Genomic DNA, 110008 nt, shown 5'->3' on the forward strand with positions numbered 1-110008 from the left:
TTTCTAAACTATTTTTTTTTTCAATATTTTTTAAATCCAGTTTCTTACTCTATATCGAAAACATCGAACACTACAAAAACAAAAAAAATATTATCTACCGCAACACATAACTTCTACTGAGCGCAGTTAGTTTTTTTCGTGATCACACAAATCCACCGCTTCTTGGCACTCAGGCACTCAGTAGCCAGATTGTAGCAGATTTTATTTGTTGTTTGTCAATGCAACAACAGCTGTCAGCATTAGCGGTAGCGGCAACAGCAGTTAATCTTAGGCTTTTATCGCCAGAATCACAAACATACAATACATAGATGAGCCCCACCAATGGGTTAAGCCCTTCTAGTTACAGTACAAGACAGCCGCCTAGAGCTGCGGCACGTTTGAGACCAGCGAGCAGTGGCAAAGTCGGCACTTCACACTCGAAATAAAAGAACATTAATCCTACTAACTGAGTGACTGAAGCACAATGAGATTGCTTGTGATAGCTGCACACATACATATATACTTTTATATATATTTAGATGTGAGTAGTATAATACTAGCAACAACAATGAGCTTTGTTGTTATAACTTGCCTCGGATATACTTACATATATATATATTTAAATGTATGTAATATTGTATATAAGCTCAATAGACTCATTTATAAGTACGTCAATGGCTTTATAAGCCATCAGCTTTGTATCGTATGTATGTGCCCCGCTCATTCTTGCCGCATTTGTAGGGTGCGCATGCAGGGAATTTTAATTAATTTTCAGCACAAACCCTGATTTGGAAAAACGCTACGAATGGAATTTATAAACTATATGTAGTCTCAGATGTCAGATACATATATATATGCCATACAAAAAAGGATCTACACACGCTTCCATTTCATTTCTTCTACTTCTTCATCAATTTCAACCACTCTCTCTCTACCGCCTTTCTTCGCACCTCTCACCTTTGTCATTCAAATTATTTGCCTTTACCAATGAGAACAAATAGTGGATAATTAAAATTAATTATCAATAAAGTGATCGAGTTGCAAGTCCAAAGCCCTACTAGTCGCTGACAGTCTATTGAGTGTGGCATAATGGAGTAAGGTAGTGCATTAAAATGCAATAATTTACATAACGGCATATATAGATGTCTGTATGTATTCCTTAGTAAGCGAAGGGCATAGTGCGGCATGTAACTTGAGAGGGTCGAATGGTATGTTAATGAGATTTTACGCTGACAACTATTTTTCCAATTCTGAAATTTATGTAAATTCAGCTTATCAGTGTTAAAGCTAAGGATTAATTTACTTCAATATATTATTTATAGAAAATAATGTTGATGAAACATGATATTGACTTTTTTTCGGAATAAATAAGCGAATGTGAGTGTTGATTAAATTCATAGATATATAGGAGATTTTTACTTAAAAGAAAGAGCATTGAAGTTTCCATAAATCAGATCCTCAATTTTCTGTTGATTCTGAAGCCATTAGAACATTTAAATTCTACGAAAAACTTCTACTACTTTCCTTCAATGAGCAAGGGAACTAGGAAATCTCTGCAATTAATAATGTTGAGTGTTATTTCAACTTTAGTACTTAATTGCATCAAAAATATAAATTTGGCAAATTTTATTGCCAATAACTGCCTTTAAAGACCTTATATATCAAAAAATATAAAATACATTTGCGCCTAATGGTAGGCAACTCTTTTGTAATATTATATTATTCTAGTGCAAGGGAAGCTTTAGCCTGGCGAAAGGGTTTATTATTGCCAGTTAAACTACAATCTACAGTACACAGTCGACAAACGCATACGACATTCCTCCTAAGTACCTTTGTATACCTCTTTCTCGGCACTCTTCTGGAACCAAGATCAATAAGGAAATATATTTTAGTGATAGAGATTAGCGAAGTTCTCTTTATTATAAAAATAAAATTTTTCAAACAAATATGTGTAACATATGTAAATATGTAAATGCCCTCCAAACAGACAATTTACACTATAAAATGGGTTTTAGTGTAAAACTGAAATATCAAAACTCAAACTGGCACTTATTGAATATCAATAAAAGCTTACTGAGTAATAAATTTCCTTTTGCAAAATATGTTGCCACCATCCTTAATGCCTCCTGTGAGGATTGAACTCACGACCCCTGGTTTACAAGACCAGTGCTCTGCCACTGAGCTAAAGAGGCAACTGAAGAAAGGGTTGTGTCTTCGATATGGCTGCCAAAAGAACACCCAATCAAAAAGAAGCTGCGGTAATTAAAGAAGAACATGAAGACTCAAAGATAAATAATTGTTTAACAAACCAATGATAAGAAACAGCGACAAGATGCCAAATTTAAGATGAGAGTATATGTTTCAAACAGCTATATTTTTAGAGAACTAAAGTTAAAAGTAAACAAAAAATTTAAAAATAAGTGTTGAGTAACAGATACAGGCTTAGGCAATCAATTAAAGTTAGGAAATCACAACAAAAAATTAATTACAACCCAGTTAATCAAAAACCACAAACAGTAAACGCAGCAAAAAGAAAGAAATAAATAAAAAACAAAAATAAATAATAATAACAATAACAATAAAATAACTAATAAAAATAAAAATAAATAATTACATTGCATGTCACCAACTATTTACAACAAAAGCAACATTTTATTAAAAAAAAAAAAAAAAAAAAAATTAAAACTCCACCAAACCACAACAATGCACAGAAACCAACAACAAAGCAACTCTTATATAAACAATCAAAATGCATTTGCATTCCAACAAAATTTTGTCGATGCACTCAAATGAATTCACCGGAATCGGACGACAAGCGCGTGGGATGTTCTCAGCGCTGTCATTTTCGTGCTTTTGTACTTTTACTATTGTGTAAATGTCATTGCCAGCTGACCAACACCTGTTATAACGTTATAACCCGTGTTGTTGCTGTTGTTGTTGTGTTTTGAAAAATTACGTAGACCATTTCAAATGCATTTGTCTCAAGCGTTCAGTGACGTTTCCAAGTGTTTACCAAAGCGAAATCGGTTGGAAAATCATTGTATGACGTTGGCGTTGGAAGAGGCGTTTTTTTGGTATGAAAACAAGAGGAAAATACAACAAACATAAAGCATTCACTAATAACTGTGCATTTGTAACTTGTTGTTATGTCGCTTATTTGCTTATATTTTATGCGTTATTATCACTATGCCATGCTTTGGTTTTCTTCCATTTCTTGCTTTCAGCCCCCACACGCTTTTTCTACCAAAGTCTATGCAAGTCTTTCAAGCTGCGCTTGAGTGAAGATTTTCTTTTACTGTCTACTGTCTAGCTAGCAGGCAATTGGAGCAGAAAATGTTTGTCGTTGTTTGGAATTCCATTGAATTTCTATTTCAATTTGAATTATTCGTTTGGACTTCAAATTATTTATATTTTACCGAAACCTTTGTCTATCTGTATACAAATTATGTGAATTATTAAAACTATTTTTTTCGAAATCAGTCAGAAGATTAATACTAAGAATAGTACATTCACTTGTGACAAAGGAGTACATGCTTCTTCTTCTTTCATGCAAAAGAACTACAGTAGAACTTCTATAACGCGACGTTCTTCATTACTTGAACTCTTGAATTGACAAAAGAAGTCAAATATCATACAAATTACTTTCCTTAACTTGGAAGTCTCTCTAACTCGAATTTTTTTGGTGTCTTATGGTGATTTGAGTTAGGAAAGTTCAACTGTATTATGTTGACTATTTCGCCGAGTTTATCAAGTTCGGTTAAAAAAGAAAATAAGCGACTTTAAATGAAAGAAAAAATAAACACCAGAGCACCAAAGACTAAAAATTAAGAATTTCTTGAGAGAAGATTATTTTCAGAAAAATACTACTTGAGTCGAGTGTTCTTTTGCAACTTACTTGCAATTAAACTGCTATAAACTGGCATAATCAGTGGTTATTAACCTTATTTTAGAGATTCACTTCTCATTTGGGGCTGTAATTTTCGATGCTTTACAGAAAACCTTGATTTCCAAGGTTTATAGTGTCTCTGTGTAGTGTTGACAGAATCTCAGATCAAAACTTTTTCCACTAGAAATACAGAAAACTTTTCGGTTGCAGCATTACGATAAATCAAATCTATATATAAAATATATATATTTACATACCTATATATATATATTCAGAATATTATTACCATTGTATCGCCAAAAGTAACTGTCACTTTCCCTAAGGTCTCTTGTTTTTCGATAACAGAACTTATTAAGTTCATAATCACTTCACTTCAATACTTGTTTTAATGAAAGAATGAAGAATGATTTCACAAACGTCGTCATGTCCATAAAACTATGAAATGTTGTTTACTAGAGTAAATTAACTACAAAAAGACATAGTTCCGTTACTTGCGTGTGTTGACAATGTGGATCATAATGTCTTACAAAAGACAGGAGGTCAAGGAAATAAACCTACAAAGCCTGACAAGTGTCGAAATTATGAGACGCCGAAAGCAAAGCAGGGAACATATGTCTATGCAGGGTGAGTAGTTAAAGATGTCAGCAAAAGAAACGATATAAATATCTGTCTTCAGTATATAAACCCAGCTAAGTGACTGGAATCGACATTAGCCGACATAAGAACTTTGTTATAGATTTATCCAATCGCTTTGTCGCATAATAATGGTCTTGGCGATCAGTCAAAAGTATTAGGGTGTCACAATAGACAGTCGAATCTGTCTAAGTGAGATCCTCTGCATCTGCGGAGATCTACCCCTTAACCCCACCTAACCTCTATAATTATATTTATATTTCTCATTAATTTTCATTTCAAATGGACATTTGAGATGACATCTCATGACATCTATATAGAGAGCATTTTAGATAGATTCTACCAACCAGCAGATCCGAGATGACTCTCTTCTAATCTGAGTTGTTGGACAAAACCCCAAGATCTTTCGATGAAAATATCCAAACATAACTTATTTAAACTTTGCACGACAGATCACCTAAGCCCTATGTGATACATCTAGTATGACAAAAGGGAACTAACTTAGCTCAATCACCCTGTATTTCTATACTCATATTTGTTGTAAGCAACAACTTTATACCTGTTTTATACACAACATAAATATAAATGTAAGTACATTTGTATGGCAATGCGTAAACATAAACCCGCCTTGCTTTCATAGTGTCATTATAAATTGTGGAATATGGTCCACTAACATACATAATTATCACTGACCAATGCTGCTACTGACTGACTGACTGACACACATCGAGCGCGTAGAATACGCGTTGACAAACCGGTGCGCTCAACAATAACAATAACAATAATGGCTATTAAGCGTTGACAGCTGTCATAATGCGGTCACTTAGTGTTGGCGGCAACAATAACAAATAATTTAATTGAAGAGTGAAGCAATATTCTTGACATTTTGGTGAGGAAACAATGAGAAAAAATTGGTGAATAAAAAATACTTGACATTCATACAGACCTTTGTTATAACGGTATAAAATTTTCTAACAGTAACAATATTGAATGAAAGGCAGAGAAGACTGAATGCCGCGAATAACTATAATGTCAATAATAATGACAACAAAGCAGTAAACAACAAAATAAAATCAGATGGCAGATGGGTCAAGCAGCAACCGGATTGTTTGTGTGTGGTGTGTAATATAGTATTTCAAACGAGTTCCACAAGAATTTTCTGTTGCAAATATGTTACGCACTTTTCTTGTTTCTCCCAATTTTCTGTGTGTCGGAATTCAGCATTCTAGCACACGGGTGTATCGCAATGTAATTTGCTGAGACAACTGTTTGGTGGAGCGCGCCATTAACATATCCGGAATGTGTGGGATTTTTTTGTATGCGTTCCAAATTGATTGTACATATGTAACTGTAGAAACATATAAATATTGATGTAGGTTATTGCTAAATCTTATATGTGGAATAAATTTCACTTTACAAATACATTAAATTCGCTTTCAAAGGAGAGAGTTCTTCAAAATAAAACAACAAAATAAGAAAATAAATTGCACACACAACTCAATTTATTTGAGTGATCATAATCAAGCGACACGCCTACCATTTTCTTTGCTACTTTCAAACTGTCTTCTGGCAATTTTTATCTTCTCCTCCTTCCTATTTTTCTTAAAAAAGGTTTTTGTTTATTCTTCTGCCATTTTTCATTTATTTACGCCGGAAATTCATGTTTTAACGTAATCTACACATATGATTTCATGTTTTTTAATTAAGTGCAGGGTACAATTTTTCATGCTCATATACACACTTACACTTCATATTTTTTTTCTGTTTTTGTACCTGTGCTGGCGAGCGAAACACCCTAGTGAAAATTGTTGCTACTGAAATTATCAACACTTTGCTGGTAGCGGTTCACTGGCTCAGAACAATCAGACAACAAACTATACATGAACACATTCACACAATATTTACCGACATTAGCATAAACAAGTGCGGTGAATACGACCCTGTTGAAACACCTTGTGGGGAACATAGCGTGATATGTACATATCTAGGTAGGGGGTGTACTATATATAAAAATAAAAAGTCTAGTGAAATTAAGTGCATACAACTCAGCGAGGGTTTCTGTTCTAATTTTAACAATTTATCAAAACATTCAAGCCCTACATTGACATTAACACTAAATAATATACCGTTAATTTTTAGCCAATCGACAGTGCGATCCAAGGTACTTGCATTAACTACTTTTTGTAGCGTTCAAATATTTTTTTATTGCCAAAATTTTTGTACTATGAGAATGATACTCTGCTTGCTGAAAGATAAATATTAGAGGTGACCTCGCCCTTTCAGTATGTCGGCCTTTCAGTATGTGGAGGTGAATGAGGACAAAACGAAATATCTCCTGTCATCAAACAAACAGTCAGCGCATTCCCGTCTTGTCTCCCACGTCACTGTTGACAGTCATAACTTTGAAGTTGTAGATAATTTCGTATACCTGGGAACCAGTATCAACAACACCAACAATGTCAGCCTCGAAATCCAGCGCAGAATCACTCTTGCCAATAGGTGCTACTTTGGACTGAGTAGGCAATTGAACAGTAAAGTCCTCTCTCGACGAACCAAAATCAAACTCTACAAGTCGCTTATCATTCTCGTCCTGCTTTATGGTGCAGAAGCTTGGACGATGTCAACATCAGATGAGACGACACTAGGAGTTTTCGAGAGGAAAATATTGCGCAAGATTTATGGTCCTCAGAACATTGACAACGGCGAATACCGCAGACGATGGAACGATGAGCTGTACGAGTTATATAACGACATTGACATAGTTCAGCGAATAAAAAGACAGCGGCTACGCTGGCTAGGTCATGTTGTCCGAATGTACGAAAACACTCCAGCCTTGAAAGTGTTCGATGCAGTACCCGCCGGAGGAAGCCGAGGAAGGGGAAGGCCTCCACTCCGTTGGAGGGACCAGGTGGAGAGCGACCTGGTTATACTTGGGATCTCCAATTGGCTCCGAACTGCGAGGGAAAGAGCATCGATTCGGCTATAACTGGCTAACCGATTCCAACGTCAATCATATAAATACTTTATATTTTTATATTTAAGATTCTTCAGGACTCCGACGGATATCTTTTGGTTGTAGTCAGAAGCAGAAATCTAAATAGGAAGCATTGCCATATTCTCATCGCCCAGCTTTACGTAATATTAATTTAATTTAATTTAAAATATTTTCTATTATTCTTTCTTTTGGTTACTATCTTCGAAATTTACCGAAAGTACTGTAAAATTTCCTCAAAAAGAGAACTGAAATTTTATCGATATATATCCAAAGAATATTTTATTGTTGGATTTTTAAGGTTAGAGTTGGGTTTATTTAGAATAATTTGGGAATCTGAAGAAAATAAATTTAAACTTAAATTAAATGATTAAATGATGAATTAAATGATTTGAGACCAAATACCATGTAAAACACCTACTTGGACGGCTATTCAAACGATAAAGAAATCATTTTTGAAACTCACACTTTAAATGAGTGAAACCGAAAAATCTATCAAGAGTACTGATTTTCAACACTTAATTAACAAGCAATGAAATCGATCTTAAAACCTGATTAAATTATGCGAAATAAATTAAAATTCACGTTTTTACTTTCGAATGCATTCAGGCATAACTATGATTTATGAGTGAAATAAAAATATGAAACTGACCGTTGTAATAATATATCATACGATATTTGAGAAGCCGCGCACTACACATGGCTACAGTTACAATTTCGGTTTCACTTACATGCCTATAACTGTATGTATATTTAATTACCATATGTGAGCGCATTAAATTATCTACTGCCAGATTTATGTTTCGGGTTTTTTCGTGTGTGTTTCTAAGTCAACAGTGCGTGCAAAATAGATCAATGATCTTTATGGTCCAACGCTGTTGCGCATTTGGCCTGCAGCAGACACATGAGACCACACTAATGAAGGCAACTTTTCGAAACTCAAAAAAAAAACAGTTGTAGAAACCTCTTTAGTGCAAGCCATCTAACTAACTAAGTAAGTCACTAATGAGCGTTTGTATGTTTGCTTGTGCTTATTCATATTTCTGGCTGTGATTTCTCTGCTGGCACGCATCGCTTGAGTCACAGCTGTCAGCAACTCGGAACTAGAAGTTCAAGTCGATTTCTACAAAGTTGAACTAAATTTTTCATGCAAAGTGAACCTGCAAACTTGACCAGTGAGACCACATACATATATATATATTTATTACACGTGTGCATATAGTAGAAGCTCTTACAGCAGAGTTCAGGAGTATGTAAATATGTAAAATTAAAATAAGACTTCTTTAAGTTATTATTTAGTTCCTCATATTTCGCTTTGTTAGCCGCTACTTAATGAGTCTTCAAAATATTGTAGAATTAGATTAATGGCTACTCAAGCCGACATTTTTTACATACCTGCATATGTATTAAGCTCTAAATACATATATACATATATATATATATATATATATATATCCACTTAAATATATGTAAATCCATTAATATATTTATTTTTTTATATTTTATGCCTTCAGAACAAAGTCTCAAATGCTTTCAAAAGTCATTTGCAATTACGTATATTACATCTCACTAATGAGACGACGAGCGTTGCAAATGATCTTGGCCAGTTGATCTGATAATTGTTGTGCTACTTTTGTAACACACATTAGCAAGCTGACAGTTGAGGGAGCATCATTTGCTTTTTTTTATTAGGAACGAATGCTGAAATTAGCTATGCTATACTTGTATATTATTATTATATGTATAGCGCTATAAATTTGCAGCTGTAAATAACTATAGACATTCTAAAGAAAAATCATGTTTTAAATAGTTGTAGAAATGTGTAATTTTCTTGATTTGCTGAGCTCAACTTGCTTTTACCACATTAAATTAGTTGTAAATTATATATCGTATGAGTACAAGCAGCTGCGAGTTAACCGGAAATAAACTAAAGACTTAAGCAGCAAACTTGACGAGCGAATTTCGTCCTATTAAGCAGAGGAAAGTGAAATTCAGCTTGTTAAACTGATGACTTTCGAAAATAATATTTATATATTTACTATTTATTGAATAGATATTTATTTAAAAATATAAAAACCAATTTTGTCGATAAATAAAATAAAATATTTTAGATCTCTATCTTGGTATATTTATTTAAATTTATATCTGGTTAAAGGTTAGTCCAATTAGTCAGCATTCTTCAACCATTTAGGTAATGTTTTCTACCACTAAAACAGCAACAACTAAAAGCCCTAGAAAAATTTGATTTTTGTAGATATGCCCTTATGGGATTACATGGGTTTTGTCGCGTAAAAATATGCATATTTTCTATGTAAAAAATTATTTATTTAATTCGAACTTTTTTCTGTTTTATATATACACTAGCAGACCCGGCCACACGTTTTTGTGGCAAGGTATACATTAAATTAATTTGGTCCAATTTTGGCTTCGGCCAAATTTGATTACTCGAGGTCGATTTATGTTAAGCAGCATGATGACAACTCACACTACTTTTAATTGCAAAGTGAGTGGTGATAGTACAGGCAATTTTAAATAGTTTGGGATAATTGACTACGTCATCCTGGTTTGTAGCTGTGTCAACTTTCTTGGACCGAAATTCTAAATTGTCGCAATAAGATCATCGATATATGTTTTTTACCACCAATATAGGTCATTCAATAAGTCATTTATGGTTATCATATTGAGGTTTCATGTCAGGAAAACTTCTCTTTCGAGTCAATGAAGTGACAGAAATTTGTTGGAAATGCTATTAATCTATCGAGGTGTCAACTGCGACCCTACCATTTCCAACTGATTCTACAATCCCAATTTGATATTGTTGCAAAACACTCATATATTAACATGCGATTAGCCCGTCAGTAACAGTTGATCTAGGAATAATTGGAAGAGTCTGGCGTAAATCACCTGCTAACAGAATCCTGGCTTCACCAAAAAGTTTATAGACAATCAAGATCTTTTAAAGTCCTGTGCAGTACCTCCAGCGACTTCTTGAATATTTGGAAAATCTTCGTTATAGCGCTATTTTTGCGATTTTGCCGACTGGTGTTTCGTTCATTTGCAATTTAGGAGAAATTTCAAGGCCGAATGTGCCGTTTGTTTGCCCACTAACAGGTGCCAAGATGCCCCTATTCCCGAAAATGAGTGAAATTGGTTCTGGAATTACATCAGCCCTCATATACTATATATGATGATTTTCTATTGGACTTTAGCCGAATATATAGGACAAATTGTGTGTTATCTTAATAAAATTACATCAATAAATTGCGAGAGTATAAAATATTCGGTTGGACCCGAACATAGCCTTTCCTTATTTGTTACAAATTGTTTTGGGCTATCGACACAACCTTCTACAATTGAACAATAACAAAAATATTTTAACAAAAGCAACAACAACCTTCAAAATATTATTTTTTTGTTTTCTCTTTTTATATTTTTTTTGTCAACTCGAATAAAATTCTCTTATTATTATCTTCCTCGCAATTTTTCCATATTTACTCACTGTCTAATCTTTTCCTGGCCTTCCACGAATATTTGAAGACTAAAATTAGCCAGATCGGTTTGGCCGTTATCGACTTTTTGCGAGACTAACGAACAGCAATTCACGTTTATATTATATTTATGTATGTAACTGTATATTAGAAGTAAAACAAAATGTTAATTATTAATATCTCCTAACTAAATTTCATCAAAACCCGTTCAGCCGTTTAGGCATGATGGAGCAAAACCCCCAGCCAAAACCATAAAAAATCACTAACTCAATTCAGTTTTCTGCCTACTGCCTACCCCCTAAGAACCATGGCGGGATTCTTTATAGCCTATGACCATTTCTAGGTTATCATCTATCACCATACCAAATTTCATCAAAATCCGTTCAGCCGTTTAGGCGTGAAAGAGTAACAGACAGAGAGAGTTACTTTCGCATTTATAATATCAATATGGATATTTAAAGAAAAATTTCAGAAATTAAAAAAAAAATTAAAACTCCTCCATTGTGAATCATTTCCGGTGACTCCTCGGAAAAAAGGTGCGTCCGCGTTGTCACCATAAACTCGTGCTTGAACGAAGGAATGACAAAAAAACAATTTTTTGGAATTTCGGCAGATATTTTCCGAAAAAATAAGAATTCGGTCAAATTTGCTTGACAATTTTTTTTAAATAGTTGTAATTGAAAAAAAATCCTTCGATCAAGCACAAGTAAATTGTATCTCGAACACCTGTGCAAAATTTCATCAAGATCGGTTGAGTAGTTTTCGAGAAAATTTAACAACCGACTTTGAAAACACGGTTCCGACAAAAACGCGTTTAAAGTTTTGAGTAACAATAATACCTGACTTGGAGCGCACACCTTCCAAAGGATGTATCTTCGAAAGAATTATGCGGATCGACTTGAAAATTTAGGATAATATTCTTGAGATGTTGTAGAAATTAATAAGCCAAAAAACAAAAAAAGATTTTTTGAATTCACAAAACCCACATAACCCCTTAAACTATATTATACAGATTTTTTGAAATATATTAATAACCTTTCCATAAGAATTGATCTTTTCGAAAATTCGTTCTAAACAGTAAACACTTGCCAAACATGACTTATGATCGAAATTTTTGCATCAGCTTTGGTTTCGAAAAGGTGTAAAATTACGCATTTTATATTAAAGCACAATATCTTGAATTTTAGTTTTATTTTTAAGAAGAAGTTGAAGCAAAGAGGGTGTTCCCACTACTCCAACAATAATTCACCATAAGCAGGATGCTTTAATTATAGCGCTGTTTCATTTTACTCCTGGTGGAATTGCTTACTCTGATTTGATCCTTGAACCTCAAGAATAGCTAGAAGAAAGACTAAAGTTTCCAAACCAATATCAACCATCATATTATGCCAGCTAGATTCAATGACATTGATGTTTCTCCATCACACTGGAGATCAGATTCGTTGATATTAATAAGTAATTCTCTCCACATTCTGAATTCAACTTTTGTATCGCAAAATTAAAACTTTAATCCTTATTTCCAGGGATCGGTCAAAGTAATTTTTGTAAGCTTCCTAATGACACATTAATAAACTGGAAAGTCTTTCATAAGTCCATTATGTATGCTTTGTTAGTGAATGTGATTAAGCACCTGCAATTTCAGAAAGTGGTGAATCGAACGAACAACTCGCTTAAATAATTTAGAGGTATACAAACAATGCACGAAGAGCAGGAACCAAAAAAAGAGTGAGAGAGAGAGACAGTTCGACAATTTTGATGAACCAAACCCATACATACGTTTCTCTACATAATATGGTACATGGAAAATTACCACAGGGTAAAAATACGAATTCTATTATCTTTTGCGAAAATAATATAATTTGTGCGATAGAAACTACCGAGTCATTTATAGATCGTCATCAAAAACCTATTTAGAACCTATATAAAAGCTTAGAGTTCGGGACTAAAAAGGCTATGAAAATTTTTCATCTAAAGTGCCCATAGCTACTCTCTTTCTAGAGAGGTTCGCGAAATTCTAATATAAAGCGCATATTAATTATAATTCAGATCTACCTAGTAGTAAGTTGCTTAACCTCACATAACCTTACGACAATCCCCTAGGTATCACAAGCTGTTAAAACTCTAAGCTACTTATTAGCGGAGTTACTCAAAACTATATTATTATTTAAAAGAAATTCTAACTAAAATTATTAGTTAAACTCATTATATAAACAACTATATTATTAACACAAGTAATTTAGTTAAATATATACTATATACACTCAACACACAACTGATTACTCATAAGCTTGTGCAAAGCATAGTAGTAGAGTATAAGTTTCCATTATGGCGAAGACACTCCCATGAATGACAGCCAGTCATCAGTCAGTCATGCAAGGCATGCTTCTTCTTCATTTGAGTTTGTAATTTTAATAAACAAAATGCCTGTATGCCAAAGATAACTCCCCCACTAAACGTGGGATTGAAGAATTAGAAGAAGACATGAGAGCATAATAAGAATAAGAATAACTACAAGCATTAAAAGAGTTGTATGTATGTATGTAGGAAAGAACATTTATACATAATTAAGCAAGCGGCAGTCAAGCGGCGCTGACGACGCGAAGGTAGGCTATGAAAAGCGCAGGCGTATGGGACACAAAATATGAGAGAAACACACCTACTCCAATGGGTGTGTATGTGTGTGTGTTTGTGGAAATTGCACAGTGCAAATTGAGGGAAGTCAGAAATAAATAAATGCACAGCAGAAATAGTTGAGCGTAATTGTTCTCATGCAACAGACCGTGAAGAGGAAAATGAGACCCACCTCCGTTTCATGTACAAACCATGTAAGTAGCGTGTCTGTATCACTGTATGTATTTGCAAGCCTACTGATATGGCAAGAACATCATCAAAAGGTAAAATTAAATATTTTATATGTCTTCTTAACTGCTGGTGGGCTTCTGGAAGAATGTTATGTGTCTACTAAACTACAAGATGACGTTCAGTAAAGGAATTTCATTTCATTTAAATGCTGATTGTTGTTGGTGTTATTGTTTAATAGCTGAGAGACAGACACACGAGTACGCCCAGTTTGGTTGGTTAAGTGAAGGAAGTCGACTCTCGACTGTCCTATAAATTGCTTTGTAGATATTTTTGTTTATGGGAAATAATTAAACTCGAAATTAAAGTCACACAACTGCAACAACAACAACCACTGCAAGTCAGCGCGAATTTTGTGTGAAGCGACAGACAGCGTGGATGCATTTGGTGGTTGCATTATTCAACGCCGTTTCTTGCTGGCAAATTGCTGCAGGAAGTGCTGTGGGTGCAGTAAGCATGCGCAGCCGGCTCTGGCGCTCGCAATTGCCAACAGCGGCAACTTAGCGAAGACAATATTTTTGTGCGAACTACGCATTCTCCCGGTTGCATTCGCTTGCTGCAAGCTGTCGCCGATGCGCAAAATTTATTTTACATTTACTATTTTTTTTTTTGTGCTCGCACTATCAAATGTATCTGTTGGGAAAGATCGCTGTAACACTTGAGTAATGTGTGGAAGTTCCGGCAATTGAACGAGCTTTGTTTGTAATTTGCTATGTGAGGTGATGTTATAAAAAAAACTGTTTGCATATATTTATTTCTCCTTTTTCTGGACTAAAAAAAAAAAACATAGTAAAAAATATTGTAATGTTTTAAAAAGCATAAGCTAAAAACAAAAAAAAAAATAAAAAAAAATAAAATTAATTTTGGGGTCCTAAAAACATTTTTCAATTTTTAGAACATGAAAAAAAAAAGGTTTTATATGCCTTATACATATATTTATATGTGACCTGGTCTACGAAAAGGGAGCTAACGTGCGAAAACTAGTTTTCTGAGAAACAGCTGTTAAAAATCAAAAGCATCTAATCTTCCATCCGTATCAACTAAAAAGTGAAAATTGATTTTTTGACACCTAAGCCCCCTTTTCATATGTTTAATAAAGTATAAAATTTATCTTTTTCGATTCATTTCTTCATTCTTTCAGAATTTTCAAAGTTAGTCCTTTTAGTACTCTGGACTGGTCTAACACCAAAACATAATTTCTATACAAAAATAACAATTCTGACAATACAAGCACCTATAATCTCTAGGAACTAGTCCAGAAATTAAATGGATCATTTTCTCAACTACTCACGGAGAAACTACTAGCCTGTATTGGCTTCCTTTCTTACTCAAAAATCCCCAAAATTATGCCAAAAAATAAATAAATTTAAACTATATCTAGCACCTTCTACAGGTTCTCTACTCCTATATTCTGTAGTATCTGTATGACAGACTAAGTAAGTAAGGTCGTCAATTCTTACTCCGGCTATTTCTACACATTTATTTCTGTTAAATATCATTGTGGGATCAGACTATCAGATCAGAATTACTATTATACTGCTACCTCATTTCTGGGAAGACTTTGCGTCTGAGGTCTGGCAGCAATTTCAGTCAGTTTGCTCTAGCTATAAGACAGTACTTCCTCAGCACAATGATCTGCGTCCAGTTAACCAGATATAATGTAAACGGCCTTAAAAGTATGTTCTGAGAATCCCTACGAAAGATTCAGAATATATTCGAAGACTTCAAATTGACTGCTAACAGTCTGGTGTAACTTCACTTAATCGAAGCGAAATGATAAATTAATACATAATACTCCTCAAAGACTACTATGGGAGAGTAAATTCCGTGATTGCAGAAACTGATGTAAAAAACAATTTTCACCACTTAAGCAATGACTCTTCTTTAGAGGCCAAAATCGCTTGCCCAGATCCTGAACTCTTATAAATTTTCAAAGTCCGTTACATGATTCTAAGGACCTAAATAATATTGTACAATTCTAGCGTTTATTATTTCTTACGAGACTATAATATGGTGTTGTATAGAATTTTTTGTCTGATAATTTTAAGTAACAGAAGAAGGTCTCGAAACTGACAGTTAAAATATTCTATCTGTTTTCATAATTCAGCAAATTGATTCCTTAGTAGCAACAAAGAAATTGTCTGAACTTAAGATCACCATAAATAAAACCGATTGTTTTAATGATGAGGTGAGATCAAACCTTTAGAACTTGAAATCTTAAACGACTCTTCAGGTATTTAAATTCGATAAAAGCGAGACTTCGTTTTTTCATATTTTCTTCTAATGGAACGGAACGACTCAGTAATCTTGCTCAAATCAATATATATAGTTCATTTGCTAGTCTGGTTTATGATTTTTATGACGCGGAGCTCAAAACCTTACCCCTCATAGTTAGATGGCTTCATTATCTATCTTACATTTCTATATATCAACAACACTGTATACATTTCCCAACTGGTCTCCACTAAGACTATATTAAAGCTAATAAAAGTCAACAATTAGATGCATTTAAAAGGCTATAACTTTGAAGTGATACCCCAGCTAATTTATAACATTAAAAATTAATCTTACAAAAAACAAGAAAACAAAATTGAAAAGATAAAACTAAAGCCAACCCGCACTATTTACCGAAATGAAATTTATTTGCGCCACAGCATTACAACGCTTTTGAACTTGCCAGCCTAGGTGCTGTGTCAACGCTTCTGTGCTGCGCCGCCCGTGCCGCTAACAAATACACAGAGCTTACAGCAACCAACCAAAGCCAACGCAAACACCAACGCTACCGAGAGGTAGCATCTTCGTCAGGCAGTCCGCAGCTTGGCTGGCAAACACAACAGGTGAAAGATAATCCGCGCGATTGTTTCGTGGCTTTGTGTGTTGCCGCAAAATGCGCCACGGCGAGCGCTGGCATGCGGTGTTTGCTCACTTTTAATGAGCCGGTGTTGCATTACCTAATGCATGTTTTTACCTTTACTCCACCGCGCAGCATACCTTCGCGGCGGCGGCAAGCGGTGCGCGCTTTAAAGTTATCTTGCTGTTGACTTGGCCGTGTTCATGTACAAACTAATTTTTTTGTTTTATTTTTTTTTTAATTTTTTCTTCATCTAATATTTTTTTTGCTGGCCCGTTTAAGGTTTATAGCATAAAATGTCGGCCAATGTAACTGTCACCGCAACAAAGCAGTGCATTCATTGCCACATTTTTTGTTTTAGACCGACTACGAAGTAATTAGCTTGCTTTTGCCTTGTGACATGTCACCAATGTCACGCTGTTGCGCTGTAAATGTTTGCCGAAACAGTTATGGCCATTAAACGGCAACCCTGAAAATATGCATTTAGCCTTTGACGTTTTATTTAATGGTTGGTGTAATAAATGTTGCAATTTTTTGGTTAATTGTACATTTTAAATGTTTGCTTGCCAGCAAAAAAATGTATTTGTTGTCTCCTTCGACTATTAGTTGGCGTTGAATTTTTTATTCAAGGACTCTTTTAGGAAAGGTTCCAAAACTAAATTCAATATAATCCAAATTTCAGAAAGATTTTTCATTTTTGATGTCATATAAAAAAATCTTAATCTCGAACAATTTTCTAAGAACAATATTCTAAAACTAACCAAAACTCGACAACCGACGGAGATTAAAGGTCTAACCAAGTGATGGCTGTTTGAAGAATCATGAATTCAAATCTCATCTTCTCCCGATTTAAATAAAAAAAAATATGAATTTTTGTCAGAATCGTCATCCTGTAGATTGATATATTGCAGCTCCAATTGTATTTCAAATACGAAAATGCTTTGCATTGAATCCAAACATTCGCAGACGCTTTTTACCGAGTCCCAGCTTTCGATTAGAACTTTTGGCTGATAATATCAAGTTAATGAAATCAAAGAACTTCGTCGAAAGCTGTTAGGCCCAGATGAAAGCTGACGGTTCAAAGTTTGAACTACGAACAAACTAAAACAATTTTATATCGAAAATTACTGGACCCATTATAACATCTTTCACATAAGCCTGATGAAAAAGTTTTAAGTCAATTAACCGGCCTCTGCTCAATTAAAACGCTTATTAATATCGATTTATCATACAAAATAAGATCTACATTTATGGCTATCGCGTAGCCGGCAGTATAAAAGGCAAAAAGAGGGTTTCTCAAAAAAATTTAAATTGATCAATTTATTTGGCTATCTAAAAACGCTGTCTACAGAAAATTTTGATTTTATCTATATTTTAGATTTTTTAGTAGCTATATCCTGTAATTAATAATAATATTTCTTTCGAACTTCAAATCCACATATTTCGATTTTGGAGGCTAACTTCGAAAATCACTTTCTTTACTTAGGAAAAAATTAGCTTATGAGTGTTGTACAGTTCAAACGTATCATGGTTGTTGTAAAAAATAGTTTATTAGTTTTAAAGACAAATTCATATGAGACATAGACGCTATGGACTGGCTTATGATCTACTCCTCGCTTGGAGTTTACTGAAGATAAAATATTCAGATTCGAAAATATCTGAAGATCACATGATTATTGCAATTCACATGTAACATAAAGTCTACAAACTAACAATGAGGCCACTTGTAACCGCCTACGAGCTGTCGAAAGAACGTAAAAAAAATGTTCTGAAAGCTTCAAGGGTCGCAACAACTAATCTAACTGTAATTAAAGCTAGGATGCTTGCTTGCACGTAATATTAAATAAACTCAATAATTATTTCAACAAAAAAAAATACCAGAAATCAGTGCCAGGGTCACTAGGTCACTGTCAACTTCATAAACATTTTTCATGAATTATTCTAACATAAAATTGTGCTAAAATATGTTTTCTGGGGAATTTATATGTTTTTATGCTTTCGTTCCTACGGATGAATGCTATTATTGTACACCAAAAATAATCGAAATTATTATTTTGAACACTTTTTTGTAATCAACTCTGTTTTCGTTCACTAACCAAATTGATTACATTCCGGAAAATATTGAAATTTTACGTAAACCTCTCAACTCAACTAATTCTCATCACTTATACAATAAAATTTGTAGCACTGCTTAAATATGCAGACCAATCATTTCAACGGAAATCTTTAACAGACCATTACCCACACTCCAGGCTATAATTAACACTCTACACTAAACACACAGCACTGATAATAACGGCATTGCATTTGCAATATCACTTTAACCAAAAAAAAATCATACATATATAGTTTATGTAAATTACTAGTTACATTTGGCAGCAGGCAACAATAGAAATGCATATTAAATAGCGCCGCAAAACGCACCCCACTGTGCGTTGCGTTACGTTGCGTGTAATGCAAATGTAATGCGAGCATTTCTAAGTGTGTTGCGGCTGTTATGCGATGCTATGCGTTCAAATTTCAGGAAAAGCACTACAATTACAAGGGGGTTGCAATGCATTTTGGGGAGGTGCAAATGTATTTGCATATTTGTAGTGAGTGAGTATGTATGTATGTATGTATGTAATAAGTGTTAACTGAAATAAAATTAATGCAAATAAAAAATGTTATGCGGTTGCATGCTATTCACTGCATATACTCACGCACATATTTATTATAATTTTGATTTTTTTTGGTTTTTCAAAATGTTGTTTATTCCCAAAAATATTAAAAAATGTGTTTGATTTAATTATAGTGTTTTTCCCGGTGTGTTTTTACGCATTTATTATTATTATAATGTTTTGCTTTTCGGAAACTTCAAATTATTTATATATGTAAATTGTACTCACCAATTTTTTTCTTATTTGTTGTTTTTGCTTATTATTTTCAGTTATGTTTGAATACACAACTTGTGAACATTAACGACTGTACGCGATAATAAATATGGATGCTGGCAGTGTGGTTAGTGAACCGATTTCGGCGCATCATCGCGCCTTTGCGAAACAGAAATCCGCATCAATGGTGAGTAGATTAACTGTAAGGGAAATGAGAAAGTGTTTATTATAGTTTTTGTGTTTAAATAATATAAATTATAAAAAGTTTGTAATTTTAAAATTATTTTTAAGGATTTTTTACTTTCGAATTTTTCAAAAATTTTCAAAAAATATTTTATTTGAGTCAACAGTGTATAAAATTATAAGACGCTTTTACCTTTCGAATACAGTAAAATTTTGCGAAAATCTTCAAAAACATTTTTTTTGAGTCTACTGGTTTAAAATTATATTTATTGGATTTTCAGAAGGTTCAACTCGACGCTCTAAACATTGTTTTCCTTTTTTAACTATTTCCATATAATAGTTTTCAGAAAATTTTCATACTTTGGTAAGTTAAAAAAAATATATAATTTTGAAACCTTTAAGGAGTCTGCAAACTTAAATTAATTTTGGATATTTTTTGGAAAATTGGTAAATGATTATTTTTCCTAAAAATTTTTGCGTTTTCAGACAGCCCAATTAATTGAGCAATTAAAATTTTTTATTGAAAAACCCTCTTTTGCCTTTTATACTGCCTGCTGGCTACTCGATAACCGATCAGCTGTTATACATTTTTGTTTTTGCTTTTCATAAGAAGTTGGTAAGTTTCAGCAGCTGATTAATATTTTTAGCAGCGACATCTACCGTAGCTTTTTTTATCAGAAAATTCTGGCAATCGCAGACAAAGCAAGTATATCGTACATGTTTGTCGAAGAGTTGCATTTGATTTTCAAGTCGATTAAAATTCAATTAAAAATAAATGTAGATTTTATTTTGTATGATAAATCGATCTTAATAAGCGTTTTAATCGCGCAGAGGCCGGTTAATTGATCAATTAGCTCCTGTCTAAAAACGATATTACCTTTTTAGAGCGCATTTGACGGGAACATATTTTATTTCGTGCCTTCCTAAAGGACAGGTAGCTACTATACCGAATTAGTATGAAATCATGACAGTTCGTTTCATTTATGACGTGCCGTGTCGTCATTATATCTCTACGATTCTAAATCTAATCATAAAAGTATTAAAAAATTAGCTAGTTTTTGTCTCGTTTTCCGAGGCTGGAATTGAACTTAATTTCTTGAGTAATATATATATATATATATGTTTGGCGTGGGAACCGCTTTAAGCGATTATAACCGAATCCACCAAAGCGCGCCCCTAATTCCTCCTTTTTGCTTCTTGAGTAATATTAAACCTTATACTACAAAGCGAAATTGACTACTTGAAATCGGCATATTCACCTTTCAATAGTCTTTGGATATTAAAAAAATCTAAAAATGTATTAGATTACCAGATAAAAAATAAATCATATATAGCTTTAACATCACACAAAAGTCAGTTACTAATCAAGTGTCTAAACTTCTCTTGATAATTACTAATTAATTCAAATATCATAATAATCGAAATCACATTTCTGTTTCCGTTTTAACAAAAGAGTATTGAGACTCATGCACAATAGGCAGATAAAAGCGCTTGAAAGCCAAATAATTATCAGCAACTTATTTCTTCCGCTGTGTTTTGAGCCACTTGTTAATTACTCGAACATTTTTTCGATCCACACCGAATGAATTCAATACAAATATATACACTTGTGTTTGTAAGTAAGTATATGCCATTGAAAATCGGTTTAAATATCAATTATATACAACTATATATAATCAATAAAAAATCAACCGCACTGATATAGCTATTGCTTATATAACAACCACATTTGGTAAAGGAAAGTTTTCGTAATTAATGAAATTCGATATTGATTTCGCTTTCGATTCACATTTTCACATTGAAATTTAATAAGCGCCTAACTGATGTGCGGTTTTCACGCATGCAACAGCAGCAACAACATGCAACACTGAAATGCTTCACTGATTAAATGAAATTTGGCGCGTTTAAAAGCAAATAGGCGCTGTTATAAATGAGTAATTGCTGTTATAGTGTGTGTGTTCATAGTATGGAAAATAATGAAAATAATATTATTATATTAAATGCATAAATATAGTGGCTGTTGGTGAAAATTGGCATGTTGTGTAGCTGTTATATTATTTTCGGCTTTTCGCTCCATATTATGCACAAAAATCACACAACAAATTGTTTAAAATTTTTACATACTCAAATGGCTTCAAATATTTTCAACTAATATTATTTAAAAAAGCTGCAAGCATTTGTATCAATTAATTTTCAATCAAAATAATTAATTTTTTTTTATATGTATGGACAACAAACACTTTCCCTAAATGACATGCAATGTCGCACAGTGCGGCAACAGTGATAAAAAATCCTTTAAATATTTTTTTTTAATAAAAAACTGTTATTAAAACAGGAGTGAGCAATAATTAAATATTACTTTCGAACAATGTTGTCAATATTTTTTTACAAAACTTTTAATAACAAGTATGGAAGAGCGCTAAGTTCGGGTGTAACCGACCATTTTATACTCTCGCAATTTATTTATTTAATTTTATTAATATAGCACACCATTTGAGTCACATATTCGGCATTTATATGGTAAAAGTCCATTGAAAGTTTGAAAGCGATAATATTAAATATATGGGAGATAGGGGAAGTTATGTCCCGATTTCACTCATTTTTGGCACAGAGACATATTATTAGAAGAAACATATTCCCTCTGAATTTCTTCTAAATATATGAAAGACTTACCTATATTTTCGGTAAAAATGGGAAAATTAGAAGCACTGAGATCCTAATATTCGATATATATAGGGTTTTGAAAACTTATGGACCGATTTCGACGATTTTTCTAGAGGGTTGATACCACTCTTTAAATGCAGTATATTTGCAAAGTTCTGTTCCGTTACCTTCACTTGTACTGACTTTATATATTGTAAAGTAAACGATTTAGATCGACTTCAGAGTTCTGGTATATGGGAAGTAGGCGTGGTTGTGAACCGATTTGGACTTTTTTCCCAACATATCATTGGGAAGCTTTTAAAATATTATGAACCGAATTTCATTGAAATTCGTCGAGTAGTTTCGGAGATATGGTTTTTGACGCATAAGTGGGCGGAATCAAGCCCATTTAAAATTTTGTATACCATTTTGAGTGCAGCACTTCTGTACCATCTTTATTTTAAATTTACTGAATTAAAGTATTTTTAGTAGGCATATTTAGTAAGCATATTTTAAAGGTTTCAATATAACCTTTGTATGGGAGGTGGCCGTCGTTATAATACGGTTTCCTCCATTTTTGGACTGTATGAGGTAATACCTAAAAGAAACGACTCTAGGAAGTTTCCTTAATATAGCTTTAGTAGTTTGCGAGATATGTACATAAAACTTAGTAGGAGGCGGGGCCACGCCCACTTTCCCAAAAAAATTACATCCACGTATGCAACTTCATAGTGCGATCCTTCATACCAAATTTTCCTTCCATAGCTTAAATTATGGCTGAGTTATAGCTTTTTATATGTTTTCGGTTATTGCCATTTTGTGGGCGTGGCAGTGGTCCGATACGACCATTCTTCTAAGTTTCATCAAGATATCTCCAGACAGACGGACGGACAGACAGACATCCGGATTTGAGCTTCACTCCTGCCCCTGATCATTTTGATATATGTATATAACCCTATATCTAACTCGTTTAGTTTTAGGACTTACAACCAACCGTTATGTGAACAAAACTATAATACACTCTTAGCAACTTTGTTGCGAGAGTATAAAAAGAAGAAAAAAATTTGTTAAAAGAAATTTTAAACTTTCATTTGCTATTGATTTCATATAGGGACCTTTTTGACAAAAAAAATACTTGAAAAATTATATTCCTATACACAACAAAAAATTGTTAAAAATATATTCATACTATTTTCCATATTACAAATAGAGTTTTCAGAATTGTTAACCTGGGTTAAAGTTCACAAAATTAATATTGTGATAGACAATGAGATCATTTTCTCAATAAAAAAAAAGAAAATTTAAATTTTTTGAAGCATTAAAAATGAGCACACTAAAAATTTGTTATTTACGATGATTTTTTTAATTATTTTAATTTCGAACAATTATTGGAATAATTTTTAAATTTTCCATACCAAAAAATTACCAAACAAACCCACTGTGATACAACATACACCGCCGTAATAAATTCGGAACTCACCATCTACCGCACATATTCACACTCATTCACATTTAAATTACGCCAATTATGGAAGTCATTGAAGTGCGGCGCTACCGTTTTCACTGCAAAATATTTACACATTTTTGCCAAAGACAAACTCACAAAAAATACAACAAAATAATTCCCTAAATTAAATAAATACACGCATAACTATTATAATTATTTTCATTACTGCGAATATATGAATGCCGCTATTCGTTAATGTTTTTGTTGTGTTTTCTGTTGCGTTCGCTACACCGTACCGACAGCCATGAGTGAAGAGGTTAAAGTCATTTAATTACATTTCTTTTTTTTCATTTCCTACACTTTTTTTAAATGTAATTGAAGAAATGTGCAAACAATTTTTCGCGCATCACTATTATATAACGGTGCAAATGGTGTACATGTAACATTTATACAATCATTCACAACATTTTAATTAATAAAAAAACATTTTTGTTTTTGTAAAGTAATGCGTTAATAATAATATATATGTATGTATATGATATATGCACTAAGTGTGTGAGATTACATGTGTCTTTTTTAGGCGTTGAAAGTTGCAAAAAGTAGTTTCACTTCAAATTACAACACCTCGAGCTGTCGATTGTCATTGTCTGTACGTGTTTGACCTCACTTGAACTTGACAACTAAATTTTGACGTATGTCTGTAACTGTTAACGGTGAATTTTATAGACCGCAAGCAGTTTGAACTTCAATTAAGCATAATGTTTAACTTTACGGTTCATTTTTTATAGCAGATACAAGCATTGTGATCTTTCGATAAAAAGTTGTACGCCTAAATGTATGCTATACAATATGATAAGGTATTGTAGAGTAGATTTAGTACCGTTATTTAAACATTTAGTATTTCAGAATGTATTCTTTTTGAATAAAAAATATATTTTTTCGAAAAATCATTTAGCGTTCGATAATTAGTAGACAGCCTAAATGTACACTATGCAAAATTTCCACAATTTCAGCATTTAGTATTTCTGAATGAATTCTGTTTGAATAAAAAAGTTATTTTCTCCTAAAATCGGTTTATTCGACTACATCCCTCTAAAAATTCACACATTTCTTGTAATATTTCTTACAACAACTTCTATGAACCATGGAATTGCTTGACCCCATAATTAGTATGGCCACAAAAATACCTGAAAAACAGGATGTAATAACAATAAAAATTATAAAAGCGGATTTTTGAAAACTTAATCGACTGCAGAACGAATTTACATTCTGAACCGCCTTTCTTCGTCTACTTTCTTGTGAGAAAAGCAAATATTAATTGTGTGAAAGTGGAGTGTCGACTTTCTTTATTATCCTTACAAGAACTGCATACCAGCTGTAGCTATGTCTTCTATGAAAGTAAGGGGTGCAACTTTATTTAGGAAACCCATAAAATAGCTTATATAAAATCTACGAAGACACCGCAAAGCAGTCTTTAAGACTTGTGACAGGAAACAAGTTATTGTACAAATAAGAAAGTGACACAAAAGAACTCATCAAATTTACATACTTGTCTACAGAACTTGCTTCAGAGGTATGAAGGGGTATAAGCAATGAAATTATAGCTATCATTGAGTGCGGAGAGTGTGTTGCTAAATTGTTTGATGAAAATGTTAGTTTGAGCAGAAAAGAACATGCTTAAGCGAGGGTTGAATGATAAGGATTGAGAAATTTGATCAGCATGACTGGCAAAAAAATGTTATTTTTGCAATGCCACGCCAGATTGTGCAAAATGTATTAATATCGACGTCATTGTTGCTAAAATTCTTGTCATGATGATACCATATTTCAAATGAGTACCCAACTTATCGACCACTTTAAAACACACACGAAACAGTTATCAATAAGATCAGTTTAAGAAAGTTGTAGCTTTTGTTCTGCTATCAGCACAAAACAAGCGTCAAAAATTTGTTTAGAAAGCTGCTAAAGTGATTACCTTTGGCCAGACGTAAATATCGCTTTGCTCCGATTACGTAAAAGTGAGTATACGCTGCTAAGGATGACGCATTATTTTATTTGTAATCGTGTGGAAACACCCACCTTGAGAAGAGTTTTAGATCTAAATTTTTAATACTATTTAGAATATACTTATATTTTGATGCCATAGCTGTTGTAGTTTCTCAAACACTTGCTCTCTCAATGAATTACTGAGTGATCTGCTCTACAATAGTGCTTCGTCACTTTGTTTTATAGTCATGCCCCTTCTGAACTGTCCCAAGGTAACCAATAAAGATATGATAATTCATATTAAACTATTTGTAAACACAAATTACAGTTTATTTCGTCACGCACATACTTTGATAATTAATACAAAATGACCAATAATAGAAATTTTAGTGCAACTTTTTATCAGACACTCAACTCAGATAAGATAGAAACGTCGTTATCAAAAAATCAAAAGCAAAAAAAAAAATTAAAATTAAACTAAAAATAAAATAGAAATAAATACAAACAAAAACAAAAACAAACCAAACAAGTATTATAAAATTTCACAGTGTCATGGTGACTTTTTATTAACTTAAATTCGGCGAGTTTATATTCACGCATGTGATATAGACCAAACCCTCCCAAATGTAGATCAATGACTAGCATTTGAGGTTATAAGAAAATTATTTTTGTTTAGATTATCTATTGAGAGGAAATGTAATTATAAAATATGCATTGTTGACAATGAAATTGTACCAAATTGTGAGTACTTTTCGCTTTAATTAATGATGAATTGTAGACAATATTATATGATATTTGAACAATCGGTTGTATTGCAGCTATATAAATACATATTATAGTGCTTCAAAATTTTACGATTTTTATTACACATTGATAATATTATCACCTATGAAATGAGAAGAGAAAGAACGCGATAAATTATCGATAAAATCTGTATAATGAAGTATATATTTTTGATTCATTAACAATTTTTTTATTAAAACAATATATTGTATAAAGTTTTTGAGTTAGTAAGTCATGTTTTTGAACTTCCAAAAATTAAAAATTTTTCTTACACTTTTTTCTTTCTCCTAATGTCATGTTTTCATTAATTAATTGCATAATTCTGTCTTCAACTCACAAATATATATATAACAGTACGAATACTCTTTAAGTTGAGAGAGTTTTACAAAGCAATAAGTAATAGAGAGTATACTCAACTCATTCCTGCGGCACTCGAGTCTACATAACCGGAACGCTTTGGGAATTTTGATACCATCAATTTTATTCAAACAATTCGTAAACTATTCTTAAACTTAGTTATCTTATTTATATATTATTTTAGTACTGTTAGTTACTTACGTAAAACGTAAACATCATAAAATGACAGATAATCTGAAACGTGTTATGAGTTAATTAAAGATCGAAAGACGATTTCGGTATGAGTCACATAAAATTAAAATACTCAAGACTTAATTCTCAAGATATTTATCAAGCTTTATGTCGGCACTGAGATATCGAGATCAATCACAATTGAATAGAACTAAAAAAAAAAAAAAGAAGAGCTCAGATTCTAAAATTCTTTCTGAACGTGTTTCTAAACACAAATCGTTGCTAAAACAGGCCTTTAAAGCCAGCTGTTTTTCATAAAAAAATTTGATAGACTTTTTCACAACAACAAATGCATCGTTAAATTTGGTCTATGATAATGATAATTTTTAAATATCTGAAGTAGAACGTAGAAATCCTCCAATTAGACACTATGTTTGTGTTATTTACATAAACTAAAGACATCTTCAAATTGATTAATTTTCGACAATTACTATCATAAGATTCTATAGTTCCTAACCTCACATATTAAATTACACACATACATATATATTTTCATATTACAATTAAATATTTATTAGAAAATTAATAACATTATATATACAAACATATATTGCAAACAATAACGGGACGGGATTTTACACTAAAAAGCACCACGATTATAGAGCCAAGGCAATATGGCTTCAGCGTGTTTACGGAAACGTTCATTTCTGTACATATTCTTTTTAAATTCTTCACCCTCAGCCGTATGACCCACTAAATTATCAAAATCAGCAGCATCCGATGGATCGACAAGCACAATAGACATATGACCCGATAGCTCATAAAGACCCCAAGTGCCGTACTTATAAAGTGCTATATGGATATCCTTCAATGTTGGCAATGCCTTCGGGTATTTCAACAGCTTCAAGCACTCAATTAAATTGTCATGATAATACTTAATAAAGTAATCGAACTGCTTCAACTTCACATCCAGACTCGTTGAAGATATCAGCAGGCCATACAAATCATTCACCGGTGAACCATAACGCACACACTGGAAATCGACGAAATATGTTTCCCTAATTTTGCCAAATGCATCGTATTGGAACATGATGTTGTTGGCCCAGAAGTCACCATGATTTAAGACATTAAATTCATTTGGATCTGGTTTCATAATTGCGCGGAAATCTTTGAAGAAGTTCTCGCGATTTTTTTCCTAAAAGCAAAGAATAATAATTGATAATAATTTGAAGAAATGCCGTAAGTCAGTTAGTATTTACCAAACTCTCGATGTACACCTCATTGCCTTCATATAAGGGTACGCTGTTATAAAACGCATTTGACGCCTCTTGGTCCATTTTTTCCATCGCCCCAACGAGGTCTTCGCTGTAAATGCCAACAGTCACAATTTCCGGATATTTTCCAACAGTCTCAACACGCACCGCTGAGGCGGCATGCCATTGTGCCAACTTTTTCAATGTGCTTTTAGTGTGCTCCAAGTCGAAACCGGCCAAACGATTGGCATTTTTGAAATTGCGCGGACGTAAATCCTCCATGAGTATAACACCGGATTCGGATGGTGTCTCAATATCATAGTATTTTGGTGAAAATCGCACATTAACACCAGCATCACTATACAATTTCTCCATCTCAGGCACCACATCCTTATACATAGCGCGTTCCGTATCGAATATATTATGGTTGCCTAATAATTTTTGTACGGATTCGATGGGTAACTTTATCATGTGTGAGACCTGTTTGGTTTTGCCGTCTACAAAAATGCAACAAAATAGTTTTTTTTATATCTTCACATAAATCCACAAAAGTTTAGTTCTCCCCTACCTTCAAGCTCTACGTCCAAAGTCACTAAACCCATGAGTGTGGCATAATTTTCACCCGCAGCTTGCGCTGGTTTCACATTGAAATTTTGAATGCTCTTAAAATCAGGTATGTTTTTCTTCAGCAGTTCTACAAATAGTTCCCCTTTCAACCATTCCGGTATTTGACGCGCATCTTTTGGCGCCTCGGCGGTTTCTGTAACAGGCTGCGGCTTAACTTCTTCTGTTGGTTGTTTACCATTTGTATTCACCACCTCTGCCGTAGACATTTTTATGTTGTTTTGAAACGTTTTATTCACAAAACAAAAAAATAATAATAATAATAATACAAGTAAACTTAAACCGTTAGATGTGCGTGGTACGGGTTTATCACGATCGACATACGACGTAGAACTATTCGAAAAAAGCTTTACGTTCGCATTTATATAGTGAATTAATTATCAGACCGCACTTCATGGCTGAAACAATCGCGTATATACAAACATACATACTTATAGATTGTTTGAAATTTTGGTAGAGCTTTTATTAATTGATATGTAGCCACAGAGAATCGCTCTCACAGAGATTCAGTGCAGCAAACATTTAATGATTAACAAAACAAGAAGACTCTGGTAGATTTAATCAAAATTCAAAGTACTTCTCACGAGAGCGTCCTCCTATGTATATTATTTGGTCAAATGAGTCAAAAAAAGACAATGTTTATCAAGCGTGCCGAAATTTTTCATTATCATATTATATTATTATTATTTATTAGGGTGGTATACGAAGGTAGTTTAAAAAATCGAACTTAGAACTTTTGAATATCGACTCTCGATCTAAATGTTTGTAGCCCAAGGTATTCTAAAAAGTGTAATATAAGGTACTTACGTATTTTCGGTTTTTATGAGGCTTTAACGATTTTCGAATGAGTGTAATATCAAAGTGGAAAAATACTATAAATCACATAAAAGTAAAATACGTATGACTTAACTCTCGACCAAATTCTCTCAATCCTGAGAATCACAGAGACATCATGATCAATCACATATTTACCGAACTAAGTAAGGAGAGCTTAGGTTCTGATGTCTATACTGAATATGCTTCCAACGCGGGATCGTACTCAAAGACACCTTAAACTTCATATAGCTATCGATAATTTATTTTAATATTATAATTTATACTTCATTTTAGTTTATTATAATATTACAATTTATACTATAATTATAAAAGGCGAAAGTTCAAAATCTTTAGAAGAATCAAAACAATTATGTTTCCTTAGAATTTCTACCATATATGTACTTTGTATGAGACTAACTTTCGTTGTAACAAACAAAAAAATAATAATAATAATTTTTAGCCAGAAAATACCGGATCCGTTCTTGAAACATGAGTATGGTGAGAACTTATACTTATATACTCCTAACCATTCATGTGTAAAAAACGCTTACACTAAAGAATCACTATAGTATTTATATAGCCATTTTAATATGTTTATCTCATTGAACTCATTGAATGTTTAATTATTAGATAGTTAACTAAAGGGGTTTTCAATAGGGTAGCTACAATAGTAGATCGATAGGGACAGCAAACGCCATATTTTTTCCTGCTCTTTTAGTATTTATCTGCAGTAAGGTTTGCCATTTCATCATGGAGGCATTCAACAACGAGTCGAAATTATTAAAATTTACTACCGCAATTCGCAGTCAGTGGCCTCAACTTTAAGAGCGCTATGTCCAATTTATGATGAGGCTCATTTCTGGTTGAATGGCTTCGTCAATAAGCAAACTAGGCGTTCATGAGTCACCATTGCATCCCGAAAAAATTACGTTTTTGTGCGGTTTATGGGCCGGCGGTGTCATTGTGCCGTACTGCTTCCGTGAAGACCAAGACGGGCACGTTACTGTGAAGGGGTATCGCTATCGCTCAATGATAACTGAATATTTTTGGCCCGAATTTGATGATATGGACTTGGACAATGTGTGGTTCCAAGAGGACGGCGCCATACAGCGAATGTCACAATCGATTTATTGAAAACAAAGTTTGGTAAACGTGTTATCTCACGAAATGGTCCAGTAATTGGCCGCCTCGGTCGTGCGATTTGACACCGTTAGGCTATTTCCTGTGAAGCGTCAAGTCTATGGTCTATGCCAACAAGGTTCAGCGTCTGTTCAACGTACCAATGTACAATTATATAGAACATACATATTAATAAAATCTAATTTGGGACGATTTTTTAGTTAGGTACTTTTATGAAAAACCATTTTAACTCAAAGTTTAGGAGAACTTCGAAATTTTTTTTTTTTTTTTTTATAAGGCAATGGTAACAGAAACCCCCGAATAAAAACTGAGATTATTTCATAAAATTTCATAAAACAAGGTAAGATTGGTAGAGAAAACATTTGCTGGGCACCAAAGCGTCTTGGAAAAACACGCGTTTTTCTATATCTAAAACAACGCCAACATAAATCGATCCCTAGTATAAAAATGTTTAAAAATAATAAATGCAAAGTTTTTTGTAAAATATTTGTATATGGTATATTTATTGCTTTAATTAGTCAATAGCTATACATACATTATGATAACGACGGTATCAAATATTGGCACCAAGCAATGGCGTTGCAATTTTATCAGCTAATCAATTGCGATAAGATTAAATTTATTTTAGCAAAATAGTTCAAATAAAAATATTACCAAATTACTCAGCATCATCGTGACCAAAATTTTTAAATTAAATTCACACTAGTTTTGATTTACGCATGTGACCTACGCCAAACCTGCTCGAGTGGGTGATTTGGCAAATTAATATGAAATTTCGTATGAAATCAGTGAATTGATTATCGAATCTTTTGCAACTGATTATAAAACTAATTGAAATCCAAAGATATTCCATTCTTAATTTTAAAATGCATATCAAATATCATAATAGATAAGAAGAGTACTTGTTTATGAAAGTGAAAGTTTCTTCACATATATTATATATACATTTATTTCAAATTAAACTTAAATATATTAATACATTGTCTACATAGTAATTTTCTATTTCGACCGTCTCAAAGTAGCATAATGTATCACTAAAAGGCACCACGATGGTAAAGCCAAGGATATACCACTTCGATGTGCTTACGATAACGAGCATTTGTATACATATGCTTTCTGAATGCAATACTTTCTTCTGAAGTGCCCATCAAATTACTCAACTCAGCACCTTCAGTGGGCTCGAGTAGCACGATGGACATGTGACCTGCCGCTGTGGAAACAGCTGTTGGGATAAAATAAAGAATATATAATAATTAGATATTATTTTTAATTTATATATGTATATGTTTACTCACCCAAAGTACCATACTTCAACAGAGCGATATGGATTTCTTTTAGAGTGGGTAACTTCTTTGGATATTTCAACAACTTCAAGCATTCAATCAGATTATCATGATAATACTTAACAAAATAATCAAAATACTTTAGCTTCACATCCAGACTCGTTGAGGATAACAACACGGTGTACAGATCATTGACAGGTGAACCGTAGCGCACACACTGAAAGTCCACAAAATATGTTCCTTTCACTTTACCCGCATCATCGTGTTGGAACATAATGTTATTGGCCCAAAAATCACCATGGTTTAAGACGTTAAACTCATTCGGATCGACTTTCAGCAACGGAGCGAATTCCTGCACAAAATTCTCACGATTTCTTTTCTACAATCAAAGATTAATTTGACAAAATGTTGTCACGTATTTCATACCTTGGTACATACCAAACTATCGTAGTATTCTTCGTGTCCCTCATAAACACGCACACACTCCAAGTACAGTGGTGTCATGGATTTACCCAATTGCTCCATCATTTTCAAGAAATCCTCAGTAAAAAGTCCCACACAAACTTTTTGCGGATATTCACCTTTAGTCGCAACACGCACCGCTGAGGCGGCATGCCATTGTGCCAACTTTTTCAATGCGCACTTAGTGTGTTCCATATCGAAACCCTCCAAACGGTTGGCATTTTTGAAATTACGTGGACGTAAGTCCTCCATGAGTATTACACCGCATTCGGATGGTGTCTCGATATCATAATACTGTGGTGAGAATTTCACTTCAACACCAGCATCACTATACAATTTCTCCATTTCCGGTATTACATCTTTATACATGGTGCTTTCGGTATCGAAAATATTATTATTATTTAGCACATTTTGTAACGTATCGATGGGTAGTTTGATCATATACGAAATCGGTTGGGATTTTCCATCTAAAAAAAACAACAATAAGTAGTGTATTACACCATACATATGCTCCCAGCAAGTAGTGCAATAAAATCGTTTTACTTGCCTTCAAGCTCTGCGTCAATATTCACCGAGGCCATGAGTGTGGCGTAATTGTCGCCAGCGTCTTGTGAGGCTTTAGCGCTGAAATTTTTAATGCACTTGAAGTTCGGTATGTTTTTCTGCAACAATTCTACAAATAGTTCTGCCTTCAACCACTCGGGGACTTTACCCGACGCTTTCGGTGCGCCATTGGTTGCTACACCATTATCAGTTGTTTCCGTTGCGCTTTTAAGCGTTTCCGATTCTGCTTTACCATTTGTATGCGTCTCTACTGTTGCTGACATCTTGCTTTCGTTAATTTATGTTCTATTTTATACACAACAATTGCCACTTAATTTCACTAAAAGAACTTTAAAGAACCCGCTTTATGCGTAGCACGTCTAACACGATCGCTGTGCGACGTATAACTATTCGAAAAAAAGCTTTGCTTTAGCATTAATAACCGATGTAAATTGTGCGATGACTATTCGTGGTTGCTGCATTAACCCTTTGTGTGTCTGTGTAGGTGTATACACAATCATTCAGAAAGTTTGACATTCTCGTAGAGCTTTTTTAAATTAATTTGTTTGCTGCGATAAACAGAAGATCGTACACATTTAGATACTCATTCATGTGAGCTACTCAAGTGTGCGTAAGTATATGATTATGTTTAAAAAAAAAATGACTTGCATTTTAATATCGACGAATTTGTAGACTTCCTAAAGCGCGCTTACGGCTCAAGTTCAAATGTGGCGTATTCTTCTACTTATCATGGAAACATTCGACTCATTTTTTTGGAAAATTAATTCAAAAAAAGAAGAGTAGTATCTACTCGGTGTAATCTTATGCATTATTTTAGTGCTCTTGGAAGAAATACAATACAAAGCTTTCTTAGTAACTAAAGCTAATATCAACAAATACATTAATCACTTGTTATTTGTATTTGAAATCGCACGAGTAAGCGTGCCAGAATTTATTGTTTTATGGCAGTAATTTTATAAGAACTTATCTCTACGGTACACTTATCTACATAGCTTTTCATTTTATAACGAGAAAAGCAGGGCATAAAAAAATGCAAAATAATGATGAAATTGTTTACTTAATAGTCGAAATTTATAACAGCTGTTTTACCGTATATGCAGCTAACGTTCATTCACTTTAGATTTCAAGTTCTTACATTTTCAGAAATGCATTAATAGCAACAAAAAGCAATATAGTATAGAATGAAAGCGCAAGCTTTCGAAGTTTCGTTTGAAAAAGTGAAAGCTTTTTAAAGCTTTTGAAGTGTCCGTTATGGTTTTGACACATAGACTCACCCTAACCTTTTAAAACATATTTCAAAAGAGTTAACGCAAATAACGCGGAGGTATTTGCTATTGGGAAAGCCGCAGAGCTAGCTCTCAATACAGCAGCCGGCTACTCCAAAGTCAATATCTACGTAGACAGTCAAGCAGCAATCAAGGCAACAACCTCTGTTTGCATTTCGGCCAAAAGTGTTTTGGATACCTGGATGGCAGTGGAGAGAGTTGCTAGGAACACGTGTCTTCACTTCTACTGGGTGCCAGGACATAAAGGCATTGAAGGCAACGAGATTGTGGACGAAATTGCCAAGAATGGTGTAAAACTGTCTTCCGGAAACGCGACTAACATGGCAAACCCATGCACTGTCTGTTCGATGATCTGGACAGGGGCATGAAAAGAAAAATCCTAACACGTTGGACAAATATACCGGGGTGTAAAACCACTAAAGCCATGTGAAAAACTGTAGACCAGAAGTACACCAAACTCATTCTGTCACTCGGTAGAAGGGACTGTAGGAGTTTGGTGGGAATACTCACAGGTCACTGTCTGGTGGCGGCACATGCCTACAAAATGGGACTTACAGATCGAGATAACTGCAGGAAATGTCAAGAGCAAGGTGCAATAGAAACAATGAAGCATCTTCTGTGCACCTGCCCTGCATTGTCAAGGCAGCGACTACTTGGCGCTACTTGGGGGCCTCACAATATGAGAATCTGGAAGAGGTATCGAAAGTGAAGCCACAAATGCTTTTAAAATTCGCGTGAAGCGCAGGCATCCTAAAGGATGACTACTCCTCGTGGACAACGTGACGGCACTCCATCTGGTATCGCAAAGGACCTAAATAGGTCTATGTGTGGCGTATTGGCCTACCAGTTTAACCTAACCTAACCTAATGCAAATAAATAGTGTTTCTTTATAAAATACTAGCAGACCGCCCCGGCTTCGCACGGGATTGCGTTACGAAGAGAACGACTTGCAAGCGATTTTCAGTTTTAGATTAAGATTCTCCATCACGGAGTCTTTTTGATATCCTCACCTTGGAACTGTTTCCAGAAAGTTGAGATTCTAGCAATAAATATCGTATAGCATATATGTCACTCGGGGTTAATGTAGCTTTCCAATGGTGAAAGAGTTTATGAAATCGGCACAGTGGTTTTTCAGTTTATTCATTACAAACATACATACAAATCTTTCCTATTTATAATAGTATAATAGTATAGATGAACTTTGATCTAACACACTAAAGTAATTATTCGTAAATAGCTATATAATTGATCAAGTTGTAGTTACTGAAGTCAAAATATTTACAATAATTAACTTTTGCATATATTTAAATACATATAAACAACAGTATATAAAATAATTATTGGCAATCAAGCAACAACATAAAATTTAAAATCATTAAGATACCTATTTACATACATTTTTTGTATAATACCTAAGTTAGTATGAGGAATCATATACAGTAAACCCCACATATTGGGCAACCGATTATTTAACTCATCAGCTTTGAATCACTTGCTTAAAAGGAAAAAAAAACAACACATGAAACACATATATTTGGTTAAAAAGCTATGTTATCGATATATATATCGATACATTATATGCTAACTAGAGTTTCCAGATATTCAGGAACCGCTTAAGAGAGTGGTATTTGTGTTTTTCTTCTCTAAAAATAAATAATATACCATATTTTTACGCTTTGCCACTGAAAATAAACCAGCAAGCTTCCGAAAACTACAGCATTTTGGATAAAATTGCAGGAAGCATCGGGGTATTACGATATGTAACGAGTTCTATACCTAACAGAAAAAGCCAATTTTTACTAGAGTTGCTGAACACTCTTATCGCTATCCGATTTCGAGTGTGTCGCTTCGCTAATGAACATATTCAAGTTAATGCAGTGCAACCCACACTAGATAGATTATAATATTATTGTATACGCCCATAAACAATTGAACTATAACTTTATTTATCCAAATGCTACAGGATACACACCTTTATTTAAAATAAACTTAATTATATTACTACACACTGTCTACATATTTTTCAATTACGACCGACTCAAAGTACTCAAGTTTATTATTCAAATGTACCACGATGATATAGCCAGGGCAAAACCTTTTCGATGTGCCTCCGATAACGTGGATTTGTATACATGCGTCTTCTAAACGCAATGCTAACTTCTGAAGTGCCAAGGTAACTACAAAGATCAGCCGCCTCAGTTAGCTCGAGCAGCGCCAGGGGCATCTGAATCATAATAATGGACACAGCTGTTGGGATAAAATAAAAAATGTAGTTTTAACTTTCGCATTTAATTTTTCACTCACCCCCAAAGCTTTTCTTCAAGAGGTCAATATGGATTTCTTTTAGAGTGGGTAATCTCTTAGGATATTTCAACAATTTCAAGTATTCAATCAAATTATCATGATAATACTTAACAAAATAATCGAAATACTTTAGCTTCAAATCCAGGTTCGTCGAGGATAACAGCAAATAGTAGAGATCAGTCACAGGTGAGCCGTAGCGCACACACTGAAAGTCGACAAAATATGTTTCTTTCACTTTACCCGCATCATCGTGTTGGAACATAATGTTGTTGGCCCAAAAGTCACCATGGTTTAAGACGTTGAACTCATTTGTATCGACTTTCAGCAGTTGACATAATTCGCTCATAAAGTTCTCACAAGTTCTTTTCTAAAAGCAATAATCAATAAAATACAAGTACTGAAATACTAAATTCCTATGTAATCGAACATTTTATACTCTCTCAATTTTGTTGTTTAATATTATTAAAGAAAATCAATCGACATATACAGTTTATGGGGGCTGTGGTAATTCCTGGATTACACCAGAAGTTTGAAACTCGTAATATGAAAGCTATTAACCCATTTTTGTCACAGAAGCACATAATTACAAAAGAAGTCAGGAAGTTGACTTTCTAGAGAATTTAAGAAAGATATAAATATATTTTCGGTAAAAAATTACACACAGGCCCTAATGTCTGTACGAGTATATTAGATATATGCGGGTATGAAAAGTTATAGTCATATAACTTTTTTTCAGTTAAGCAATGCTAACCCTCAGTGATGTATGTTGGTTGTTTGGTGTATCATAGAGTGAATGTATCAGTAAATTTTATTAAATGGCAATTCAACATGCCTCGTCAGTATATTTACCTTTATATTTATATCGATTAGGTGTTAAAACCAACCTTTATATAAACATAACTATGCAAGTTGAGAGAGTATAAAAGTTAGATCTCAGCACCTTTATTATATGAACATACCAAACTATCGTAGTAGACTTCGTGACCCTCATACGTGCGCACACACTCCATATACAGTGACGTCATGGTCTTACTCATATGCTCTAGCATTTTCAAAACGTCGTCGGTATAAACTCCCACACAAACTATTCCCGGATATTCACCTTTAACCTCAACTCGTACCGCTGAGGCAGCATGCAACTGTGCTAACTTTTTCAATGCGCACTTAGTGTGCTCTATGTCGAGACCCTCCAAACGGTTGACATTTTTGAAGTTATGCGGCTGTAAATCCTCCATGAGTATAACACCGAATTCAGATGGTGTCTCGATATCATAATATTTTGGTGAAAAACGCACTTGAACACCAGCGTCACTATACAATTTCTCCATTTCCGGTATCACATCTCTATACATAATTCCTTCGGTACCGAAGAACTTACGATTATTTATCACCTTCTGCACCATTTCGTTGGGTATTTTCATCATATACGAAACCTGTTGGGATTTTCCATCTAAACAAACATTAAGTAGAATGACCATATAGCGATCCCACAAGTAGTGCAATAAAATTGTTTTACTTGCCTTCAAGCTCTGCGTCAATATTCAACAAGGCCATGAGTGTGACGTAATTCTCGCCAGCATTTTCTGAGGCTTCGGCGCTGAAATTTCTAATGCACTTAAAGTTCGGTACGTTTTTCTGCAGCAATTCTAAAAATAGGTCTGCCTTCAACCATTCGGGGATCTGAAGCGAAGCTTTCGGTGCGCCATTGTCGGCTTCTGCTTTACCACTCTTTTGTGTCTCTATTGCTGCTGACATCCTGCCTTCGTTAATTTTTACTTTTTTACATTCAACAATTGACACAAAATTTCACTACTAGCACTTTGAAGAACCCGATGTATTAGAAGTACGTGAGACCAATAACTATACGAAAAACGCTTGGCTTTAACATTTATAGCCGATGTAAACCTTTGTTGAAGTAAGCGAGGTGCTACATAATTCGTTCCAGTCTCAGCCGAAGCGAAGTTTCTTAACTCTATTTTTACTTCCCGATTTCGAGTATGTCGCTGCGGCAATTAAATATTAATCTTATAGAAGCCGCAATTCTCACGTGCTATAGTGAACCCCAAAAATTTTACCTTTTATTTAATGATGAACTGTTTGTAATATATGTATATATTATATAAAAAAATTAAGCAACTTGTGTCAGAGTTACGTGGTGTATACTGTACTGAATATTTACGAATTCTACGAACCATGAAATGTGAACATGTCAATATGTTAGCAAATTATACTTAATATGACATGGGTGCTGTTTTGAATACAATATTAGAATTATTAACAGCAATAACAAAACAAAAAAAAAACAATTAAAATAATGATAACATGTTTATATTACAAAAATAGTTATGTAATAGAAAAAATGCAATACTAATTTGTACTTATGACATACATATTAATAAAACGAGCGATATACGACTACAATTGACGATCGTTAGAGTTCAAAAGTGCCGCTGGATACACTTATTAAAGGAACTTCGCTTTCGTTTGGTTTTTTATACTCTCGCAACATGTTGCACAGAGTATTATAGTTTTGTTCACATAACGGTTGTTTGTGTCACCAAGAAATAAAAGAGTTAGATATGGGGTTATATATATATAAATGATCAGGATGACGAGTGGGGTTGAAATCCGGATGTCTGTCCGTCTTGAGTAAAAATTGAGATATGTTAATGAAACTTGGAACACATGTTCTTTGGTATCGTGAGAGGGTTGCTTTCGAAAATGGGCAAATCGGTGCACTGCCGCGCCCACAAAATGGCGAAAACCAAAAACACATAAAGTGTCATAACTAAGCCATAAAAACGTCAGAAACACTAAATTTCACATAAGAAATGGCAGATGGAAGCTGCTTATGGGTCAAAAACCATATCTCCGGAACTACTCGACCGATTTCAATGAAACTTGGTTTGTAATAGTTTGCTTACCTCCCAATAATATGTTGTGAAAATTGGCCAAATCGCTTCACAACCACGCCTACTTCCTATATACCAGAACTTTGAAGACGTTCTGAATCGTTAACTTTACAATATATAAAGAGTGCTTACTGAGTGAAGATATCGATGCAGAGCTTTGCAGAAATACTACCTTTATAGTGTGGCAGCTCCATTCTAAAAATTGCCAAAATCGGACCATAGGTTTTCAAGGCCCCCATATATCGAACATGGGGACCTCGGTGCTTCTAACCTAATATTAGGGTTTCCAACTTTCAATGGACTTTATACAATATATATGACGAATATGTGGGTCAAATTGTGTATTATATAATATAAATAAAGTTAAATAAATAAATTGCGAGAGTATAAAATGTTCGGTTTCACCCGAACTTAGCCCTTCCTTACTTGTTTTAAATTAGTTTGTAATTCACTTTAGTATTAGTTCAGATACTTGTTTTGCTATCAGCGCACGAAGGTGATAGCAAGTTTGAAAGCGAAAGTATTTATGAGCTGATAACAATTATTTTAAAAACACTTCACTCGTTTTACATGGAACCGAATCACAGATGAGAGCAATAAAAAATTCGTGAAATCGCTTGAACTGTGTACAAGAAACGTCATTAAGCTATTGTACTAAGAACTTAATGAAACTAACTAATATGACTCATATTCACCATACCAGACGATCACATAGATAAACAATCCTCGAGTAAGTCTAAGACATCAAACTAAAAATACCCTCGACAACAATTGATACAAATAACGTTCCAAGTAAACAATACTCGGATAATTCTAACCCATCTAACTAAGAAACTTCACGAAAACAGCACAGTAGATTTATAACAGGTTCAAAGTAAACAAAAATCCTCGAATTGTTCTAACCCATCCAATTAAAAATCTACCTCGACCGGAGCAAAATAGATTTAGATCACGCTCAAGCGCTCAATGTAAACAATCCTGGAATAATGATATTTTTTTATTGTTTAACAACAAATTCGCAACTTCCAGACCGACGCACACCAAGCACAAGAACCGATGTTAAATACGACCGTCAATTACATTTGCCTGCAATCGCCTGCTTACTGTCGCCTTATCAAGAACTTTAACAAGCTATGACGTTGAGTACCTTGTCATATGACTAAATGCAGTTATATCGCTAAAGCTATATCATATTACTGCAATTTATACTAAAGATATCAATATTGTTAGATGTTCACAAATATCTTGAATATCCATGAAATAGCTAAAGCGGAAATAGAGGGTATATACTTATAAAATATATATATTTTAAGCAACGGTAAGCTTAAGTTTAGGTAGGTAGTTGGGTATAGTAGATGTCAAACGACGCACCTAGATATTTATGAGGCCCATTGTGAAAGCTTAGGTTCCACATAATAATTTTATAAACCCACAGTAAAATATTCATAATTTCACAAACGACCGGTTTTTTACTTTACTTCAAAAGCTGTTAATTAATCCTACAGCTTTCTCGAAACTAACTACGCACGAATAGTTGGAAGCTGCAAAGAAGATGTGAAGAAAGAAAACAATACGTTTCCACTTTAAGACAAAACGAAGTCATACATTTTAGGTTTCTCTCAATTTAGCAAAGCTTTCGGCGTTAACAACTATTTAAACTTACTCAGATTGTCGACAAATAGGTCAAACTAAAAAGCGCAAAGCAAAAATAATAAAAAAAGTCTTATAAAATAAGATAAAAACAGAAATTATAAACTTTAGCAAGCTTTTATGGGAGCTTTTTGTTGTTTACCATAAACTTATGTGAGTATTTCGTTTGACAGGTGAGCAGCCTGCTTAGTATTAAGCGGCAATGCATTTGTTGCGCCACGGACCGGGACCGCAGTTGCTTTTCGGAGAGCAAGCTTGTTTGTTGAATAAGTTCAAATGTGTGCCGAATGAAAGTCTCTTTATAATTTGTTTTCGGTAAAACAGTATTAAAATATTATGAAAGATATAATATAATTTGTGTATAAAAATTTTAAGATGCTTATCCACACACATACACCAGCCATATGCATTGTACATAGAATAAATTTACTTCTCACGACAGAGCATAAAACCATAAAAAACATGTATTGAGTGTGTGTTAAATTAAGATATTCGTCCGATCATTCAACGATCTATACTACAAAAGAAAGACGGAACAAATACTTAATGTATGGATTCCATTGAGAGTTCACCTAATTATAAAAGCGTCGCGATGTATCCCACTTGAAAGGCTCAAAAGACTCCGGAGTATGGATCGCAAAGAAGATACTTACGTATTGCCATAGCGCTTTGAGCCGATCACAAATTTTATGAGGCGGCTATTGTCTATTCCGGCAAGTTCGCTTTGGTATAGCATGGAGCTGTTTGAATCTCAATCTTGCGAATGCTGTACAGTAGAGAAGGCAATGATTTGGTGTTTCCAGCTCGCCTTCCTTCATATATCCATATGATAGTTTGCGTCTGATAGGATTCCTAGCCTCATCGCATACTGCCCATTCTGCAGTATAAAGGTAGTGCTCCTACTATTGCGACAAGGTGAACGTTTTTAAGTGCAAGTAGTTCGGCCGATCTTTACCACCCTCGCGAGAGGTCCAGTGATCCGGTGCTTGAGCACAAGAGAACAACGGAGTCCCGACTCCGTTAACTCCGGAACTGTGTTTCTCCATAAATATGATATATGCATTTTTTTAAATAAACTTTAATATATTTCATACACAGTCAACATAGTTTTTATTTACAACCAACTCAAAGTAGTCAAGTTTATTATTCAAATATACCACGACGATGTAGCCAAGGCAATAACACTTCGATGTGCTTCCGATAACGGGGACTTGTATACATGCGTCTTCGAAACGCAATGCTATCTTCTGACGTGCCAACGAAGTTACTTACATCAGCCAACTCAGTTAGTTCGAGCAGCGCCAAGGGCATCTGAACCATTATGGGGGTTACAGCTGTTGGGAGAAATAAAGAATGTAGCCTTATTAAATATAATTTTTATTTAATTTTTAACTCACCCCAAGAGCTTTTCTTCAAGAGGTCAATATGGATTTCTTTTAGAGTGGGTAATATCTTAGAATATTTCAACAATTTCAAGCATTCAATCAGATTATCATGATAATACTTAACAAAATAATCGAAATACTTTAGTTTCACATCCAAACTAGTCGATGATAACAACAAATAGTAGAGATCAGACACAGGTGAACCGTAGCGCACACACTGAAAGTCCACAAAATATGTTTCTTTCACTTTACCCGCATCATCGTGTTGGGACATTATGTTGTTGGCCCAAAAGTCACCATGGTTTAAAACGTTAAACTCATTTGGATCGACTTTCAGCAGCGGAAGAAATTCGTTTAACTAATTCTCACGACTTCTTTTCTAAAATTAAAAACTAATAAAACAATATTGTTTAAGTTTTTTATGTGTTCGCAAATACCAAACTATCGCAGTAGACTTCGTGACCCTCATATGTGCGCACACACTCCATATACAGTGGCGTCATGGTCTTACTCATATGCTCTAGCATTTTCAAAACGTCTTCGGTATAAACTCCCACACAAACTATTTGCGGATATTCACCTTTGACCTCAACTCGCACCGCTGAGGCGGCATGCCATTGTTCCAACTTTTTCAATGCGCACTTAGTGTGTTCCATATCGAAACCCTCCAAACGGTTGACATTTTTGAAGCTATGTGGACGTAAATCCTCCATGAGTATAACACCGAATTCAGATGGTGTCTCGATATCATAATACTGTGGTGAGAATTTCACTTCAACACCAACGTCACTATACAATTTCTCCAATACCGGTATTAAATCTTTATACATGGTGCTTTCGGTATCGAAAATGTTGTGATTACTTATCACCTCCTGTACCGTTTCGATTGGCAGTTTGATCATATACGACAACTGTTGGGATTTCCGTCTAAACAAATGAGTGCAGTGAACATATACTAGTTCCCTCAAGTAATACAAAACATTTTTTTTACTAACCTTCAAGCTCTGCATCAATATTCACCGAGGCCATCAGTGTGCTGTAATTGTCGCCCGCGTCTTGTGAGGCTTTTGCGGTGAAATTTTTAATGCACTTGAAGTGCGGTAAGTTTTTCTGCAGTAGTTCTACAAAAAGGTCTGCCTTCAGCCATTCCGGGATTTGATTCGACGCTTTTTGTTGACTATTGGCAGCTGCACTATTATTAGTCGTTTCCGTTACGTTTTTAGGTGTTTCCGATTCGGTTTTACCATTCGTATGCGTCTCTATTGTTGCTGACATTTTACCTTTTTGTTAATTTACGCTTTGTTTTACACTCAACAATTGGCACTAAATTTCACTAAAAGAACTTTAAAGAACTCTTTGTATGCGTAGCACGTCTAATACGATCGCTGTGCGGCGTATAACTATTCGAAAAAAATACTTTGCTTTATCATTTATAATCGGTGTAAATTGTGCGTTGAATCATTCAGAAAGTTTGACATTTTTGAAGAGCTTTTTTTAAATAAATTTGTTAGCAGAGATAAACGTACGTTGTAAACTCAAGTGTAGTGTTCTTGAGTTAAGAGAACTTCGTTACCAACAAGCTGCAATTCTTCGTGAGTATTCGCTGTGGAGAGCTTCCCAAACTGCCAAATTCTTAACTACGGTACCGAATTGATGTTGCTGGACTGTCAGGAATACTTTCGCGAATTGCTGCGAAGTTCTCTGTTGCATGACTTGCAACAGGATGTCTAGAGTGCCTACGATCACTAATTGATACAGTTTCTCTGAATTGTTCAATAATTATCTTCAGAGTTAATGCTTTCACAATACTATATCGATCATATTTTGTCAAAAAATTGCGAACTGTGGTTGACATTTTTAAAATAGTGTTCAACAATGAAGATGTTCTCTATTTTTACTAAACCCAAACTGTCAATTGTTACGTGGTTCAAATCAATTTTTGTTAGGGATTCTTAACACTATTATCACTACCAGATTTCGATAGTAATTGCTTTGAAATACGCGTATAAACGCGTATTGTAAAAACTGTGAAAAAATTTTTGACTTCCTTTACATCTGCATATGAGAAATTAATTTATCTTCAATAAACTTAAAAAATATTATACAAACTGCCTACATATTTTTCAATTACGACCAATTCAAAGTAGTTCTACCTATTATTCAAAGGCACCACGACAATATAGCCAAGGAAAGACCACTTCGATGTGCTTTCGATAACGTGGACTTGTATACATGCGTCTTCTGAACGCCATACTATCTTCTGAAGTGCTAATGAAATTACTTAAATCAGCCGCCTCAGTTAGCTCGAGCAGCGCCAAGGGCATATGAATCATAGTGGGGGCTACAGCTGTTGGAAAAAATAATAATGTAGAATTATTAAATATCATTTTGATATAATTTTTTCACTCACCCCAAGAGCTTTTCTGCAATAAAGCAATATGGATTTCTACTAGGGTTGGTCCTCTCTTTGGATATTTCAACAATTTCAAGCACTCAATCATATTATCATGATAATACTTAATAAAGTAATCGAAATACTTTAGTTTCACATCCAAACTTGTCGATGATAACAACAAATAGTAGAGATCAGTCACAGGTGAACCATAGCGCACACATTGAAAATCAACAAAATATGTTTCTTTCACTTTACCCGCATCATCGTATTGGAACATAATGTTATTGCCCCAAAAATCACCATGGTTTAAAACGTTGAACTCGTTTGGATCGACCTTCAGCAGCGAAGGGAATTGCTTAAAAAAGTTTTCTCGACTTCTTTTCTAAAATCAAAAACTAATAAAACAAAATTGTTCAAGTAGTTCATGCCTAAGTTCATACCAAGCTTTCGTAGTAGACTTCGTGGCCATCATATGTACGCACACACTCCATGTAAATTGGCGTAATGGTTTTACCCACATGCTCCAGAGTTTTTAAAACGTCTTCGGTATATACTCCCACACAAACTACTTGTGGATATTCACCTTTAGTCGCAACACGCACCGCTGAGGCGGCATGCCATTGTGCTAACTTTTTCAATGCGCACTTAGTGTGCTCCATGTCGAAACCCTCCAAACGGTTGACATTTTTGAAGTTATGCGGCTGTAAATCCTCCATGAGTATAACACCGAATTCGGATGGTGTCTCGATTTCATAATACTGTGGTGAAAATCGCACTTCAACTCCAACATCACTATACAATTTCTCCATTTCCGGTATCACATCTCTATACATGGCATTTTCGGCATCGAAAATATTACGATTATTTATCACCTTCCCCACCATTTCGATGGGTATTTTGATCCTAAACGATAACTGTTGGAATTTTCCACCTAAACAAGGAATAAGTACATGTTCCCACAAGTAGTGCAATCAATTTTTTTTTCACTTGCCTTCAAGCTCTACATCTATATTCACCACGGCCATGAGTGTGGCGTAATTCTCGCCAACATTTTCTGAGACTTTGGCGCTGAAATTTTTAATGCACTTAAAGTTCGGTAAGCTTTTCTGCAGCAATTCTACAAATAGGTCCGACTTCAACCATTCGGGGATTTGAAGCGACGCTTTCGGTGCGCAATTGGCTGCTGTAACGTTAATAGTCGTTTTCGATTCTGCTTTACGATTTGTATGTCCGTCTATTGTGGGTGACATCTTGCCTTCGTTAATTTACACTTGTTTACACTCAACAATTGACACTTAATTTCCCTAAGAGAAATTCGGAAAATACAATATATGCGGAGCACGTCTAACAAGATCGCTATGCGACCAGTAACTATTCGAAAAACGCTTTACTTTAGCATTTATAACCGATGTAACCCTTTGTTGAAGTAAGCGAGGTGCTACATAATTCGTTCCAGTCTCAGCCGAAGCGAAGTTTCTTAACTCTATTTTTACTTCCCGATTTCGAGTATGTCGCTGCGGCAATTAAATATTAATCTTATAGAAGCCGCAATTCTCACGTGCTATAGTGAACCCCAAAAATTGTACATTTTATTTAATGATGAACTGTTTGTAATATATGTATATATTATATAAAAAAAATTAAGCAACTTGTGTCAGAGTTAAGTGGTGTATACTGTACTGAATATTTACAAATTCTACGAACCATGAAATATGTACAAGTACTTAATATGACATGGGTGCTGTTTTGAATACAATATTAGAATTATTAACAGCAATAATGACAAAAATAATGATAATATGTTGTAGGAAAGTATGTTTATATATCATTAAAGTAGTAAAATGTAATACAGCCATGCTGTAATATTTAAAAACCCGTTCCATTGGAGCACAATAAACTGTAAAATCAAAGTAAGCAATCCTGGAATTATGATTTCGGTTTATTTTTGGTTTTACCGACAACAAGCCAAGGACAAGCAGCGCAGACAAATACGGATGTCAATCTCATATTTGAACAATTGCTTGCTTAATATAGCTTTCTAATCTTTAATACTATTCAGGTAGTCGATGGAAGTGGTCAAGCTGAAAAGCGCAAAGTAAATAGAATTATAAAAAAATAAGAGAAAGCGAAAAATTATTGAACTTTTGCAAGCTTTTATGGGAGCTTTTTAGTTACGTATATGCGAGTATTACGTTTAAGTGAGCAGCTTGCTTGGTTGTAAGTTTATTTAGTATTTAGCTGTCCAAGACTGCAGTTGCTTTTCGGAGAGCAAGCTTGTTTGTTGAATACGTTCCAATGTGTGCCGAATGAGTACGCATTGTTTTATTATAATTAATTTTCGGTGAAAAAAAAGTGTCAAAATATTGTGAGAAATATATTATAATTTTTCCAAAGTACCTGTGATTGTGTTTTAAGTTGAATGTAAGTGAACCAGCAAAAAAAATAAATAAATAATATAATAAAAATATATATGTATATATATATTCGTCATATGCTCATAAATAAGCCTACAGTTAAAAAGAAAAGATAATAATAGCACAGCGATTAACTTTTTGAAGTGTTTACCTTTGTCTGCTGGTCGCTACAGTCGTATTTGCTAATCGAAAACAAATACAGGATACAAAAACACACGCAAAAGTTGTCAACAAATTACAGAAAGAAAAGCAACAACAACCGGCTACGCGTGGCAACAAGTTGGGAATATATATATATATATATATATATATATAGTTATATATAGTTATATATATATATATAACTATACATATATGTATTATTCACGCACTTATAGCAGATTAAAAGAAAAATTCACTCCACGAATAGATAATAAAAAGTTGGTAAACGTGCATGGGGACTTGTACACAGACCCTCCTGGAGTGTTTTCAAACATATATATATATATGTATCTTTGTGTTAGTACACACAAATATCCATTGATGTTTGATAAAAGCAATCAAAATTCCAAACGAAAACAAAAAAAAACGGTTTATAATAGAAACTGATAGAGAGGAAAACCATATTTCAAGTGCAGACCATTTTGGGGGGCTTATCCGCATTATATACACGTATACACTTATACACCAGCCATATGTATTGTAGATATAATATATTTAGTTCTCACGAGAGAGCATAAATTCACAAAAACAAGTATTGAGTGTGTGTACCCCAGCACAATTTGTTCCATGTGGAGTCTTGTAGTTTTTCTCATAAAATTTTTGTTTTTGTCAGTTTAAGGGGATAAGTACAGTATGTGTTTATATATTTATATAATATATACTAATAAGATACGAATAAATTAAGATATTCGACGATCATTCAACGATCTATATTTCAAAAAAAAAAAGACAACATATTGGAGCACACTCTCTATAATCTCGTAACCATGTTCTTTCTATTCATCATGGATAAATTGTATTGAGAGTTGATCCATTTATTAGTACAGTAAAAAATATATAAAGTCGGTGGAGAATCATTTCGATTTAAGGCAGATACCTCACGTTCGGTTCCGCTCGAACTAAGATATTCCTTACATATCTCTGTTTATTTTAGATATCTCAGTTTGTAATCCACTAACTCTTTATATTTATATACACCGATCACCTCCTCACCAACAGCTGATAATTGTCGCTCTTAGTGACATACGCTCTCTTACGAATACACACAAATTCACACTCGACAAACGTCAAGTTATTAGCAAATAAACATACATATATAATTTGACTGCAAATAAAAGTGAACAACATGCGACTGCCAACGCTTAGTATGCTCACGGCTTTTCGCCAAACACTATTGCAACAAGTACAAAATACAAGTGTCACCACACCACTTCTACTACAACAATATCGTCTGAAGCATAGTGATAGCAGTAAAATGGTTTCGCCGGCGCCTTTTACAAAAGATTTCTTCTTCCGTCAGGTGAGTCAATTAACAAAAATTTAATTAAGTAATAAAAACTTACAGCTACAAAATATTCTTAAACAGCTCTTCGATGAGGGCACCTGGACCTACACTTATCTCCTAGCCGATTTGAATACCAGAGAAGCCGTAATTATTGATCCAGTGCTGGAGATGGCGAAACGCGATGCAACTCTGGTGAAGGAACTGGGTTTCACTCTAAAATATGCTTGTGAGTATGAATTTGAGAGATTTCTAAATTTCAAAGCTGCTTTGTTTTGGTCTAGTGTTGTTGTTGCCTTTAATGAGTTTTTAATATATAGACAACGTAATTTTCAAGCGTTGTGATGAAATCTGACGCTCTACAACGATTTCATAATTTAGTGTTGAATATTTGTTAGCCACTCGCTATGCAATGTATGTTAGAAGTGGTGTGTAGAGTTATCGTTTGTAATCACAAGCTCTACACCCTTCACTTATCAGATATTAGTACTCATTAAATTGTTGTTTTTGTACTATTTATGTTGATTGGTATTTGCATAAATATAATATAGAGTGCTTTGTAATTGAAGGTATTATTTCGACCGTGTTATGACTTAACAATTTTTCTTGCGACAGAACGAAGTTTTAGAGACATATCTTGCCTAGTTGTGTATGTAATATTATAAAAAATATATTTAATAAAAAAAAAAAAAAACTGTTATGTTAAAAAAAGTGAGTTGCTCTGTGTGAAGGCGATGGCCAGCACCTTATCATACCAAAAACAGTACCTGATATGCATTGTTTATCTCTTATTTCCTCCTGTAATGTATTATAATTCTCAGAAGGAATATGAAAAACTTATTGCTTACTTATTACTTATTATTATTATTATTATTACTTATTACTTACTTACTTAACTTCTTAGAAGGGGTAACGGTGTTATAAATTGTAATATAATTCTTCGAATAACGAATTTTATACCATAAATATACAATTTCAATGCTTACTGAGTAGTTAGCACGTATTCTTCCCAATCTTATTACGAAAACTGAAAACCAGACATCTAAAATATTAAATATATGTTCCTTGCAACACAAATGTAGTTCTGATGAGAGATCGACAACTCCGAAAACTTCATCAAATGACTGAACTGAAGTATAAAATAAATCGTAAATAGTTGAATTGAAAAGCCTGTAAACAAATAGAACCTCGAAAACACACAATTCTCCTAAAGGAACTATTTAGTGAAACATTATAACTAAAGTTTCCTTTTTAATACCATTTCATAATAGTAACTGGGTTTGAAAAACTTATGTGGACTATACTTCGACTACGCTTTTTATTCTCACTGGGAGGGTTTCAATATTTACTTAAAATCAAAACTCAAAATTTTTAAAATAAAGCATTCGCTTCTAAGATATGGTATATGATTAACGATCGATTATTGTCGAAAAAACATAACCCTACGAATTAGGTTTCCTATAGGTCAGCACATGGTTCGGCCTCTGCGAATGTTTACACTGTACAACACTCGGCTGGGTATTGGACCAAACTAAATTTTCCGGAGAAATTGAGTCATAAGTAAATAAAATTAATTCTCCGACTGTCGAAGTTAGCCTCCAAAATCGAAAGATTTTCATTCGAAATTCGAATTAAATTAATTAAAAAAAACAATATTAATAACACGATATGGGTAAAAAACGTCGATTTTGCCGTAAAGTGTTATGGTTTATGAACTCAGAAGTAAGATGAAAGTAGTTCACTTGTAAAATAGGATTGAAGCCATTAAAATACTATATTACTTGAAAGAGGTAAAATAATTGGAAATCGGAAGAAAGGGGGTGACAACTTTTTTGAAAAATACTTATTTCGATTTTAATTTATTTCAATCTAATTTTAGGAACAACATATTATTAGGATCTCGCAGATAATGGCCATATTTTCTAACAATTTTAGAATAGGTATATAATATATATTTAATAATCAAATATTTTCGAAAATTTTGATATTCCAGTTAAATTATTTTCGAATATTATTTAACATATTGAATAGAAATTGGATAGAAATCTATTAAAGTTAATTATATACTTAATTCATAAACCAATTAGTGACATGATAGCATGAGAGACTTCGTTTTTAACGTACTATATTTAATAGTTAGTTGAAGGGTATATATGAATGTAAGTAGTAAAGTTGATTTTTAGATGTTGTTAAAGAGTTATGAAGGTACTTGTAGTTTAATTTAATGAGGCATAAAGTAGGTTATAGTAATAGTATAGTATAGTTGCACGTATTAGAATATGAGGTGACCTTCACCAATGGCAACCAATTGGTCAAAACAAAACGGCAAACAAATTACCATTTACCAATAACAAATTAAATTATATCTAATAATATCCAATTACAACTAGTGAACACACACATGCACGCGGATCACATCACCGGCAGCGGTTGGTTGAAACAATTGTTGCCCGGCAGCAAATCGGTGATTGCCAAAGCGAGCGGTGCCAAAGCAGATATACACCTTAATGAAGGAGATCCCGTTACATTCGGACGTCATCGCATCGATACATTGGCCACACCGGGACACACCAATGGCTGTATGTCGTTTGTGATACATGAACAGGGTTGCATTTTCACTGGTGACACTGTGCTCATACGCGGTTGTGGACGTACCGATTTTCAAGAAGGTGATGCCGGGCACTTGTACGAAAATGTGCATAGTAAAATATTTACATTGCCAGATAGTTTTCGCATCTATCCAGCGCATGATTACAAGTGAGTGGATTAAATGAATATAATTTGGAAAAAAATATCGGAAATATAATAAATATATATATATATATATTTTAATATATCTAGAGGCACAATGGAAAGCAGCGTTTGGGAGGAGAAAACCTATAATCCACGCTTGACCAAAACCAAGGAGGAATTTATTGAAATCATGAATAACTTGAATTTGCCTTATCCCAAGAAAATCGGTACTTTACATTAATATATTTCATTCAATTAAAAAAAAAATATATTAATTTCTTTTTGGGTTCTTCAGATGTTTCTCTGCCAGCAAATCGTGAATGTGGCGTCTATGATATTCCCAAGGAATAAGCTGTCTTGATTCTTCTAAAAAGCAAACTGTGTTTCAAATCGCTGCTCAAATGTGGTACTACTTTTCTAAAAAGCGGAAAACCACCGAGTCATGGTAGACTCAAGTAATATGTAGAGCCTTGCTGTTAGTTATACGGCAAGCTTTGTAAACGTGTCTTCAAAAATAAATAATTTGATATCTACAATATTGTAATAATACGCTGAAATGTATTTTAAATAAAATTGCAAAATTATTTGCTCAAATATGAAAAACTTTAATAATCTTGGAAAGCAACCAGGGTTGATTTTCGAAAACATTGTTCTAGAGTAAAAATGTCTGTTCTTTTTTGAGAATAAATTTCAAGATTCGAACAGTTTTGGAAATCGTTATAAGTGTTTTCAAACGAAATCATTCATAATCTTGAAAAACATTCAGGGATGATTTTTAAAGCTTTGTTCTTAGGTCAAATTTTGTGGCATTTTTTTAGAATACGTTTGGAGATTTCTGCAATTTCGGAAATTTGTATAACACCTTCAAACGAAACATAAGGTCAATGAAGGTTTTATAAGTAATTTTTAAGGTTAAGTACGAGACGACTCACAGATTGAGGTTAAGTACGAAATAATTCTGGTTTTAAAATAAATTATATTTATCATTATACTCAGTACAGTTTCATAATTTCATAATACTTGAACTTTGAACTTCCCTAACTCGAATCATAATCCACATAAAAACTTCGAGTTAGAGAGTCTTCGTGTTATGGAAAGAATTTTGTAATAAATTTTACATGTATTGCCAATTCAAGAGTTCGAGTTCAACTGTATTTTGAAATATTTTAATTCGATATGTGATAATTTTGCTACCGTTATAAGATTATAACCTCAAACTACAAAATTTTAATTCTCAATATTTTTCCCCCACTTTCAGACGATTCTAAATCATCGTTCCAACAAATACAGTACACACAACGATAATAAAAATGTCGACACGAAAATGTCCGAAGCGGAGGCGAATCTCATTAATAGCGCACAAACACAAAGCGCCACCACAGGACGACGACGCAAGGTCTCTTCGTTGGGCGGTACACTTTCAGCGCGTGCGTGTCGCAGCGAAACGAAAGAATTACGCTCGGCGCTACAGGATCGGGAAGCTGTCATACAAAATCTACGCATACAACTCTGTTTGGGCAAGTTGCCACGCCCCACTGGACCACCACTCGATGATAGCGAAAAGCCGGCGGCAGAGCAAAAACTACAAAGGTTAAAAGCCGAAGCGGAAAATAAGAAAATCAAAATAAAGAACTTGAAAAGTGCGTTGGAGAAACTCGATATTACAGAGTAAGTTGGGGGAGTTGATGAATTACGACCTAGTATAAACAATTTTTTTTTATTTTTTACTAAAATAATTATTTTTTATTATTAATTTTACAGTAATATCGATATACGCATCAGGCAAGCGGAGTTGGAGTATGCGCTGGGGCGTGAAGAACTGCAGATGCTGTCGATTGTGGAGGAGGCGCGAGCTTTGCAAGCACGCTTGGAGAAGTCAAAGCCGGAATTACAAACCATTTATAAGTGAGTTACAGATTCATATAGCAGGGATTTCAATTTACTAACTTTGGAATATTTTTCTAAATCCATAGTATTCTCAACTCTGGCGCCACGCTCAGCTTGCACGCCGTACATGCGACTACAGGGCGCTGGGCAGCGCATACCAAACCCGATCAGCCCGGTTTCTACGTGGAATGGGCGCTCGAAGGTGATGGCCTGTACAAAGGTGATCGCATACTCGAGGTCAACGGCAAGATGATCGCCTGTCGCACCAAGGAAGAACTGCAGAAAGTCATAGGCAATTCAGGGAAATGTCAAATTGTGGTGTTGCGCAAGAAATGTGCGCCAATACCACAAAAACAGCTGGATCAGGAGAAAGAGAACAATATGCGTCTACAGCATCGTATCTCTTATCTCGAGGAACAAGTGCGTGAATTACAAACGGCGAAGGAGCCGCCGCCGCCGCAACAGCAACAGCAACCACAAACTGTACCGCAGACGCCACAAAACCAAATGACGGCGGCGCATATAAATAACGGTACGAATAGTCATGTCACAAGCATCAGCATATCTTCGCCGCCCTCAACGCCGCCAGACAATAAACCCTTAATTTTTCAACGTGGCAACTACATTACCACCTTAGTTGGTGGCAAGCCAATTGAATTGATCGCTGATAATAATGCACAGAATGCTTTGAGCAAAAGCAACTCTATGGCGCATGTCACCAAAACACTGATCAAGGAGAATACACAAATTGATCTACATTCCGAGCGCACGTCACGTGCATGTGCGCCACCAGCCTACACCTGCATGCCACCCAAATCCTTGTCCGCCTCCAAGATCTCGATCAACAGCGACTCGGCGTACATGCAACACACGCACTATCGGCGCAGTGAGAAGGAGCGTCATGCGCGCGAGCGAGAACGTGAACGTTACGAGCGTTCCGCGAGCAAGGCAAGCGCGCTGCAACATCGTGCCAATATGCATGCGCGCAGCGTAGAACATTTGAATCACTATAATGGGTAGGTTTTTATAATTTTCGAAATAATATTTATATAATTCTAACATAAACTCCCTCTCTCTCTCTTCACGTACAGCATGGACCGCCGTCGCGATTGCTCTGCCACTGCGAATACGCACAACCGCGTGCCCTCGGATATGCGTAGCGTCAAATCACTGGATTTCGACAGTGACAACGAATGCAAACATATCAGCGACACCATTTCGGAAGTGCGCGCTGTGCGTCCCACACCGCCGAAGAAACCACTGCGTCTATCGCTGCAACGCGCACAAAGCTTGCAAACTGTCGAGTTGACACCCAACTGCGATGCGGAACGAAAGCGTCCCATGAAGCGTGCGCACATCAATGATAAGTCACCAGGCGAACGCGAGGCTGGTGCGATACTCTTTGAGAATTGTAGTCCCTTGCAGACGGCGTCGTTGGGACGGCCGCGTGCGAACATATGAAAATTGCTGAATGTTCTCTTTAAGCGCAACGAAGAGACACATTACTAGTGAGCAGGGGTGGGGTGGGGAGTTAGGTAGGCGTAACTAACTAATTTTTAAGCTAAGTAGCTATCGAAAAATAATCATGAAATTATTTTAGGCGGATGCGTGCAAGTTTTATATTAATTTTATTGAAAGTAATATTGTTTACCAAATATTTGAAAATATTACAATGTTTACAATTAAGTACTTAGGGCAGTTAGGGTATGCTAAATTTTTGAAGAAATGCTTTACTTAAATTTTATATTTACGCATATATTTATGAACTAATTAGCAATCATATGTTTTTTGAACTCAATTAAATTGTACAAATAATGTTTTTTAGCACAATTTTGTAATAACAAAATAGTTTTGAATGTAAATACACAATTAAATCACAAAAAAATGCATATTCTTCATATTTTTTGAGTTTAGGGAGCGCACAAAGTATTGTAAGAACTGCATAACTGTCTAAAAGAACTATCTATTTTCCATTCAAATTCGCTGTTGTTTTATGAACTTTGAGAAATTTCCGTTGCAGTGCACGTCTCGCACATTTCGCACCGTTATTCACAATGCGCCCGTGACATTTTATTTGCATTTTGTCAGAAATGCACACTGTCAATTTCCTATCAACCTCGTATATTTACATAATACATACAGGGTGTGTCATCACTTATGTTAGCTCTAGAGCAACTCTAACCACCACTTTACAACGAAACATCTCTAAAAAATACTGACGCTTAAAATTGAGTAAAAAATAGTCAGTTTAATCACCATCTGATATCCTTCAACATCCTGAGCACGGGAAGTTTGAAGAATGCCAATATACCCGAAATCAATGATCAATATATTTGAATGAACTGTTTAAAACTATAAGAGTGAATATTTCACAGTAGAGGAACCACTTTTCGGCCAATTTGATATTTCAAATGGGTTCCCTAATAGAACATACAAAATATTTTGACTGACCGTTTACTGAATACAGTCAAACCGTCTAATATCAAAAATGGGAAATTTATCGGTCATCCAGATTTATAGATTTGGTTCATTCAATTTTGCTATGTGGTCACTTCAAACCAAAATCTTCATTATAACGCTCGGGGTACGAGCCGACGTAATTGAAAATTTAATAAAAAATATCATTACAGCTTTTTCACACAGGAGCTAATTGATCAATTAACCGGCTTCTGTTCGATTGGAACACTGATTAAGATCGATTTACCCTATAAAATAAAATCTACATTTATCTTCAAATGAATTTTAATCGACTTGAAAATGAAATGCAACTCTGCAACAGTGACTGTATTTGTAATTACATATATGTTCTTTGTCTGCGAGTTGTTGTTCACGCTACACGGCGGTAGATGACGCTGCTAAAAATAGCAATCAGCTGATGAAACTTACCAACTTCTTATGAAAAGCAAAAACAAAAATGTATAACAGCTGATCGGTTATCGAGTAGCAGGCAGTGTGAATGGCAAAAACTGAGTTTTCAAACAAAATTTTAATTGATCAATCAATTTGGCTGTGTGAAAAGGCAATTATGCGATGAATATATGCCCAATGGTCATTTAATTGCTTGTCTATAAAACTTACTTCGAATAAATTGTAAATCTAAATATCTGAAATATATGAGGAAGTTGTTTTTTCAAAGATATTCAATTTTTACATACCAATACTTCAAAATGGGTGAACCCTGTATATGAGCTAGTATATGCTACTGTCAATAAGGTAATCACAGGTGGGTAAATATTTGTTAAACATGCTCATATGCATATATGGTATACTCGAAACTATTAGGTAGTCATTAACTTGCGTATGTACATTTAGTGGGGGTTACATAATCCCAAGCAGCCGTGTTTTTTTAATATTTACGCATAGTAGACAGTAAATTCTTAAAAATATCTTTTATGTATGGAAATTGTGGATGTAACTTCCGAAGAAACTGATTTTTAGCATATCATAAGCAAAATAGCAAAAAAAAATCGCATACAGGTCATTAAACGTTTCTCATTTGAACTAGTTTTGAAAGTTTGTATGCATTTGTTCTTCGAGATTATAAATAAAATGCTTAAATGAATATACAAGGAAAAACGTCTATTTTGGGTAGAATCTCTATCGAAATGAATAACATAAAGTACTAAATTTTTACTGAGAACTATTCTCTTTAGTTTTATCATAAAACGGACTTGTTGGTAACATTATATCGAAAAAAAGGAACCTTTTTAAATAATTGATATTGCAAATGGCTGGAAACGATCCAATACAATACCTTAAAACCCAAAGCCACGTTCTTGATATTCACTATAGAAGGTTATAGAGTGAAACTAAAAGCTGAGTATTCAAAACTTTCCAATACCAACTGGCGAATTTCACTCTCTATACTCATGGGCTTCCGAAAGTTGTAGTGAACTTGTAGTGATGTTGTTTTAAATTTATATAATCGATTTAATCTCACATTTTAGGCGTATTTTGTAAATACATTTATGAATTATCAAATAAATGTGAGATTTCTTCATAAGATGTTGACAACAATTTGCATTATGAATTTTAGAAATTCATCCAACGCTTTGACTCTGAACTCTATTTTTCACTCACCAAAATATTTATTTGTTAGCCTACTTTTTAATAACTATCCACATCTTCAAAGTTATCTTATCTTAAAACTCATCGATAATCAGAAAAATTTCTAAACTTCCTTCAATCTATAAGTCATAAAACAAGTACAAACTATATTTCAAATGATAAGCTAAACCTACGGGGGTATATAACATTTGTTGCCTATCTACACATCTCATTATTTTTATAGATTCGGATGGTTGTATGATGAACTATTAGGAGATATTTTGGTCTATCTGCAAATATTCAGTTGAAAATTAGCATATCTTCTAAAAAGCTTGATCCAATTGTCGTGCATACACCTCTTAAATTTAAAAAATGTATATGAATCATACCTATATTTCATAGGGTGTCATTTTGCATACAGATCCTTAGACAATAGGTAACTTATGTAGGTATTTTTGAAGGTATTGAAACATCCGCTTTCGTATTAGAAATATTTTGGATAATAGGAAAAGTCCATCTTAATAAAACTAAGCAGGAATAAGATAATTTGGTACCAATCCATTCATTCGTCCCATTCTTCGTCTAATAAAGATTAAATTTTAACCATTTTATATTCCGTTCCGTGAAAAATTAACCCCACCTTATTCGTTTTAATTCGTTATTTATTCAAGAACAGGTATAGGATATGTACATATGTATTTATTGCATTATATCAAAGCACGATCAACAGTTTAACGCAGCGCGCTCCTCAAATCACTACTCTCAATGTACTGTTATAATTCTCCAAGCAACTCAACGCCACTCACGGAAAACAAACTAATCTCACTGCCGTGCCGCTGTCCACTACATGTCGAATACGTCAAGATATGGACATTTATTTGTTTTATAACAACAAAACGCAATTCGTGTTTTATTGCAAGTCACAAAAGCAAGAGAACAAAACGACGTGATATTTGCATGCCGAAGTGCTCAATGCTGTGGCTATAACTTAGAATGCGAGCAAGCGGATTGATTCTCACGTTACATCACCGCGACAGGTTACTGCGTTTTAAGCGGCAAATGGCGCGGTGGGCGGCTGCGACTGATCGCCACAGACGAGAGTAAATACAGTTTATAAACAGTTTGCGTTCAACCGTCGTTTAGTTCAGTATTGTATTGTGCATCGTCGTTGAAGTTGCCGCGCAAGCGTTAAATAAATAAAAATTTGCAATAATCAGCCACAAACAACAACACCTACACCGCTTAATAGACGGACGGACATACATTCGCATATATATATATATAATATAAAGGTGTAACAGCAACGATTTAAAGTGGTGCAAAAAATTATTTGAGGTGAGGCGAAATTATAACAAGTGTATTAGAGCCAATAAATCAGGTATTTTATAGGTATACACATCACAAATCTTTATAATACCCACAAAGGGTTAAAAAAAAAATACTTGATTTTTGAATATATAATAAATATTTTACAACGCAAATTTCCATATTTGCATCGTAACTGTACTCAAGTACTTTGAAGTAAAGTGGTTGAGCCACAATTTCGTGCCTTAAAACTCGGCATTGACTTCTGGCCTGCACTCGAAATACTGCGTACATACATTTATATTTATTACTCGTCTTATTGCGTTTGTGGTTTTGTCTTAATTGTCGAAAATATCTAGTGAATTCCCATGAGCAAGTCTTAAAGGCGCTGCCTCAAAAGCCTTCGCAAACTGGTTCTGCATAAGTGTCTCCACCAGTTATCAAATACGCATTAAAATATTTCTTGGGAATACCGTTTTTTATATTAAGTGCAAATAATATAGATCTTCATTTTATTGTTTATTTATTGAATATGTATAAAAATACTTGGTAAACAAGTCCGTAGCATTTTCAACGTATAGAGCTTTGGCTTTTATGAAAAAATTGCTTCAACTCGTACTATAATCAATATTTTCAAATCTCTTATGATAATTTAATCGCTGATTACCTTAAAAATAGTCCTTAAGGCTTTTCACGTTTAAACTATCTACCAAGGACAAGTGTGTTTTCATCTATAGGGAACTTGAAATATAGGAAGTTACAAAATCGACTTCAAATCAGCTTGACTGAAAATTTTTATACGCCTATGAATTAAGACAAAAATGTAGATTATATCCGTATTATAGATTTTTTAGTAACTATTCAGTAACTAATTATAATTATTTAAAAGAAAAAGCATTTTTCAGTTCTTCAAAATCATATATTTACAAGTTAGTATCCAAAATAGGAGTTTGCACTTTTTCTACTCATAATTCAATCTTCTGGAAAAAGTTAGTTTGGTCCAATGCTCAGTTCATTTTTGTTCAGTCTAATGAAAATAAATATTGGATACAGATAAATCATGAAATTTGATCTGGAAGGGTTATGAGAATTTTGAAAAAAAACATTCAAAATATCCTCTTAATATCACTTTAGTAATAAATCGTTTCCTAAGGAGTTTCTAGGATATATTTTACTTTGGGGGACAAGCAAAAGTCAACGAATACTTTCTTTTTGCGTTCATCTAAACGTACTCATAAAAATGGACCTCGAGAATTTTTGGTAATCGTTTATCATAAATACCAAAAGTCGAATACTTGGAATAATCATGGTTTAAGAATCCATTTACCAAATAATATACGCACTATATTGGATCCTCATTCACCAGTACCTTTAATAATGTGATATTTTACACCTAGAGAATATATGGCTGTGAGTATAATAAGATCATTAGAAACATGGGCATTTAATACCGCAAAAAAACTTTTGATTAATTTCACACTAACGACGTGAGCGCCCATATTCTACCTAATCCTAAAGATCGCGTACAACCTTTATTCTCCACAGTATTTAAATGTAATACAACACTTAAAATTTTCCAGAAATCAAGCGATTTTATTTTCTTACAAACAATATATTATTATTTACTATTGGAAAATAACAACGTTACACTGTAATCGCCGAAGCGATAGCGCGAAAATTGTCGTACTATTGTTAATGAGATCTCTATTACTTGAAACGACTTTGGCATTTACTTTCACAAAATGCAAAAAAAAAATTCAAAAATACTGCTGTGAAGTTATTTTAATTACTGATTATGTGTTAATTTTGTTATTGGCATTCATTGTTGCACAGAATATATTATTCAAGGTTAAGTTTTGCTTCAGAATTACTAATACTTGTAAAAATTTTCTACGTAGTGCAACTATAGAGCACACTAATAACTATTGTTTATAGAATACCTAAGATCACATAAAACAATTAAATTGTACGTGTGAATTTGATAAATCTCTTCATAGTATATGAGATATGTATGTTTTTGAATAAAAAAGCAATATAAACAATAAAATTAAATTTAGAATAAATGCCAATTACGGCATGATAAGCAATACGTGAGTCTAAGGTAGCACTATAGGAGTCAAATACTTATAGAAATTATATTTTGACTAATTATCTACAATGGAGATATGCGAAATATACTAAAGATGATAAGAACTGTGATTTAATTAAGGTGCAATACTAGACTAAAATACGGTTGGACATCTAAATTTATATTTTGAAAGTTCCTACTCATATACTTTATAGTTGCTTTAGCCACAGTACTGATTTATTTTCATTTTTCGGATGACCTATATTGTTGATTTGAACTAAATTTTTTACTTAAAACTTTTTTATTATATACATACATATATTTATTGTCTGAAATTAAATTTTGTTTTTTTTTTTTCTGTCAAAGAGTTATCAAAATAGCTAAGCTTATCAGTGACTACCTTTAGTTATTGTTATAAGCTTGGGAAATAACCACTTAAAACTTATATTTTTGTTTATATACGAGTAACATGTGTCTTCAATAAATAATAGTAATGAAGAAACTGCATTTGATAGCACTGAAGTTGAAATTCGACAGGCAAACGCAATACAACATAAAATGCACTTCAAAATTCATTCACTGGGTTTATTTATTTCAAGTGATTTTCGCATTTACTAAAAATGGAACAAAATATATCTTTTAATGATGCAGCATATTTATTTCATTACGAGGGTTAACCAATAAATTTGATGGTCAAGAGAAAATATCTAATTCTTCCTTATACCTGAGACAGACATGTAGTACATATTTTAGTATGCCTCAGAAACCATATGTGTGTCACCAGTGTTCCGAATTACAAATGGTGTTCCGTACTACAATACGATTCTAGAAACCATTGAAATTTTGTGGTGCTGTGAAATGTACTACAATGGATCGCATTGAACACACCGAAAGCCTTAAGCTCTTCTGCCACAATCATATGTTTTCGGAACCTCTCAGCAGTTTCGTATCGGTAAAAAACTCATTGTTTGAGAAAGATCGATATTTGTCATCCATGGGTGTTTTCAACTTCTTAATTGTCTATAAATTTCTCTTCTATATTTAGTACATAACCCGAGTGTGATGTGAATTCGGAAGCAATTCAAAATATATTTCTTGTCATTGATATAATCTTCAAGTCCTTGAAATTGGACACATTATCATACCTCCAAAGGATTCAATAGCGAATAGTTGTGGGTTCAGCGTCTATGGTTTTGCCAGTATGGAAATTACAGTGTTTTCTACACCTAAAATAGAAAACGAGCCGACATTTTCAACCTGTCTGCTATAACTCCGTCGTAAACCTATAGATATATGTTAATTTACGACCTTCTTCACAAACTTTTTTGTGTACCTTTTCTCGCTGTCTGAGCTTCAAATAGATTATTTGTTATTTGTGCAATTTATGGTATTAAAATATAAGAGCTTTCAAGTGGCTCTTAAAAATAGGGTTTTTTTTATTTATTTTGTTTAAGGTTGTGTCTGGCAGTTTATATAAAATTATTTTAATAAACTGAAAACAATTATACCACCCTCGTAAGCGTTAATTTCGTATATAATGAACATGGTCACACTTAATGAAATAAAACTGAGCTCAATATGAAATAGTAGGCCTACTATTATTCCAACAAATATTTATATTTATGCATATTGGATAATTAAATTGGAAAGTGAAATGAATCTCATGGATATACGGAAACATACTTCCATAAGTGCGCATACATTACAATATTTGAGCATTCCGTAGGTTAATAATCATATGAAAATACTACTAACCTACAAAAATGATATGCAAAAAAAATCAGCACAATTGGAAAGGCAGCGAAATTCAAGTGGACGTAACCCTGCAAGTTTCTACATTTGTATCAAAATTACGGAGAACTAAAGTGTCATACAAACATATTGATATACACGCGAGTATGAATTTTGCATGAAAAGTGAATTCACCTTTGAAATAATTTCATTTTATTGGGCAAACCGCACTTTATGCTCACTGACCCACAAAAAATTTAAAAAATTAAGGTTATGCTGACAGGCAGCGTAAATCACAAGTGGAGGGGCAAATGTGGCGACTTGTGTTGTTTTTTTTTTATCAGTAGACACCTCTACAAGAGTAAATATATACATGGATTTTTATAAATTTTGCAATGTATTGTATGTAAAATTGCAGTTTTGTGTTCGCTTCCCGATTATGTATATTTATATACCATATAAGTGAGGTTAAATTTTATCAGCTGGTTTTGAGGAAAGTTGTTGACATTCGCTATTGTCGTCAACTATTAAATCGGAATAATACCGACATGTAATATGCATTATTATTACAGTTGTAATGTACGATATATTATTGTTGTCATAAATGGAAAAATAGTAAAAATACAGGTACTACTAGTTTCTTGAGTACTTGTTATAGTTAGTTAGTTCTATATTTAACTGTTTTTAAGTAGTTAAAAAAATACTTATTTTACTAGCTTATTTGTAATTCGAGCAATGTATAAGTTATTTAAAATTAAAAAGATGATATCTTGTTGTCGCTTCGTTTTCACCTATTTTTGGGTGCACCTAGAACCTAGAACTTTTTCCACGTCTTAAATACTTTGGAATTGTTGTTGTAGCGGCAAAAATACAATAACAAAAATTTCCAAGAAATTTTGAGAAATTCTGCCGATATTGGCCGAATACAATTTGGGTCCGTTCCGATTACCTAGACCCGACTTTGACGAAAGGCGAGAGCTATTAGAAATATTTTTCTATCATGGTTGAAATTTAGACTGAAGCTAGGTCTTCCGTGCTGGTAGTTTGCACTACCGTGATGAATTGTTGTTGTTATTGTAGTGGTAGAAAACCTTCCGCAAATAATTTTGGAGACATCGACAGTCTTTTTCCGGATAAGAATTCGGATCCGTTCCGGTTACGCAGACGCGACTCGTATGTGTAAGATCGTAATACACTCGAATCTTTGGCACCGCTTGCCATGTACACTTTTCGTTCTTAGTTGGAGTTGGAACTGAAATCTGGTACTCTATAGCAACTATCGGATGTGTCGTTTGATTTTTGATTTTTTCTTTAAAAAGGTCTCCTCTTCTCTAGACTCTTTGTTATAATAATGAATATTGTCATTCTTCTTTTTGAAGAGATGTAAATATTCATTGTTATTTGTGATATATACTATGCTAACTATTAATTATTCAACTTTAGAAGGATGTGTTTATCATTATCTTCCTAGAATTGGTCCTACCACGTATTAGATTTCTTCTCATTAATTTATAATACTAGTACTAGAAATCAAAGGCTTAAAATATATATATGTTTTTTATATGTTCGAATAAGAGCGAATAGACAAAATTGAAGAACTTTAGAACTAAAGAATTCTTGAACAACTAATTGGCAAGTGATTTTAAGGAATTCTATGAGGAAAATGCCAGCTGTAGATCGAATGATTGTACCACGACTTAACCTAATTCCGATCAACATATGCTTAGAGAACATCAACTACATATTTTACTTATATGAGATTATGAGTATCTCGAAGGAGTTTTTTTAGAGTTAACGGGTTCTTTTGTAGTTTTGAAACGGAACCGTTATACATATAGTAGATAGTAGTTAAGTTTGGTCGAGGTAACCCTTGTATCTTAAAATATATGCTTTATCTAGTTTAATTACAAAACTAATAAGAATATAACACGTTTTATGCCTTTTTCATTCCTTGGGCGTAATAATGTACTGATTTTATAGAACCATTGAATGAAAAGATTTTTTTTATACACACATATATACATACACCAACAAATATATACTAAAATTAATACACATATTCTAATAATCCATTGCTACCTTCACTCTTTCTAGTGAATTTGCCGAAAAATGCATTCTCATTTTGCCATAATAGTCACATTGGCCTTGTGTGCGGTCAGCGCCCTGGCTCAGGTAAGTGCTCTACTTTGATTAAAGTTTATTTTAGCACACATATAGATTTATTTATATTTGTATATAAATATATGTGTGTATTAATAATTTGGTTGTCTGAATCTCAGAAAAGTGCCACAATGGAAGCGATTGCCTACTTGGAGGGCGCCGCCGTGAGGGGCAACGTCACTTTCATACAAAATGGCTGCTCCGAAAATGTTCACGTGCATGTCTATTTGACTGGACTGGCACCGGGTAAGCACGGTTTCCATGTGCACGAGAAGGGCGACTTGACCAGCGGCTGTCTCAGCACTGGCGGACATTTCAATCCCGATAAGGTAATTATTTTATATATATTTATGTGCAACCATACTTAAAAGTTCTTATGATATAACCCCATCAATAATATATATAACTATTTAAAAATATCTCCACAGATGGACCATGGTGCGCCTGGCGATGAGGTGCGTCACGTTGGCGATCTCGGCAATGTTGAGGCCGATGCAAATGGTGTTGTCGATACGACTTTCACCGATCACTTAATCAGTTTGACTGGCAAACGTACAATTATCGGACGCGGTTTGGTTGTGCACGAATTGACCGATGATTTGGGCAAGGGTACCCACCCTGATTCGAAAAAGACTGGAAATGCGGGTGGACGTTTGGCTTGCGGTGTCATCGGTGTTAAGTAAATAAAACATACTACAAATCATACATACACGTACAACAACACAACTATTTGAAAGCTTAAAAAATTATCAGTCACTGTTGTTTATAACTGTTTTACTGTTATTGTAATGTCAGTCATTTGCTTAAGCAGCGACACCGCTCACTCAGTGTAACAAATTAATGTAGTCTCTACTCTTTTCATTTATTTGGTATTCTTTTCTTCTGTTCTACTGTACTTTCGTTGTTTTCTTATATACTCTAATTCTATTTTCCGCTCATATTTTCCACTTTTCTGTTTTTAATATCTTTTTTATTGAAATGTTATATTTTCTGCACTAATTATTGTTTATAGTCACAAAAAAATATAAGTTCGCAATACTCTGTGCCTTTGGCATCGCTTTGTTGTAAAGTAACTCGAATAAAATCGTTTGTGGTTAATCGAATCTGCCAAATTAACATTAAACTGTACTTTGCTTATTTATCCATTTAGATATGCGTGTTTATATTTATTTTTGGTGTTTATTTTTATTGGCTGTTTATTTTGTACTAGTGTACTTGTGTGTCTGCTATTTTGGTTGATTTTATTGTTTATTTAGTTTTAATTAGCGGTGACACAAACACACGCACACAAATGTAAATGTACTGCGACAGTCAGTGAAGCGCGCTAAAGGCCGCTTCCTTAAAGGGTAGGTATGGGCTTATAAAATATTTAGTATCCTTCACTACCACTCAAGGTAAATTGATATATACTATTTATATATTATTTCAATACACATTATATTCTAACGCAAGACCCTTATACTGTAGCAATTTCGATCATAACCACACCTTTCTTTACCAATACAGTTGAACTTCCATAAATCGTACGTCTATTACTCCAAGTTCTCCATAACTCAAACTCTTGAATTAGCAATAAAAGTCAAAATTCATACAAATTACCTTCCGTAACTCGGAGGTCCCGCTAACTCAAATTGTGGTGATTCGAGTTAGGGAAGTTCAACTGTAGTACAGTGTGTCAATAGTGATACAAAACGATTTACGAAGTTCACGATATATAGTCTTCGCACGACCACGGCAAGTCTATATTTTAAAACTTTTATAACCATGACCTCTTACCCACCGTGACCTCTTTGCCAAATTTGAATTGTATGAGTGGCAACGTTTCGTCATATTTCACATATTTCAATGTATCTCGTCAATCTGATCAGTTTGACTCTTTATAACTCTATCTCCCTCTAAATATATAGTGGCTCTGCTCTAAATTTTTGAAAGCTATAGAAATGCTTTCTTGGTTTAGAAAGGTTCAACTTTGGAGATCTGAGAAGTATTAGTTCTCAAATTAAGCTTCAATTTGACTCAAGCACATTTTCTTGGTATTATTAAAAATACTTTAAATTCCAAAATTAAAAAGAACACCCATTGTCCAACTATACTATTACAATTTACCACATAGCTTTTGTATTTATGAACAGAGAGTAAGACGAGTAAAATACCGGAATAATAAGAGTGAAATTTATTGGACCCTTCCTTCTTCGAATATTGTAACCAAGTAGAACTCGAGTAAATAAAACAAGAACTAACTGGAGTATTGCGAAAATTCTTCGGGGACTGTTTGGATCTAACATCAACAGATGCTTCGACGAACCTGCCCTTTGAAGCTATTCTACAAATGTAGATTCTCATAAAAATCTGTGAATAATCAGCGACAATAATTTTCATATCTAAAGTGAGATTTTTAAAGATATTTTGAAAATATTTAATAGTTCTTTAGTAATGTGAATAACCAAGCCTTTTAAAATCGTAGAATTAGAACTATTTCTTATAATGGATCTATTAATTTAGAATCCAGTTGTACTTCAACAGTATATTTGAGAATTCCTAAATTGTTGTTGTTATTTTTCGAAGCGTTAAATTTTTTAGAGAAATCAAATTATAAATGAATTGCTTCGTTTCGAATTTTTTATCACACTCTCTGAAAAGTAAATTAAAAAATTTACTTTTTCGAGGTGCATGTGTAATCTTAAAGGTGATTAACTTTTCCGCGATTATTTACTTTCTAAGAATTTACTTTTCGAGAGTATACTGTACTTTCTTGGTTCAGAAAGTTTTGATTCACCAAAGGTTCAACTTTGGAGATCTGAGAAGTATTAGTTCTCAACTTGAGTATTATTAAAAATACTTTAAATCCCAAAATCAAAGAGTACACCCTTGGTCTATGTAAACTCAAATTAATATATTTTCTTTGTATTTATGGACATAGAGTAAGACAAGTTTCTGAAAGAGAATAAGTATAATGAATGTTTAAGTCTAACATCATCAGATGCTTCGACGAACCTATCCTTTGAAGCTATTCTACAAATGTAGATCCTCATAAGTACCTAAATTGAACTATCTTTTTGCAATTTTTGTGACGTTTATACACTTTTATTTAAATTAACAACGTCTTTCTTAGCTTGATTAGATTTTGGTAATATAAATTAGTAGACCTAGTCAAATCGTAACTTTAAAACAATTTCGCTCAATCCATCTGCTTATCTTTAAACCAATAAATAATAAGAATCCCTAAATCTTTATTGTAATTTTTCGAAGTGTTCTATTTTTAAGGCCATCAAAATGTGAAATCTTGTCGCTGATAAGCGCTTTATTTCCATCCAATAATTTGAGACAGAACAAATTCGTCAGATATGAAAACTCGAAATCTCAAAAAAAGATGATTCAACAATATTTATTACCTAATTCGACAGTACTTTCTACACAAATCTCGACGATATCTAAGCTGATGGAGCATTAGAGCATTAAAGATCCGTAGTAACTTTACCAGTAACTGACGGCGCATGGTCCACACAGATTTATTTTACAAAAGCATCAGTAACTTTTGTGCTGTGTATACTAAATATTGAACTTCGTGGATTAATTAATAATTTTCAATAATTGGGTAAATAGGAGAAGATATTCAAATAGTTTATGAACAAACGATTATTGAGTAAACAAACTGATCTTGTATGTTTAGAACTTATACCAATTTGGTGGTAGTGCTTGATATAAAATCTATATCCATAGTGAATAATATTCTCTGATAGATAATAATAGATCTATGATAAACCCTAAAGGTAGAGTAAAAGCAAACACACGCTTATAACCTCAAAATTTCTGGTGAAACAATAATGGAAAGCACTTAAAGTAACTAACTATATATGATTGCAACAGTTGCGACTAATGTCAAAATCATTGAAAACTTTGAAACCATATTTTCTTCCAGCGCTTATACACCACCACAAGCATCGGCCATAAGTTGTGAACCGACTTTCTATGTGCCCCATGAACAGCCGCACGATCATGTTGTCTATCCCATTCTAACATCGAGTCTGCCATATCCATATGCATTGCCATATTTTTATTAAATAAATATCAGCCATATAACAATGAAATTAGAAGCATCATTTGTAAAACGCATCATACAAAATATTTTATAAATATCTGTTTAGAGTAGTATATGTTTCTATGTGTGTCAACCAATTTGCATTGTAATCATTATAATTTTCATCACAAATATCATAAACAATTATTTTTCTACCGTTAGTTATGATTTTAATTACTAACATTTTTAGCGGCAACATTCACGAATGGCCCTGTTCGAACGCGGCAGTAAAAGTAGTTTCACTATTTGCCTTCGTGCTGGCGGTATTCATCAGTCGCGTGTTGTCTTAGGTGATTCCGGAGAAGTATTTAGCTAATGAGAGCAAGATGTCTACAGTTGTATTACATTAACTTATATTTCAAAATAATAGAAAAAATAATTATGTTTAACAATATTTATGTATAAGTTTACTAACCTATTGCATAGGAAAATAAATTTCGCCATTTGCCACAAATATATTTAGTTTTATTGGAAAAAAATTCTTCACGAAATTCGAAATGATATAATCTGGAAATAACTGAAAAAATAAATGACAAGTCCTAGTGAGACCAAAAAGTAGTTTGTAAAATGGTACGCAGATAACGGTTCGTGATTTCTTAAGTTGCGTATCTGCTGTACAAGCATGGAAGACCCAATGAAAATCGTAATGAGTCTAAAACGGATGGAAACACAGCCGAGTGAATATAACATACATACAATTTGAAAGAGGGAAATCATCAAAGTGACAAGTATATAACATTTTTGGAATATCTAACAGAAGAAATCTTAAAAAAAAGGATTTGAAGAATGGGTGTTTCATAAACACAATTCTCCGGACCTAGACCCAGTGATTTTTGCCTTGAAAACAATGTGAAATTAAACGACATTTAACAATCAAGTGAAGCGAAAAACAGTGTATCGTTCTCAATGATAACTGTATTGAAAAATAAATTCAAAATTGACCAAAAAACGTTTTCTCTAAAACAATAAGAACTCATGAACAATCAACACCTCAAACAAACCTATTGCACGTAATCGATTATGCACCTGAAAATAATAAGAGTAAGCAGACGAGTATAATATACATATGTATATTCCCAGAAAACGTCATAGTCTTAAAATAAGTTTGAGCTCTAGTTGAAAAGAACTCTCCCTAGCTTTTATTTCATACACCCAGCAAGAAAAAATAGTTGGACAGTGAACAATCCAGAGATACATAACTGAATAGAATAGACCCTTCAACTGTCATGCTCATAATAAAATTATATGGTTATATGGTAAAAATATTGTACAACATCAATAAAGGGCTATTAAAGAGTATAAATATCTGCAAATAATAATTTCAAAACAACTAAACTAAACTTATATTATAATAATTCTTACGAATTAACTATTCCTACTGACCTCATTGGTGCACCACATAATTTACCTAGTAAATAATTGTATTGTAGTAGCACTTATTCAACCAGGTCGGTATACGATTACCATCTATGTCAAGCTAAGGTAAATAATTGCCTATTATTTTTTTGGTCTTTTCAATATAGTACTGCACTTCCTACCCTTTCTTTTCACAGTTATTTGTGGGGGTTTTCCCACCAAAAATTTTACTGTTACACATTAATTTTTGCTCTCATTATAGGCTATATTGACCACTTTGTCACCCATGTATTTGAGGTTTGGTGGTAGACATAGTGTATTGTACATACGTGCTCTTACTCTCATTCGACTGATGAGTACTAATTCGAAATTAATAGCATGTTTGTGAGTGACAAGTCACAGTAAATACTAGAAAGAAATGGATCTTAAAACACGGATGAGATGTTTAAGTATGAAAGTTTTTAGTAACAATTGAAAAATATCGTAGAATAGGAGCAGAAGTGGAATGGATTTAGCAGTGTCTACTTGAGTTATAATCGTATAGGGTCTATTAGTAGAGCGAATGCAATTAAATTTGCTATATTGGAGCTCCGAGAAAGTATATACAGATTTTTATTCTGAGACAACATTCCAAGAAATGTCATTCCCATTAACAATATAAAATCAAGAATAGGTATCAAAAATTGTTTTAGGGTCTAGCAAGAGGAGTGGACAGATTTCCTCAATTTTAGGTACCAAATTAATCAATGAATACATTGTGACATAAATTTATCAAGAAACCTCACAACCTGAATGATAAATATGGCGTTAAGTCAGCCGGATTATGGACCAATGGTCCTAAATCCCATTTTGCTAAACTAAACAATAATGCAATATATATTCCATATTAATTAATACTTAAGATTTTAAATCGACTGTAGTAAGGAAGGCATAAGGGGCCTAAAGGAACCGAAAATAACCCGGCCATTATACGTTCAAAAATAGTTAGCTTTTCGAACTTGAAAGCCGTTTTGCTTTCAATCAAGAAATAAATGTTTTATGTTGACAACTAAGAAATAATCATAATGATCGTTTTCTTGACTTCGGCATCTCTGTAACTATAATTGAACATCAAGTTGATTGCAGCCTACGTATCAAATAATATGATGTATTGATCTATAGCACAAAGTTCACGGATAGTATAATTCGATATCAACCATTTTTGGATCAGAGAGTATATTTCGGATTTACCGTATTCGAAACGGTATTAAGCTGGAAGAATGCCGGGTTGAAAACTAATTTCACACATTTTAACTTTACATGAGTATTATTAGCAGCTACTGAAATATGAAGGTCCATCACAGATTGATCTGATACCCAATAAACCAATGTTTCAATTGAATTTAACAAATCCAATACTATTTTTTATTAAAAAATTTCAGTTTTAGTAGTTTATCCGTTTCATCGTTGTCAGGGGTCTCTGGGAAGTTTCAAGTTATTTCCAATGAATTTGAATTTAAATGATGATTGCCGTTTGATTAAAGTATTTAGTTTACAAAATACAATGGAACCTAGTTAATTTATAGTACGAAAATAAATATAATCTTAAAACAGAAACCCGGAAATAGCAGAAAAACACTTTGAAATCCTTAACGATTCTTAGAACGAAGCATTTCCTGTGTAAAAAAGATAAAATAGGGCATACGACACATAAAAACACTGACCTCAAAATATATTCAAATAAATATATGCCGGTACATGCTAGTAAATTATAATAAATAGGACTATTATTTCAGCAAATTGTTTTAATTCCAACTAAATGAGTTTGACCAAGTTCGCTTAAAACGTCAGTAAATTGCGAGTATGCACAAGTTTTCTTTGTAATTTTCTCCAACCTTAAGAATACCGGCAAGTACGTGGTATATACTCGTACAGACACGTATGTAAATGAGTATCGCATGATGAATGTGAGTATTTGGAGCACTTTCTCGGACGCTTTCAATAAATATTGATTTTCTTTACTGCCTACATCTACATATAGTATATACTTAATGATTACACCGCGTCGTATTGCGTGATTTCTATGGTCACATAAAGTGTCAAGAAACTTGTGGGTAATGTGCCGGAATTCACGGCGCACACAAATGCCTTTCCTCTCTCTCTCTCGGCCAAATCAAGATTCAAATGCAAATTTCCATGTGCTCGGTATGCGATTTATGCCAGTAATTAAGGTTATGTGTTTTGGCATTTGGAAGTATTGCCAGGAGCAACGAGACTGTAACCAAAAAAATGTATGTACACTTATTTACAGTTAATTACTCAAAGTTATATATGTTGCGGTGTGTCGTTGGGTCAGGCCTGATTCGCACGATTTTTCATGTAACATTAGTTGATTCGAAATAAAATTTATCGTGAAGCAAAACATTTTTTTCCGAGTAATTAATAAAATATACAGTGTGTAAGGCTGAAAGGTGTGAGTTTGTGAATAAAATTTGTCAAAATAAAGGGAAAGTTATTTTAAATAGTAGAAACACAGGGGTCTGACACTTTATAATACTTTTCGATGGTATAGTAAGCTAGTGCGTGACTACCACTGGGTAAGTTTGAGGTTCAAATGCTAACCACAGTCAAATTGAATGTTATAATTTCACCCTCGTCCATTTGTAACCTTTTTTAGCAGACAATATCGAGCCTCCAAGTGTACTTCTGTTAAGGAAACAAGCTTAAAAACAATACATTTGAGAGGAGAATCTGGGCCACAAATATATTAAACACAAATCTATTGACTACTCCAAAATAGTTAAATATAACGTCATAGTTGATTTATGGTCTTAGAATTCAAGGAAACAGTGACTCGATCAATCTTTCTGTAAAAATTCATACTCTTGAGAAACTCCCGCCTCAAAATGTTTACTTAACACAACTAGTTTTTATCATTTTCGTTAGAGATGACACTTGATGTAAGAAGTGCCTTAATCAGGGGAGATTTGGTCAATAAACTTAATGGAACCGTTCTTATTGGCGAATAAAGATCCGTATAGATAATATCTACATTAAAGAGACTAAAGGAATGATCTACCATGCCTATTTTAGCAAGGACTTATCTCAAACAAAAAATCATCTAAAAGGTGTCGTGTTTTATGCTCTATTAGAAGAGTCGCGCTAACTAGATCTCTCAAGATATAATCTATTTCCCTTAATCAACTACCAAATCAGCTTCAGAAAGGCTACAGACGAGCGCTAATGGCTCTCTTCTCGATAAAGTACATTTATTTCACCAATTCCTTTCCAGATGCAAAGTTTTATTAAGACAAAGCCTTTTTTTTACAGACTTCATCGACGAAAAGTTATATAATGACTCTATGGATCCTGAAGAACTTTTTAAATAGCTTAATCATTCCAAAAGAAAGTTTTGGCACATTTTCTTTTCATTTCCCATTCTGCTATGATCCTAGTAACTATATGACCACTTTCCACCACCCCCTCAATTGATATCGAACTATTATTAGCACCATATTCGATGAGTGCAATGACATGTTGGCCTATAATAAGAACGAAACAAGCTTTTGCAGCTTTAATGTATCACGAATTAATGCCACCATAAGACTTACGGCTGTTTAACAAAAATTCTTAAGTCCCTACATACCGTCAACAATGTAATGTACAAACGTCACACGCAACATCGACAAGCAACAGTGTCGGTCGTATGAAGTCAAACTGTCGATTAAAGTGGGCTACAGAGCACCAACACACTCCAAGGGGTTGCGGTTGCCTAACACAATACATTGGAAAATCCAAAGGAAGGTAGAATATGGCGAAATAGAAATTGGAACAGCAGTGTAAGACCTACACCACCGGAAACTGGTGCCCGTTGAACTCTATCGTTAAACTTTGTAATGCTGTTGATGGCGATAAACTCTATGACCGAAGTTGAGTAGTTTGGCACTAGCTGTTTCCAAAACGGAGAACCTGTTGGTGAATGAGGGATAAGGAGGGTAAGAAAAAGGAAATAGTGGTGTCCAAAATAGGGGACAAACAGCATAAGTCGATAATATAGGCTAAAGCGCTTAAGCGGTATGCGAGCGCGTTCGGCGGGAGAAGCTAGTTACTCTAAATTTCACTTTTACTTTCACAACGCCCACACAGCGGACAGTTCGGTGAAGTATAATCAAGGCATATGATGGTAGGGTTCAGCAGTTTTCGTGCAACCCAAATGAAACGAATTAAAAGGCAAATAGTTAACAATAATGGAACGTACTACGGACTTCGCTACAAAGAACACCCCCCAACCGCGACCCAACACCTCAAGAACGCAACCCATGTAGGCGACCAAAACCAGAGCGCGCCCAGAATGGGAACATGTACTGAATTCATTTGTTGCTATTTTAGACACACCGTCCACCATCGTTTGCGCCTAAAAGCACTACAGCTTTGGTGGTGAAGTCTGCTACGAAGCAGTGGTCAGTTCATTTAGAACCGCCAAATTGAACGAACGTGATTGCACAAACGAAGTTCTGAGTTCGACCACAACATTTAACCGTTAAATGTTGCTTGCGGCGAATGTGTGTTTGAATAAAGCAGTAAATACAAAAACAACTCACTAAGTGCATTTAATAAATAAATAAAAAATAATTATTAGTAGAAATACTGTGTGCCCGTGAAAACATTAGAGTAGATTAAAATCTACTGTTGAGTTGAGAAATATTACACTTTACTACCCTTATTCCCTGTCATTGCATTTCCGTTGGTAAATGAATTTTAAAATGCGTACGTGTGGCATGAGTTTGATCAAGTACATACTGTTCGCCTTCAATATCATATTTGCGGTAAGTAAATGTCATTGTTAATTGCTTAGTTTGTAAGCTAGTAATAGGCAAATCGCCGAGGTACTCGAGCGAATACCCAATAAAAGTACACTTTTATTAATAATTGTCATTCAAAGTAAATATTTATGGCTGAAGGGGAATGTCCTGTGTAGATGTGTATGTGCACTGTGCTGGGGACAATGTGCAATGGTGCATGTCCATAATTTACTATACATATTCGTGATTAACACTAACAGGACACTTTTCAACACAAGAGCGTGTTGAAAAGTAACCACAACTAGTATTTTTTATTACTTTGGAAATATTTACGAGTGTAATCATTATAAACAAGCTGATTCATTCAATTTAGCTGAGATATAACTTCATAAAAATAAAGAAGATAAGAATAAAATAGAAAACAATTAAATATCATAGTTCAATTCAAAAAGCTAATTGTTCTAAAGGCTTATAGAACTCTTACGAAAACTGTTTCATTATAAAGAATTATAATACATAATATAACTCATAAAGAATAAAAAAAAAAATAAATAAAGGGACAGTGAACAGAAAAGCCTCCTTTTCCCCATAAGCCAAATTTGGGAGAAGTATTTTTCTTTTATCTTTTCTGCTTGCAATAGAATCGATCGATAGAATTGATATCGATGCAAAATGATGGGCTATTTTTTACACCAAAAAACTAAATATCAGGGGACATGGATTGATTTAATGCCCACTGGACAGTTTTTGGGCGGATAGTATGATTTTATTATTCTTGTATTATACAAACAAGTAAAGCTTTTAATTAATTGCACAAATCAAATATTTAGATGAAAGAAATTTAAAATTACATTGAATTAGCATATGTAAGGCAGAGCAGAATTATATCATAAATATTGTTAACGTGGTTTTCCTACCACTTTTAAAATAACTCGTCTGTTTCGAAAATCTCAAAACTGATTTGTTGGTTTGTTATAAATACCAGTGGAACTTTTCTAACTCGAATCACCATAATCCACAAAAAACTTCGAGTTAGAAAGACTTCGAGTTATGGAAAATTTCAATAAAACATAAATTTTTCAAAAAGCTGTAAAATATATATTTATACACAGTTTTATTTATTTAACGCATAACATTTTATTTAAATACGTTAAAACATGTATTCTGTAATTTTGATTGTGGCAGTTTGCTGTTGTTTGGCTCTTGACGTCAGTATCCCAAGCTTTTGTTAGAGTAATATCATATTTTTGATTCTCTTGATTCTATCAATCAAAATTTCTGCATAACTATCATCATTAATTACCTTCACGTATTTTCAAACAGAAATTATGAGAAATTTTTTATAGTAAATCATTAGCCTAATCTATTTTGTTAAGAGGTTAAGTGGGTCTAGAGATCTCAAGAAAAGTCTAGCTTTAATAATTTGTTCTAGGAGTAAAGAAAACGGAATCGAATTTCTATTTTTTAAACTATATTAAACATGTGTTGAAGTATATAACTTTTTTATGTTGATATTTGTATACAAAATAGCGGTTAGGGGGCAAATCTATGAAATTCCTTTTTTTCAAAAACCTCTACGAGTGCTAGTGATTTTAGAAACACGTACGTTGTTGGCTATAGATCGCAAGATGGTGAACTTGCAAAAAATGTTTAGTTTTTTTCGAAAGAACGTGCGTAGTTTACTAGTTACTGTCATTCCATTGATATAGTTCAATTTGAATTAGTTACGTGCAATAATCTCCAAGTATCACAGTCACCCTAATTAAGTTATGCAGTTTCGAGAAAAACGTGTTTTAAATTTTACGCACTTAAGCTGACTAACCCGAACACTTCCCCACTATACCAGATTAGATAGCGAAATTTTATTTCACTATTCCACCAATGGAACAATGTTTTTAGAATTCGAAAGTATAATTTCAGGCAAAAAAAATATAATTTTGTTATCCAAAACTTGTACAACTCATTTTCAATATTTTTTATCTTTTCGAAATTTAGTATATAATTTAGCATAATATTGTCATGAGCATTTAATCTTTTTAAAACAAATTAATAAAACTTAAGAGTTTTTAAGGTATGTAGAAGATATGCTGTACGAAGAAGAGGAGTGTATACCTACAAATCCATACGATCTAGTTAAAAAATGGACAATTACATGTTAACAAAAAAATATATATATTTATATAAAAATATATGTATGTAAATAAACAGAGACCATTTAGAAAAGCACACGATTGCATAGATTTTCTAGAAGCACACCGTAACATGCCATAGTTAGTGCCACACGCAATTACCACTCCATCTATTATATAAATATGTACCTCAGTATGTATGTATGTATACTTCCCCGCATGCAAAGTGCATGAATTTTTTATTACCTGCCTTAACTTTGACATTAGGCGCCTCGTCAAAACTAACTGCGCCCTATATTCAGGAAATTTGTTGTAATGAGAGTTTGGATTTAAGATAAACACGAATAATAAAGCATACACCATAATGGTCACTAGCCATTAGGCATTGGCGCAGAGGCAACGCAAATTTAGTTGGACCTTTCATGTGGCACCAAACACGAGAACTTATCGCAAATTCTAATCTGACATTGAACTAACCTTTCCACCGCAGTTAGTTAGTGCGCACTTTGCCTTGTAAGCCGAGTAAATATGTATTTCATAAGCCAAAAAGCAATTGAACAATAACAAAACCATTTGCATAACAATGCATTTGTTTCAATCATTTTTATCGAATTATTTGATATTCATTCGCAGATATCGGGGCTTGGTATACTAATAGCCGGCGCTGTTGTCCTTGCCGATGTCAACCAATTTAGTCACTTTGTTGAGGGGCGAGTGACGGCGCCACCCATTGTACTAATTGTAACGGGATTAATCATATTTCTCATTGCATCGTTGGGTTGTTTTGGTGCCATCAAGGAGTCACCAACACTACTGCTGACCGTAAGTGATTGGTGATTGGGATTTATCACACGGATGTAAAGTTTCATTACTTTCCTCTCATTTTAGTACGCCGTACTGCTTGCCGTCATCTTCATTGTCGAATTGGCCGTAGGCATTGCCGCGGCGGTCTTCAAATCGGATCTGGAAATGATGCTGAAGAACTCACTACAGGAAACTATAAAACGTTCAAATCACGAGGATATGATGGCTTGGGACAATGTGCAGCGCAAGTTGATGTGTTGTGGTGTCGACAATCCAGCCGATTGGCGTACACTTAGCGCCAATAAAACTTTGCCGGCCAGCTGCTGTCGCGAGAAATACATTGATGAGGCCGTTGGACATTGCACTGAATCGTTGGCGTTGGGTGTGGATAAGTACTTTCAGGTGTGTACACAGAGTAAGCGTGGAAAAACATAAAACTTTAAAATTGTTTTTCTTTGCATCTAACAGGAGGGCTGCGTGGGCAAACTTAGGGAACGAATCGATAAGAATGCCGTCATTTTAATTGGTGTGGGTATCGGTATTGCCTTCATACAAATATTGGGCATCATACTGGCATGCTACCTGGCTTCCACAATACGTCACGAACGCATGAAATAAATATGAGGAAAACGAGGTTAGTCGTTTAGAAGTGGTTAAGCTGCAACTTGTATATATGTATATAAAATTAACTTCCTTCGAATTGAGGTCAATATATTCTTGAACAAGTCGTAATGTATTGAATATGTGACTTTGCGTGCCTTAATACTTTAGTAGAAGCAACAGTTCGCATTTAAATTATAATTATTTAGAAAATTGTAATCTATTTCAAGCAAAATTTAATGTTTACAATACCTTTTCGTTTCTTTTATTTTTAGCTACTAATTCCATCATTGATGAAAGTAACAAAATTTCGAAAATCACCAACAAAGCAACTAATCATAAGCAATAATCATCTTGAAAGTAATATTGAAGAGCAAACCATCAATTCCAAATACATATATACACACATACATATGTATGTACAAACATCGGAACGATGATATCAAATATTACTTAATATAAAAAGAATATTCTAAAGAAGTGCTTATAAATGTATTGTTGCTTTTTATATGTTAAATAAATAAATTTCTTAAATAAATAGTCATAAAAATAGTTTTTTCATCTAACACAAGGAAGTACCATTTCAATTTAGTTAATCGAATATGGCGATATTATCGTGGAAAAGGAACTTGTGGTATTAACCGGATATTACACTATTTTATATTATATTTTCAATCCGTTCCAGTTCCACTTTTATACTGCATAGTGGTGTACAGCGACATCTATTATATTTTACATGCAACTTTTGCAACGTGCGTTCAGTGTATGCCACAATGTACGCTCACGTCAAATAGCTCAACAGCTGATTTTGAAAAGTTACAAAAAAGGAAATTATTAAATTGCTGTCAAAAAATATTTAAAATAATTAAGAAAGCTTTATTTAGACTTTACAAGTACGCCACACACTAAAGTATATGCTTAAATTGTAAGTAAGGACAAGCTATCTCCTACTTGCATATTCATGCCTTTCCTTGGTCCAATGGAAGCAAGCAATTTAATGATACCCGAAGACACTTTCCTGCAAATTTAGTGATAGATATAGTTAAATATAATGGGTTGTAACTACTACTTCTGAATTTCTATCAATTTTATTTTATTTGTGTTTGAAAAGGTGGAGCAGCTGCTGTAACATAATTGTAGAAGGAATCATTATGGAGATCCTAACCTAATTTGCTGTGCAATATGAAATGCAAATGAATATGTTACAGGATCAATGCTTATTGTTACTTAGCCTAGAATCAATTAATATTAGCACCATATCTTGGATGAATTCTTAATTGTAAATTTCATAGTATTTTATAAGCTTCAAAATGTTAAAGGGAATATTAATTCAGCTTACCAAATCATATAGTTAAATTTTTAAAAGTAAATATAAATTGGAAAAATGCAGTAAACATTTTAAATTTAATAATCTACTAGCTACTAGCACTTACTTGCACAATTGAAACACCTACACATCTATTTAAGTATGATTGTTTGCTTGGTGCAGCGTGAATATCAGCAACGGCCGGCCCGCTGTGTGCAGCAAATTAATGGTAGCACATAATTTGATTTATTTCTTACTTTATTTACATTTTCATTAACTAATTCACATATCATTATCATATGAACGCAAACACTTCACATCTGCCTTTAACTGCAGCTCGTGAGCTTAAAATCTCACACACAAACGCTTGGCCACTGCTCAGGCATTTGCACTTTGACATGCTTCAAAGGCTTATTTACACTTATTTTCACTTATTCACACTTGATATGCTCTAATGAACTTTATTTAACAATTGATTGGTTAAACAATTGTTTTCAACCGAATTTTTGCAATTTACACATTAAATGAACAAATTTGACAAATGAAAAATCGCGACGGAAAATTTTGCACTGACGCGCGAAAGTACCGTTTGAAACTAGTGATGTAGGAAATGCGCTAGTGTTGTAATAACAACAGATCGCTTTTTTCAACCGGATATGTCATTTGGATGAAGTTAAGCGGATATGAGTAACCAAAAAACCGGGTTTTCACCGGAAATACAGAATTTATATCAACAGAAAATGGATAATTTCAATAGGCAACTGTTACTGTTTACTTCTGCGAGTATTTGCATAGTAAATTGTTGATGTTTTCTCATTATAAAGTTCAAAACTAGTCAAAATATTTTGCACATGGTACCGGTTCCATATATTGTGGCGACATCTTCAGCGATTTATTAGAAACATAATAGGGCGCATTCAGTGAGCGCTTTGACATGCTAGCGCGCCAAACAGCTGATCTACCAAACACAATATTAAAGAACTGGACGCATTATACAACTTAGAATTAGTTATTACTAAATATTGTTAAATATGAGTGCTGAAAGTCTAGTGAAACATTATTGGGATTGTGCGAGAGTATTGGAGCCCGAGGGACATACGAGGAAGTTACTCAAATCTTATTTTATGACAAAATGTCGTAAATTGGCGAAATCTACCATTTGGATGCCAAAAGAGAAGTTCTCAACGCACACGATGTGTCCGCGTTGCTCCAGCAAATGGAATGAAACAAATTACAAGATGTTTTTAAAACCACAACAAATTGCCTATTCCACTAAAGCCAGGAAACAAATCGAGAAATTACAAGAGGCGAAAACCAGCATTGAAAATAGAAGAGCACTAACAAGAAAGCAACGCAAGAGGGCCAAATGGTTGCAGAAGCGCGTTTTAAATAGTGTGGTGAGTAATTGATGGAAATGGAATTGTACACAGAATATTTAATTTTATTTTTTATACATTGCAGGTAATCCAGTGCGAACTGTGTGCACACAAAACGAAAATAGAAATGCAGAAACCAAATAAAACAGAGAGTAACAATGAAACTACAGACACTACAGAGTTGGAAGATATCGTTCCTACAGAAACAGTAGCACCCACACCAGTTAACCTGAAAAAGAAAAAGAAGAAGAACAAGGATAAAACAGCAGGACTCAAACTTGACAAAAGCAAAAACTTAGCCACGAAAAATAATGAAGTTCAAAATAAAACTAGTGTTAATAAGCAAGTAGTTCCCGCAGCTACAATAAAGCTGCAGCCAAGTAATAAAGTTGTCGCTAAAGTGAATCCCACAAACAAAGTTGCCGCTAAACCAACTAAACCAACCGCGATTCTTAGTCAGCCACTCAAAGCTAAAAAACAAAAGCAACAGAAAGCTAAGCCTGCGAATAATACAACACCGAAAGTACAATCCAAAACACAACAACAAAATTCACTACTACAACTAGCAGCTTTACTAAAATCGCAAACTGCGGCTAAGACAGGCGCGAATGCGACACAGAAGAGATTGGAATCGTTACTTAAATAGGTACCTTGAGTAGTTAGTAGTATAATTTTAGTATAGTACATTAGTAAATGTAGTTAAATGCAATACAAAATTACAATTTAAGAAACAATTAAATATAGTCAATACAAAAGTAGTTTGCATTCCTTATTTACATATTATTTCTTTGTATATTTGAGTAAAACAAAGCTGAATGCAACTGTCTTTGTTGCATCAATACGTCACTTGTAATAATCACTTTGGGCATGATTTATATCGAATATTCGCTTTAGTTTGAGCTTATTGAATGGTATTGTATAGTGCTATAATGTTTTATAGATTTACCTGCAAACATGTATAAAAAAATGTTGCAAAGCACGCTTCTTCAAAACTGTAAACAACGACGATTACTAAAAAGTGTTAAAGAAGCAACTATACAAAGGAGGAAAACTAAACTTCAATGTGATTTGCGGTTTATTCGACAAAGAAAACAACGAATTTTTCATATAAACAATCTTGAGTTCGCGCCGCGCTATGTGTGTATTAGAAAAAAAAACTAATGTGAACACGCAAAAAACCTGTTGTTGTTAAGCAACCACACTATTGACAGCAGACATAGACATGTACTTAATAGGTAAAGTATGACGGAGTCGGGGGGATACAATAAACCACTTGGTCTTTGGGCACTAAACCAAACAGCAGCTGCATGTAGCATACACACATAAAACCAAACAAGCAATACATACATACATACATCGAAACATATTGCAGACATTCGCTGGTCAAAGCAATCAATGAGCCAAAGTCAAGGCTGCAGAACGAGAACTTTGTAGTTAAGCACTAACAACAACAAAGCTTTAGTAGAAAGTGCGGACATGCACATATGTGAATGTTTATATTTACTATCTGCAAATATCCATGACTCCGCTCTTTGGAGCTTTACTTTGTACCTGTTCTTACAATGTTAATAAACGTTTAATGTTGTTGTTATTGTTGTTCTATGAGAAATCGACTGTTGACCACATATTGCAATCAGAAGACATCAAACGCGTCTATAAGAATTTTCCAAAGAAAATTTGCCCATTAACCATGCTGCTAAACGCTTATGTGTTGTGTGTATGTATGTATTAGGCCAATGTAGCTACTGTGTGAAAGTTGATAACTAGTCTACATGCGTAGATTTATGTCTATGATTGCTAGTCGGGTTTGACTTTATTTATTTAACTGCGTTTATGTTGAGTGTTTATATAGAAATGTTTGCTATATGGTTGATATGAAGGTAAATATTTAAGGTTTTATGAAAAATTTTATAGCTGTTTAGACTTGGGGATAGACAGTCTATAGTTAATTTGAGACCAAATGTACACAATTTTGTTTTTTCAACTTTTAGCCAGCTGTAGATTAAATGCAATTTTATTTTATTATATTTTAATTTATTTAACAACCGTCTTCAAAGTATTGAAGATCTGTTTATTTAAAATAACAGCTTCTGGTTAATATGTATATACTGAAAAAAAAAATAAATATTTGTGTCTGTGTAACTCCACTGTGCCAACAGTCAATTTCATAATTTTTTCGCTTCAGTGCCTCAAAAAGTAAAAAAAAAATCACCGCACATTAAAGCGGGACTTTTGACAGTTATTAACGCAATGCTTGTTGGCTTCGTGTTTCGTGGTTTACAGACAGCTTCTTAAGATTTTTTACATACTTAATTTGTTACTGCTTTCTTTTCTGTATTCATACCTCTTCTTTCTTAGTGACCTCCAACTTATTTATGTAGCTTTCAACACTTCTTATATTAGTATGAGTATGCAAGTTAGCAAAGCTTTTGGAAATATAAACTTTTGAAGACGTTTTCATTTATAGAAATTATTCTAGATATGCGTTGAGTTTAGACTCATCTTATTATTAAATACATGATTTTGATTAGCTAAATTGGTGGATTTTAAATAACTGTACAAACCACTACTTGCTTAAAATTTGCAGACATCGATATACATATGTGTACAAATGTGTGTATGTATATGTATTAAATTTGTTCCTCACTTCCCTCAGTGAGTAAATTTATTGCTGATTTATAAGCCTACAAAAAGTAATGCGCATACATACATACATTTGTACATACTTCCACTCGAACATCTCAGCAACACGCAACCGTCTCGCAGTTACTTAACATCCACAGGCTTTTAAAAGATTAACATTCATTTCGATACACCTGAAAGCCATCAAGGTATCTTCATATCAGTTATTTGTGTACATAAATATGTGTATTTGCCTTTGCATGTGTAAATAAGTATATATCTATGTATAATATATGTATCTTCATATATTCATACCAATATCCTTGGCCTGCGCTTAGCGACGACCTTCTGCATTTGCGTTTCTCTCTGTTCTAGAGCCGTCATTCGATTTGCCGATAACCACCTCTTTCCCGCCTTCAAAGCGTTCGAAATCTGCAAACGGTGCACATCAAATCGGTTTGTATGCATATGTATGCATTTATTTATTTATTGTTGTCTGCATATTAAAAAGTAGAAAAGAATGTACTTCATTCGCTGCAATAAAAGGAAGCGAAGTAATGTTCTATATCAGGAATTTTATAACAAGATATTACAAGCATTTTATAAGGTCTGCGTACAATTCGTTGTGCATTAATAATTAAGACGAGTTGGTTGGATATTTCTATTTGTTGTTGTTTAGTTTATATGTGTGTATGTATGTATGTATATATGCATAGTTCTTGAATTATATATATTTAAACACACGCACACCCATCACTTTCATTAATTTTATTATTAACTTGTAATTAAAGAATTATGGTGCGCAATATGTAAAAGGACATGGTGAGACCTTCAATAGTGATCATGACAAATAAAGAACTTTTTCAAATTACATGGTCTGCTATTAAAAAGTGATTATATATAAAATTTATAAAGCTATAAGTGGTGCTTCTGTGATTCAAAATTCGAAATTATTTTTAAATTTTGAACCATACAAATCTGAGAACTAAGCCGTTCCCACTACAGTTTGTTCTACGTCACCCCGATTTTCATCCGGCCAAGAACTGTTATCTCGGCGGTATTACTCAGAAATATTTGGGGAAATTTTTTTAACCCAACAACAACAACAACATTTAGTTATTCAGTATAATACTATTAAATACTACCTATTCCTCCGACCATTTTCACCGCGTAGTGCAATCAGAATCGAAACGGACTTCGATTTATCTCCATTCAAGGACTGTCCTCAAACTCGTACTTGGGTTATCCATCTGCTTGGACGCGTTGGGAAATTCAGAAGTCTTGACGATTGTGGAAACATACTGGATAGCATGTCTAAATTTTATCGTAAATCCGCTTAATCAAATAGGTCTCTTCATAAAGTGCTAAATGAGTTATAAATGCTTTTCTTTGAACGCAAAAAACTGGCCTACGTAAATTCGCAATACTTCCAACTGTCTGTAGCCTAAATATGAAACAAGTTGGCTCACCCTATAAGCAGCAGCGGACTTTATCTAATTAAAACTTTTCTAACCAACTTTTTCGAGACTCCACGTTTAATACTGCCTTAGAGACTATTCTAGAATTATAAAGTCCAAATTACGATAAAATTTCATCCGATTTTTACCAGATATGAAAATACCTACGAAAGCTCACGACTTAAGAGTGGGTTCTACATAATCGAAACGGACCCGGATTTTCATCTGCCCAAGAGGACTGTCAAATCGGCAGCATTCATCAAAATTATTTGGGATTTTAAGAATACAGTTGAACTTTCCTAACTCGAATCACTATAGTCCTAAAAAAAACTTCGAGTTTGAGAGACTTCTGAGTTACGGAAGGTAATTTGTATGCAATTTCATTTCTATTGCCAGTTCAAGAGTTCGAGGTATGGAGAACTTCGAGTTATGATAGTTGGACTGTATATTTTTCTAATCAGAAGTAAGAAGTGCCTGCAGAGAGAAAGAGAAAAAAATCGCCACCATATCTATATGTAGTTACAGGTCTGGATCTATAGATCTTGAATGAAGTACATAACTGCTTGGGTATCAGTCCAAGACATGTATAAATATATATAAATTTCCATTTCCATCCAAACTATACAAATCTACAAAGCTTTATTATTTTGTAATATTTTTTAATTAAACAAACCGATTTTTACAAACCGTTTGTAGCGCACTATTGATTTCATGCACCATCTACCTGCCTACGGACAGGCACGCAACAAGAACAGCAACTCCACAAAAGTGGCTGCAGTGGAGCGCCGCGCCAAACACATATACATACATTCATATGTTGTGTTCGATTTTCGATCGAAATTGCCACTGTGGTGCACCTCCGGTTGTGTTGTTGGCCTTTATTGAAGCGACTATTTATTCATTGTAGCTGATATACGTTCTTTGTTGTTGATTTTGTTCATTTGTATTTGCTGTCTTTCGCAACTTGGCGCGCTATCCTCATCGACATGATCGGTGGCCGTGCGCCAACCTTAACCATATAGACCATATAAACCAGCCATGCAAACGGCCAGGCAATCACTTCTGCCGTCGATCGCGCATTTGTTCCACTTCTTCCTCCTGTCCTGTCCAGCAGCGGAGCAGAGGATGAGGCCTCCATCGCTTAGTGAAAACCGCATTCGTACTACTCGTAGATGGTTGTGGTTGCGCGCAAGTGCGGCGCATAGCTGCTATTTTATTTAGCGTTCATCTCTGCTATGTGCACTTTTTCTTTTTTTCATATTTGATTTTTTCGTATTTTTATTGTTCGTGCGAGTTATTTATTTTTTCGATGTTTCCTTTTTATTGTGGCTGAGGCGAATGATTCACACAATGTGAGTTGAAAAGAGTATCGAAGCGAATCATTTCTTCATTCTACTGCAAAATTCTCTTCGTTCTTGATTGACCACGCTCAGTTTGTTGGACAGTGGTAAAGGTTGATATAACATTTGTTAAATATAATAGTAAATTTAAAAAGTTCCTGAAAAGGACAAAAACTATTATATATAAATTATACTAAAGAAGAATAATTTAATCCATTTGTCGATAAATATATAACTTTCACTATAGCGATTTTCAAACATTTGATACCGTTATGTATTAAAAGACATATTTGTTTCGAATTCGAATTGAGGTCTACATCTCGGCGATTATTATTTTATTATTATTTATTGTTTTTCAAGACCTCATTCGGCTGAGGTCTGAGAGCTGTATAAAGATACTGAGAACTAAATCTGGAGAATACGGTGGCTGACGGTAAATGTGGAAGCAATCCGTTACAATTTTGTCATCGTTTCCATTGATTTCTGACACTATCTTCTTCTTCAAAGGTTGCCGTTTTCTTCGATTTCATCTTCCAAGCAATCCAATAGCGCCCTTGACGGTTTTCTTTCAATGATAGCTGATGAGAGTCATTCCATGAGCAATCCAACTTATAGACACCATAATCGGCAGCTTAATTTTGCGACTTTCCACGTTGTATTCTGTTGTTTGGGTGCGGTCCGTTCGGATTAGTCTCCGAAGTCAATTGATAAAGGCATGTTTCATCCATTTTCATATATTGAAATCGAAACTCGGGTTTATTGCAATGGACAGCTCAAAACAATGCTCAAATCATAAACTAGTTGTTGTTGTTTTGATCGATTTTGAACTTTCACGACAACCAATTTTTACAGAGCTTAACCAAATAATCTTGAACGATATGCCCAGATGTTCCATGGATACTATTTGACTGTCATCTATCTCAATCAACTTCATTTTGCGGACATTCAAAGGCATTTTGTGGATTTTTCGGAAGTTTGGGTCCTAATAATCTTTAGACATCACGTTCATTAAACCAGTTTTTAAAATGAGAAGAATTTTGTCCATTAGAACACCAGAACATAGTATTCGAAGGCTTGTGCTTTTGAGCTCGACAATTATTTTTTTCGAAAACGCAATATTTGAAGATTTGACCTTTGGTCTGGACAATTAGTTTTTTTTTTCGAAAAAAATATTCAAAGACTTGACCTTTTAACCTGGGCAATTGGTTTTTTATCAAAAACTTGAATTACTCAAGCTGCACTATCGCTAAATCAGTTGACCCACTGTGTGTCTTTTGAAGATTATGTTTAACTATATTATATTAGAATTCAGTTCAAGTGGCGCCTCTCACATAATTGTGGATATGAACTTTTCCGCCTGCAAAGCAATAATTTTTATATACAACCCAGCTATCATAAAAAGACTTTTCCCACTCAAACAAAAAAAAAAAATAATTCCAAAAATAAATATTTAATTTATAATTCTAACATTTAGTAACTTCAAAAGAACCCTCTGTAACGCTCAGCGCACAGCACAATGCTCTCGACACTCACTCGCTCGCTTACTCAGCATGTGGCAGTGACTTTGCTTGTTGGCGCTCGCTAACTGCTAGCACTAATGGTGTGGTGTTTTTAGCCAACTGCTTAATGGATGTGTACGTAGCTGGTCTGGAGACAACGGCCACGCTGATTTGGTTGCATGCAGCGCATACGCGTTTAAGACTCGAAACGGTGAGGTACGCATGCGCGACGCTCATAAGCAAATACCGTGCACCGAATTGCGGCAAATTTAATGAATAATAAACAGTATGTGCATTAAAATTAAATGATAAAAAATTAAATACTGAAAAAAATTAAGTATTAAAAAAATTAAAAAAAAAAAATACTGGTAAATGAAGTTGTTATATTATAAATGAAGCATAAAGAAATAAAAATTTGAAGTGCAAAATTTTACGTTTAATGCAAACCTACATAGTATTTCTGTAGCAGCACATAACGAACGAAAGAACAAAACGGGTTAGTGGTCGTCGTCGTCGTCGGCGAAATAGTTGGGACGGTTGGCCGGTGTTGGTGGACAGTGGCGACAGTCTGCGTACATAAATACAGCTTATATGTATAGTACGTGTATATGAAAAGAGTGACCGTGTTGGCGGCTATCGGCGCACCGGATGCAAATACATAAAAAGTGACCATAGATATCAAGAACTAAGTGTATATAATAATTGCCTTATATGCGGCACAAAGAGGCTTTTGCACTGTCTAAATGCACTAATAGGTGCGTCTTATCACAGTGGACGTAGTTGTTGCTTGATTTTCTACATTAATTTTTTTTTTTAATTTTTCTCAATTGTTTTATTAATTTTATTTATTTTTTATTAATTTTTATTTTTTTTTTTTGTTGAATAATTTTTTTTCCTTTTCTTAATTTTTTTTGTTTTAATAATTAATTTACTTTTTTTAATATATATTTTTTTTGTAATTATGTATTATTATTTTTTTTTACTTTTATACTTGCTATTTATTTTTTTATTTATTTTTTTTTGTTGTTGTTATTTTAACGCACTTGTGTAAGCATTTATGTACCATGTTTCTAGCAAAGTGTGTTAACATTTGTCGCGCGTCTAATGACACAGGAAATCGCCTTAAATTAGCTGGAAACGAAAACTAACGAAAGCTCTGTGTTGTGGAGTTGCGGAAAAAGTGTTTCGAAGACATTAGTTTTTTGTATGCAGGAAATGCAGTTAGTGCCTTGCGTGCGGCGTCGGAAATTGCAACGCTTACATACAAACTTTATGACATGCGTGCATATTATTATGTTATATTTATATATAATCGAATATGACGCACAGGTAATGAAGTATGCAGAAATGCAATGACTTCACTGCACTGGTGCGAATTGTTTTCAGTATATTTACTTCATATTTTTATAGCGACCTTCATTGGAAATTTTTGCATATTGTGCGGCATATATGACTATACATATCCATATGTCTTTATAGCTCTGATGATATAGTTGTTACCTTTATAGCTTCTTTATTTCGCTTTTCAGCCTAAATATTAGGACTTAAAAAATTAAAAATATGATTTTTTTCACACAGTGGTTAATATTTGAATAATATTCAATATTAATTGAATAATTTTCGAGAAGTTTCCAAAAAAATTCTAACTTTTAACTCTATGTAGTCGTATATAAATTCGAGTCCGTTCCAATTAGATAGAACCAACTATCTTGGGTATGAGCCTCGGTGAAATTCTTCAACATATATTATGACAATGGACCGCCTAAAGGCCTAGCTGCGTCATCGTACATCCACTATACCTTAGATTTACTGAAAATGCTTTCGTGTCAGCAAAAATTAAAATAAAAGCTTTTGAAAAACACAAACATTTTTTTAACACCGATAAGAATGCAATTGTTTACATAAATATGTATTTATATATTTGAACCAGCTCTCGGTAGATTAAATGTGCCGTCAAATTTTTATGATTGTGCAGTGTATTTGCTTTATTTACTTTTTTTTGCGTTTTTCCCATTTGATATACTTATACAGTGGAATTTCCATAACTCGAACTTCTATCACTCGAAGATCTCCAGACCTTGAACCTTTGAACTGGCAATAGCATTTAGAAATCAAATTGCATACACATTTTCTTCTATAATTCTAACTTCCTGGGCGTGGCATCACCCACTTATGCGTCAAAAACCATATCTCAGAAACTACTCGACCGATTTCAATGAAATTCAGTATATAATATTTTCTTGACACCCTGATGACACGTGTGGAAAATGGAAAATGAAATCGGTGCACAACCACGCCTACTTCCCATATAACTCAATTTTGAATTCCTTCTCATTCCTTCACTTTATAAGATATACATAAGCAACCAATGAAGATAGCGAAATAAAACTTTACTCAAATACTGTATATGATCTGCGGCATCACTTGTGTCGAAATAGCTTTTCAAGGCCCCGGTTATCGAATATGAAGAACTCAGTGTCTTAATTTTTCACCGAAAATATCGGTAAATCTCTCAGATATCTTAATTTAATTCAGAGGAAATCTTTTTCTTCTAATAGTGTGTCTCTGTACCAGAAATTGTTAAAATCGGCTCATAACTTCACCTAGCTCTCGTATACCTAATTATAGGATTTTCAAAAATACGATGGCCTTAATATCTTATAAATCAGTTAATATGTGAAATATCTTAGCCAAATTAAATGAGCATATTACCTTAGATATAATGGATGTTGGTGGTGAAAATGAGTGAAATCGATTCAGGAATTACCTCAGCCCCCATATACTATATGTGATGATTTTCGTTATTCTATTGAAAATTATGCCGAATATATGTGTCAAATTGTTTGTTATTTTAATTAAAATATAGCAATAAGTTGCGAGAGTATAAAATGTTCGGTTGCACCCGAACTTAGCCTTTCCTTACTTGTTTATATTGTTGTTTTTTTCTTTTTATAATTTTTTTAATATTTTTTATTGGGTTTTCAATACTTTTTTTTGTATTTTTTTTTATAAATATATTAACCAAAGTATAATAAATGAGTTCTTTCCGATTTCATTCATTCTCGTTAAACCAAAACTCATTTGCTGGGTAAATTATGCAAATTTTTTACAATTCTTCATTTTTCATTTTCTCCGCTCAAATGGCAGGTGTTTTGTTTGCAAACTCGTACCAGTATTTACTAACATATATATTTATATGTATGTTCTTCTTATATGTTTATTTTGGCATGAGTAATATTTTTGTCGTTGTTGTGACAAAACAAAAGCCGCAGAAAAACGTCATCAAATTTAATATTCTAGTAATGAACGAGTCAGTGCAGATGTGAGTAAATATATTTCATAAAAAAAATCATGCCAAACTTACATATATGTATTTACGCTTTTACATTACATTACATTGGAAAAGGAGATATAGATATTCTGTGGCTGCTCTCATGAAGCATACATATATGGTTCTTATTATTATTATCTGGCTTACTTTCACAGTCTTAAAGCAAAAAGCAGCTAACTCCATTTTTAACAAATCACATATTTTCCCGCAAGTTAAAACAAATGTGAAAATAAGACATTTGAAAACTTTATTTTTTTATCGATACATTTGCTTTGTAATTGTGCACAAAAGTGCAAAGTCCATAGTTCATTTGCTTGAGAGTGAAATTTTCATACAAATTTTTTTTTGCAGATTTATTATTTGAAAACACCTTTGCCGGCTAAACGTGCAATATGCCAATACACAAGTGGTAATATAAACAAATGATTGCGAATTATTGCGAAATACTTTCCCTTAGTGAAGCATTTTTCCTTAATAACACGCTTTAGTAACTTCAGATTGCACTCTCTTAGCGATATACATATATATAAATTAGTAGTTACAGTTACAAAGTGAAATCACACACGTTTTTTGCATATCCACATACAGATTTGTAAGTATGTATATACATACATGCGTGAGCCATTGATCAGTCGAAAGATGCGACTTCATTTTACGTTTGACCGTGTTTTAACGCATGAGATGCAAAATCTTGAAATGAAAAACCATAAAGTAGTGATTTATGTGCGTGGCTTATATGAGGACACACTTGATATAAGAAGTGTGTTCAAAAAATAACGGTAATTTTCATTTTTAAAATAAAAAACCTATTCATTGATCTATATTAATGTTGCCTTTAAAATAATCTCCAGTAGATATTATATAGTTATACCAGCGCATCTTCCATCTTCGAAACACTTTTGGGATAGCCTTTGGCTCTTTCAGCTATTTCTCATATACTTGTAAATGGTTGTTTTAAAAACTTCTTCTTAAATACTTAAAACTTACCGATCAAACCAGTGTTACTTCGTCGAATTAACAGCACTTGGACGAATAGAATTCAGTTCAATTCCGTTATCTCAAACCCGACTGTTGTGAGATTGAGAAGATTCTTTTTATTTTTGGAAATCACACAGAGTAATGTCTGGCGAATATGGCTAGTTTTGTCAATTGACCCATCCAAACCCGCGAAATTTTAATATTCCCGTTATTTTTTGAACACATCACATATACATGAAAATTCGAAACTATTTTTTTTTTTTACTTTTTTTACACTGAAAGTAATCGGAACAATAATTACAGTACCTAAGAAAAGTAATAACTCATCTTCATTTTTTAACATATCCAATGACTGGCAGCATTAAATTATTAGCCATAAAAATCTCAATTACTTCAATTATAATATTCAAGCTTAAAAAGTATAAGTGATCATGATAATAGGCCTCTTCAAGCACTTAAATGTAAACTCAAAATATTTTCCACCGAAAACATTAATTTTAATTAAGACTACTTAAGCAATCAACAATTGAACAATACCGATCTGAACACTTAACCTTAAAGAGCAAGGCAGACCATGGCAATACAGAAATATGTTCCACCCATCGTCTATACCAACGACGATACCGCACGCCACATTTACCATTTAAAGCACTATGCTAACAGTCCAAGCCGCCATCCACTTCTCATCCATATGATCATCGTCTTAATTATGGTTTCAGCCATGCGTCTTGTGGATATGCGCTTACAGCTATCTTCAAGTTGCTATATCTATAAATATGTATTTGTGGCTGACCATTGCTCTTTTTCCACATATGTGTATCATTTGCTATAAGTATACTCATTCGCACTTACTGTTCAATACTTCATTTGTTGGGAGCCAGTACAAGTTTTCAGCGTTTGCAGAAAAAAATGAATGCCGCCTTACAAGTGGACGGTCGTCGCTTGATTAGTTAGTTGGTGGCTGGTGGCATTCAACATGACTCATGTCTCATGTCTACAAGTTGTGGGGTTGTGTGCATTGCTGCCACAAGTATGTGGTAGATGAATTGCTTTCATGGCACAGCAATTTTCTTGCTGTACGCTTGCTGAACGGTGGCAATGAGCTCAGCTTTAATAGAAATAAAATTACATTAATTAACTTGGCTGGTGCATGTCGAGGCGTTCAAATGGCGCTATTGACGATTTTTAATTCGTTTTCATGTTTTTGTTTTTTCGAAATTACTGTATGTATGTAGTTTTGCGGATATGGCAAATACCATGTGTGACTATGAAGCATAGCTGGAAAATTATTCTAAGAAATTTTGACATTTCAGAAAATGTTTCAATACCAGCTAGGATTGGATTGGAATGCGGAACGTATTATAATGAGAAATATACTATTTTTGTCAAAGTTTGAGGTAATCAAAATTATAATATTAATCTTACTCTATATGATCCTACGCCAGGGTAACCCGGAATACTGCCAACTGACTCGATTTGGTGAGATTAAGAGTTTCTGCTATTTCACGAATTTATTCTCTGTTGGATTTCACTCATTTCAGTCAGATAATGTTTTAAGCTTCATGGCAGAACATTTTCTATATATTTATTTAAGTCTGTAAGGATTGGGTATTGTTATCGATTTCATTTCGACAATATCGGGCTTTGGCAAGAGAGGTGTTAGACGATGGATACCAAAATATTATGTCCAGAGTTTTAGAAAACGCCTGCATACAGCATGCAGCTTTGTATGATATATTCTAGAGCAGTATGTATGTATATATAGGAACTGTAGAAACCACTTAGGCGATTATAGCCGAATGCACCAGAGTGCGCCATTCATCCTCTGTTTTGCAACGAGGCTCTGTTTGATCTTTCCTTGAGAAGTTTTTTTTTATGTCGTGGGTCCCAAATGCTACGTACAACCGTAGAAGCGGGCTTCTCCTTCTCACTTTAACTCTTCTCCAAACGGATGTCTGTTGGCTACCCAGAGGATACTTGGTCTAAAACCGGAGCTTGTGGGCTGCTTGAGTCATATGCAAGAGGATCGTTCCTGGCCACTCCCAATTGAATGACAGTCAGAAACTTTCCTCACTTGCGTGAACTTCTACAAACGGTCTTGTCCGTGGATTTGACGAGATAACTGAGACAGTAGATATCCGAAAGGAGAACAAACACAATCGTTAGACCACTTCCCAGCAGTACTTTAGGGAGTTTAAGGTCAATTCGAAAGAGTTTCCGTGATACAACCTGACCGTCTATAAAACATTGATTCACTGGTACGTACCTGCAGCTGAGAAATAGTCGAAATAGTGGACTTCACCCGAAGACGGCGAAGATTGACCTATCGGGCGGGCCGTTTGCGCTACCTTCTAAAAACTTTCTCAAACGGGTTAAAGAACCTGGATCATCGCTGGATCAAGAGTATCGAACAAGATTAAGACTATGTTTTCTGTTAAGTACTTATTGGAACGTACATTAACTGAAACAAATTTTCATTATGAATTAAAAAAAATAAATACTCACTAAATCTGAAAATATACATATTTATATCGAAGGCAGTTTTATGCTCTTGACTGCCAAACAAGCACCAACAACAAATTCACGTCACGAAAATATTAGTACGAGATCTCTGTGATGTAATCGATGTCACGCTATTTATTCCATTACGGGTCGTTCATATTTTCGCTGCTTTGTTAAAAAACGATCTCGTGCAGATTTCCACTATAAAAACTGATTAAACTAGACAATTAACGCAGCAACGCCCAACTCAGCATGCGACCCATTTACATATACTGTATATATACAGTTATACTCGCATTGCTCGATAAATGCGATTTTAAATGATTGTCCCATAATTAATTGTTTTGTCTTACACTTTCAACCTTTTCAACATGAAATGCAATTTCACTCTCATTCGTACTACATACAAGTAACAGCACAGTGAACAATTTAATGATCTAATGACAGAGCTCTGGATTTGTCATACATGAATCATATTACACGCATGATTCACCTACAGATTATTTTCATACATATGGGAATACATATTATGGGTTAATTCTAATTCCAGTTTTTGCGTTTTAATTTCGAAGTAATTGAAAAAAAAACATATATATTATTTTGTTGGTTGGAGATTTTGGTTAGCAATAACTTCCTAAGTAGTAAGCAAGTTTTTAAGTTTGAATCAGTGGAACGTTTTATATGTTAGTAATAAAAAATATATAAACTGTACTGGCAGTATTGAGTCTGAGACCTAATTGAAGGTCATATTACCGACATCCAGCTTTTTGATAAAGGTTTTGTAGTAAAAAGGTACGGATATGGTTCAAAAAGAGTTCGGTAATATCGATCAACACTTCCTTGTCGCTAAATTTCCTTCCACCGAGCATTCTCCTGAGTTGTAATGACAGGTAGAACTAGGTGAGGATCAGGTCCGGCAAATACTTGGGTTCCGGAAGCACAATTCATACAATTTTCTACACGGGAAAACGGTCGATCGCGGGTTCACGCGATGTTTTCGTCCATCACAGTAACTTCTGGACGTCCGACAAATACTGGAGTACCGAAAGCTCGGTTGATAATTAGTACACATGGTTTATTGTCTACTAAATTTTGAAGTTCTCTCTACTTGCCTCGTTTTTATACTCGGCAGCCATGATTCTTGCCCGAGATACTTACATACGCTTGCCATTGACTAACTTTACATAAAGATAAGCTTGCAAAAAAGCCTGAAGCTGATATTATTATTATTGTAGACATTCTATTCCGCGAATTTCTTCAACCTCGGGCCAAAACAAAACCAAAAATTCGAAAGAATGTTTTCGGAAGCTGATTATATAAGCCATACTTGAAATAAAAGAAACCACAACTTTACGTAGAAAATTCAGTAAAACAAAAATACAAAGAACAACAACAAATAGCAGCTTTGCGCAACAATATAGTAATCTGCAAAGACTTTCCAGAGCTTGAAGTGTTCTTATGAGTATTTCACAAATAACGTCATCGCGACGACACAATTTCAATGAACCGCGAATGGAGTGAGGCAGTAAAACGCTCATAAAACCAACTTAAAACAAACAAACAAATAAACATAAAACTTTTAAATAAGCGGGCAGACAAATAGCTGACATATAACAAGGTAGACAATACACGAACAAACAAACAGACAGTCAGAGAGTCAGACAGACAGAGAGACAGACCAAATGATCACATACTATAAAGTGAAGCACGGGGCGCATAGAATGTATGAGCTGAGCAAGAAAAGAGCTGGAGCTGTTTGTTGAAAGAGTTCGAAGACCACAAGTAACGCCACGGCGGTGAAGACCACAATTGTGGCAACAACAACAGTAGCAATGAGCATAATAAAAACAAGCGCAACAACATAAATATAGTAGATAGTAGATACTAACTAGCAACATTTTGCCAGAGAAAATTAACAACAACAACAAAAAGTTATAAAAAAACACAGAAGAAGTAGAAGTCGAAAAATTCACCAATTGAACTCTGGCAACAGGCCACAGCAATTGTAACGTTAGCAGTGATAGTTCCAGCATCGCCAACAGCTGAGTTGAGGTGGTGGTGGTGGCGCTGTGGGAGGCATAATCTGAATACTCGGATGTCTACTAATAGAATTCCAATATGCATGCGGGTCTTTAAATATATACAATCTCACATATATAGATCGTATATGCATTTGTATTGTGTTGTTATTGCCATGGCGTGTGTACTGGAGAACGGCATGTGACCGACAGATCGATTGCTCGCTCGTTGACTAAGCTGATTTTGTTTCAGCAGCGTGTAGCAGCAGCAGTTGCATGCGATTGTTTTGTGTGGAGAGTCTCAGCGATAGCAAGCGCGATCAGCACTCGTAGACACGGCGGGGTTTCGAGCACACACGCGTGCATAACATATGTTGTTATCAAAATTAATATACTCGGACTAAAGAAGAATAATTTTTGATAGAAATTTCAAAAAAAAAAAATATGTAATTTTGTCGAAAATAATACAGCTTATAAATTTAAGCTTTCTCAATTAATTTTGTGTGTTTTAATATAACAAAAAATTATATATTTTTCCAGTTCCTGCACAAGCCAGACCAAATCAGGTGCTCAGTCAGCTCTAAATGGTGTGAACCACTTAAAAAAATAAATACATTTTTTATAAAAACAGTGAGTGCTCCAAAACAACACGCTGATCAAACAATAGAAAATAAATAATTCAAAAAAATTATATAGAAAATAATAAATACAAAAATTTAGCTTAACTCCAGCTGTGCTGTGCGAATCGTGATCATAGTCACCGCGCTCTGTGATCGTTGATATACTTTTAACACTAAAATGCTAATAAATTTTATTAACAGCGCCAAAAGTGTTTTCAAACGCAACAACAAACAATAGAAAAAAATTAAAAACCACAACAAAAAATAATACATTTGATAACAACAACAACAGAATATTAAATTTGACAACAACAACAAAAACTAGAAGCAAAAAATAAAAACAACAACAATAAAATATTAAATTTTACAACAACAGCAAAAAATAATAAATTTAGCAACAACAGCAAAAACTAGAACAAAAAATAAAAACAACAACAAAAAATAATAAATTTAACAACAACAAAAACAAAGATTATGTGAAAATTCAAATCAAATCTAACAGCGAATGTTTAATAATAAATAAAAACACACGCAACAACAACAAATAAACACTCGAAAAAAATAAAAAATTAAAAGTGAGTTTCACAGACACTCCTCACCTCCCACAGCGACAAACGATCGATCGTTCGTTCGATCTATGGCTTTATTACGTGCCGTTAAGTGAAAAGTGTACTAAGAATATTTACTCAAATACTAAAAACCGAATTAGCTCAAATACAAGCGTAGCATCAGCCGCAGTGCACACACCCGAAAATGGCTCGGATGGAGCAACCGGCCGCTAATGATATCGAGCAATTTCTACGAGGTAAGTCGTTATGCTTGACTAAACGCACTGAATATTTCCCATTTCTAGTATCACTTAACTGCAAGCACTATAATGTAAGATAAGCTTAACTATGTAAATATTTACAAGCATTCCGTGAGATATACATACATACATACAAACAATGGCAATAATAGTAGTTAATTCATTGCCAAGTGTTATAACGTTTTCACACATATGTGCAAGTTCTACTTTACTACGCCACTACGTGCCGGCAACGTTTTCTATGTCTTTTGCTGGAAAATACATGCATTTCGGCGTATGTGTGTGTGCTTATAAAATGACTTTTTTTTATTATTGTGCCATTTTTTGAGATTTTTTTTTTCGTAGAATTACGCCGGAAGTGATTCTTTGCTGACGCTTTCTGTTCCGACTGAATGCATTTAAAGCCACACTTAACACTCGAAATTGAAGTCGTTGAAGCGATTCAGCGATTTGCATCGGAAAATGTTAAATATGTCAGCTGAATCAGCAAAATGTAAACTTACTTTCAACTGGAGACATTAAAAAGTAATAAGAACCATTCGAAACATTAAGAAAAAGAAAACAAAAAATCACCCCCCACAAATATAGAAAAGATAAATAAATTCTAATTGTACCCCCAAAGAGCTTAATAGAGCATAAAAGATGAGCAACCAAATTTTTCATCAGCGTGTTAAAGATAGTTGAAATCAGTTCTTTTCATGACAGTGTATATGTAGTTGTGTTTTTTAGAATTTTATGGCATGCAATTTAGTTCTGCTTTTTCCCGCCTGGATAAGGAAGCGAAGCGAATGGGTCTGGTGGTGAACGAGGACAAGACGAAATATCTCCTGTCATCAAACAAACAGTCAGCGCATTCGCGTCTTGGCTCCCACGTCACTGTTGACAGTCATAACTTTGAAGTTGTAGATAATTTCGTATACCTAGGAACCAACATTAACACCGATAATAATGTCAGCCTTGAAATCCAACGCAGAATCACTCTTGCCAACAGGTGCTACTATGGACTGAGTAGGCAATTGAAAAGTAAAGTCCTCTCTCGACGAACAAAAACTAAACTCTACAAGTCCCTCATCATTCCCGTCCTACTTTATGGTGCAGAAGCGTGGACGGTGTCAACATCCGATGAGACGGCACTAGGAGTTTTCGAGAGAAAGGTTTTGCGGAAGATTTACGGTCCCTTAAACATTGGCAACGGCGAATACCGCAGAAGATGGAATGATGAGCTGTATGTGTTGTTCGACGACATAGACATAGTCCAGCGAATAAAAAGACAGCGGCTACGCTGGCTGGGTCATATTGTTCGAATGGATGAAAGTGCCCCAGCTCTGAAAGTTTTCGATGCAGTACCCGCTGGTGGAAGCCGAGGAAGAGGGAGACCTCCACTCCGATGGAAGGACCAGGTGGAGAAGGACCTGTCTTCACTTGGTATTACCAATTGGCGCCAAACCGCCAAAAGGAGAGATGCGTGGCGCACTGTTGTGGACTCGGCTATAACCGCGTAAGCGGTTTCTACGCCAGTTAAGAAGAAGAAGAATTTAGACAATTATTTCCTAACCTCTAATAGTTCAACAAAAATGCATACAAATAATCTATAAAAATCTTCTCTCCCCCATATGTTTCTATATTCTTTACTTAGTTAATATTGTTTTATATTCATGAATTAACGCGTAAAAGTACAAATAGTCTACGTTTGTTGAAAAAATAACGCTATTTTTTAATATTTATTCATGCGCCTACATTATCCCCATTCGATAATATGCACTTATGCCAGCGCTTCTTACAATCGTCGAAACATTTTTTCAAACTCGATTATTGCGATAGCATTTGGTTCTTGTAAAACGACGGGCCTTTAAGGTTAAGCTTATTTTTTAGAAATAGCAAAAAAGTTACACGGAGCCACAAGCCTGTTGAATATGGTGGTTGGACCATGGCTACAGTACTGTTTTTGACCAAGAATTCACGAACAAGCAATGATACTATTTTGTACCAATAGGGACGATTGTTTTCTAATTTAACGCACCTCAACACAAAGCCATTTCTTGAATTAATTGAGTCACCAAAAGTTCGTTCAAATAAAGTGATATTTTAACGCTCCTTAGGTGTTGCCATAAATAAAATTAAAAAATCAGGTATCTAAGGCGCTCACCGTTAACGGTAATGACGGATCTTTAATTTAACCAATTAGGGACGAATAATGCCTTCTGAATTTAAATTTCGTACCAGCGAGCAATTTTTCCTGAAAGGATCGAATCTTCCAATCAGAATCTTTAAAGAAGTATCTCACCCATGCTAATAAAACGGACTTTGAGCGACCATATTACGAATTGATGAGCTGAACACAAAACAGTACATTCTCAAATTAAGAATAACCTAAGATATTCATTATTTTCGTCACTAGAACTACGAATGATATTCAAAATGCATGTTTCGGTGGTTACTCAATCTAGTTGGCAAAAATCTTCGAACTATGCGCCCAAACACAAAAATTGTATTGAAAGCAAATCAAACCGATAGAATAAATAGAAACCCTTCAAGGGTCTATGAACAATCCTACATTTGTTTAGGAGTTAGATAAGTCTAGAATTTTCAAAAACATTGATTATTTGGACCTAAAGAACACTTGGTGATCTCAAAAACATTATTAAATTAGTGAAATAGTATCAAAATCTTTGGGTCAGTTAGCTTTAACTACGATAACGAGACGAGTTAAAATCCGGATGTCGGTCTGTCCATCCGCCCGTCCATTCAACAGATAACTTGGGTAAAATTAAGATATTTTAACGAAAATTGGCACATATGTTCCTTGGGACCGTGAGTGAGTTGCTATTGAAAATGGTCGAAATCGGATCATGGGCCACGACCACAAAATGGCGAAAACCGAAAACACATAAAGTGTGATAACTAAGCCATAAATAAAGTTATAATAGTAGTTATTTGGTATAAAGTATCGCTCTAGGAAGGGGCATATTTGGATGTAATTTTGTTTTTGGGAAATGGGTGTGGCGTCGGCCACTTATGGGTCAAAAAACATATCTCAGGAACTACTCGACCAACTTCAATGAAATTCGATTTATAATATTTCCTTGACAACCTGATAACACGTATCAAAATCAATCACAACCATATATTATATAAATTAGGAACGAATGAAGATAGCGGAATAAAACTTTACACACATACTGTATTTGAGGTGAGGCAGGACCCCGTATATCGAATACGAAGAACTCAGCGCCTATGAGTAATTTTTCACCGGAAATATCGGTAAATCTCTCAGATATTTTAATTTAATTCAAAGGGAATCTTTTTCTTCCAATAGTGTCTCTCTGTTCCAAAAATGGTTAAAATCGATACCTTATACCTTATATTCGGATTATCAAACTTCCTGTGGGCTTTATACCGCATATATCGGTTAATATGTGAGATATCTCAGCAAAATTAAGGATATAGTGCACATTGCTGGTGAAAATTAGTTAAGTCGATTCAGGAATTACCTCTGTCCTCATATACTGCATATGATGATTTTCGTTTTTCTACTGGACTTTATGCCGAATATATGGGTCAAATTGTGTGTTATCTTAATAAAAATACTCGTATAGCAATAAATTGCGAGAGTATAAAATATTCGGTTGCACCCGAACTTAGTCTTTCCTTACTTGTTTTACATGCGTAATACACTTTGAGTATTGTCCATTAAATGATGACTATCGTTAGACATCTTTTTGTATTTTTAGACTTGATCTCTGCCAACATTTTAACACATTTTGTGCAGGCGCCTGGCACAGTCTGCCGAAAATAATGCTAATTAAAATTGAATAAACTAAAGCTTTCTTTATATGTTTATAAATACGTATGTTAATATGTCATAAGTACCTCCACATGTGCTCCTCAACTCACACATTTTCGCAATTATTGTATGAAAATATGTGGCGCGAAGCCACAAATTACCGGACGCTTGTTTATAGCAAATTGCTTGGCAACCTACTTATTGCGGAATAAGACTTTCTACAACAGTTCACACACTTTGCCGTGGTCCAAATTTTAGCGGCTTTGAAGCGGACTTAACTAATTATATGCTAAAAGCATTGTTAGCATGTTTCTGAAAATACCCCAAAAATGTTTATATATAAAATTATAATATTATAATTATAATATAAAATTGATACCTCGAGTTGTTGGAAAGAACCTTTTACTCTCATGCAGACAAGCAAGCATGTAGATCATACTGTTTCTAATTGGTGGCTTAGTAAGTGCACTTTATTAGCTTACTGCTTGTTTGACTCACTTATATACTTACTTATGTATATACAGGTAACTTGCCGCAATTCTTGAGTTCCTTGGCGCTTCAACTTGTTTGTTGTTTGTTTAGTGCCTCGCAGTAGTTCATACTTTATTTTGCGTGATTTTTATTTTTTTCTTTTGCCACAACACCTCGATTTGTAACAACGCTTGCGGTTTTTGTCTTCTCAGCTTAATTCTTTCTTTTTTGTTGTTTTCTTTGCTTTTGTAATACATTATTCATTCGCGCGTTTCATTTTTGTGGCTGCAAACGCAGCAGTTGTTGTTGCTATTGTTGTTGTTGTTGTGTATTGTCTTTCGTCTGTGGTTAATAGTAAGCAGTCGTTTGCCGCTATAATATATTTTTAATGTTCCTTTATTGTTGTTATTTTCATAATTTTTCAGTTTTTCTTTGGTTAAGTGGTGTTACCGTTATTCTGCCGGCTTTTACTTTTCATGTCGCAACATTAACACATTCGCAATTTTTATGAATTCATCATCGTTTAGCAGTCAACGTCGTTGTTGTTTTTTTATTATACTTTTTCATAAAGTCATTTAAATTTCAGAGCTCAAATCGTTGACGAAGGGTTCATAACTTTAGGCCATATTCATACAAATACATACGTACTCAAGTACAGTTTAATAGTCACACCGCTCCAGGGCCTCATTAACTCATTCACTTGGCTTTGATTAATCTTTGTGGTGTTTGTCTGGGCTAGAGACATGGTAGCAGCAAACTTTAATTTCATTTTAATAGTTTAAATTGTTATACATACTTACTTATATACCTACATACATATATGTATGTATATGTAGAGCCCCCTTTATTAAAGTAGCGTTATTTGACTTTTACTCTCTCCAAAAGCGTTTAGTTAGTTTGACAATTTATGTTGCGCTACTTAACTGAGATCAAGGTGTTGAGTTGCTCAACAATTTTACAACAACAAAAAGCAGCAAACCTCATTACATTATTAAATTGCGTTTTAGCGATTTTAATTGAGATTTATAGTTCCGCTTATAATTATAATGCTCATTAAGGGGGTGCATGTGGTTTGAAATTGCTGCCCGCTGAGACCCTCTTCAGCCGGAGCTTTAATTATGTTCAAATGATGTGCTTATCGCTGATATTCTCTTTTAGTTTAGTAAATTAACTGTAAATGAGCGCTGTCTGGAAAAAAATACTTTTCAAGATGCAGCATCTTGACCGCTGAACATTTGTAGGGTTATCTTAAATTGGGTCATACTTTGCTCAACATGAAGTTCTTCACATATGTAGGTCAAAGAGATGCTATCAGATCAGCTTCTTTCTTAAGGCAATTATTCGGCGTATCATGGTTGGCTGTATGGTTGCTTGAAATGGGAGACAAAGTGAGCCTCACTGCAAGCGATTGCACTCAGGTCATTATTAATCCCAGTATGCTCCCCAGAGAAACTGTGATAAGCGTCACGTAAACAACTCGATCAATTTGACAAAACTTCTAAGTTTTTTCCATCCCAGCTGCGTAATCTCTCTTAGTTTAGAGTATTGGGAGCCGTGAAAAGTGTCCCTTCTTAACCGACTGAAAGCTGGGCATTCGCAAAGATAATGCTCTAGCGTCTCGTCATCCTCCGCGCACGTCCTGCATTCTGGCGATTTCACTATACCAAATCTTTGCAGGTGGACTCTTAGGGGTAAGTGCACCGTGATCACCCCTGTGATACAGCTTAGTTCTCTTTTGCTCAAAATAAGAAGTATTTTGCTCTTAAACTTTTTAAACTCCTCCTGATTCGGCGTATCAAGGGTTTCCCTTTTTCATATGCGATATAGTATGGAGAAGATATCGATCGAAAATCAATCTAGTCGCCTGTTAAAAAAAAAAAAATAAACAAGTAAAAACGTACCAATTTCTAAACGATCCATCCTTATGTATCTGTCAATAGAACGATTTAGCATTTCTCTAACTGTGTTTTCAACTTCTTCGGCAATAGTACTTTAAAAGTTGGAGCCATCTTCCACACAGCAACTGAAACCCACTTCGTCCCTAGTTGTACTTTTTAACGAAGAGCTGAACTTCCCATTTTCCCCCCCTCTCATTTCATGCTATACGAGATTCCCTGTTACTTAAAATGTCCATATTTTGTTCTTTAAAATATCCGAGAACAATCAAAAATGCTTCTGCAGACATCCGGAGTAGCCCTTCTTAAAAATAAACAGTCTACTTATAGTCCCAGGTTTATATATCTGCTAAGTTAACCTTTTGACATGAGATCCATTCAAGTTCAGTCCCATATTCTCCTTGCTTCCTAATCAAATTTGCTGAATGATGTGGTTTTTTTAGGTTGAATTGATGTCGTTGCGATTTCGTCAACGGTTAATCGCTTTTATACAGAATTGTAAATGAGTGGACCTTTTCTGGATATCGAATGGTCTTCTGTAAATTAGATTGAAGAAATCGCACGACAATGAGTCAGAAGGTCTGTCCAAATTATGCATGTGCTGCTGCTATTGCTTATTGCCGTTCAAAAAGATACTTAAGTCTTGCGGAGTATCACTGAAATTCAGAACTTGACTGGGATCTCGAACATAACCAATACAAAGTTCACTGAGCTGATTTAAATCAAGCATTGTGTTGTCTAGAATGATTTTCGTTCTTCTTCTTACAATAAGTATAGAAATACAATACAATATGCATACGTATACGTATTTAATGTTGAAAATTGTAAAAAATTTAAATTCTGAACAATTTCAGATGTTCGCCAACATTTTCGCGCCTCACTCGAGACATCCGAATATGAGAATACCTCGAATATGTTTCACATGACCGAAGCGGATGCGACGCTCAAACTCTTGATACGTTGTGAGCTACTCCTAGCGAACTATGGGCTAAAAGATGTCAATGCAACAACGAACAATAACAATAAGTCCATTATGGGCAATGGCAAAATGGAGTCAAACGAAGTTTATGATGGAATCAATGGCGTTAGTAAGGTCAATGAACCGTCAATGCAAGCGCACACAACACACACAACCGTGAGCATCCAATGCAATAATCCAACAAAGCACATTACGAAGCAGACAGATCGACAGCATGAAGACGCCTCCTACTTGGATATGAGCGGCGGCGGTGGCGGTGGAGGTAGCGGTAAAACGTGTGGCAAAAAATGTAAGTAAATGCTTGACCTCTGGGCGCGGCCCACAACTACAAGACAGCCAAGAGTTAATTAATGTAAAATAGCATTCAATTAATTTTAATTTTTGTATTTTCAATTGTACATTTCAGCATCCAGTTGGTATGACGAGTGGAATAGTGACATGAAAAGCGATAAAACATTCCGCTGCTCGGGCCGTCTTGGCAACAAAACCAACAGTCAAGCGTACAGCGATGAGGATGTTGACGACGATGAGGAGGATAGCGATGCGAATGAGGATGATAACATTTCCCAAAATTACGATATATGCCAAGTGTCCAGCCATGACAGAGATGAAATGCAAAAGGCAATAACACCCGAGCTCGAACCCATGCAGGCCGTTGATTGTCCATATATGGATTTGCCAGCCGGACATCTTTCGATTGAGCGCGCCACCAAATATGGACAGCTGCAACGCGTCGAGAAGCGACTGTTCTTCGATCAATGTAAAAAGTATTACTGCGGTGTGCTTGACGATTGGCTGCTGTGCTATGCCGACGGACCCACGGCAGCACATCCAACGATAACATTGTATTTGAAGCATAATGGCGTTGAAATCGAACACTATGGCGAGGGCAAGCGACGTGAAGTGTGCTTTCAAATTACAACCGCCGATCCCAATAAGAAATTCCTCTTCCAAGCCGTTAGTGAAGTGGATGCCAAAGAATGGATTATCGCTGTCGAGGCGGCTATACGTGGCGATACATCGCCGGCAAATTTGATAAGAAGCACCAGGAAACTGCCAACACCGCCCATGGCCAAGAAAATGACATTTATGAGCCACATAAGTAATGTGCCAACACACGACTGCATTTACGAAGAACCCTCACCACTCTTTCAAACCGAAAAAACACCCAACAAGCTGAAACCCAATTTGCCACTCAAGAAGGATGCCCCAGCCAACGTGGACTTGATCAATGAACTGGAATACGACATACCCAAATATCCAGCACAGCCTATTAAACCGGCTGAAACGACACAATCGGAATTGGAAACCGCCGAGCTATTGAATCTGAACGAAAACAGCCAAATCAGCACCGAGAAACTCGAATTCCAATCGATCGTCAAAGATGTGCATAGCAAGTTGTCTAGTCAGCTGTCAGCGGGTTCGACGCCGGAACGCTTAAAGAAAGCGCTCATAAAAACCTACTCCGGCAGCAGCGCCAGCGATGTGGAACCTTTAGCGTTAACACCTCCCTCACCATCCACAGTGAAGGAGAGCAAGAAACTACGTAAATCCACCACACCAAATGCCAGTCCACAGAAGTGTGGCAGCAGCGCGCAAGGTAGTCCCAACAACAGCAGCAACAGCAACACAGTTAGTGGCACAGATCGTGTGGGTGTGAAATGCTTTGATAAATGGTTTTTCAATCGCATGAACAAGACAACATCTTCGGGTCGCAGCACCAGCTCAACCAGTTCCACACAATCCTCGCCAGCCAAGTGTAAACAAAGTGAGAAGGAAAATCTACTACAAAGTCTCGACGCGTGTGATGCGGTCGATGGTGTTGGTAGCGGTGTTGATGGCTTACACAGCAACAGCAGTAATCTCTCGTCGCCGATACTGAAGAACACATTTTCGAGTTGTAGCGCCGGTGTCGACAGCACTATGAAGAGCAAAGTAGATCTGATAATCAAAGAGTTCGAGACAAGCGCACACATGGGCATGCTCACAATGGAGACGTTGGCCGGCAGCGCTGTGGCCTCACTGAGTTCCTTCTGCGACAAAGATTGTAATAATTATGAGCCCATTATGACTGTGACAACGCCACCGAGCAGTTTTCTGAAGAAAATATAGCATGGCATTGGCAGCAATAATAAATGGGAGCAGTAGTTACCGTTAGTTGGTGCATCGTGTGATAGGCACTCAAATACTAAATGACTCCCTCCCTCTCTCTTTTGATAATATTTAGTTATGTAAGCGCTCTTGTAACAGTTTTCAAGCGTGTGGACAGTAAAAGTATTCATTATTTTATTAAAGTACTGTTTGGAATAAATAGTTTTTGTTTAGTATTATTATGGAAATCAATGGTGGTTCTTCATTTAAGTTACTTAGAACAGGTTTGTATTGGATTGTAAAGGACTTTTCAATAACGCTGAAACGGTTCGAGATATCGATGAAATTCTTTATTCCGGTGAAAGTACATTCGATGCCACTATATATGGGACTTGATTTCTTTTGTATGGTCACCACGGGCACGCTTGCAAAAGTCCAGACGCTGAACTCAGTTTTCGACGGGTTTCAAGCATAAATCGACAAATGCGGCTGCAATTTCACATTCGATATTCGTACGAAGTTCATCAATCGTCGCTGGCTGGTTGGCATAGACCATAGACTAGGCACAGCCCCACAGGAATTAGTCTAACGGCGTCTAATCGCTCGACCGAGGCGGACAATTGACTGGACCATTTCGTGAGATAAAATAATAACGTTCACCAAACTTGGTTTTCAATAAATTGAATGTCACTCTCTGGGTGGCTTGTTGTAACCACACATTGTCCAAGACCATATCATCCATTTCGGGCCAGAAATGTTCTGTTTCATTGAGCGGTAGCGATTCCCATTCACAGTAACGGCCGGTCTTGATCATCACGATAGAAATACGGCCCAATGACGCCGCCGGCCCATAAACCGCATCAAACCTTAATTTTTCCGATATACTATTTTGACTCATGGGGTACGTTTGGATTGCTGCCTGACCAATAACTCATATTTTGCTTATTGACGATGACATTCCGTCAGAAATGTGGCAGGATCATCGCTTATTTCGTAGGACGTAGCGCTCTGAAAGTCAAGGAGACTGTCTCCGAGTTTCAGTAGTAAATTTTAATAATTTCAATTCGTTGTTAGATTCCATAAAGACTGAAGACTAAACTCGTTGTTCGGCTTTTAAATTGGAAGTTCCTTTACTAATATGTAACTAGAAGATCTACTCGCCCTCTCAAGGAGACCATCCACTTTCCACAAGATCGACTAAATGAATACCCTATGGGACGAAATATTTGATAGCTTCTTCTTCTCGGCATATTCTACCACAAAGCCGTCAATTCTCTTATCGGTAACATTAAGGATTGTCCTTACAAAATATTTGGAATCATTTTTATATCCAAAGAAGGCCTATACGATGTAGACGAAATACTCACTGTGAAAGAGTTAAATAACCTAAAGATAAAGTATAAGATAGATCTGAGGAACCGAATTAAGGTTTACGCCTGTGTAAAGAAGAATACAGCTTGTGCTGTTGTAGTAACAAAAACCTACCCCAAAATTTTTTGAGGAAGGCTATCGAGTTGACATATATTGGCCGGATAAAAACCCCGAGTTCATTAAAATTCCATGGACCACACTTTTATAGCGGTGTCACGAATAGCTCTCGGTCCTTGTTGTTGTGGTCGTGGCTGAAAACATTCCTCAAATAATTTTAACTTTCCAGTCCTTAGTCGTGTAAAAATTCCGTTCTGTTCTACTTACGTAGACTCTCGTGGGAACGACTTGAATATGTCCCGGTTGTTAATATTTACCAAATAATTTTGAATCTTCAGTTCATTTCCGGATAAAAATCTCGTTCCATTGTGATGTGTCGGGTCTTTCGTGGGAACGGCCGCAAATATCGTTCTGTTGAAATAAAAAAGTGACTATACATATGAAAACTCCTACTTTTCAAGACCACTATCAAGAAAACACCAATGTATGGTATTATTTTCGCACATTTATTTCAGATAACATTTATATGATTGTAAATATATATATATATTTTATGTATGTGTGTAAAAATCGTTAATATATATATTAACATAGTACATTCAAAAGTGTATATTATGTGTTGTTATTGTATGCATTATTGTTTTATTTATTCAACTATCGCAGCAAATAACAGAGTTTACTTTGAAGGCCAGAAGAATTACACAGAAAAAATATATATGAGT

The 110008-nt window shown here is 34.4% G+C and overlaps 9 protein-coding genes, 1 long non-coding RNA gene, 1 other non-coding gene and 1 pseudogene across 15 annotated transcripts; 7 read left to right on the plus strand and 5 right to left on the minus strand.

Moving 5' to 3' along the window:
• Positions 1–2099: 2099 nt before the first annotated feature.
• Positions 2100–2171, minus strand: Trnat-ugu (transfer RNA threonine (anticodon UGU)). The gene has a single exon. It is a non-coding gene; the product is annotated as a tRNA-Thr (tRNA).
• Positions 2172–19607: 17436 nt separating this feature from the next.
• LOC105218690 (uncharacterized) lies at positions 19608–55597 on the plus strand. 2 transcript variants are annotated; one of them, XM_054232925.1, is made up of 5 exons: positions 19608–19748; positions 53094–53503; positions 53597–53740; positions 53809–54738; positions 54814–55597. In XM_054232925.1, exons 1-5 carry the CDS (start codon positions 19671–19673, stop codon positions 55181–55183), a joined length of 1932 nt encoding a protein of 643 aa, XP_054088900.1. In that variant the 5' UTR covers positions 19608–19670; the 3' UTR covers positions 55184–55597. The 2 variants fall into 2 exon arrangements, with proteins under 2 accessions (XP_054088900.1, XP_011192726.1); XM_011194424.3 differs by lacking the exon at positions 19608–19748 and adding an exon at positions 47486–47626.
• On the minus strand, positions 31895–33673 carry LOC105218699 (uncharacterized). Its single transcript, XM_054232926.1, has 4 exons — positions 33257–33673; positions 32686–33176; positions 32260–32626; positions 31895–32186 (listed from the first exon to the last, which is right to left on the minus strand). The coding sequence occupies exons 1-4, from the start codon at positions 33534–33536 to the stop codon at positions 31999–32001; spliced, it is 1326 nt and encodes a 441-aa protein (XP_054088901.1). The 5' UTR covers positions 33537–33673; the 3' UTR covers positions 31895–31998.
• On the minus strand, positions 36484–38923 carry LOC105218687 (uncharacterized). The gene is made up of 4 exons (XM_011194421.3): positions 38384–38923; positions 37823–38313; positions 36864–37230; positions 36484–36806 (listed from the first exon to the last, which is right to left on the minus strand). The coding sequence occupies exons 1-4, from the start codon at positions 38616–38618 to the stop codon at positions 36616–36618; spliced, it is 1284 nt and encodes a 427-aa protein (XP_011192723.1). The 5' UTR covers positions 38619–38923; the 3' UTR covers positions 36484–36615.
• Positions 39514–43820, minus strand: LOC128922455 (uncharacterized; annotated as a pseudogene).
• LOC105218698 (uncharacterized) lies at positions 44954–46580 on the minus strand. The gene is made up of 4 exons (XM_029044495.2): positions 46197–46580; positions 45646–46136; positions 45221–45587; positions 44954–45157 (listed from the first exon to the last, which is right to left on the minus strand). The coding sequence occupies exons 1-4, from the start codon at positions 46453–46455 to the stop codon at positions 44967–44969; spliced, it is 1308 nt and encodes a 435-aa protein (XP_028900328.2). The 5' UTR covers positions 46456–46580; the 3' UTR covers positions 44954–44966.
• Ethe1_0 (persulfide dioxygenase ETHE1, mitochondrial) lies at positions 47483–52429 on the plus strand. The gene is made up of 6 exons (XM_011194423.3): positions 47483–47626; positions 48820–49120; positions 49187–49331; positions 51493–51859; positions 51944–52062; positions 52131–52429. The coding sequence occupies exons 2-6, from the start codon at positions 48947–48949 to the stop codon at positions 52184–52186; spliced, it is 861 nt and encodes a 286-aa protein (XP_011192725.1). The 5' UTR covers positions 47483–47626; positions 48820–48946; the 3' UTR covers positions 52187–52429.
• A 3281-nt stretch (positions 55598–58878) lies between the features above and the next one.
• LOC105218691 (extracellular superoxide dismutase [Cu-Zn]) lies at positions 58879–69565 on the plus strand. Of its 3 annotated transcripts, XM_054233389.1 has the most exons (6): positions 58886–59014; positions 59047–59104; positions 64968–65045; positions 65153–65362; positions 65462–65712; positions 68953–69166. In XM_054233389.1, exons 3-6 carry the CDS (start codon positions 64983–64985, stop codon positions 69092–69094), a joined length of 666 nt encoding a protein of 221 aa, XP_054089364.1. In that variant the 5' UTR covers positions 58886–59014; positions 59047–59104; positions 64968–64982; the 3' UTR covers positions 69095–69166. The 3 variants fall into 3 exon arrangements, with proteins under 3 accessions (XP_011192729.1, XP_011192731.1, XP_054089364.1); XM_011194427.3 differs by having other exon boundaries at positions 58879–59104; positions 68953–69164; XM_011194429.3 differs by lacking the exon at positions 68953–69166 and adding an exon at positions 69302–69565 and having other exon boundaries at positions 58881–59104.
• Positions 69566–74897: 5332 nt separating this feature from the next.
• Positions 74898–79315, plus strand: LOC105218686 (CD151 antigen). Its single transcript, XM_011194420.3, has 5 exons — positions 74898–75272; positions 78011–78199; positions 78266–78583; positions 78650–78815; positions 79057–79315. The coding sequence occupies exons 1-4, from the start codon at positions 75198–75200 to the stop codon at positions 78797–78799; spliced, it is 732 nt and encodes a 243-aa protein (XP_011192722.1). The 5' UTR covers positions 74898–75197; the 3' UTR covers positions 78800–78815; positions 79057–79315.
• Positions 79316–79575: 260 nt separating this feature from the next.
• LOC128922523 (uncharacterized) lies at positions 79576–80175 on the plus strand. Its single transcript, XR_008471741.1, has 2 exons — positions 79576–79822; positions 79893–80175. It is a non-coding gene; the product is annotated as an uncharacterized LOC128922523 (long non-coding RNA).
• An 852-nt stretch (positions 80176–81027) lies between these two features.
• Positions 81028–82304, plus strand: LOC105218685 (uncharacterized). The gene is made up of 2 exons (XM_011194419.3): positions 81028–81484; positions 81549–82304. The coding sequence occupies exons 1-2, from the start codon at positions 81119–81121 to the stop codon at positions 82107–82109; spliced, it is 927 nt and encodes a 308-aa protein (XP_011192721.2). The 5' UTR covers positions 81028–81118; the 3' UTR covers positions 82110–82304.
• A 6213-nt stretch (positions 82305–88517) lies between these two features.
• Positions 88518–108080, plus strand: LOC105218684 (uncharacterized). Of its 2 annotated transcripts, XM_054233294.1 has the most exons (5): positions 88518–88667; positions 97751–97840; positions 98032–98635; positions 105643–106056; positions 106174–108080. In XM_054233294.1, the coding sequence occupies exons 3-5, from the start codon at positions 98584–98586 to the stop codon at positions 107877–107879; spliced, it is 2172 nt and encodes a 723-aa protein (XP_054089269.1). In that variant the 5' UTR covers positions 88518–88667; positions 97751–97840; positions 98032–98583; the 3' UTR covers positions 107880–108080. The 2 variants fall into 2 exon arrangements, with proteins under 2 accessions (XP_054089269.1, XP_011192718.2); XM_011194416.3 differs by lacking the exon at positions 88518–88667 and adding an exon at positions 89120–89136 and having other exon boundaries at positions 97751–98635.
• The last annotated feature ends 1928 nt before the right edge of the window (positions 108081–110008 follow it).

The sequence above is a fragment of the Zeugodacus cucurbitae genome, chromosome 6 (assembly GCF_028554725.1).
Source record: "Zeugodacus cucurbitae isolate PBARC_wt_2022May chromosome 6, idZeuCucr1.2, whole genome shotgun sequence".
Classification (NCBI taxonomy): Eukaryota; Metazoa; Arthropoda; class Insecta; order Diptera; family Tephritidae; genus Zeugodacus; species Zeugodacus cucurbitae.

Bases quoted from the DNA above. Each gene is read 5' to 3' on its own strand.
- LOC105218690 (XM_054232925.1), top strand. From the start codon at position 19,671: ATGGATGCTGGCAGTGTGGTTAGTGAACCGATTTCGGCGCATCATCGC. The intron at 19,749-53,093 runs GTGAGTAGATTA...CCCCACTTTCAG, and splicing joins AACAGAAATCCGCATCAATG to ACGATTCTAAATCATCGTTC. The intron at 53,741-53,808 runs GTGAGTTACAGA...CTAAATCCATAG, and splicing joins GAATTACAAACCATTTATAA to TATTCTCAACTCTGGCGCCA.
- LOC105218699 (XM_054232926.1), bottom strand. From the start codon at position 33,536: ATGTCAGCAACAGTAGAGACGCATACAAATGGTAAAGCAGAATCGGAA. The intron at 33,177-33,256 runs GCAAGTAAAACG...TGTTTTTTTTAG, and splicing joins TATTGACGCAGAGCTTGAAG to ATGGAAAATCCCAACCGATT. The intron at 32,187-32,259 runs GTGAGTAAACAT...TTATCCCAACAG, and splicing joins GTTGAAGTATGGTACTTTGG to CTGTTTCCACAGCGGCAGGT.
- LOC105218687 (XM_011194421.3), bottom strand. From the start codon at position 38,618: ATGTCAGCAGCAATAGAGACACAAAAGAGTGGTAAAGCAGAAGCCGAC. The intron at 38,314-38,383 runs GCAAGTAAAACA...ATGTTTGTTTAG, and splicing joins TATTGACGCAGAGCTTGAAG to ATGGAAAATCCCAACAGGTT. The intron at 36,807-36,863 runs GTGAGTGAAAAA...TTATCCCAACAG, and splicing joins CTTGAAGAAAAGCTTTGGGG to CTGTGTCCATTATTATGATT.
- LOC105218698 (XM_029044495.2), bottom strand. From the start codon at position 46,455: ATGTCACCCACAATAGACGGACATACAAATCGTAAAGCAGAATCGAAA. The intron at 46,137-46,196 runs GCAAGTGAAAAA...TTCCTTGTTTAG, and splicing joins TATAGATGTAGAGCTTGAAG to GTGGAAAATTCCAACAGTTA. The intron at 45,588-45,645 runs GTATGAACTTAG...TTTTGATTTTAG, and splicing joins AAGTCTACTACGAAAGCTTG to AAAAGAAGTCGAGAAAACTT.
- Ethe1_0 (XM_011194423.3), top strand. From the start codon at position 48,947: ATGCGACTGCCAACGCTTAGTATGCTCACGGCTTTTCGCCAAACACTA. The intron at 49,332-51,492 runs GTGAGTATGAAT...AATTACAACTAG, and splicing joins TTTCACTCTAAAATATGCTT to TGAACACACACATGCACGCG. The intron at 52,063-52,130 runs GTACTTTACATT...TGGGTTCTTCAG, and splicing joins GCCTTATCCCAAGAAAATCG to ATGTTTCTCTGCCAGCAAAT.
- LOC105218691 (XM_011194427.3), top strand. From the start codon at position 64,983: ATGCATTCTCATTTTGCCATAATAGTCACATTGGCCTTGTGTGCGGTC. The intron at 65,046-65,152 runs GTAAGTGCTCTA...TCTGAATCTCAG, and splicing joins CGGTCAGCGCCCTGGCTCAG to AAAAGTGCCACAATGGAAGC. The intron at 65,363-65,461 runs GTAATTATTTTA...ATATCTCCACAG, and splicing joins GACATTTCAATCCCGATAAG to ATGGACCATGGTGCGCCTGG.
- LOC105218686 (XM_011194420.3), top strand. From the start codon at position 75,198: ATGAATTTTAAAATGCGTACGTGTGGCATGAGTTTGATCAAGTACATA. The intron at 75,273-78,010 runs GTAAGTAAATGT...ATTCATTCGCAG, and splicing joins CCTTCAATATCATATTTGCG to ATATCGGGGCTTGGTATACT. The intron at 78,200-78,265 runs GTAAGTGATTGG...CTCTCATTTTAG, and splicing joins CACCAACACTACTGCTGACC to TACGCCGTACTGCTTGCCGT.
- LOC105218685 (XM_011194419.3), top strand. From the start codon at position 81,119: ATGAGTGCTGAAAGTCTAGTGAAACATTATTGGGATTGTGCGAGAGTA. The intron at 81,485-81,548 runs GTGAGTAATTGA...TATACATTGCAG, and splicing joins AGCGCGTTTTAAATAGTGTG to GTAATCCAGTGCGAACTGTG.
- LOC105218684 (XM_054233294.1), top strand. From the start codon at position 98,584: ATGGCTCGGATGGAGCAACCGGCCGCTAATGATATCGAGCAATTTCTA. The intron at 98,636-105,642 runs GTAAGTCGTTAT...GAACAATTTCAG, and splicing joins TATCGAGCAATTTCTACGAG to ATGTTCGCCAACATTTTCGC. The intron at 106,057-106,173 runs GTAAGTAAATGC...TGTACATTTCAG, and splicing joins TAAAACGTGTGGCAAAAAAT to CATCCAGTTGGTATGACGAG.